Source organism: Canis lupus, chromosome X (assembly GCF_048164855.1).
Source record: "Canis lupus baileyi chromosome X, mCanLup2.hap1, whole genome shotgun sequence".
NCBI lineage: Eukaryota > Metazoa > Chordata > Mammalia > Carnivora > Canidae > Canis > Canis lupus.
The window spans coordinates 87,723,242-87,867,420 of NC_132876.1; the positions used below are offsets into that span (position 1 = coordinate 87,723,242).

A 144,179-nucleotide genomic window follows, 5' to 3' on the forward strand; every position below is an offset into this window, starting at 1 on the left:
CAGAGGAGGCCTAGTGGAGAGTCATGACTTTTACCACCACTTAGTGCTCCCGGCCCCGGGCAGGCCTTCCTGTGCCAGCTACTGTATTGGACCCGTTAGGATCTCTCGTAAAAGCTCTTGGGGGGATTCGGGACAAAGTAAAACTAAAAGTCTGGCTTTCCTGGGTAAAGTTAATTCGGGGAAGCAATCGTGCAGAAATTAGGAGCCCGAACTTTGAAGCCTACAGATTGAGCCTTTTCTTGAGCGAGCCTATTGTCCCCACCCATAAAATGCCGAACAGTGCACGCTAAGTGGGCCCGACTGGGCGCTCAACGTGGCCTGTAACGGGAGCTCCTCCTTGGGTGGTTGGCTATTGTGTAAATTTGCCCCAATGAACAACTCTAACCTCGGCTGAACAGGTGGCTTCATCTTTTACTTCTCTGGGCCTTGTAAAAAAAAAAAAAAAAAAAAAGAGACCTAGTGGAGAACCAGAACTTTCACAACAACTCACTGGTAATGAGTCCACCACCTCTTGTGGTGTCAGTGAAGACCATGTTGTGAACGTCCCGTTAGTAGCCATAGTGATATCAGAGAAGGCAAAATGGGAAGCCTGAATTCCTACTCCTGCCTAACAGTATAAAGAGCCTCCTCCCCAGGTATGACCAGAGGTTGAGAAGAGAACCTGGCAGTAACAAGATGGCACTTTTCTCACTCTCATCAGTAGTGTAACAAGACGCATGATAAAACACAAGATTTTAGGGGCACTGGGTGGTCCAGTTGGTTAAGCAGCCAACTCTTGATTTTGCCTCAGGTAATGGTCTCAGGGTCCTGGGATTGAGCTCCCATGTCGGGCTCCATGCCTAGTGGGAAATCTCCTTGAGGATTTTCTCTTTTTCTCTCCCTCTGCCCTTTCCCCTGCTCATGCTCTCTCACTCTCTAAAATAAATAAATAAATCTTTTAAAACAATCACACAAGATTTTTAAAAAGATCCAGGATCTTATAATCTGCAAATATCCAGGCTTCAACTGAAAATCACTTGCCATACCAAGAACCAAGATACCAAACTGAGCAAGAAAAGATAATCAACATATACTGACATTGAGATAACATAGATGTTAGAATTATCTGACAAGAATATTTAAGTGGCCATCATAAAAGTATTTTAATGAGCAATCACAGACTTAAATGAAAAAAATAGAAGACCTTAGCAAAAAAACCCAAGAAGTCTTCACAAAGAAATAGAAGATATAAATAGGAACCCAAGAGAAATTTTGGAACTAAACTATACAGTAACCAAAATAGAAAACTCAATGGATGCATTCACCAGCAGAATGAAGAGGACATAGGAAAGAATCAGCAAACTTCAAGATAAAACAAGAGAAATTATAGAATCTGAAGAACAGAGAGAAAGTTGAATAAAAAATATAAAGAGATCATAAGGGACAGAAAGATATAGAATATGATCTAACATCTAGATATATAGTAAATGATCTAACATTCATGTCTCTGGAATCCTAAAATGAAAGGAGAAATAGAGTGAGTTTGCAAAGGTATTCAAAGAAATAATGGCTGATGATTCCCTAATGCAAAAGATGTAAACATATGGATTCAAGAAGCTGAATGAAACCCCGAGAAATCTGCATAAAGACACATAATAGTCAAACTTATGAAAACGGAGACAAAGAAAAACATCTTGGAATCTGTAAGAGAGAAACAATACCTTCCCAATTCAAAGGAAAGCAGGGTTTTCATGATATCATGGAGGCCAGGAGGAAGTGGCATGATGCTTTTCCAGTGTTGAAAGAAAAGAATTGTTAACCCAGAATCCTGAGTCTATTGAAAATATCCTTCCAAATGAAAAGGAAATCAAGACATTCTCAGATGAAGTAAAACTAAGAAAATTTGTTGTCAGCAGACCTACCCCAAAAGAATGGATAAAGAAATTTTTCTAAACAGAAAGGAAATGATAAGAGAAAGAATCTTGGAACATTATCAAGGAAAAAAGAAGTCAGAAAGAGCAAAAATATGAGTAAATAACACACCACTTGAATACATATATTGTGATATCTACAGCAACCACTAAGTAAGGTATACAAAGAGATACACTAAAAAGTATTGTAGATAAATCAAAATGAAATTAAAAAAATAGTCAAGTAACCCACACAAAGCCCAGAAAAAGGAAAGAGAGAGAGAAAGAGAGAGAGAAGAGAGAGAGAGAACAAACAAAAATTAAAATTAAATGTCAAATTTGGGGATCCCTGGGTGGCGCAGTGGTTTGGCGCCTGCCTTTGGCCCAGGGCGCAATCCTGGAGACCCGGGATCGAATCCCACGTCAGGCTCCCGGTGCATGGAGCTTGCTCCTCCCTCTGCCTATGTCTCTGCCTCTCTCTCTCTCTCTCTCTCTCTATCATAAATAAATAAAAATTAAAAAAAAATTAAATGTCAAATTTAAGCCTTAATATATCCATAATTACATTAAATGTTAAGGTCTAAATACACCAATTAAAAGACATTGGCAGATTGAATGACAAAATATGACTCCTCCCAGAATGAATTAAATCAAAAGATAGTTGGAAAGGGGAAAGACACCAGTTGGGGCAAATAGAAATGAAGTAACAAGATCATAGATTTAAACCTACACATCATTAATGACATTAAATGTAAATAGTTTAAATATCCTGATTAAAAGGAAGAGAGCCAGATTGGATAAAAATACAAGACCCAAGTATATGCTGTCTATTAGTAAGTTTAAAGTAAAAGGATAGAAAGAAAATTAATGGCAATACCAATCAAAAGAAAGCCAATGAGCCTTTATTAATATCAGATAAAGCAGATTTCACAGCAAATAATATTAGCAGTAATAGAGATGTCATTTTATAATGACAAAGGAGTTGATTTTTTTTAAGATTTTATTTATTGAGAGTGACAGAGAGCACACAAGTGTGAGGGAGGGGCACAGGAAGAGAGAGAGAAGCAGACTCCTTGCTGAGCAGAGAGCCCGATGCTGGATTTGATCTCAGGACCCTGAGATCATGACCTGAGCCAAAGGCAGACACTTAACCAACTGAGCTATCCAGGCACCGCTAAAGGTCAATTCTTCATAAAGGCATAATGATCCTAAATAATTAGGCTAAATAAAAGAATTTAACGCCAAAGGCTACATGCATGATTCCATTTATGACCTTCTGGAAAAGACAAAACTATAGGAAAACAAAACAGATCAGTATTTGCCAGGGTTTGAGAGTTTTAGAGGGGGGGGTTGACCATAAAGTTACTGATTAATAATTTCCATAGAATAGCTGTTGAGGAAAGGGCTCATCATTAACAGAAAGGTAGAGAAATATTTTCAGGTAATGTCACTGTTCTCCATGGTACCATACTGGCAGATACATCTCTGTGCATTTGCCAAAACATGTAGAAGTCCACACCACAAGGTGTGATTTTTCATGTATGCAATTAAAACACACACACACACACACACACACACAAGATGCCGTGGAATCCCAGTTTGAAATGCAGACCATGACAAAGGAAAATAACCGTACTTCCAAGAATGACATTATCACACTGATGGGAGTGGAGAAGAAAGGAGGTGATGTAAAAGCTTTGGAAATAACATGTTGACTGTAAGGACAAAGACTAAAAGAACTCTATACAAACCCTGCTCTAACTGATAATTTTTTTTATCTCAGAGGTATAGGTTAGCAATTCTGAAACTTTGTGAACACCACGATTGAACACATAATTGTGTTATAGAATAGGGATCAGCTTACTAGGGCCCATGGGCCAAATCTAGCTCATTTTTGAATGGCCCACAAAGTACTTCTTTTTCAGTTTGAAAGGGCTAAAAAAAAATCAAAGGAAAAATAGTACTTCATGATACATGAGGGGGCACCTGGCTGGCTCAGCCAATAGAATATGTAACTCTTTTTAAAAATATATTTTATTTATTTATTCATGAGAGACACAGAGAGAGAGGCAGAGACATAGCCAGAGGGAGAAGCAGTCTCTCCGTGGGGAGCCCAATGTGGGACTCAATCCCAGGACCCCGGGATCACGACCTGAGTTGAAGGCAGACATTCAACCACTGAGCCACCCAGGTGTCCCAGAATATGTAACTCTTAATCTTGGGTCGTGAGTTCTAGCCCCATGCTGGGCCTAGAGATTACTTTAAAAAATTATATGAAATTCAAAGCTGGGGGATCCCTGGGTGACTCAGTGGTTTAAGCACCTGCCTTAGGCCCAGGGTGTGATCCTACCTGGAGTCCTGGGATTGAGTCCCACATCGGGCTCCCTGTATGGAGACAGCTTCTCCCTCTGCCTGTGTCTCTGCCTCTCTCTCTCTCTGTGTCTCTCATGAATAAATAAATAAAATCTTTTTTAAAAAAAGAAATTCAAAGCTGAAGAGATATGACAGAGGAAGTGTGGCCCACAAATCCTAACATATTTACTATCTGGCCCCTTATAGTAAACATTTATTGACCCTTGTAGTAGATAATGAGGTCCAGGTTTCTCAGTGTTGGAAAAAGAAGTTATATAAATCAGTAAAGGGGGAAGACTAGAATAAACCTTGTGGTGCTAGATTAGAGTCAAGAGTCATTGCTATGAACTCTGTTTACTCTAATAAACATATAAATAGAATGGTAGATATGTGTGTATGCATGGGTTAGTACATCTACATATATTTTCCTAGCTCTCTGCCCATTGTTTTAAGTGATCCTAGCTCTCATTCCTACTATTTATACTAAATGTAAAATACATTAGACTAAGCTAAACAATTCAATTATCAAACTAAGCTCAAAAATACTTTTAGACTTTTTTTAAAAGCAGATCTTTTTTTAATGATTTGTTTATTTATTTGAGAGAGAGAGCTTGGGCATGAGCAGGAGGAGGGGCAGAAATAAAGGAAGAGGGAGAGAGAGAATCCACAGAGTGCAGAGCCCGCCGAGGCTGCACCTCACCATCCTGAGATCATGACTTGAGCTGAAATTCAAGAGCTTAACCAACTTAGCCATCCAGGTACCCCTCAAAAGCAGATCTTTAAAGATTGTTCATGGGAAAAGCAGAATCTGAAAAAGAAAAATTGAACTAAGCCTACTCTAAGAATGAATATTTTTACATAATATATTTCAAAAATCTGGAACATCATTACTACCTCTAATAAAGTGCTTGGGCAATTTTCCAATAGACCTAAATGAAATTCATACCTGCTTCAACATTCCTTACCCTTCCAAATCAGTCCATTGGTCAATATGGTAAAGATATTAACCAGAGGGAGGTTCTGTATTATTTATGTGCTTATTCTTTTGTTGTATCCTATTGATCTTTAATTCTAGAGATTACCTAGTTCCTCCTTACTCCCCTACAAATATCCTTAAGTAGAGATAAATCTTTGAATTTGTTTTCTTAGAATCTTTCAGAAAGAAACATGTGGAACTTTTATGCATGCTTATAAACTACATATTTTTCCAAACAATGGAGATATGGGAAAAAGACAGTCAAGGAAGAGAAAATATGTGCAATAGAATGAAAAACCTAATATATCAACATGACCATATATCTGTCATCTCTCCACTTCTCCCATGAACTCACTCCCAAGCAGAAATTTTTTTCTCTTCTCTAAACCTCTCTACTTTGATTTTTTTCATGTACAGAAATCCCTCCCATGCGTATGTGAGCCCCCTGGAAGACAAATTAATTCTTGGACATATCTGCAGGGAAGGAAAATGCTGTTCATTTGCTGAATGAATGCATTTTGCATAAATAGTGGAGATAGTATATATCTGTGTGGCTCATCACAGAAGGAACATTAAAACATTTCCTATGATTATGCTCTCCTTTTTAATATATGCTTTTCACGTATGTTTACCTATTCAGTGGGAGGTAGGGACCTGGAACTCTGCTTTCAGAGGCCAGATCTCCTTGCAGGAGTTCCTTGGCTAATCAGAATTTCAAAGAACACCTACAAAGTTTCTACTCTTTTCTCTGTTCTCCTGAGGTGTTTTAACTGCTTATAGTCTTCCTCTACCCATCCCCTCACCAATACTTAGATTATATCAGAAGTCAGTAGAGTTTTTTTTTACACAGATTATTTTGTTTGGGGGGGGTTACTTCTACAGAAAAAGAGAAAAAGAAAAATCTTAATGGTATCCAGTAGAGGTAACAGCAAATGCACAATGGATTTCTTTACCAATTTTATTAATTTACTCATTGAATAAATATCTGTTGATTTCTACTCTGTGGTAGCTGCTATGTGGAATCAAGTAACAAAATAGACCTAGTCTCTGCCCTTGAAAGATTTATGACCTGTAGGGAGGAATAAGTTTTCCTCAAGCCTCTTAGGGTCCCTGGCTGTGTCTGAAAATTAAACTGACAAAGATTAAAAGGAGAATATCATACATGTTTACTTAATAGAACTTTTACGTGACAGGCAAACCTTCCATAAGGTAATGAAGACTCAAAGAAACAGACCTGTGTATTTTTTTGCTAGTTTGATGAAAAGTAGACAGTCATGGAGTACTGTGAGAGATTAAAGCATATGCAGTAATCATATCAAGAATTAGCAGGATATTTAGCAAGGTTGGTTTATTAGGATTTTTCTTGGCATCCCTTTGTCTTCAGTAATAAAGATGTTTCTTTCCTCTGGGTATGGGGAGGGCATCTCTCATGTGAAGATTTTCTGACCTGTTTCAGGGAAGAAATATGCTGGAGGTTCATACTGAGCTTCCTGCTTCTGCTGCTTTCTCGAACTCAGCTTAAAATATTCAGTCTGCCCAGGTGCTGTATTCTGAAGTAGCATGTTGTGAACCTCATCATCCAATTCCACAAGCTTAAATTGAAAAGTACATATAATACTAATATGAAATATTTCATTTCAACACATTTTATCAGCATGAATATAGTCAAGAGAATTCTCTTTCTTTGGGCCAAATGTATAAATATATTACTGTCATTAATAAACACATCATTAAGCCAAATACCTCACCACTTTTCCATCCTCCCAAATATTAGAAAGAGGTAAAAAAGCCTCAAAATTATACTTTATCTAGAAATGTTGTCAAAAGTAATCATTGTAATAAAACTCAGCATTCCCAAGGCCAAACCATCCTTAGTATAAATAGGTGATCAAATAATAGAGCAGGTCAGGAATTCAGATTCACTCTGTCATTAAAAACAAAAATCTAAATAAAGTTAAAAGTCTTTAAGGAATCTTTTTTAAAGATTTTATTTATTCATGATAGAGAGAGAGAGAGAGAATGAGAGAGAGGCAGAGACACAGGCAGAGGGAGAAGCAGGCTCCATGCAGGGAGTCTGACGCGGGACTCGATCCTGGGACTCCAGGACCACGCCTTGGGCCAAAAGCAGGCGCTAAACCGCTGAGCCACCCAGAGATCCCCAAAAGTCTTTAAAAGTAAGAAAGAACTGACATGTAGGAAATTGTGAAGCCAAATCTAAGTGAAAAAAAAATCAGAGGGATAGGAGAGCACTGAAGTTCCTGATGCTTTGAGGTCATTATATATTTTTGTAGGGCTTGAGGAAAGAAAATCCCAGGATCTGAGAAGTATATTTGTCCCAGCCCCTTGACTTTGGAGTACTGGCACTAAGTAAAGAAGTACATAAAACATTTCTCAAAAGTTGTAAGCACAAGTCAGACCTTTGATGGTTTACAACCTACATCATCTGGTTGGTCAAAAAAGCTTCAAGCTAAGAATTTAGATAAACATGATTGAGGATGGATAATGTCATCAACTATTAAGCCAAAGTAGATGCAAATCCTTTTTTTATGAATCATATTCATGTTAGACATCAAAGAGTTCATGTAAACAATTTTTCAAAAAGTAGGCAGCTTGTAGTAAGTACAGAGATAGATAATAGCCAAGCACACAAAGAAACAAATTATAATGACTAAGTATCAGTAAAAAAAAAAATAGACCACAGAAATTTATGCTTCCTGTGAAGCATGACTTCAGATATTGAAATCATCAAAAAACAAATTTAAAAAACACTATATAGAAGATGTTTAATAAAAGACAACCTTGAAATGATTTGCAAGGTATGGAAACCTATACAAAATGGACAAGTGTATTTAATGAAAATATAATAATTGAATGTTAAATCTAAGTGGATGATTCATTAACTAATTTAACACAGGTGAACATAGAATTAGTGAAATGGTAGAGAAGTCAAAGGACACATTTCAGAATGAAGTGCAAGGACAAAAGAAACAGACTAAAAGAGCTCCCTCTTTTAGTGATTAGAGATTAGTGACATTGCAGGAGGGTTCCCCTTTCTTCACATCCTCTCCAACATCTGTTGTTTCCTGTCTTGTTAATTTTCCGCGTTCTCACTGGTGTGAGGTGGTATCTCATTGTGGTTTTTTTTTTGTTTTTTTTTTTTTTAAATGTTTATTTATTTATGATAGTCACACACAGATAGAGAGAGAGAGGCAGAGACACAGGCAGAGGGAGAAGCAGGCTCCATGCACCAGGAGCCCGATGTGGGATTCGATCCCGGGTCTCCAGGATCACGCCCTGGGCCAAAGGCAGGCGCTAAACCGCTGCGCCACCCAGGGATCCCCTCATTGTGGTTTTGATTTGTATTTCCCTGATGGCAAATAATAGTGAAAGGGAAAATAAGGGAAGGGAGAAGAAATGTGTGGGAAATATCAGAAAGGGAGACAGAACGTAAAGACTGCTAACTCTGGGAAACGAACTAGGGGTGGTAGAAGGGGAGGAGGGCGGGGGGTGGGAGTGAATGGGTGACGGGCACTGGGTGTTATTCTGTATGTTAGTAAATTGAACACCAATAAAAAAAAAAATTTCCTAATGTAAAAAAAAAAAAAAAAAGAGATTAGTGACATTAAAGGATTAAGGATTCAAAGAGTAGAGAGATAATGAGTTAGGCAGAGTTTATATTCGAAGAGATATTACTCTTAATTTCCAGAATAATTTAAGTTCAATAATCCACAGAATAAAAAAGACCAGCAAATTCCAAATAAAATACATAAAAAGAAATACATTGTGTATCTGTAAAATACCAAAATGACTAAAAATTTGAAAAAAATACAGGTCCAGCTGCCTTTAATGGGGAGTTGTAACAAATAGTTAACAAAGCAATAATTTTCATCTTACACAAATTCTTCCCAATCAAATGAGGGAACATACCTTAATATAACCTTGATATTGAGGGATGGTAAAATAGGCCACCCCAAAATATTCCTCTTGGCATAAGGATTACTTTGAGCTGATTATTTTGGGAAACAGCAGACTCAGGAGAAGTTCTGAAAACAGAGTAGAATTTACTCTTTTGTAAAGGACACTTAAATGTACAAAGGAAATCTCCACATGTAAGGGTATCTTCCTCTGTACCAGGAAGAGAAAGATGACTAAATCACAAGAAGCAGATATTTCTTTTGTCCTTAAGTGAAGATGATATTTAAGTCTGAGTTCTAAGGCATCTCTGAAAGTTACTCATTTTTTCCTGGGTCTCTTCCTTGTATACGTGAGGCAGACATGTTAATAAACTTCTGTTTGTTTTTGTCTTGCTTACCTTTCATTACAAGGTTTCCAGTTGAGAAGTTAGAATGGTAGAGGGAAAATTATTTTTTCATCCCCTACAATATTCAAAGCCATTCAAAAGCAGTATGAGAAAAGATAATTAAAGGTAAATCTCATTCATGATTATAGATGCAAATTTGCTAGACAAGATACTAGACCCAATGCAGCAATGTTTTAAAAGGATGATTAGCAGTATCCCAGTAGTGCAAGGATGGTAAAATATTAGAAAATCAATTTATGGGGCACCTGGGTGATTCAATTGGCTAAGCATCTGCCTTTGGCCCTAAGATCAAGCCCCACATTGGGCTTCCTGCTTAGCGGACAGCCTGCTTCTCTCTCTCTCCCTCTGTCCCTCTCGCACTGGTGTATGTTCTCTTTCTCTCTCTCTGTCTCTCTCGCTTTCACCCCTCTCTCAAATAAATAAATAAAATCTAAAAAAAAAAAAGAAAATCGGGATCCCTGGGTGGCGCAGCGGTTTAGGGCCTGTCTTTGGCCCAGGGCGCGATCCTGGAGACCCGGGATCGAATCCCACGTCGGGCTCCCGGTGCATGGAGCCTGCTTCTCCCTCTGCCTGTGTCTCTGCCTCTCTCTCTCTCTCTCTTTCTCTGTGTGTGTGACTATCATAAATAATTAAAAAAAACATTAAAAAAAAAGAAAATCAATTTATATAATCTACCACATGAACAGATAGATTAAAAGAGTCACTCATTTAAATATATTTACATAAATTCTGTTGTATCCAGAAAATACACTCAGAAATGAAAATGAAGGAAAAACAGCTGTATCCAACTATCATAAACATAATGTTCAGCTAAAGAAGACAGTCACAAGGGGCAGTCTGGGTGGCTCAGCGGTTTAGCGCCACCTTAAGCCCGGGGTGTGATCCTGGCGACCGGGGATCAGGTGCTGAGTCGGGCTCTCTGCATGGAGCCTGCTCCTCCCTCTGCCTGTGTCTCTGCCTCTCTCTCTGTGTCTCTCATGAATAAATAAATAAAATCTTTAAAAAAAAAAAGACAGTCACAAAAATTCTAATGACATGGGTTTATTCAGAAACACTTTCAAAACCAAGACAAAAGAAACTATATTACATCTGAATCTATACTTAAGTTAAAAAACTATAAAGAAAAATAAGGAAATCATCATCACAAATGTCAGGACTATAGTTACTGCTAGAGGAAAGGGAAAAGAATATGAAGAGGGGCCACAGTGGGTTTGGTAGGTGCTGGCATAGTTGTATTACTTTTAACAGTATAATGAGAGTGGTTGGGCAGCCCGGGTGGCTCAGCGGTTGAGAGACGTCTTCAGCCCAGAGCGTGATCCTGGAGTCACGGGATCGAGTCCCACGTTGGGCTTCCTGCATGGAGCCTGCTTCTTCCTCTGCCTGTGTCTCTGCCTCTCTCTGTGTTATGAATAAATAAATAAAATCTTTAAAAAAATGATAGAGTGGTAAAATGATAGATCTCAGGGGTCCTGTTATTTATACACAGGTGCTTAATAAATAATTTTTTAATCTCTGGATTTGTTTTTTAGGAATCATCCTTTACTTAAATTTTACTGTGTATAAATTATGCTAGATATTTTATAAACATCATCTTATAATTCTTCTGAATACTTCATTTTGCTCCTAAGAGTTTTTTCACTGTAAATGAGTTGAATGAAATCAGAATCAGAGACATTATAGGAATCCTTAAAGCTTTAATGCAATACTGTAACTAAACCCATGAACTGTGTTTTGTTTTCATGTGATAAAGAGCAAAGAAGGATCTTCACAAGGTTCCTAGAAATATTTCTACTCAGCCAAATTGTTTCAAAATATCGAGAAGCCCTATCAATGATATAATCCTGATTCAGGTTTTGTAAACTACTATAATGGGCAAAGTGAAATAACCAAGCTCCGCCTGGGAGAGCATGTGACTCTTGATCTTGGAGTCGTGAGTTCAAGCCTCACTCTGGGTGTAGAGCTTACTTGAAAAGAAGTAGGGGATGCCTGGGTGGTGCAGTCAGTTAAATGTCCCATTCTCGATTTTGGCTCAGGTTGTGAGATTGAGCCCTAAATGGGGCTCTGCACTCAGTGCGGAGTTTGCTTAAGATTTTTCCTCTCCTTCTGCCCCTCCCCACCACACATACTCTCTCTCTCTCAAATAAATAAATAAATAAATAAATAAATAAATAAATAAATATTTGAAAAGAGGGGGAGAATGTCCAAATAAGAATCAACCATAGATGAGTTATCTGTGATGGCAAAAGATATTTCTTATGCTTTCAAGTTTTCCTTTTCCTCTCCAGAATACCAGAGGAAAACACAGATGACTCCATTACTTTTTCTTGCCTTGCCACTTGTCTTTGCCTTTTCCTTTTGAATCCTTGATATCATCTTTATCCTTCTTAGGCTTTTTGGTTTTGGGGTTTTTTTTTTCTAGATTTTATTTATTTATTCATGAGAAACACACAGAGAGAGAGGCAGAGACATGGGCAGAGGGAGAAGCTGGCTCCCTGCAGGGAGCCTGATGTGGGACTTGATCCCAGGATCCCAGGATCCCAGGATCATGACCTGAGCTAAAAGCAGATGCTCAATCCCTGAGCCAGGTGCCCCCCTTTCAGGCATTTTGAAACCATCAATTTCATCCCATACCACAGCACTTTGCTGCCAGGCCTGGAACTTTATAATGCTGTGTAACTCCAAGTTATCCCGTTTGACTTCTTTCTGGTCTTCTCATATTCTATATGATCTTTAATCGTGGTCTACTCATATTCTCCTAGCATCATTGCAAGCTCTTGAAGGTATGTTAAGTCAAAGGCCTTTGCAGCTTTGAGAGCATCTGGTTCATTCTGTTTCATATCTGTGTCCGGATCGAATTTCTCCTTCCAAAACCCTCGCTTCTCTGCCAGTTTCTGCAGCTCCTGTCTAAGGAACATTTCGGTCTCCATATGAATCCGGTTCTCGTCTCTGGTTTTCTTTTCTCTTTTTTTTAGGTTTTATTTATTTATTTGACAGCACAAGCGAGGGGGAAGGGCAGGCAGAGGAAGAGGAGGAAGCAGGCGTCCCACTGAGCAGGGAGCCTGATGTGGGGCTTGATCCCAGGACCCTGAGATCATGACCTGAGCTGAAGGCAGATGGCTTAACCGACTGAGCCACCCAGGCATCCCTTGTCATGGTTTTCAACCTTACTTTCTCAGTCTCATTCCTGCAAGAGTTCCTCTGTGTTCTTACCTTTTTTCTGGGTCTGGGAAATTTACAACTCAGTATTTCTTTTCATGTAGCACTTTTCCGTGCTGGTTTTGGCCTTTATCTCTTGCACCTGGTCCTTCAGGTGAGCAATACATTCATTCTGACTCTGTACTTCAACTTGCCTCTTTTTTTTTTAAAGATCTTATTTATTTAATCATGAGAGTCCCAGAAAGAGGCAGAGACATAGGCAGAGGGAGAAGCAGGCTCCCTGTTGGGTACCTGATGCGGGACTTGATCCCAAGATCCCAGAACCATGACTTGAGCTAAAGACAGATGTTCAACCACTGAGCCACCCAGGTGCCTGCCCTCCCCCACCCCTTTTTGACATTGAGTAGCTGTTTTTGAAGAGATTTTATCTGTTCCTTTTTCTTTTCATTTTCCTCCAATTCTAGAGGTTAGCGATTCCAAGATCAAGGCACCAGCTGATTCAGTGTCCAGTGAGGTCATCTTCCTGGTTCACTGTTTTCATTTTGCATCCTCGCATAGTGAAAGGCTAGTCTCTGTGCATGGCTTTTATATACCCTTAATTCCATCTCCCATCACTTTTCTTCCAAAGAGTTAAATTAAGTGATCACTTCTTCCTTTACTGCTTATTCCCAAGGTGGTATCTTGGGGTAATGCCTACCAATGGGCCTGCTGTTTCTCCTGCTACTGCTGTGCCCACAGAGTTTGTGCAGAGGTGGCCATGTCCAGCCCTCATTTCCAGTATCACTGAGCCCTGCTCTAATGGTGCCTTCTGAGGTCACACTGCCTTGGATTGAGATTTGGAGAAAATTTTCTGAACATGATGTATTTGACCTCCCAAGATGAATGAGATAGCTTTAGATAATCAGATTCTACATTAAAACAGAAGAAAAGAGCATCTAGGATACATGGAAGAAATGAGCCAGTAATGCCATGCCATTTGCCATTACCAGCAAAGGTACCGAAACTGACATGGCTGATGTCTTATCATACAAATGGCCTTAGACATTAACTTTTCATTCATTCATTTATTAGAGCCTCCTCCTGTTGGGGCTTAGGCATGAAGTTGTTGGATATGGACTGGAGAAATGAGTGACAACTAAAGGGACTCATTCTTTTTTTGTTTTGTTTTCCAAAATTTCTCTTCTCCCTCAGATACTGGCTACTGTCTTTGACCAAACTGCCCTTATGATTCTTCTTGCGTATGGAATGTCCTTCCCAAAGGCAAATCAACCTCTCACATAAGTAGATATCTCTAACTGCCTCCTCAGGATTTCAGAGAGACCCAAACATGTAGAAATTCTCCAAAGAAAGAAGTTGAGGACAAAGTCTGGGCTCACGTTGCCAAGTTATAGCAGTTTTACCTGGACACTGCAATGATTAGTTACAGTATTTGTAGCCCTTCTGGCTTATTCTTCCCAATATAGCAGGCCATGGGAAGATTGCTGTGGAAAAGGAATCTTATTTCTTCTTCAGATTTTGTCAGGAATGAGTCAATATATAGTGATCATGGCAGGAAGACATGTATAATTATGGTATTTTTAATTGGCTTTCCTGAATACATAGTGAAAGCTTAATAAATAGACTTAAAATTTCTCCTGATGTTTAAAATATTATATTGTCTAAAATAATGATTTCAGCAACTGCAGTTTTATAGTCTTGTGAAAGATATGGTTTTGCCTTCAATGAAGCCTATGTCACAAGCCAATCAGATTTCAAATTGAAGAAGGCAACAAGAAGTGTTGGCAAGGAGCAGAGAAAGGGGAACTCTCTTATACTGTTGGTGGGAATGTAAACTGGTGCAATCACTCTAGGAAAACAGTATGGAGGTTCCCCCAAAAGTTAAAAATAGGACTGCCCTATGATCCAGGAATCACACTATTTAGATATTTAACCAAAGGATAAAAAAATACTGATCTGAAGGGATATATGTACCCTGATGTTTATAGCAGCATTATTAACAATAGCCAAAATATGGAAAGAACCCAGATGTCCCAATGGGTCCCCATCAAAAAGAATGAAATCTTCCCATTTGCAGCAACATAAATGGACCCAGAGAATATTATGCTAAGTAAAATAAGTCAGTCAGAGAAAGATAAATACCATATGATTTCAGTCATATGTGAACTTAAGAAACAAAACAGATGAACATGGAGGAAAAAAGAGAGGCAAATGAGGAAAGAGGCTCTTAACTATAGAGAACAAACTGAGGGTGAACAAACTGGACAGGAGATGAGTAGGAAGTGGGGTTCAGTTAGATAAGTGATGGAGATCAAGGAGAGCACTTGAGATGAGCACTGGCTGTTGTTTGTAATTGACAAGCCACTAAATTCTACACTTGAAACTAATATTACTCTGTATGTTAACCAACTGGAATTTATTTTTATTTTTTAAAGGTTTTTTTATTTATTCACAAGAGACACAGAGAGAGAGGCAAAGACACAGGCAGAGGGAGAAGCAGGCTCAATGCAGGGAGTCCGATGTAGGACTCGATCCCTGGACCCCGGGATCACGCCTTGGGCCGAAGGCAGATGCTCAACCACTGAGCCACTCAGGCGTCCCAACCAACTGGAATTTATTTTTTTTTTTACTTTTTATTTTTATTTTTTAAAGATTTTATTTATTTATTCATGAGAGACACAGAGACATAGGCAGAGGGAGAAGCAGGCTCCCTGCCAGGAGCCCAATGGGGGACTCATGGAGCACCAAAGGCAGATGCTCAACCACTGAGCCACCTAGGTGTCCCCATCTTATTCTAAATTCATTAATGTCATATAGTCATTGAAAGACAGTGGCATTACTCAAACAAGTCAGGCTAGTCCATGAATGGACCCAACTGGAATTTAAATAAAAATTTGGAGAAAGGAAAAAAAAGAGAAGGCAAAAGTATGAGTCTATGTTAGATCGATATTGTGACATTAGTGGGGACTGAAGACATTGACATCCAAGCTGACATACTGTGACCCTGGAATCTAGGTTTAGCATGGAGGTTATAATACAGAAGGCCAAAGTGGGCCTTCTAATTTTGGGGAGAAGCTGAACCAAAAATTGTACTTTCTATCCTAATGAGATCATTATAAATGAGATTATCAAGTATACTAATGATCTCTTTCTTTTAACTTTTGCTTTTTTAGCTTTATTGAGGCATAACTGATATATAATACATGCACATATATTTAATGTATACATTTTGGTGAGTTTGGATATAAGCATACACCTGTGAGACCATCACCACAATCAAGATTCTAAACATACCCATCACCTTCAATTTTTTTTTTGTTGTCGTGTGTGTATGTGTGTGTTTTCCTTTTTTTTATATGTGTTTTCCTTTTGCAATTTCTAAGCACTATTCTTCAAGTCCTGTGTGTTTTACTTTCAGCAGCGCACACCTGGTGCTGTCTTTGGAGGCTTGCCTTTGGGGCTACTGGGTCTGCTCTGTCACAACATCATAAAGTTGGAATTGCCAGGGAGTTCACATGCCTTCTCCTAGCCCACAACCCATTTTTGTCTGTTTGGACTGCTGTAACAAAATACCAAAACACCACAGACTGGGTGGCTAATAAACAACAGGAATTTATTTATCACAGTTCTGGAGGCTGGAAGTCTGAGACCAGCATGATCAAATGATGGCCTTGTAGACTTCTTGTGTTTTTACACGGTAGAAGGGGCGAAGGAGCTCTGTGGGGTCGCTTTTGTTGGGGCACTAATCCCATTCATGAGGGCTCTACCTTTATAATCTAGTCACCATTCAAAGACTCCCCCCTACACACACACACAACGTCCTGAAACCACCACCTTGGAGATTAGGTTTTCGACATGTAAAAGTCTGAGGGACACAAACATTGAGACCAGAGCACTGGGTGACCATTATCCAATGACCGATGGGTGCAGAAGTAAGAACTCCCAGCTATTACACTAGAAACAGCACAACATCTGAGGTGTAACTTCCTCAGGATCGCGTAGAGGTGAAGATCTGGCCTAAGACATGTTTGCTTGCTTTCTTTTTCCTCCCCTTTGGCCAGGCTTCCCTAGAAACCCATCCATCATTAAAACACTTGTATCAGAATCTTTACTGCAGGGTGTGGTTTTGGGTAATCCATGGTGATAGCCAACAGTTAGCCAGTTTATTAGAAAATGCTCTGCATCACTTGCCTTCAGGGAAATACAAATCAAAACCACAATGAGATACCACCTCACACCAGTGAGAATGGGGAACATTAACAAGTCAGGAAACCACAAGTGTTGGAGAGGATGCGGAGAAAGGGGAACCCTCTTGCACTGTTGGTGGGAATGTGAACTGGTACAGCCACTCTGGAAAACTGTGTGGAGTTCCTCAGAGTTAAATGTAGACCTGCCCTATGACCCAGCAATTGCACTGCTGGGGATTTACCCCAAAGATACGGATGCAATGAAACGCTGGGACACCTGCACCCCGATGTTTATAGCAGCAATGTCCACAATAGCCAACCTGTGGAAGGAGCCTCGGTGTCCATCGAAAGATGAATGGATAAAGAAGATGTGGTTTATGTATTTAATGGAATATTCCTCAGCCATTAGAAAAAACAAATACCCACCATTTGCTTCAACGTGGATGGAGGGTATTATGCTGAGTGAAGTAAGTCAATCAGAGAAGGACAAACATTGTATGTTCTCATTCATTTGGGGAATATAAATAATAGTGAAAGGGAATGTAAGGGAAGGGAGAAGAAATGTGTGGGAAATATCAGAAAGGGAGACAGAACATAAAGACTCCTAACTCTGGGAAACGAACTAGGGGTGGTGGAAGGGGAGGAGGGAGGGGGTGAATGGGTGTCAGGCACTGAGGGGGGCACTTGACGGGATGAGCACTGGGTGTTATTCTGTATGTTCGTAAATTGAACACCAATAAAAAATAAATTTATTAAAAAATAGCCAGTTTATTAGAAAGCTACTACTTCCACTCAAGAAGAAACTTCAAGGAGCCAGGTTCCTTTTTTTGAAATTCCTCTGCTCTAAAAGAGAAAATAAATGTTATTCAAAAAGAAAAGTTGGATGGATGTTGAAATAAACAAATTATATTTCATTTCATCGCACATATGTTCAGAGTTACTGAAAATCACATTTCATAACTTGATTAGTAGAGGAAGTAGAAGAGAAATGGGACTCAGTGCCTGTCCATTAATAGACACATGTATACTAGTAACTGCTTGAAAACCATCAGCTTTGAATCAGATTCGAATTGGCTACTGCTGAAATGGTGGGAATGAGATTCAATGTCTGAGCCAGTGTGCAAAATGTTCTGCTTCTAGTTTGATTCATAAGGAAAAAAACAAAAACAAAAACCCTTTTCTTAACTTTATTTCTTTTCTCCTCTCTTTTAGAGTTGGCTTAAAATCCAAAGTACTATGCTGCTGCTAAATAAATTCGTAGATTTTACTGGTATCATTTCTGTTTATTATGTTTCAAGCTCTGTGAAACAACATTTGACATAAATTGACTTCATGTTTCAATGCACAGCAGGATTTGTTGTTCATTCCGAATTAATGTTATTCTGGAGCGTGCATTGTTGCCATTGAGAAGCCAAATCAAGGAATCAAAATGGCAACACTAATCAACTTGGAGGATTTTTCAAATCTCATGTTTTGGGATCCCTATAAATTTGGAACATCTTCTGAATTTGAAAAAGTAACCAAACTCCTCCATCAGTTTTTGTTGGATACTTAGGACTGTACAAAGGACAGGGAAGTTCCATCCTGAGAAAATCTCTTGCCAGTGGCTATTTTGGGAGTGTTTCTCCATCCATGGGCTCAAGAGCGCTCCCCTTTGCTATGGGAACTGTTTCCTCTTAATCACAATATTGATGTTTATACTCTGTTAGTCTACCCCCTACATAGCACTGAAGGACCTGTGTTCTCCAATCAAGATCTGTGCTTAGAATAGGAGCGTAGACAATCTGGTGTCCATCTCTGATGATCTCTTAGCCAGAAGAGATGTAAAACTTGGGAGCAGATTTACTCTTGATGAGTGTATTGGTTTCCTAGGGCTGCCATCATAAAATATCCCAAATTGAGTAGTTTAAACAACATAAATGTAGTCTTTCATATTCTGGAGCCAGAAGTCTGAAATCATGTTCTCCTTGGCAGCTCTAGGGAACAATTCTTCTTTGCCTCTTCTAGTTTCTTGCGTTCGATGAAACTTTTAGCGTTTTTTGGCTGGTAGCTACCTCAATCAAGCCATGTGGCCATCTTCTCCCTGGGTCTTCCCTCTATGCATGTCCATCTGTGTCCACATGTCCCCCTTTTCTGTGGATACTGATCACTCTAATGACCTCATCTTAACTAATTACATCTATAGTGATCTTATGTCCAATATCTTTGTGGGGAGACACCTTTTAATGCATCTAGTTGGGTTCCCCCAAAGCAGACCCTGAGATGACGATATATCTGCAAATAAATCATTAAGTAAATGTTCACAGGAAAAATCAGTCAGGGACTGATGGAAACAGGGTAGGAAAAGGGAAAAGCAAAAGTCCCACAGAGGGTGGGGGAACTCAGTCCTTTTTTTTTAAGATTTTATTTATTCATGATAGAGAGAGAGAGAGAGAGAGAGAGAGAAAGAGAGTCAGAGACACAGGCAGAGGGAGAAGCAGGCTCAATGCTGGGAGCCTGACACGGGACTCGATCCGGGGATTCTAGGATCACGCCCTGGGCCAAAGGCAGGTGCTGAACCGCTGAGCCACCCAGGGATCCCCAACTCAGTCTTATTCCATGGTAAAACCTGTGAATATAGGTTTTCCCCAAGAGGCAAGGAAACAGGCATTCAGAAGCCTTCAGACATTATCATTGTCTAGGGCCTACCCTAGAGGTAGAGGAATGTAAATTCTCAGGTACTTCCATTTCTGCCACATCCAGCAAATGACTCCAGGATCCCCCTCAGTTCTCTCCTCTAAACAGGTCGCAGATGCTAACCGTCAGAAGGGAAAGTATACCAAAGCTAAGGGATCCACAAAAAAGGATTGGTGGAGGTCTGGGGGGAATACTGACATTGGCTACAGGTGGCATGGCCACTTCCAAGCAGATGACCTGAGTAAAAGGCTGGTCTTCAGGGAGAGAATAAGGAAGCCAACCCAAGAAAGAAGACTCTGAGACAGAGCCCTTCCTGATACGTGCTGGCTCTCCTTCCCAACTATAACTCTTTCTGAGGCTTTGCTATATTCTTCCCAATTAATTCCACCATATTCTCCTGTATTACAGCAATAAATTCCTGCACCCTTCTGCTGCTTCTTCCTAAGATCGTTATAGTTGTTTTTGTGACTTGTAAGCATACAACCAAGCCACCAAATATGGTTCTCTTCTAGAAATGTTTTGAATGCAATCATGATTGGAGGATTCTTTGGGTTTAACAGGAGAACTTTTGGAATATATACCCAGTCTTATAAGATTGATCAGGGCAGCCCGGGTGGCTCAGCGGTTTAGCGTGGTCTTCAGCCCCGGGTGTGATCCTGGAGACCCAGGATCAAGTCCCACGTCGGGCTCCCCACATGGAGCCTGCTTCTCCCTCTGCCTGTGTCTCTGCCTCACTCTCTCTCTCTCTCTCTCTGTCTCTCATAAATAAATAAATAAATAAATAAATAAATAAATAAATAAATAAATAAATCTTTACAGAAAAAAAAGATGTAAGATTAGGGGTATGTGGGTAGTGCAGTCGGTTGAGCTTCTGACTCTTGGTTTGGACTCAGGTCATGATCTCAGCGTCCTGGGATCCAGTCCCATGTCGGACTCCCACTCAGCATGGAGTCTGCTTGGGATTCTCTCTCTGTCTCTGCCCTTCCCGCTCATGCTTTCTCTCTCTCTCTCTCTCTCTCTCTCAATCTCTCTCTCTCTCTCTCATAAATAATTAAATCTTTGAAAAAGATTTCTTATAAGATTAATTACCCAAATGTCTCAAACTCAGCTCATCAATTCCTCCTTGGAATTTTTTTTCCTTTCTCTGGATGACATTCATTCATTCAGTTACCCAAGCTAACAGCTATGAGTTATCTCCACTGCCCATATCCTGTCAGATCCTAAGTTCTGTGGAGTCATCTCTGCAACATTTCAGAAACCTGCATCCTCACCATTTTCACTACTGTTCCCCTGTTTCAAAACCTCTTCAAATATATATATATATATATATATATATATATATATATATATATATATATATAGTTGTTATTATTCCAGCGGGTTTCAAGGAGTCTTTCTGCCTCCCATCTGTCCTAATTTATTCTGCACAGTACTACTGTTTATCTTTATGCACGCACACACCTGTTCATTTCTCAACTATTTACTGAGCACCCATATTTCAAGAAGAAGCGGAAAATACAAATATGAATGTGATATTGATAACAGTGACATATATTTTTGTTCTTGGCACTGTTTTAAGTGCTTTACATGTCTTAGCTCATTAAATTCTCATTAAAAAATATGAACAAGGTACAATTTGTACCCACACTTTAGAAGTTAGAATGAAAAAAATAGGCATGGAAAAGAGAAGTGATTTATTTAGCCTGCAACTACTCTCATTAGGGGTTCAGTGTGAGAATTAAGCCCTAGAAAAAAAGATTTGAGTGAGTGTTTTCTCGTTTCTTATGAAGAGAGCAAATAGCTAGCACCATTCTAGGTCCATAGGAGAGAAATTTGTGTGTTGCATCCGGTGATTGCTTTGGGGCATTAGAGCTTAATTCTCTGGTAGGAAACCATTAAAAAGAGAAGTCCTATTGTGATAATCATGTTGCAATATACACGAATATCCATCATTATGTTGCACACCTGGAACTAATATAATGTTGTAAATCAATTATACCTCAACCAAAAAGAAAATGAGAGAGAAGTCAGGTCACAGGGTTGGCAAATGTTGGATCCAGTATTGGATCCCAGTCTGATGACTGTAGTGCCCATATTTTCAGCCACTATGGATTGCTAAGTTACCCTCTCATGGACAATTTTCCTTGTCACAGCTGTCAAGTATTAAGCCTCTTCCTATTGCTGGTATAAGAAGAGAACTAATTTTTCTTCTGTCCTTCTGAGTTCTTGGCTGAGACCCCCCCAATAATAAAAGATTAAAAGGAGAAAAACAAAAATTTACTAATATGTATGCCTCCTGTATACATGGGAGACACCCAGGAGCTGCTTAGCTCTCTAAAATGGCTCAAACCACCACCTTCTATACTATCTCCAGCTAAAGAGAAAGAGGATGTGTGTGTGTGTGTGTGTGTGTGTGTGTGTGTGTGTGTGTGTGTTGGGAGTCAGTTATGAAAGGTTATAAAGCAAGGCACCCTAAACAAGGGTAAGATAGTTATGCAGATTTAAATTATTGCCTTTTCCATTGATTCGAGTTTTAGGGATTTAGACTACGAGAAGAAGACACCCTCACAAAGGGAGTTCCTTTTACAAAAGGGTACCTTCTAGCCAGTTTTTAGAGCCTCTCTTGTATTTGTTGTTTCTTAAAAAAAAATAACCAGTTCAAGATAATCCTAATGCCAAAGAGGCGTATTTGGGGATGTTATATTCTGCTTCTCCTTGTGAAAGCAGAGAACGTTGGGAATCCCACATTTCACACAGAGCCCTGCCTTCCATCCGGGAACATGAAATTATTCTTTTTGTCTCTGCCCCAGGGGAGCCAGGCAGAGAACCATAACCAGATTCCATCATGAGGTTGTGCACCCACACTCAAGACTTTAAGACCAGAGAAAGTAACTCAGCAACACAGAGAAAGTTAGGGTATCCTCTCCATTACTGAGACCATAATGGCAGGTGTCTATCATCAATGGCAGCCACTGGCTTAAAACATGGATTTATGCCTAGAATTGTAAAGAGAGGTTTACCTCAACCTAGGATTTGTTAAAGAAAAAGTTATTCACAACACTTGTGAAAGAAAAGGAAGGTAGACTTTATTCAGAACCACCATGATAGGGTTTTGCAGTGAGGGACAGAGGACTCAACTCCAAATACATAAATGAAAAATGGGAATTTTTAGCCAAGGAGCAGAGTGGGAGTCAGTTGATGGAAAAATTAGTGAAAGGAAACATCAGAGGTATGAGGGATTTTGGCTACAGTGACCTAACAGAATTCTTCCTGAAGACAGGCGAGGTCGATTGGACATCACTGAGGGGATGGTGGAGGACAAAGAATGCAATTAAAGCTTGAAACTGATTAGATATCAAGGACTGGTGATTCTGGCTAAACTGGCTTAGCGGGATTCTTGCTAAGAAGCCCAAAAGTCAAGCCCTAGTTGAAAAGACAATTTAGAGGAGCTCTATTAGAGTTTGGTCAAGAACAGACTCTTTGCCAGAATCTCTTAAACATTAACAGAGTTCATGTACATAACATATAATATGACTTGAACCATTGTTTATAGTTTATCATTATTATTACACATTGACTTTCTAAAGGTAGGGCTGATTTCTGAACATGTGCCTCATGAGGTTGTTGTAAGGATTAAATTTATGTTCTATATAGATGTATATAGAAATACATTTTATTTTTTTAAAGATTTATTTATTTTAGAGAGCACAAACCGGGAGGGGGTGAACAGAGGGAGAGGGAGAGAGGGAATCTCAAGCAGACTCCTCACTGAGCCAGAAGCCCAGAGCCCATCTCAGGGCTTGATCTCAAGACTCCGAGATTACTATCTGAGCTGAAATCAAGAGTCAGATGCACAACTGACTGAGCCACCCAGGTACCCCTAGAAATACATTTTGTGGTATGATGAACCACTGTCTCTGATAGTAGGCATGGGGCTCAAACTCACTACCATGAGATCAAGAGTCACATGCTCTTCTGACTGAGCCAACCAGGATTCCCTCTTCTTGGGTTTTAAATGTTTCATTTTGTTATGTTTAAACATTTCAAGTCTTTAGAGTTTATTTGGGCTAATGGAGTAAAGGAGGGCTCCCTCCATTTCCTCCCCCAGTTTATTTTCCAGTGACCAACCTGTGCTGTGAATAATCCATCTTGAGCCCAGTGATATAAAACTATCTTCAAAATATGCTGCGGGACATGTGTTATAGACTGTTGGCTGAAGAACTGTGTGTGACACACAGCCTGCTTGGGTTCAAATCCAGAATGTCAGAATGGGTTTAAGTGGATTGTGAAGCTCAGGCTGATAAGATTGACCTGGCAGTCTTAGAGTAAAACCCCCTGTACCACAGGCTTCTTGAGAGTGACAACTTGGCATTTGGTCTTGTCCTGCTAAAGATTAGCTACAAGTTGGTTGCCTCCTGAAGGAGAGTTAAAATATACCATCCTGAAATATGCCTCTTTGGCATATTGATTTTTGAAGCTCATTATTTTTAAGAAACCGCAGACATAGGTGAAATTCTGAAAAGCGAGAAATTACCCTTTTGTAAGAAACATTTGTAATGTATAAGAGAAATCTCCCTTTGTAAGTCCATCTCTCTTGCTGTACTAGGTCTTTAGGAACTCTTACCAATGGAGAAGGCAAAGACCTAAATCTGTATGACAACCGTACTCTTATTTACTGTGCTTTGCCTGGTAATCTCTCATAAGGGATACCCCACCCCCAGCTTCTTCTTTGTCTTTTGCTGAAAATGGTATTTAGGGCCATGTCAGGGAGTTACTCCAGTTTCCTGGGTTTCTTCCATGCATACAGGAGGCATACAGGTTTCTTAAATGTCTGTTTATTTTTCTCCTATATGTCTGTCTTATGTCAATTTAATTATTAGACCAGCCAAAGAACCTTGAAGGGAAGAAGGAAAAACTTTTCCACTGCTACATTTCCTCTTCTCCCTTCGCCTTGCCTCGCTGCCACACTGACCATGTGTTTCTAAAAGATGGTTTAATTGGGGTTGCCTACGCTGCCACTTTGTGACCTACGCTGCCATTCTGTGACTGTGTCAGAGAGTAGTTTAAGGAGTCTTTCTGTTTCAGGATTTCTTTTCCTTTGGTGCCCTCAGTTCTTGGTCACACCATGTTGAAGAATGAAGAGGTAGACCAGATGAAGAGTGGTAGGCAGCAAAGCAACATTTATTGAGTGATAGTACAAAGCTCCCGAAGAAGAAGGGGACCGAAGAAGGTTGCTATTTTGGGGTTTAAATCCAGAGGTTTTTATGAGATTGTTGGCAGGCTGTTTTAATCTGATTAGCCCTCCCTGTGCGTTACCCAATCAGCTTTTCATCCACATGTTCATCTACCTATCAGGTAGTTGTTTGCATGGGGAAGGATTGGGTGGAGGGGTTCTTCTGGAGTGGTGTAGAATAAGAGGATGGGGTCTTTTTTCCATTGTTTTTTTTTAAGATTTTATTTATTTATTTGAGAGAGAGAGAGAGTGCAAGAGAGTGAGCAAGCTAGAGAGTACGAGTGGAGGAGAGGCAGAGGGAGAAGCAGACTCCCCGCTGAGCAGGAAGCCAGATGTGGCACTCAATCTCTGGACTCGGATCATGACTCAAGCCAAAGACAGACACTTAACGGATTAAGCCACCCAGGTGCCTGGTCTTTTCCCTTTTAAGTGTAGTTTTCTCTTAGGATGGGGGTGCCTTGCCCTTGCCTATCTTTCTTTTGATTATCCTTCATTATCCCCTACCTCATCCCAGCCCTGCACTAGAACTTGCTCTGTTAAGCAAGAGATTCGTGTGCTACTTATTTTTGAAAAGCTTTGTGCTCTACTCAAACTCCAGAGTTCACACTCTAATTCTGATAATTAGTAGCTGTGTGATAATTAGGGGCCAAGAGCAGGCTGCCCCAAGATGCACCACTTTGGCACAAATATTATTTAGGGTCAAAAAGCAATCACAACCCAGCAGATCCAGGAAGAGCTCTGTAGGGGCCAAGGGCAAGCTACCTCAAAATGTGCTACTTTGGCATATTGATTATTTTAAATAAAAGTCACTTAAGAGACAGCATATGTAGCAAGGGCACTCAGACCCTCCTCTGTCCCTTTGAAAGCAAGAAATAAATCTCCCATGTGAAAGGTACCTTCCTTGTATCAAAATGTAAAGAAAAATCCTTATCACCAGAGATAGGAAATGTAGAGCCCAGAAGGCTATGTGAACAACCCTTGTAACTTTACTAATTTATTACCCTAGTCTAAATTCTGTTTAGAATTCATCACTAATTGAAGCTCCCAAACTTCAGGTATTTTTGTCCTGCCAATTTTCCATAGATTGGTTATCTCTTTATCTAAAAAATATAAAAACTGCTTACCTGGGTAATTTTTTAGGTATCCATTCTATAATTGGGCATCCATGCACATGTAATAAAACTGTTCCCTCTGTTAATCTGTTTTATGTAAATTGACTTCTTAGACCAGCTGGGAGACCTTGAAGGTAGACAAGAATTTTTCTTCTCCCCTTCACCTCTTTATTTCCCCCACAACTGTGTAAAAAATTTTAGGTAGAGATGGGATACCTGGGTGGCTCAGTGGTTGAGCATCTGCCTTCTGCTCAGGGCATGATCCTGGGGTTCTAGGATCAGGCCCTGCATTGGGCTCCCTGTGGGGTGTCTGCTTATCCTTCTCTATGTCTCTGCCTCTGTCTCTGTGTCTCTCGTAAATAAATAAATAAAATATTTAAAAAAAGAATTTAAGTAGAGGATCTGCCCTGGGAAAAGAGCTATCACTATAGATCACTACTTTATAATATAAGCTATTCAGGGTGGACTGGAAGGAATCTGGCAAGGCCTGTTTGACCGAAGTTCTCTCTGTGTCCCACTCTTTGAGTGATCCAGTAAATATTTGTTTACTAAATATAGACTCTTTTTCATTTTTCTTCAGAAATGTGCTTTTTCCTTTTGAAGTCCCAGTCTCCCATCCTCTTCTTACTTCAGGATGACTTATACACTGCATTTTGCCTGTCTTTGGAGTTTCCATGTCTGTGTGGATTCCCATGTGTACACTGTTAAATTGGATTTCTTCCTGTTAATGTGTCTCATATCAATTTGATTCTTAGTCTAGCTAGAAGGACCTTGAAGGGGACAGGAATTCTTGCTTGCCAACAGTGATCTTGAGTGAGTTACTTTATCTGTGCCTCTCTATTTCATTGTTTGTAAATGGGGATAATAAAAGTACTTGACAGGGCTGGTAAGATTAAATTAATTAATGCTTCGAACACTTCTTGGAATGTAGCATGTCCTCAGTGGTTATGACCAATTACTCCCCAGCTACTGCAAAATTTTAGATTTGTCTTGGCCTTTACCTCTGTTTAGGTTCGAATTACACTGCATTTGGTAGATGGTTTTTTAGGTTATAATTTGCCATGGCTTTTCTTGATTTTGTTTGAAATGGAATTTCCTTACATTTTATGTTTTCTTTGGGTGATGGTGAGGATTGCTTTCTTTCTTTTTTTTAGATTTTTATTTTTTATTTATTCATGAGACACAGAGAGAGAAGCAGAGACACAGGCAGAGGGAGAAGCAAGCTCCCTGTGAGGAGCCTGATGTGAGACTTGATTCTAGGACCCTGGGATCATGACTCAGCCAAAGGCAGATGCTCAACCACTGAGCCACCCAGGTGCCCTGGGGGTTTCTTTCATATGGGAAGAAATACCACTTTGTGGTTTTTAAATATAAAATAAGGAGGTTATTCTATACATATGTAATGTATCCTTGATCATTTCTATAGTTAAAATATTCTTTCTCGGGTTTCAATTGTATTTGATATTCATTTAGATATTGTAAAGAACATTTATCTACCCAGAAAAAATTCCGATACATTTGTTTTGTCGTTGTTGGTTTTTTTTGTTTTTTTTTATAATAAATTTATTTTTTATTGGTGGTCAGTTTGCCAACATACAGAACAACATCCAGTGCTCATCCCGTCAAGTACCCCCCTCAGTGCCTGTCACCCATTCACCCCCACCGCCCACCCTCCTCCCCTTCCACTACCCCTAGTTCGCTTCCCAGAGTTAGGAGTCCGCCACCCCTAGTTCGCTTCCCAGAGTTAGGAGTCTTCATGTCCTGTCTCCCCTTCTGACACCTCCCACACATTTCTTCTCCTTTCTCTTATATTCCCCTTCACTATTATTTATATTCCCCAAATGAATGAGAACATATAATGTTTGTCCTTCTCCGATTGACTTACTTCACTCAGCATAATACCCTCCAGTTCCATCCACGTTGAAGCAAATGGTGGGTATTTGTCATTTCTAATGGCTGAGTAATATTCCATTGTATACATAAACCATATCTAAATGTAAGACAAGATTCCATCAAAATCCTAGAGGAGAACACAGGCAACACCCTTTTTGAACTCAGCCACAGTAACTTCTTGCAAGATACATCCACGAAGGCAAAAGAAACAAAAGCAAAAATGAACTATTGGGACTTGATCAAGATAAGAAGCTTTTGCACAGCAAAGGATACAGTCAACAAAACTCAAAGACAACCTACAGGATGGGAGAAGATATTTGCAAATGACGTATCAGAGAAAGGGCTAGTTTCCAAGATCTATAAAGAACTTATTAAACTCAACACCAAAGAAACAAACAATCCAATCATGAAATGGGCAAAAGACATGAAGAGAAATCTCACAGAGGAAGACATAGACATGGCCAACAAGCACATGAGAAAATGCTCTGCATCACTTGCCATCAGGGAAATACAAATCAAAACCCACAATGAGATACCACCTCACACCAGTGAGAATGGGGAAAATTAACAAGGCAGGAAACCACAAATGTTGGAGAGGATGTGGAGAAAGGGGAACCCTCTTGCACTGTTGGTGGGAATGTGAACTGGTGCAGCCACTCTGGAAAACTGTGTGGAGGTTCCTCAAAGAGTTAAAAATAGATCTGCCCTACGACCCAGCAATTGCACTGTTGGGGATTTACCCCAAAGGTACAGATGCAGTGAAACGCCGGGACACCTGCACCCCAATGTTTATAGCAGCAATGTCCACAATAGCCAAACTGTGGAAGGAGCCTCAGTGTCCATTGAAAGATGAATTGTTGTTGTTTACACTTGTGTTTTGTTACCTTAAAAATCCTTAACCATTTTATCTGATAGACATGCTATCCAATTTGATGGGTGGAGGATGTAATACGATTGCCTTTAAATAAATAGCTGGAAAATAACAGGTACAATTCAATTTGGGTAAATGTCAAAATCCCTTTCTCCAGCAATTACACAAAGTTACAGAAATCTATAGGCAATAGATATTTATCTTTATTTTCTTAATTTTATTTTATGTAAATAGAGCAGTAGTGCTCTCCATGAACTTCCCTTTAAATTATATTATGTTTCTCCATTGACTGTGTAAAGTAGGCCTGATTTCTCCACTGTGCCTCAGTGAGGTGTTCTGTGGACCAAATCAGATAATGTATGTAAAGCAATGAGAACCCCAAAGGTGCCTGACATGCCATAAATGCTCAGTGAATGTTTGCTATTTTTCTTAGTCCCTCTGGCACTGTAGGAGGAAATGTATCCCATTAGAATGTCTTCCTAAGCCTTGAGCTGGGGTCATTTCCATTGCACACATCTTTTCCAGATCTCCTTCCTTATTTGCAGATACCTGCAAGGAAACTCCACAAGGTTGCAAAGGCCTCCTTTTGGGGCCCTTTTACTAAATTAAATTTTGTGGCTCATCCCAGCTTCTTTTTCTTCCTTGATTTATATTTAAAAACCTGGTGAGGGGTGCCTGGGTGGCTCAGTTGGTTAAGCATCTGCCTTTGGCTTCGGTCCTGATCCTGGGATCCTGGGATTGAGCCACATGTTGGGCTCCCTGCTCAGTGGGGAGTCTGCTTTTCCGTCTCCCTCTGCCTCTGCCTCCCACTTGTGCTCTCTCACACACCCTCTCTCTCTCAAATAAATAAATAAAACCTTAAAAAAATCTCTTGGTGGAAGAACCTTCCAACTGTACTTGAAATGTAGGGTGCAGACTGCTGGTGTGGCTCCTGTGGTAACATGCTTTTGGAGGCTAAAATGCAGCAGTGCAGCTGTGTATTTGAACTTGTTGACTGTCTATGAGAAAAGCCTCCATTTCTGGTGATTTTTTTTTCCAGATCTCATGTCTAGAGTCAAGGCATACCCGGCCTAATGGTTGAGAGGCACAGCACAGAGCCTGGGCAGACCTCCTTTTGAGGTTTTTGGTAGCTAGGTGACCAAGATGAGGTACCTAAAAGCTCAATGCCTCCACTTCTTCACCTGGGAAGTGGGGACAACAATAATTTTCCCCCTCACTGGGTGAAAGTGAGGGTTACATGAGATATATTTTTAAAGATTTATTTATTTTAGAAGGATAAAGAATGAGAGAGAGTGCACACAAGTGGGGAGGAGGGGCAGAGGGAGAGGGAGGGAGAGAATCTGAAGCAGACTCCACACTGAGGGAAGAGCTTGACCTGGGAATTGATCTCATGGGCCATGAGATCATGACCTGAGCTGAAATCACAAGTCGGACACTTAACTGACTAAGCCACCCAGGTGGCCTGGTATAATTTTTTTAAGCATGTGAGACATATGTCCATTTACATCAACATCACACATCAGGGATGCCTGGGTGGCTCAGTGGTTGAGCGTCTGCCTTTTGCTCAGAGCATGATCCCCATCTGAAGATTGAGTCCTGCATCAGGCTCCCTGTGAGGAACCGCTTGTCCCTCAGCCTGTGTCTCTGCCTCTCTTTGTATCTCTCCTGAATAAATAAAATCTTTAAAAAAAAATCACAGAGCAAATGGGACTAAGAATTGAGATTACCTGTTTCAACATGACTTAGTTATTTGTTCCAGAAAAATCTCACCCAATAAAGATAAGACTATAAAACAATATATAGCTTCCCTATTTGCTTCAGGGAATTCCTATAAGTTAGTTTACCTGAGATAATGGTTTATTTTACTCTCCTGGGAAACCATTCACTTACCAAACAACAGGGTACTTGCCAAGGCTTGTTCCGAGACCATATGTCTACTAATAAATACTAAGATATTATGTTAAAAACTTTGCCCAATTAGGCCACTACGAAAGTCACACTTTTTAAAAAGATTTTACTTATTTATTCATGAGAGACACACACACAGAGAGAGAGAGAGGCAGAGACACAGGCAGAGGGAGAAGCAGTCTCCATGCAGGGAGCCCGATGTGGGACTCGATCCCGGGTCTCCAGGATCAGGCCCTGGAATGAAGGCAGCGCTAAACCTCTGAGCCACCTGGGCTGCCCACGAAAGTCACACTTTAAACTAGACCCTGGGGTGCCTGGTTGGCTTAGCTGGCTAAGCATCCAACTCTTGATTTTGGCTCACATAGTGATATTGGGGTTGTGAGATTGAGCCCCACATCAGGATCTGTGTTGAATGAGGAGTCTGCTTGAGATTCTTTCTCTCCTCTCCCTCTGCTCCTCCCTCAACTCATACTTTCTAAAAAACAAACTACACCCCAAACTCCTGAAATATCCCTCTTTTTCCCTCCTTATTCTGATCTGACCCTTGATCCCTCTCTGACCTCTTCATATATTCTATCCCACTCATCTTCACTCAGTGCCATCCACCATCAACACCCTTGCTGTTTCTCAAGGTATATTCCCACTATTGGGTTTTAAATTTGTTCTCTCCTACATACACCCATCTGACACAGTCCTTCAAGACTTTGTTCAAAAGTTCCATTATCAGAGTGATTTTCCTAACTACTTCATACAAAATTCACCTGCCCAGTGCTGGCTGGCCCTGGTTTACTTTCCTCCAGAGTGCTTTATCATAACCTAACATATTATACTTATTTGTGTGTGTGTGCATGTATGTCATTCTCCTGCTAGAAAGTAAGCATCATGAGAGAAGCAACTGTATTTTTATGTGTTCTTATATCCCTAATGCCTAAACAGTACCTGGATCATAGTGGTTCCTCAATAAATATTTTTGAAATAAAGGGATAAAATGAATGAGAAGTGAAAGTATAAGAGGACTGAGTCTCAGTTACTGATACTTTTATGAACAGCCATTTCATCTAGACTGGAATGGCTTGAGGATGTTTCTGGCACGAATCAGACAATTAGAGTCATGCTGTCCAAAACTGATCATGTCCATTTCTTGCTTATAACCCTTAAATGGTTTCCTACTCATCAGGAGTTGGCAAACTACAGCCCATGGGCCAAATCCATTGCAATGCTTGTTTTTGTAAATAAATTTTTATTGGAACAGAGCCATGCTCATTCATTTATTGTCTATGGCTGCTTTCCTGCTCCAACAGCAGAGTTGAGAAGTTAACACAGAGGCATATGGCCCACAAGGCCTAAAATATTTATAATACAATCCTCTATTAAAAAAAGTTTTATGGGGTGCCAGGGTGGCTCAGTCAGTTAAGTGGTCGACTCTTGATTTCAGTACAGGTCATGATCTCATGGGTCCTGGGATTGAGCCCTACATCAGGCTCTGTGCTCAGTGGGGAGTCTGCTTCAGGATTCTCTCCCTCCCTCTGCCCCTCTCCCAGCTCTTTCTTTAAAATAAATAAATCTTAAAAAAATAAAAACAGTTTTATGACCTTTGCTATGGGCTAAGATGAAGTCTAGTGTTCTTTAGACCTGTCTCCTACTTAGAAAAGCAGTGTGGGATTTGGCTAAGATTTTGGAATCAGGTAGGTTTACTCTGAAATGTAATGTTTACTCTGCCAGTTATTAGCTGTGGGAACTTGGGTGAGTTATTCGACCTAGCTGGGCCTCAGTTTTTTCATCTGAAAAATGGACATAGTAGTGGTGCTTACCTCAGCTGTTGTTAGAATTCAGTTGCTGTCTGTAAGTATGCTTCTTGCCACAGAGCCTCACATATGGTAGGCACATAAGCAATTTAGGCTATGATTTTTATAGCCAACTCTCTGACAACTTCATGTCTTATGCTTCATTTATTATTAACACTCAACTTCTGAGTGTTTCTGTACACTTCAAGTTGCTTTCTGCTTCTGTAATTTGCCTATGACTTTCTTTGCCTGGAACATCTCATTGGAATTTTACCTGCCTTTGTAGAACTTGACTAAGGTTCCTTCTTCTGTCAGAAGACTTCCCTAAAAGCCATGGGTAAATTCATTGGTCCACTGTGGTCTCATAGTACCCTTGCAATTAGTGCCCACTCTTAAGACTCAACACATCAAATTGAAATAATGTAAGTCTCTATCTCCCAGACTAAAAGCTCCCGGTGGTGGTAGTAGTAGTGAGTGACTGGTTGTGACTAAATCAGTTACTCAAAGGAAGAGATATTCCCTTTTGTTCTTTCCCACTGGTTCATATGTAGCTTGTAGCTATCTCTAATTGAAAGGAGAGCATTGATTCTGGCTTAAGCTTCCTGTGAAGGAGGGTGGTGAGGTGGGGAGCTGCCTCAGCTCAGAGTCTGTTTTGAAAGGTTCTGTTGTCTCAGGGCAGACTACAGGGACAGAGCAGTCAATTTCCTATGCAGTTTGCTGTGGGAGAGGGAAATAAGCAAAGGCATTATCTTTCTAATGACATTGGGTGGCTTGAGTCCCCCCTCTGCCACTTACTAATGATATGATTTTAGTTTGTCATTTCCCTCAGCCTCAGGTCCCTTGTTGTAAACCTGGGGGACATTCTTCTCTTGCAGACTTAGGACTAGGAGAGATGCAGTTAGTAAAAGCTCTTGATAAATTGGTCTATATCATTAAGCACAGTTATACATAAGCTATTTAGATGGACCCACTGTCTTGGCTCATTGAGAAATGGGACCTTCATGAGTTTGTTTATAAATTAGTTCATTCAGTAAAGACAAAGCCGATCCTATGTGGTTGACTCGTTCCATCAGATTAGCATAGGCCATTAGGACTTGTCTGACAAACATTGACACAAAACAATTATTTGACCCAACGATGCCATACTTTTGAAAATGTTCCTTCACAGAAGATATAACCGAATTATCCAAAAATGACTTTGAAGTATTTTATTGTGATGAGTGATGGTTATCTCTGTGATCTATTTTTTTATTGGAGTTTGATTTGCTAACATATAGAACACCCAGTGCTCATCCCGTCAAGTGCCCTCCTCAGTGCCTGTCACCCAGTATCCCATCCCCCCATGCCCACCTCCCTTCCCACTACCCCTTGTTCATTTCCCAGAGTTAGGAGTCTCTCATGTTTTGTCACGCTAATTTTTCCCACTCATTTTCTCTCCTTTCCCTATGATTCCTTTCACTGTTTCTTATATTCCCTATATGAGTGGAACCATATATATAAACATTATAATGTTTGTCCTTCTCCAATTGACTTAATTCACTCAGCATACTAGCCTTCAGTTCTACCCATGTTGAAGTAAATGGTGGGTATTTTTCCTTTCTAAAGGCTGAATAATATTCCATTGTATATATAGACACCTCTTTATTCATTCATCTTTCGATGGATACCAAGGCTCCTACCACAGGTTGGCTATTGTAGACATTGCTGCTATAAACATTGGGGTGCAGGTGTCCCGGCATTTCACTGCATCTGCATCTGTATCTTTGGAGTAAATACCCAGTAGTACAATTGCTGGGTCATAGGGTAGATCTATTTTTAATTCTTTGAGGAACCTCCACACAGTTTTCCAGAGTGGCTATACCAGTTCACATTTCCACCAACAGTGCAAGAGGGTTCCCCTTTCTCCACATCTCTCCAACATTTGTGGTTTCCTGTCTTGTTAATTTTTCACCATTCTCACTGGTGTGAGGTGGTATCTCATTGTGGGTTTTGATTTGTATTTTCCTGATGGCAAGTGATGCAGAGCATTTTCTCATGTGCTTGTTGGCCATGTCTATGTCTTCCTCTGTGAGATTTCTGTTCATGTCTTTTGCCCATTTCATAATTGTATTGTTTGTTTCTTGGGTGTTGAGTTTAATAAGTTCTTTATAGATCTTGGATACTAGCCCTTTATCTGATATGTCATTTGCAAATATCCTCTCGCATTCTGTAGGTTGTCTTTTAGTGTTTTTTTTTAAAGATTTTATTTATTCGAGAGAGAGAGAGAGAGAGACTGAGCAGAGACATAGGCAGAGGGAGAAGCAGGCTCCATGCAGGAAGCCCGATGTGGGACTTGATCCCAGACCCCAGGATCATGCCCTCAGCTGAAGGCAGAAGCTCAACCACTGAGCCAGCCAGGCATCCCATCCTTTAGGTTTGTTGACTGTTTCTTTTGCTGTGCAGAAGACTCCACCCCAAGATTACTAGAACTCATACAGCAATTCGACAATGTGGTCGGATATAAAATCAATGCCCAGAAGTCAGTGGCATTTCTATACACTAACAATGAAACTGAAGAAAGAGAAATTAAGGAGTCAAACCCATTTACAGTTGCACCTAAAAGCATAAGATACCTAGTAATAAACCTAACCAAAGAGGTAAAGGATCTATATCCTAAAACCTACAGAAAACTTCTGAAAGAAATTGAGGAAGACACAAAGGGATGAAAAAATACTCCATGCTCATGGATTGGAAGAATTAATATTGTGAAAATGTCAGTGCTACCCAGGGCAATATACATGTTCAATGCAATCCCTATCAAAATACCATAGACTTTCTTCAGAGAGTTGGAACAAATAATCTTAAGATTTGTGTGGAATCAGAAAAGACCCCAAATAACCAGGGGGAATATTGAAAAAGAAAACCAGAGCTGGGAGCATCACAATGCCAGATTTCAGGTTGTACTATAAAGCTGGCAACCATCAAGACAGTATGGTACTGACACAAAAACAGACACATAGATCAATGGAAAAGAATAGAGAACCCAGAAATGGGCTCTCAACTCTAAGGTCAACTAATATTCGACAAAGCAGGAGAGACTATCCACCGGAAAAAGGACAGTCTTTCAATAAATGGTGCTGGGAAAATTGGACAGCCACATGCAGAAGAGTGAAACTAGACCATTCTCTTACACCATACACAAAGATAAACTAAAAATGGATGAAAGATCTAAATGTGAGACAAGAATCCATCAAAATCCTAGAGGAGAACACAGGCAACACCCCTTTTGAACCTGGCCATAGCAACTTCTTGCAAGATACATCTATGAAGGCAAGGGAAACAAAAGCAAAAATGAACTATTGGGACTTAATCAAGATATCTCTGTGATCTAAAAGCAAGATCACAATTCCATTTTTGTGTTAATCTTCTCTGCCTTGTTAAAAAAAATTACAATGTTTCTTATACCAAAGTTTCTGTGAGTTGCAAGTCCAGGCAGAGTTTAGATGGGTCCTCTGCTTTGTGTCTCACAAAACTGCAGTGGAGGTGCTGATCAGGACTGGATTCCCATCAGAGGTTTAGCTGGGGAGGGATTTCCTTCCAAACTCCCTCAGGTTTTTGAAACAATTATTTTCCTTGAAGCTATGGGATTCAAGGCAGTGTAGGGGAGGAAAAGTTTTCTTGACTTTTAGGATCCCTGGCTGAATCTGAAAATTAAACTGACAAAAGCAGATGAACAGGAGAAAAGCATATACATTTATTTGATATAAGTTTTACATGATAAGGAGCCTTCATAACGAAATGAAGACCCAAGGAAAACAGTTAGGCCTGAGTATTTTTACTCTAGGTTTGATGAAGAGTAGGTGAGCATGGAGGAATATGATAGATCAAGGAATATGAGGTAAGTGTTGTGAGCTGGGGGAAGCTCAACAAGGCCTGTTGGTTCACATTCTTCTTAGGGTTCCCTAATCTTTGGAAATAAGGATGCTTCTTTCCTCTGAGTATAGGCAGGATGCCTCTCACACAAGGGATGTGGGACCTGCTTTAGGGGAGAAGGACAGGAGGAAGGTCAGAGTAACTTTCCTATACCTGCTGTTTTTCCAAACTCCTTCAGTTTAAACTACTCAGTATGCCAAGGTGCCATATTTTGGCATAGCTTGTCTTGAACCCCATTAACAGCTTGATTCTTCAAAACCAGTAGTAGTCAGAGAGAGGGAAAGAGAGAGGGCACAGAACTCTAACAAGACAGGTGTTATACACTTATGTAATCATATACACAACATGACCTACATTCCATCACACCTGCCACATTGGATTGGTTAAAAGTAAACCATGGATCCTGCCCATATACTCAATGGGAAAGGATTACACAAAGGGTCTGTGGCTTGCTTTTAACCAATCCAGGGTGGCAGACATGATGGGATGTAGGTCATCCTGCACACATGATCACATAAGTGTATAACACTTGTCTTGGCTGAAGTTCCTGTAGCAGGAAGACAGCTTAACAAGAGAAAAACAAACAAAAATAACTTAACATGTATATCTTTTATATACATGGAAGATACTAATGTAGGCAGGCTGGGTCTGAGGATCCAGAGGAGTCCTGCAAGACCAGCCAAGAGGGTGCTTGGTTTTGCACAGGATGGACATCAAATGCAAGTCAGCAGGAAGTGAGAGCAGAATTTATTGAAGATACAGAGAGCGCAGATACAGATGGAGTGTCTGGGAGACTCAGAATGGAAAAGTGGAATGAGTCTTATCTTTGCTTGGATTCTGGAGTTTTTATTTAGGATGGTGATCTGGTGTATATGTACTCTCAGGCATTCTGAAACTGGTCAAATGAGTGAGTGCTCAGGTGTCCTCCATAAGTCACTTATGCCCAAGGGTCTCGGCAACAAGGTGCCTGGACTCCATGGTCTTAGAAAACACACATGATGACCCTGTCTGGTCACTCCTTAGATGTTATCTATGGTGTTGGAAGGCTCCAAAGAAATCATTAAATCCTTGACCTTTACAAGGAAGACATACATTAAGACATGTGTAAGACAGAGGTACAGGTCCTAGCAAGAACAGAAGCAGGAAAAGGAATAAAGTGAAAAACTGTTTTTTTTTATGGGGTCCCTTCAAGTTTCCCTGTCTCAATAACCAGGGGAAAATGAGTAACTCTCAGAGGTGGTTTAGAATTTCAGCTTAAATACTATCTTTAGGTAAAAACAACAACAACAAAAAAAGGGGGGCGGGAAGGAGGAGTCCATTTATGAGCGGGTGACCTGGAAAAGTAAGGTCAACCAAATAAGGTTTGTTATACAGATTTAATTCAGTGCCTTCTCCATTGATAAGAATCTCTTGTGATTTATAGTCATCCTTCCCTTCCTGATAGAGTGAAGAAAACACCTTTAGAAATGGAGATTTCCAGGGGTGCCTGGGTGGCTCAGTTCGTTAAGTGTCTGACTCTTTTTTTTTTTAATTTATTTTTTATTGGTGTTCAATTTACTAACATACAGAATAACCCCCAGTGCCCGTCACCCATTCACTCCCACCCCCCACCCTCCTCCCCTTCTACCACCCCTAGTTCGTTTCCCAGAGTTAGCAGTCTTTACGTTCTGTCTCCCTTTCTGATATTTCCCCCACATTTCTTCTCCCTTCCCTTATATTCCCTTTCACTATTATTTATGTTCCCCAAATGAATGAGAACATATAATGTTTGTCCTTCTCCGACTGGCTTACTTCACTCAGCATAATACCCTCCAGTTCCATCCACGTTGAAGCAAATGATGGGTATCTGACTCTTGATTTCAGCTCAGGTCATGATCTCAGGGTCATAGGATAAAGCCCCAAGTTGGGCATGGTGCTCAGCACAGAGTCCAGTTGGGTTTCCCTCTCCTTCTCCCTCTGCCCCTCCCCTCGCTCAGGCTCTCTCCCTCTCTTTCAAATAAAGAAATAAAATATTTTTAAAAAAAGAAATGGAGATTTCTTTATACATGTAACTGTCCCATACAAAAGAATATTTCTACTCTTCAGAGCTTCTCCTGTGTTTCCTGTTTCTCAAAATAATCCACTCAAAATAATCCTTATGGCAAAGAAGGCTATTTTAGGATGTCACATTCCACCATTCTCTGGTGTCAATACCAGGAGGCAGGAATCCTAGAAGGCATAGTAAAGTTTGACTACCAAATTATACAATTGGTAACTAAGGTATGTCACTCTTTAACTTAACATAGATGTGTGTGTTTGTGTGTGTGTGTGTGTGTGTGTGTGTGTCCAGTAGTGATAAGCTCCATAAGAAAAGAGATTTTTGTCTCTCTTGTTCACAGTTGCAGCTCTGGCACCTAGACCAATATCCCAGAAAGGAGATGCTCATTACCTATTTGTGGGAAGAATGAGTTGATGAGCAAGTGAATCCCCACTGTGTGCATGGCACTGATGATTGTTTTCAGCTGTGGTAGTGCATGACATATTTACTTTGCATCATTTCGTATTCTCAAATAGCATAAACCTTTATCCTCTTAGTGACAATAAATGCTGAATTATTGAATGTAAAGCAGTTGACAAGAATTATGGGATTATTTTGAACTCAGTGAAGACATGTAGCTATTAAATTTCTGAAGCCCAGTGATTTTTATGATGTAAATTTTACGACCAAGTCACCTTTCTAAAACTAATTGTGAGAAAATAGAACTTTCAAGTCAGAGGATTGTAACGTGATTAAAAAAGCACTTGACCCTGCCTCTTCTCCATCAAATCTCTTTTCTCTTTTGTGTGGGCACAAATTTTTATCTTAGCCTCTGAAGAGTTATGCTCTACAGTAACTTGTAATGACTGCCATCTGTTAAGAAGAAATCCTGAACATTATAGAATTATCAAATGTTATAGCTTTAGGGTTTCTTAATCCAGAACACAGAAAAATAGCACCTCATGGCTTCAGCAGATGGTTTTTCTGTTTGTTTGTTTGTTTGTTTGTTTACACTGGAATTCCAGTGTCAAAAAGCCAATCCTTGCTTCATCCTCCCCAGAAGACAATATTCCAAATTCCATAATGGAGTACGAAGGAGGGGGGGTGGCGAGAAAAAGAAAGCAGAATGTTTTAGATGCCAAACAGCACAGGGAGAGTTTTGTACGCTGGGACGTCTGGGAACATCAGTGACAGGATGCCTTCTCGCAGCTGCTGGAGTCCCTCTGATGAGAAGGCTTTATGGAAAAAAATAGGCAATCAGCATTCTGCAAAGGATGACATTTTCTATTAAATTGTCCCCACTTTTTATATAACACAGCTGCAATGGCTTTATGTGGCTTTTCCTAATGATACCTCGTCTTACGAGCACACACAGTAGCAAAATAGTTTGTCAATGGCTCCTTCTAAATTCACAATATTTCAGAGTAATGACTTCGCACTTCACCTGAGAGTCCCCATCCCCGCCCCTGAAAATCCCAGATGCTTGTATTTACTGGCGTCTATAACAGTACAGAACTTTATAATGGGCCACTGCATATGAAGGGCAGGCTATGTCATAGCAGCTTCCCAGTAATATCCTCCTAATGTAGACAGTGGTGTTCTTCAAAAAAGCTGCAATGTGGGTTGATGATTGATGATTTAGTACAGTGTCTTCTATACCCACTCCATAAATACTCACTGAGTGAATGAATGGTCAATTAACTTCTCTAGGTTTCCTTTTAATTAAAAAGAAAGGTTGTTTTGTAGTTTTCATGTTTAGCAAGTTGCTGTTAAGTGCAATGGTTGCAAATTAGTATGTCTTCTAAATGCTCTCAGCTGGTGTTGATGCCCTTCTATATGAAATTGCTACTGTTGTGCAGATTGTGTAATACACTGAATTATACATACTACTGATAAATAACATGATCTCCTGAAGAAATTGTCCAGATTAATCTCGATCGAGCACTCTTGGCTGTGAGATTTGATGTCTCATATTAAAGTGCTCGTTTTGAACATTAAAGGTATACTTCAAACCTTCTAACTTTTATTGGGCTGTAATGTTCACAGGAAGTTCTGTAATTATTTAGCTATATTTCAGATAGATCCTAAAATCAATTTCATAAAGTTTAAGGCTCAGTTTTGCAATATTTAAGCTAAACACACAGATAACACATAGAAGATAACAACACATCTTCTCTAGTTTTCTGGTTTCTGTATTGTTATTTGTTTCCATAGAGCCTTTTAGATAACACAGTGAAAACAAAACAAAGCAAAAATGACTAAAACATAAAATATAAAAATACTTTGAAATGTACAAATGTAAAAATATTATTATAACCTACAGTTTAGTTTTGAAAACCCTTTTCTATCTCTGTTGATATCAGGTACTCCTGGTATCTTTTCTTAGATCATTCTATATTGTCCTTTCATGGTACTGATTTGTCATATATTTGGATTATATGATTTATTGGTCAATTAAGAGAAAATTTGCATAAGAACAGGAACTGGGTGGGCGGCCTGGGTGATTCAGCGGTTTAGCGCTGCCTTCAGCCCAGGGTGTGATCCTGGAGCCCCGGGATCAAGTCCCACACCAGGCTCCCTGCATGGAGCCTGCTTCTCCCTCTGCCTGTGTCTCTGCCTCTCTCTCTGTGTCTCATGAATAAATAAAATCTTAAAAAAAAAAGAACAGGAACTAGGTATGTTTTGCTTACTAGTGATTCCTAGCACAGATTTTTGGTGCAAAATGGATTGTTAGTAAGTCTTTCTTGAATAAATGAAGAGTAGAACATGGTTAGGGCAAGTTCACCTAACTTATTTATTTTTATTACCTGAGTAGAGTTTAGCTGAATTATTAGGTAGATATGTCATAATTTGCTGACCTCATCCAGTTAGATATTTATTTTTTGCCAGTCTTTCGCCATTTTAAATAATCTAATTATTAGTCATATTTGCCGTGAAATGTGTTGTAGCATTTCAAACTAATATAAATATCAGAAAGGGAGACAGAACGTAAAGACTGCTAACTCTGGGAAACGAACTAGGGGTGGTAGAAGGGGAGGAGGGCGGGGGGTGGGAGTGAATGGGTGACGGGCACTGGGGGTTATTCTGTATGTTAGTAAATTGAACACCAATAAAAAAAAATAAATTAAAAAAAAAGTTAAAAAAAAATAAAAAAAAAATAAAAATTGCCAAAAAAAAAAAATTTTATAATACATAATGAAATAGCCCCCCAAACATCCAGGAAAACAGCAGAAACAATGTTAACGTTTACTGGTGATTGGTCCCGTGGATATGAGACCAGGTATCTAAATTCCATAATTAACATTTTCTATTTTTTCAAATCACTTAATATTGAAGTCTCAAAATACCCTGATGTTTTCATGCCCTTAATTTGTTCACATTTTGACATAAAGTATTTGAGTCAAGCATACATTTGTAAGGGACATTATTTCCACTCGAATCATAAAAAATCCAAGCTTTTTTTTTTTTTTTTTTTCCTGCTCATTTGTTGAGCTCTCATCTTCCTCTGGCTGCTGGGATGTACTAATATGGCAGAGCTGCCCTGAGAAGGAGCATTGTTTTTGATTTCTTGTAGAATTGAAGATAATGCCACATTGTGCAGCCTATTTCAGAACCCAAATAGCAACGGTCTCTACTTTAAAAATGTTATATCTTATGATATATATCGTAAGCCTGTATCTGAATGACAAAATTATTTGTTACCGTGTGGGGGAGTAAATGACAGGGGAGAAAACTGACCACAAAATATATTCATGTCTTCAAAATCAAATAGTATTTCAGACACAAGTTGTGTTTGCTTTGGGTTTGTTACAGAGTAGTCGTCCCTCAAATGGCAAAGTATAATGACAGAGAAGATATTAGGTCAGTTTCACACCAGCTACAGGGTGGTATGGAAAGCAGATGTCTACTTTTTTTACACAATATGCATCACAGAAGCATGATAAAGCTTGGGCATATGTGGAAAAAAACAGACCTGTGTTATGAAGCATAAGGAAGGAGAGTACAGGTGATAAAGCAGGTAGCCAGTGTGGTCAAGCCTGGTTTGAGCCCTGGAGGTGGAAGCACTGTGGGACTTTCCAGGAGGTGGCTCAAGATATATCCCTAGTGGGACTAGTAGATAATGAATGGAAAAATGGATGGAATCCAAAGGGGGAAGCAAAGAAATAAGAAGGGGTGCTATTCTGTAAATATGTAAAACTGAGCGTTTGGAAAATTCTGGGATAATAAAAATGGAAGCCTATTTTTCTTCTCTTTTGACCCAGTCCCTGATCACATACACAAATCAGTATGGCTAGCTAATTATTGCCTTGCTCCTGCTATTTCTGCTCCACCAGAAAGTGGTGGGGAAGGCACAGTCCTTGGGCAGTGTTGTAAATTGAGTTAGGATAGTCATTTGCTGGTACCTCTCTCAGAGCCTCTCCTAGCCCTATATTAAAAGCCTTTGATTGGCTCTGTTGAGGGATAACAGAGATTGTCCTGTATGAGGAAGGGAGTAGGTTGAAGACTTGTGAACACCTTGCAGAATAGCTTGTCCCAGGTATAAGATGAGAGGGTTGGGTTTAATCTGCAAAGGTTCTTCTAACTCATGTATTGCATGACTTCTCTTATTCCACAACTCTACTCCCCACCCAAGGTATCAGTAAAACCAGAGTCCTCCCCATTAGGCTTAAAGTTTGCTGAGCTTCTCTGCCTCTTTGCCTCTGTCGCTATGGTACCTTATGCTGGAAAAGCCCTCCCTGCTTCACCAACTCTCAGACTTATTTATATTTGAAGACTGATCTCAAACTCCTTATCTGTGATGACTTTCATTCATGAGGACATTTTTTTCCCTCTCTTTGAAGTCTGAGAGCTTTTTGTTTCCAGCTTCCATGACTCTATGTCTATATTTGTGTTACGTAAGCACATTTTTCTTATTGATCCTTTAAGAAACATTGAGCGTGAAACATCAACATGATAAATTTGAAAACCCTTAGTTGTTCTAACACACACAGACTCAGCTATATGCATTTGTACAGACTATAGAGAGACTAAGTAGAGGGTCAGAATTACTCGAGCCCACTTTATGTGCTGTTCACATCTCCAGTCCCTGAGATACTCCACATTCCTGTATTTAATCAGTAGATTTGAAATAAACAATGATGGTAAAGTGATTGTAAAAGCACACACACACACACACACACACATCAGAGTTTGAGTTATTTCACTTGGTTTTTTTGAATTGAAATTTCTTCTTTTTAAATTGTTTTTTGTTTTACAACTAGAGAATGAATCGAGAAAATGATTATTGATTATTCTATGACTTTAACTGAGATCAATTTGGCCATATGGAAGAAGGGAGTAAAAAGAAAAAAAAAGGATCCACTGCAGATTTCAAATATGCTAGGAAGGCCACTGATGTAAGCCTATTTCCTGATTTGAAAAATAGGAGTAGTATTGCTCTACTCACAGGGAAATTGTGGAAATGCATTGAGGTAACACATGCAAAGGCCTGATCCCAGTGTCTGGCACCAAGTGAAGTAGCAGTTCTTATTTTGATGAACATAATGATGTGTATCTCAGTGAGAGTAGAAAACAAGTGAATAATATATGTGATATATTAGACAGGGATATATGCTAGGGGAAAACATAAATTAGTGTCAAGTGGCAGGGTAGTGAGTTGGAATTTTAGAGTGCAGATGATTGTTGAGTTAACACAAGAAACTAGAGGTTAGTGGAAGAGCTGTGTGGGGAAATAACTTTTCAGGAAGGGGGAAAGAAAGGACAAAGGCCCCCAAAAAGGAGTGCACTTAGACTGTTTGAGGCGTAGCAAGGGAGGAGTGTGGCTGGAGCAGAGTAAGAGGGGGAGCCCTAGGAGATAAGGTTAGCAGGTAATAACAGAATGAAACAGGTCTTCCAAGTCTTGTGAATCATAGAAGATTCTTTACTTTTTCTCTAAGGGACATGAGAAGCATTTGAAAGGTTTGAGTGCAGTAGTGATAGGAATTGACTATATTTTAGTAGCTCAGGCCCCTGAGCTGAAAACAGAGTAAACATAAAACTGCTTCCATGGTCCAGGTGAGGTATAATGACAGGTTGAATCAGGAAAGTAACTGGTTGTAATGAGAACTGGCTTTATTCTGGGTATATGTCAAAGTTAGGGATGCATAAGTTGAAAACATTATAGCCATCTTCTCTTCTGTTATTCTTCCTTAACAAGTATTCTAATTCTTTACAATACAACTCACTCCTGAGGATTTTGGTAATCAGCTGGTCCGATTGGTAGTTTCAGAATCTAAGTGTAGCACATAACTGGTCTTTTTATCACAGAACAATAATCAATGGTGAATTGACAATTTTTTCAAGTGAGAAAATAATACCATGTGTCCTATTGTCTTGGAGATGCCATTTTCCTTCTACCTACACATTATGAACCCTTTAAATTGAATGAGACTAACCTCCATTTTTCTCTTTACAAAGGTCTTCTTCTTTTCTTGTTTTTGTGCCGAGTCTTGTCTAATCCAGGCCATTAATGGGTCTCTGATTTCTATTAACTTTTGGCTTATCTGTACGGAGGGAAAGGATCCATTTTTCTAACCTTATTATCTCTAAATCTTTTTATTCACATAGAATACTCATGTTCTGGCTGGTAAAGTCAACAATTTCTCAATATTCATTTTAATTACATTAAATTAATGTCATCAAAAAATCTGTTGAGCATGAATGCCAGACACTCTCCAAGGGATAAGTAAGACATGGTTTCTTTCCACTAGTAACTTATTATCTCAGGGGCAGGTTTAAACTGATCAAAAACTCTGTATTACAATGTGATAAGTTCTTCAGTAAAGAGGAAGCAAATAATTTTGCCTGGGTAGGGTGGAATCTTATAACAAGGAAAGGTATTTGAGAGGGGTATAGATGAGTTTCATCAGTGGAGAATGAGGGAAGGAAATAGGAAGTGGAAATAGGAAGCAGGAAAAAGACTCAGATCTGTGATGCATTCTGCCCAAGGGAAATAAAAAAAAGTAGTCCACTACATCTACATGTCATGCATGTCATGTTCTTTGTGTGGATGGATGGAGATGAGGTTGGAAAGGTAGACTAAGAAATGGTTATGAAGGCCCTGATATTAAATCATCATCTTATTTTGCCACATGGACTTGCTGATTTTGCACAGAAGCCAGAAGTGCTTATTATAATGGAGAATCTTTTGATCATCCAATACCAGCTGGGATCTGAGCCTGTTCTTCAATTTTTCTAGGGAGTGAATAACCCTGGGGCCTCAGAAACATACCAGTTATGCATATTTGTGTGAATACAGTCCATTTCATTACATCTATATAAAAATTTTTTCTTTTGAAATAATTATAGGCTCCTAGGAAATTGCAAAATAGTTATAAAAGTTCTCATGTATTCTTCAGCTGGCTTTCCCCAATATTGGCACCTTGTAGAGCTTCTAGATTATGCAATAGCAAACTCAGAAATTGACATCGGTATATTACTATTAATGAGAATACAGACCTTTTTCATTTTTCATCATTTTTAACCTAAATTTATGTATATGTGTGTACATGTATATTTCCATATAATTTTATCCTACGGATAGATTGTAATAACCATCACTACAATCAAGATACAGAACTATTCAATTACCACAAAAGAACTCTCTCATATTACTTCTAAATTCATACCCACTCACTACCCTACTCTTGTCCTCTGGAAACCACTAATCTATTTGTAATTTCTATAGCTTTGTCATTTCAAGGATGCTATATAAGTGGAATCATATATTTGTAACCTTTGATACATTTTTCAAAGATTTTCTTTATTTATGTATTTATTTATAATACATGAGCAGGGACGGAGGGGCAGAGGGAGAAGGAGAGGAAAAGAATCTCCAGCAGACTTCCCACTGAGTGAGGAACCTCATGTGGGGCTTGATACTGGAACTCTTAAATCATGACCTGAGCCAAAATCAAGAGTCTGTTGCTTAACTGACTGAGCCCCCCAGGTGCTCTGAGACATTTTTTATTAAGTACACTGCCCTTGAGGTCCAACCAGGTTGTTGAATATATCATTAGTTCATTTTTATTACTGAGCAATATTGCATTGTATATATGTACCAGAGTTTTTTCAACCATTCACCTGTTGAAGGGCATTTGGGTTGTTCTGGTATTTTTCTATTGTGACCAAAGCCAGTATGAATATTCATTTACAAGTGTCTTGGTGAACATATATTTTCATTCCTCTGAGATCATGCCCCATAATGTGATTGCTGGATCATGTAAGTGCATGTTTAGTTTTGTAGGAAACTGCTAAACTGTTTTTTAGAGTGGTTGTACCATTTGACATTCCCACCAGTAGTGTATGAGAGCTGGTTTCATCATATCTTTGCCAACATTTGGCATTATCACTGATTTTTATTTTAGCTTTTTAAAAGGTATGTAGTGATATTTCATTGTGGTTTTAGTGTCCATCTCCCTAATGGCTAAATTTGTTACTTCTAGCAGCTTATTGATAGGCTCCTTGGTGTTTTCTACATAGACAGTAGTGTCATCTGAAAATAGAAGAGTTCTATTTCTTTTTTTCCAATCTGCATTCCTTTGTTTCCTTTTTTTGCCCTATTGCAATGGCTAGCCATTGCCTTTCTGCACTGGATTGAATATAAGCGATGAGAGTGGACATCTTTGCTTTGTTACCTATCTTGGGGGAAAACATTATCTTTTACCTTTAAGTATAATGTTAGCTATAGATTTCTTTTTTGATAGATTTTCTTTATCAACCTGAGGAAGTCTGCCTCTATTTTTAATTTACTAAGAGTTTTTAATTATGAATGGGTTTTGAATCAGATATTTTTCTGTGTTTTGATTGATAAGATCATGTGATTTTTTTCTTACTCTGTTGATTTAGTAGATTCTATTTATTAAGTTTCAAATAGCATTGCATTCCTGGAATAAGTCTCACTTGTCTGTGAAGTATAATTCTTTTTATATATATTGGTGGGTTCAGTTTGTTAGTATATTGTTAAGGATTTTTGCCTCTAAATTTGTTAGAAATTTGTGACTTTGTGCTTCTAAATTCATGAGAGATTTTTGTCTGTATTTTTCTACTTTCAGAATATAAAAAAAAAAACTCTCAGAGATGTGTTTCCACAACCATATCTAAAAAAAAAAAAAACCTTCTGTTTTAAGAATGTAGATTCTGAAAAAGCTTACTTTGATCAACCTCTTGGCTTCTATCTCAACCTCTTTTAACACATAAATGTAGAAAGAAAATTATACAACTTAGTTTCCACTTGGAAATCTCAACCAGGGATATATATTACCATTCTAAGCTAGTTCTTTGTTTCCTGGTGGTTTGAATATTCTAAGGAAAGGAATGTCAGATATGAAAAGCCAGAGTTTTGGAACTTCTCAACTCATTACCAATACTGCATTGCTGTTTGTGGTAACAAGTTAAACTTGCATGGTTACATCTAAAAAATTAAGTATATTTGCAATTTAATCAAACAATATAATATGATAACACAATGATAAAATTATTTTCTGTATTCCTCAATTTAACTTATGTCTTCACTGACATTAATAACCTTACATCTGTCACATTGGACAATGTAAAACTCATCAATTTCTCCAGATACTAACTCAGTCTAGTCCACTGTTGCTGGTATTATAATCATCCAGGTAAAACCAAATCCCTTATTTTACATTTATTCATACAGATTTCTGGAAAGCTGTGGATATGTGCTTGTGCATGGCTGAAATAGTGCCTTCTAAAGTTTTCTTTTATATTTTTAGGGTTTTATGTTTATCTTATTTTATATTCATTATCTGTAACACTTTTTTCTGCTTTTTAAGAGTCCAGTAATAGCCTCTTAAATTATTTTGTGACTGTGCTCAGTAGAATACAATCATAGAGCTTCAAGATTGTAAAACCAGAGATCAAATAAAATCTCTGACTCAGACTGTTTAAGTGACTTACTAAAGGTTCTATAGAGTCAGCATCAGAATCCTAACTAGATACCAGATCTCCCATCTGTCAGAACAATGTAAGACTTGTAGCCCACAGTTGTACCTTAACGAATTGCTGACTATAAACATAGCTCAATCTGAATGTTTTCTACAAATATACTGAATCTGGCCTAGTTTAATTTTAGGGAGTGTGCAACTCACAGAGGGTGTGCGGGGGTGGGAGGGACATTTCCATAAGAAGCAGATTTCAGGAGTCAATAGTGGAGTCTCAGACTTCATTTCAAAAAACCTCTGGTGAAAAAAAAAAACAAAAAACAAAAAAAACCTCTGGTGATTCCAATGCTGGTGACCTGAGGAATCACCTGTGTATGGTGACTCTTGTCCTTCTGGTACTCCCTGGCCAACCGAGGGCAGCAGAACCCTTGCCCCTACCTGCTGCTTAATCAGTTATGTTTTTTAAAGATTTTATTTATTTATTCATGAGACACACACACACACACACACACACACACACACACACACACAGAGGCAGAGACACAGGCAGAAGGAGACGCAGGCTCCATGCAGGGAGCCCGATGTGGGACTCGACCCCAGTCTCCAGGATCACACCCTGGGCTGAAGGCGGCGCTAAACCACTGAGCCACTCGGGCTGCCCAACCAGTTTTTTGTTGTTGTTGTTTAAATTCCAGTTAGTTAGCATACGGTGTCATATTAGTTTCAGGTGTACAGTATAGTGATTCAGCACTTTTGTAAGCTACCTGGTGTGCTCTGCCAACTTCTAAAGTGCATCGGTCCTTTGCTGCCGTTCATTTATCAACTAGGAACCCCTCTTAAATTGGAAAGGAGAGGAAAGAGGGAATGGGAGATTCTTTCAGATTCCGGAAGCCGCTGAAACTTAGGTAGGGCAAGTGCAGTGGCTTGTGTAGACAGTAAAGATTTCAACTCTAGTAGGAAGAAGTTAATTGAATGAACAAAATGAAATCTCTAGGAGTGTCTCTGCAAAATATAGATAGAAGAGAAAAAGTTCACTGGCAGACTATCAGAATAGCAAAGTATCTTGAAGATAGGAAACTGTTGTGAAAACGACTTTGTCTGTTTCAAAATTGTCAGTTTCAGAGCAATTTCTTATTTGTCTTTGTATCCTTGTAGCAGTTTGCACACAGCCTACACTCAATAATAGTTTTTGTTAAGACTTTATTTATTTATTTGACACAGCAGAGAGAGAGAGAATGAGCAAGCACAGTGGGGGGGGGGGGGCAGAGGGAGAAACCAACTCCCTGCTGAGCAGAGAGCCCAAAGCAGGGCTTGATCCCAGGACCCTGAGATTATTGTGACCTGAGATGAAGGCAGGCCCTTAATGGACTGAGCCACCCAGGCACCTGACACTCAATAATAGTTGTTGAAGAAGTGTTTCCTATTTATTAAGAACACATCTCCTTAACTCTCAAAAGGTCACTTTCTATATATAACGCAAGGAATTAACGTGATTCTTTTATTTTCCATCAAGTTCACTGCTTGTTATTTTGAAAATCTTTTGGGAATTGGTATGTAGATTATAGTGGTTAATAGAATGGGCTTGGGCATCTCAGCTCCATGACTTTTTAGTTGTGTGGCCTCCTGAAGGTGACTCTGTGACTCCATGTCAGAGTTTCCCAATCTTTAGAATGGAGATCACAATGATAATGACTTCACAGGGCTGTTGGGAGGATAAATGGCATAACCCATTTAAAGTATATAGTACATGGTTGGCACAGAGAAAGGATGTGCTGAGGAAATGTTTCCAAGTAAGATAAATTCTCTAAAATCAATAGTTGAGTTATTTACCAAACAGATGTTATATGCCAAATACTATGCTTATTGGGAGTTAGAGCTGAGTTTCTGAAACTTTCTCAGTTCACAGAGCCTTTAGTGCCTTGGTCAATTTTTCACAGCAGTCCTAGGCCAAAAGAAAAAAATACCCTAACAGTTCCACTTATGAAGAGTTGGAGCCAAGCAGCTAACTGGTTATAGTTCATGCTGTGTCATTCTGCTTTCTTCACAAATTTTAATTACTCCCATGACAGCCCTTGTGACTTCCCTGCACCCCTCTGGGGCACTAGGGGATGCACTTTGGGAATTATGGAGTTAGTGGATCAAAAATAAATAAAAGATGGTTTGTTCACTAAAGGAGTTTTCAAGTTTAGCATTATAAATGCAAACAAATAACTTACTAAAGTATTATAAATGCTTTACTGAAGTATTGCCAACATCTTTGGGGGACATAAAAGGAGTTGAGGTATGGACAACATCATAAAGGAAGAATTAATTTGACTGATTCTTCAAGATTGAGTAGCAGGTAACCAGGCAGAGAAGAAAAGGAAAGGCAGAGGGAGGGAACAGTGTCAGTAAATATCCTGATGTATAAATGTTTGTAGAAATTCAGAAGATGGTAACTTTACCTGTTGGTAATGATTGTAAAAACAGAGAATTAGGATTGGGAATAAAGATAATGAAGATGATGGCAGCCATGGAGGTGAATGCACAGATTGCCCCATAAGAGAGAATGTTCTAGAAAGAGTACCATTAGCTGACAGTCCCAAGCTGCTGTGCCTTTGGGATTGGCCGCATCATTCCTCCTAAGCCACACTCCCTTTAGGCTGTTCCTATCCAGTGACTCATAATAACAGAGCTGAGATTTGGGCCTGGTATGGATTTCTCTGGTGGGCAGTCTTTGCTCTGGGGCCACAGACCTCAGCCACAGCCTGAGATTCTTCCTGCCTGATCTTCCTTCCTTTGTCCTTTCTTTCACAGTTGTCAGACCTACACTGCAGTCTGAAGACTCTCCTTGCCTCTCCCTTCTCCTGCTACCTCCCCCATTATCTACTGCAGGCATTTTCCCCCAGTAAAGCTCTTGTGCTTCTACATCCATCTTGATGCTTGTTTTCTGGAGGATCTAATGCTGAACTAATACAATGCTGAAACTAAATTAAAGAAAATATCTATGAAGGCAAGAGAAACAAAAGCAAAAATTAATTATTGGGACTTCATCAAGATAAGAAGCTTCTGCACAGCAAAGAAACAGTCAACAAAGCTAAAAGACAACCTACAGAATGGGAGAAGATATTTGCAAATGATGTATCAGAGAAAGGGCTAGTTTCCAAGATCTATAAAGAACTTATTAAACTCAACACCCAAGAAACAAACAATACAATTATGAAATGGGCAAAAGACATGAACAGAAATCTCACAGAGGAAGACATAGACATGGCCAACAAGCACATGAGAAAATGCTCCGCATCACTTGCCATCAGGGAAATACAAATCAAAACCACAATGAGATACCACCTCACACCAGTGAGAATGGGGAAAATTAACAAGACAGGAAATCACAAATGTTGGAGAAAATGTGGAGGAGAAAGGGGAACCCTCTTGCACTGTTGAAGGGAATGTGAACTGGTATAGCCACTCTGGAAAACTGTGTGGAGGTTCCTCAAAGAGTTAAAAATAGACCTGCCCTACGACCCAGCAATTGCACTGCTGGGGATTTACCCCAAAGATACAGATGCAGCGAAACGCCGGGACACCTGCACCCCAATGTTTATAGCAGCAATGGCCACAATAACCAAACTGTGGAAGGAGCCTCAGTGTCCATCAAAAGATGAATGGATAAAGAAGATGTGGTTTATATTTAATGGAATATTACTCAGCCGTTAGAAATGACAAATACCCACCATTTGCTTCCACGTGGATGGAACTGGAGGGTATTATGCTGAGTGAAGTAAGTCAATCAGAGAAGGACAAACAGTGTATGTTCTCATTCATTTGGGGAATATAAAAATTAGTGAAAGGGAATAAAGGGAAATGAGTGAAAATATCAGAGAGGGTGACAAAACATGAGAGACAACTAACTCTGGGAAACGAACAAGGGGTAGTAGAAGGGGAGGTGGGCAGGGGTTTGGGGTGACTGGGTGATGGGCACTGAGGCGGGCACTTAGCAGGATGAACACTGGGTGTTATGTGGTATGTTGGCAAATTGAACTCTAATAAAAAAAATTTTTTTAAAGAAAATGTTATCATAGTTGAAATAAACTGAACCATAATTCCCCAGATCCACAGTTGAGATGTTGGCAATGGAGATTCAACTTTAGGCATTCTCTTAATTTAGGCTATATTCTAAAATAAAGAGACCTTAAAAGCCATATTACTATGTGGGAAATGAGTTTGAAAGGCTCTCCTGGGACATATGATGGAAAGTTCTTCTCTTAGTTAATCCAAGGTCACGATCTTAATAGAAATTGACTAAAGCTTTCCCTATCAAAAGTATCTCAGTTATTTTTTTTTCTCTTGGGAGCCTAAATTACCTCCTGAGGTAGGTATGGAACATGGTAAGGTAGGTCTGGGCCAAAGATGGATGGGTGAAGATCTTGTGAGAAGGACGTACTAGAAGGGCATCCCACGTTGGGCTCATGAGTTTTAAACTTAATTTAGGAAATGAGGAGTCATCAAAGGTTTAGAAGCAAAGTAATTATATTTTTTCATATGTAGATGAGTCTAATAGTATTCAGGGTATTAAGTGGATAATCAGGCCATGAATTAGGGGGGAAACCTGACTGGGGTAGGGGAAAAACCAGTATGGGTTTAGAGATACTGGCTTTGAGGCCCTAGTAAAAATGCTTTCTGTTTCTAGCAGGCAGAGCTGTTTGTTGTATTCCTGAAGAATGAATAAGGAGGGTCTTTGACTTCATTGTATTGGCAAGGTGCCTGAAGAATAATGCTATGCTGTTCTCTCCTTGCTTGCTTGTCACAATGGACAGCATCGTGATTGATGCAAAGATGCAAACGGTCCCTGCTAGAGGATGTCAACTTTCTTTAATGGCAAAGGTCATAGAAATTTATGAGGATGGTTACATGAGGCAGGAAATAATGCAGCATGTCCTCAGATAAAGATATGACATCCTAGGCCTTCCATCCTGCCTGCCACTCTAGAGATGGCCTCCGGGCCAGACAGCTCACCAGATGCAATCCACATGTACACTGCCTACATGTGAGCCCTTAGAGCTGCTGGGAAATCCCACTGTTTATTCCAGGCCTATCCATTCTCCCATTCTTTTAGAGGATTCTTTTCATGCTTTTTTCCTCTTTCTGCAAACTACCAATACCTCTTGCCCTTGCTCATTCTCAATGGGTGGTCTTGTTTCTGATTTCACTGAGAAGATTGAAGCATTAAAAAAGGAACACTAATAGCTTCCCACCAAAGTCATCTTCCATCTTCTGTATCTTTCCTTTATTGTACATCTTCCCTTGAATCTTGACAAGTGAGCTTTTGGACTACTTATAGAAGGTCAAATCCTCTCCTTGGACATGTGATCCCATTCTTGAATTCTCACTCAAGGACATCCCTCAAGGACCTGTCCACCTCTCTCCTTTATATCATTAACTTTCCCCCTCTGTACTGGATCAGTCCTCTTAGTGTGCAAACATACAATAATGTTTCTCTCTCATCATTGCACACTCCTCTCTGACAACTCTACCATTTCTCTGTTGCTATTTGGACAAAGCTCCCCAGTAGCTGTTTCTTGCTTACTATCTTCCCCTTTCTTATTTTGTCTTGAGCCCACTCTAATCAGGCTTCCATGCCCATTAGTCTACCACAGTTTCCTTGTCCAGGTCAGTGACTTCTATGTTGCCAAAACCAATGATCATTTCTCAGTTTTCATCTTATTGGATTTACTTCTGCATGCAACACAGCTGATTACCCTCTTCTTCCAAAAATACTGTACTTCACTTTATTGCTGGGACACCATTCTCTGGGTTCTTGTCCTTCTCTGATGGTGTTAGATAAACTAACACCACCACCACCACCACCCACTGTAGCTTTCTATCCCTTTAAACTACTTCACATCATGAAATATTGACATAATAATGTACATATTACATCCATATTTATGTTACTCATCTGTCTCTTCTGATTCTAAAATGTAAACTCTCTGAGAGCAGCAATTTGTGCATTATTACTGTTGTACGTAGAATAGTACCTGCCATGCATTCAAAGCCAAATAAATATTTGTTGAAAAATATTGATGAAAGTAACTCCAATATAATCCTGAAGGTTATCTTTAAGTCTGAGTAAAGCATGTGCCACTTCTTTAGGACCATCCCCTGAGGTTCAGAACCATCCCCCTAGGCTTTATTCCTCATTGAGGTTCATTCTTATACTAGATGAAAGAGAATTAAACATTATATTGATATGTTGAGGATTTAGATAGCCAAAAAATTTTGGCTTAAAATGTTCATAAAAGTCTTATTTTATGTAAGAATGAGTTTTGAAAGTCAGCCTTTAAGATAAAAATCCCCTACAGTCTAAAATATCCTTGAAAGACCCTTAAATCAACTAGAAGGTATGGTACATCTGGTTTTGAATGTACAATCTTTCATATTAATTGTTAGGCACACAAGAGTTTGCAAGCTGCTGAGCTATACTAAAGGAGCAAAATGAAAGTCAGTGTGCACATTCTGACATTCAAACCAACCTTTCTTTAAAATAAACATCAAATCGCTCACTATGAATAAGAGGTGGGTGGATATTTCTGGTACTTTCACAGTTCCTGCAGACTTTACTCCATTATACAATAATACTAAGCCTCTATCACCTTAATACAGATTAGATTTGCTCATTGTTGTGGGGATTAAACAAAATACATTTGGATAAGCATCCAACACAAGGCCTGACACATTTGTAGGTGCTCAGAAAATGTTGGCTAGGGACACCTACATGGCTCAGTCAGTTATATGTCTGATGCTTGATTTCGGCTTAGGTCATGGTGTCAGGGTGATGAGATCAAGCCCTACATCAGGCTCAGCGCTCAGCATGGAGCCTTCCTGAGATTCTCTCCCTTTCCCTCTGCCCTGCCCCCCCATTCATGCACACTCTCTCTCTCTCTAAAATAAATAAATTAAACCTTTTCAAAAATGTTGGTTAGATTTGAATCTAAGTCTTGTTTGATCTGAGTTACAGAGACATGCAGAAAAGAATCTAAAATCCTTGCTAACGAATTCCTGCTTTTCCAAGTTACTCTTTCCTGATGTGGTCTCAATGCACAGACATTATCTATGATCTTGGTCGTAGGCTTCATGGAATCACCTTTTAGGTAGAGTTGAGGAAACAGAATCTCTAAATTGGCATGTAGTTAATTGCCTGAATGGAATTATCCCACTTGTCATGAATAGGAAGTAGTATTTGTAATGACTGGAAAAAAGTTTACCTGATAGAATACTGTTATTTATTAAGTTGGTTTTTCTCAATGGGCTAAAGCACTTGAGCTATTCATATTTAGACTATGCTCCACCTGCTCTCCAAAGCTCTGCTTTGATAGGTTCAAAATTAAAGAAGCAAAAAGTATGGATTAGGTAGAAATGTTGATGGTACACTGCACAAGCCCAGGCACCTAGTCAGACAACTAAGATTTTTGAGCATGTCCCAAGCTCAGTACATTGCAAATATAGTAGTCCCCCCTTATCTGTGGTTCTGCTTTCCACAGTTTCAGTTACCCAGGGTCAGCTGTGGTCTAAGAGCAGATGATCCTTAACCTTACCTATTATCAGGTCCTTAGGCGCCTACCACTATGTTAAAATGCCTACATCTTTCACTTCACTTCATCTATCATTTCACATTATCACAAGAAGGAGGGTGAATATAGTACATTAAGGTATTCTGAGAGATAGATCACATTCACATAACTTTTAGTATCTTGTTACAATTGTTCTATTTTATTATTAGGTATTGTTAATCTCTGCCTAATTTATAAATTAAACTTTATCATAGGTATATATGTATACAAAAAAACAGTAAAATAGGGTTCAGTACTATCTGCAGTTTCAGGCATTCACTGGGGGTCTTGGAAAATATCTCCCACAGATAAAGTAAGGACTACTGTATTCTCTCATTTAATCTTCACAAGACCCTGTGGCAGTGGATCTCAAAGTATGGTCCTTAGACCAGCAGCAGCAGCAGCATTACCTGGGAACCTGCTAGAAATGCTAATTCTTGGAGTGCTGGAGTTGCTCAGTTGGTTCAGCATCTGATTCTTGATTTTGGCTCACATCATGATCTCAGGGTCGTACGATCAAGCCCCGTGTTGAACCTCGTGTTGGGCTCCACACTCAGTGGGGAGTCTACTTGGGATTCTCTCTCTCCCTTTTCCCTTCCTCACTGCACCCATTCTCTCTCTCTCAAATAATAAATATATCTTTTAAAAAAAGAAATGTTAATTCTCAGGTCCCACCCCAGACCTACTGACTCAGACACTTTGGAATTGGGGACCAGCCATCTGTGTTTTTTTTTAAGACTTTATTTATTTATTCACTAGAGAGAGAGAGAGAAAGAGAGAGAGAGAGAGAGAGAGAGGCAGAGACATAGGCAGAGGGAGAATCTGCCTATGTGGGCCTTGGTCCCAGGACCCCTGGATCATGACCTGAGCTGAAGGCAGATGCTCAACTGCTGAGCCACCTCTTATCTGTGTTTTAATAAGCCCTCTATGATTTTGTTACAGGCTAAGGTTTGAGAAGCCCTGCGCTATGTTGGCATGGGCAATACTGTCATTGCCCTTGCATAGGTGAGGAAAGAAGACATGGTTACACTGAACAGAAATTGGGCAGGTTCCCAGAGCTGGTAAGCCATAAATCCAAGTTGCAAACCTGCACAGTCTGATCCCAGAGAGCATTGTTTTAGCAGTGTTTTAAACTGACTCCATAATACCCAGTCCTTAAAATGCTCTACCCTGAGACAATGAGATTTGTGATGGCACTACTTTACTTTTGCCCCAGCTACTCAAATTAGTGTGCATCTGTTTGGTTCAATTCCTGAAAATAAACTCTAAGATGGAGATTAGCCTGTAGAGCGTTCACAGGGGAGGGTCTTTGGGATCTGTACTTGTGGGGTATGAAGGAAGTCATTGATGGGTCCAGGAGATGGGGCCTGACCCTGGGCAGGGTCGTCTTACCAGAGAGCCTTCAGCTGCCAATGCCCCCAACAGCTGGGAGAATGAGTACCTCAGCTCTGAGAGGGAGAATGTTGGTGAATTCAGATAGTGCCCCGTAATATCCACCATAGCATTGCCCCCCTCCCCAACCTTTTTATGAAGCACCTGATATAACTGCTTAATGTGATCAAAGCATTTTGAGAGGTCAGGGAGAATTGAAATTGGCCTTAACCAGCCTTTCTGCAGTATTTTCAGAAATTAGGAACCCAAGGAGCACCTGGGTGGTTCACTCAGTCAAGCATGTGACTCTCGGTTTAGGCTCTGGTCATGATCTCAGGGTCATGAGATCAAGCCCTGAGACAGGCTCCAAGCTCAGCATGGAGTCTGCTTAAGTTTCTCTCTCCGTCTCCCTCTGCTTCTCACCACTCCCCACCCCAGGCTCACACACACACACTCTTTCTCTCTCCCTTAAGACAAATAAATAAATCTTTAATGGAAAGAAGGAAAGAAGAAAGAAAGAAAGAAAGAAAGAAAGAAAGAAAGAAAGAAAGAAAGAAAGAAAGAAAGAAAGAAAGAAAGAGAAAGAAAGAAGAAAGAAAGAAAGAAAGAAAGAAAGAAAGAAAGAAAGAAAGAAAGAAAGAAAGAAAGAAATGAGGAATCCAAGCTCAGCAGCAAGGGAAGAAAAGTGAGCAGGGGGATTTTAGAAATCAATTATGAGGGAGTGGAGAGCAGAGAACCAAAATGAGTAGGGCTCCAGAAAAGTAGGAGGGTTCTCAGAGTCAGATGCTTTGGAGAGCCCCCCAAAACAGGCTATTGCTATTAGCAGGTAGGAAGTCACCTTGGGCCCTTGGAGGGCATTGCCAGCAGGATAATGGCAGTTGCATAGAAGACATGAAATCAACAAATTAAAGATGGCTCTTCGATGTAAAGGAGAAGCCACTCTGCAGAGACTTTTGCTTTTCTGTTTTCTTACATGACAAGAATATGTATTATTTTGGCTATAAACCTCTTAGCAATAGGGTATAATAAGCCACTTTAAATACCATGTCTTGATGAATCATTTTGTCTCTCCATTTAGTTGTGTTATTGAACCATTCACCTAGTTTATTTCTCACTGTAATATGAGTGGGTTGGTTTGCTTGCCTGTTATTATAATTACTATTTTTGCTTTTTAGAGTTGGGACCCCAAAACTACGTAGGCGAAAATGAAGGACCATTATCCTTTTTCTTTAAAACTCCTGAATCTGAATCTGAGAGAACTTAGGTGACAGATTTTTATTTTTTTAATATTTATTTATTTATTTATTTGAGAGAGAGAGAGCGATAGCATGCGAGGGGACATGAGTGGCAGGGTGGGAGAAGGACAGAAGGTGAGGGACAAGTGGACTCTCCACTGAGCAGGAAGCCCATGGTGGGGCTTGATTGCAGGACCCTGGGCTCATGACCTGAGCTGAAGGCGGACACTTAACCTACTGAGCCAACCAGGCACTCCTTATTTATTTGAGAAAGAGAGAGAGAAAGAGAGAGAGAGAGAGAGAGAACGCATGTGCACAGGAGTGGGGAGTGGCAGAGAAAAAGGCAGAGAGAGAATCTCAAGCAGACTTCCCACTGAATGGAGGGCTCCATCCCAGGACCCTGAGATCATGACCTGAGCTGAAACCAAGAGTTAGATGCTCAGCCTACTGAGCTCTGTGACAGATTTCAGATTTATATATGTAAGTTTGGGAAAATTAAACCTTATTTGTATGAGGAATTCTGGTGATACCTGGTAAATCCAACAAATGCCATTACTGCCATTTTTTTTTCTCCAAAGCCACTAAGCTGACCACAGAGGGAACATGAGTTATTTTGTAAAAAGACTAAGACACTAAGAGAGGAAATTGAAGTTAAAAAAAAAAGGCAAGCTGGATAGCAAATTGGGCAAGTGGAAGCTGCTCTAACAGGCCAGAGAAAGCTGATGTCCTAGGGGAAGAAGCAGAGAGGCGGATGAGTTCACAAGAGAACCCCAGAAAGGTGCAGAAAGCAAGAATTGCCTCTGATGGAAAGATATTTGGTTGATAGGCTGTGTATAAGCAGCACTTAAATGAATTGCATCTGCTCCCTGGTGTGTGTGGAAGAGCAGAGATTTTACCCTGCAGAGAATTCAAACCGGAGAGAGTCTGACCTCAGGTACCCCAGCCATTGTGGAGGATTGGTCACAAGCTCAGAGAGAGGGCAAAGGAAAAATCTGAACCTCTGAACCATGAGAAACTCCCCTTTCATTTTCTTTTCCAACTAAACTTTGAGAACACAGGCACAGAAAAACTAATTGAGGAGAGAGGAGAGAATATACTTTGCAGGAAATATTTTTTAAAGTTTTAAAAGAAATTAAATACAAGCATGGAGACTATGTAGCTGAATCTGGGATTATGCTGAGCTTGTAATAATAAGGCAAAACAGAATGTTGATCTTTCCAGTAAATAAGGGGAAGGGGAAAGTTTTCATTGGGAGACGCGTGTTTGAAAGATGTAGCCGAGGAGTACCTGCGAGGGCTGAACACTTCCACAGTAGGAAGCCAATAGATAATATTGAAAACAAAAGAAAAAAATCAAGAAATAGCAGTAGGGGGTTATATATTGAAATCGAAAGCACCAAAGTAGAAGTGGTTTCCTCAGAGTACCAGTCAGCTTGTGAGAAAAGGACCTGTTCTCTTCCTTATAAGCCTTATAGTAATGTTTGTCTTTTAAAACATTGTACATGTAAAACTGGATACAAATCCTTAAGATAATTTTATGTACACCCAAATACTTTGAAATGCCCACCTATGGCATTTTCTGTGAAAATAGATGGCCTCTTTTATAGTTTTTCTTTGTAATTAATGAAGTAATCTTTGCATGTACCAAGAGTTTGATACATTGCTTACCCACTGGAGTGGATTGTGCCTGCTATAAAAGTCTTTATGGAAATGAGGGCGGAAAATTATGCCTTTAAATTATAAAGACTTCAGGTGGTTATGCTTAGAGCATAAGCCCACTTATGGGGATGGTAGAAGGGAGGGCCATTTTTTTTAAAATAATCAAATGGAGATGGACAGTGTGGTGGGTGACTGTGTTTGATTAACCTTATGGATAAAAGGGCAGAATTTCTTTTTATCCCAAATAAATGACTCAGGTAAAACAGATCAATACATAACAGTGAAATGTCTCCTTGACCATTGTGTACTCCGTTAAACTGACTAGAGTTGACTCAGATTTCACCCTGAGTTTTAATATTCATTCACTGTTGGTACTGAATTGTGAGCATTTTCAATATAGAGTACATGCTTTTAATAGACTAGACCTCACAGTTTGACTGTGTTTCAGTTTATAATGTCAAAGGTTTTATAAATCTTAGAAAAACATATCTACTCCTTCATGTCACTCTTTAGCATATGCTCTGTTCCTCTCTATGAGTTAATTTTAGTGTATTTAAAATTTTAGTGTACTTAAAATTTTCATTATTAACAATATTTTATGTATGAGAAAAGTGCTTTGCCTTGACAAATTCTAAATTTGTGAATTCAGTAACTGGAAGGAAAATTATTTGAGTCATTGAGGAGACTACATTTCGAGGCACCTAATTTTCCCCCACTTTGCTATTTCCTTGAGCATCACAAATGTGAATTAACCTCATTCTTGCTCTAATGGAGCATATGGTCTAAATGGAGAGATAAACATGTATACACACACACACACACACACGCTTAAATATGGCAGAAATTGTTGTGTGCTCAAGAGAGGTAAACATAAAGTACCTTGAGAGTCCAATCACTTCCAAAGTGATATTTGAGTCAGATCTTGAAGAAAGTCTTCATTTCTTGATTTGTCATTCATTAATGTATGGGTCTTAGAGATTAAGGCTGCTCCTAGTTCTTTACCATGGATTCTCAGGCTTCAAAAGCTAGGGCCGGGCCAGGAAAGCTAAGGCTTTGCCTTGAGAGATGAGACGTCCCCCACGGAAAGTGGGTCAGGTGCTTATTGGTAAGTCCAGACATATATGAGAGTGGAGGCCAAGCAGTCAGGGGAGCCTGAGGTTGGATGGTAGGAGGTAGTGAAGCCAGTTGGTTGGGGCAGGGAGATGGCAATGGGATACTCAGTAGACAGGCAGTCAAGGGTGTCAGAAGATCTGTGACAGCAGATCTGGGACAAAAGGTGGCCTGAGATTCATTTTTAATGCATCTCAAAAACTTTATTTGGAGCAAAACCAGACAGAAATGTACACATATAGTATGGAATTATATCAAACTCAAAAAACAAAACAAAACAAAACAAAAAAACAGATGTGACCTATCATGACAGATGGCAAGCCAGTTGTTGCCTGGGGCTGCAAGTGAGGTGTCTTACTGGTTACAGAGGGGCGCAAGGGAGCTTTTGGGGTGATGTGAATGTTCCACTTTGATTGTGGTAGTGGTTTCATGGGCATATACATCTGCCAAAAGTCATCACATGTATACTTAATATGGATTGATGTTAGTGTATGCAAATTATACCTCAAGGTTGATTTTTTAAAAAATCAGTTCCTCAGAAAACCCTTTTCTTAAAAAAAAATAAAATAAAATAAATAAAAAATAAATAAAAAATAAAAAAAATAAAAAAACCCTTTTCTGATCACTTTCCTCAAACTGGGTCAGGCTCCCTAGTATGCACACAGCTCATAAGCTGTATCTTCCATTGTGTTTCTCCAAGTTTGTGATTATGTTTTCATTGGTTTCCTGTTAGTTAGTTAACCACTTCTAGATGGGAAGCACCAGCAAGTCCTGATCCCATCTCTCTGGCTTACCATGTAGTGGATTGGAATAAGAGACAGCCCTCAGTCACGTGGATGGAGTCCCAAGGCAAGACCGAGATTACCAGCACAACTGAGGAAAGCAAGACCAAGCCTCATCCTTGAAGGGACAGTGGGAAGACCCCAGGCTCTGATGCAGATTGCCTTGGGGTTGAAACCTGGCCCCATCACTTGGTTAAACACACAGCACAAAGCATGTAGTAGGGCTTCCATAAACTCCAATTGGAGACATCATCTTCATTGATGTGTTTTGTTTTTGTTTTTGTTTTTTACTGACATGTTTATCAAGACAGAGACTCAGGGTCAGAGGTAAAGTAAAAGACCAGAACTGGACTCACAGTAAGTCTGATTTAAATTGTAGTTTCTAAGAACTAACTCAAATTTTCACTTTTCTACAGTAAAAATTGACCTATGTGACCACAGTTTCTTCAGCTGTAAAATGGGGTTCATCAAATCAACCACATAAGCTTATTGTGAAGATCTGATGCTGTCATGTATGTAAACATCTCCATTGGGCAAATGTGGCCAATTTGGTCTGGCAAATTGTGCTTGATGCAGAGTAACGGCCACTATTACTGTTACTAGCTCTGCTGGAGCAGTCAACACTGAACTATCATTTATGTGAAGACCAGGCCACATTTCCCCCTCTCATTAGTTGAATATGAAGGTTGTGGACTTTGTGGCAGGTGGAGCTTCATCCTGCCTCTCTTCCTTACATTGACACAGCACACACAGGGGTAGGGCTGGAAGCCTGGGATAAGGTGAGCTTACAAGGGAGGGCGAAAGTGAATCTCTCTCCTGGGAAGGGGATACCTGTGGGAGCCAGAAAAAGACAGGTGGGTCACATGTGCACAGGCAGTGCCTTGAAAGGTTTCTGGTTTCATTTGAAAGTCGATAAATTAAAAAACAATTTTTAAAGCAATTATTACTATTCAAAATGGAGAGCTCCAGTGGATGGTTCAAGGAGCTAGCAAGCACTTAGCATCTCTGGCAAGTTGCCGCCGGCAAACTCTGCTGGGTTCTCTCATAGATGAATGACACTCTTACTCATGAAAGCTACTTTGCAAGTCTACAAATATAATTAACTTGTTGGGTATTCTTGGGAGTGCAGCCAGGAGGGTGATACGGAAGATGGCAACATGTAGAAAAAAATGCCTTCCACTTATCAAATTGCTCCAAACAATGTAGATACCCAGAAGAAAAAGTTGACCTAGAATAGGGGAATAATAGACACACCATGAAAATTATGGCACTTAAAATACAAATATATTCTAGGTCCCTTTAGTTCAAAGTAAGCACATATTGTGATTCCAGGGACTGAGAGGTTTCATTTAATTCATTTCAAACATTTGTTGACCACCTTGTATTAGGAACTGAACCAGGAGGGAAGTAGGCACCAATAAATAATAGTGGTTATCTTTAAGCAGGAGACAGACAATGGTAATACAGGTGCTGTCACACATCTATGAGACAGATATTGAAAGATGGTGAGGAAAGGCTTCCTTCCCAAATGGCGTGACACCTGGATTCTTTTTTTTTAATTTAAGTTTTATTTATTTATTCATGAGAGACACAGAGAGAGAGAGGCAGAGTTGGAATCAGGCTCCCTCTGGGGAGCCTAATGCAGGACTCGATCCCAGGACCCCAGGATCACAACTTGAGCCAAAGGCAGATGCTCAACCACTGAGCCACCCAGGCGTCCTGCAACACCTGGATTCTTAAAGTACAAATAGCATGAGCCTCTGCCCTAGAGTTCCAGCTTGCCTTTCCTGAAGGCCCACCCTATGAATTTTGGACTTGCAGGACCCCACAATTGCACAGGCCAATTCCTTGCAATCGATCAATCTATTTATCATACATATCTCATACTGTCTCCCCCCTCACCCCAGTGGAATCCTGACTGATACAATTCCAAGCCAATTTCCACTGTAGACAACTGAGCTTAACCATCTGGGGAACACTAAGGGCCAGTGCAGCACACGTGCTGAGGAGTGATGGTGCTGGGGTATTTATACACCAATTCTTGTCAATCATTGATTAGTTCTCTGGCACTTTCACCGTGTCACACATTTGAGTGTGTGGGTGCCCCCACACTCAAATGATCATGCAGCAGGATTTAGAGGCCAAGTAGAGCTTGCAGGCAAAGAGGCTCAGGTGCTGGCAGTAAGGAAATGAACTACATGTAGGGAAAATAATGGTCAATTCCAAGGAGATGTGGGTGGCCCAGTAACACTATCTGCTGCATCTCCGAAGGAAGTACAAGTTTCAAGAGAGAAAATCCCAGATAGAAAAGTAGAAAGATGGGAAAGGAAATGCATCTATTTCAAAGTGTCCATCTGCCTCTATCCATTTTCCTGGGCATTCCTGAGGTGCCCCCCACACACTCAAATGATAGCGTCTTGAAATTGTCTCAGGGGGATGGGCATTGGCATCGGCAGAGATTATCAATGTCAAGAGTAGGAAGAGACCATTGATGGGGGCTTCCCCATGCCTTCACATGCAAAGGAAGTTACAACCTCCTTAATAAGGAAGAATATAGTGATGGGGTGACTGGGTGACAGGCACTGAGGGTGGCACTTGATGGGATGAGCACTGGGTGTTATGCTATATGTTGGCAAATTGAACTCCAATAAAAAATATACAAAAAAGAAGAATATAGTATACTATTCCATAATAAACCACAAAACACAATCCATATTCTACCTACACTGAGGTGACTTACCAAAATGACAAATTTTAGTTTTTGCTATATTTACAAATCCTCCTTGAGAGGTTGTCAGGCTTAATACTTAAAGTGATGGGATCTGGATCCAGTGTGCCTGAATTCAAAGTCCGGCTGAGCCACTTACCTGGAATTTCACCCTTGGCCAAGCCACTTAACACCTAGGTCTTAGTTTCCTCATCTGTAAAATGGTTTTCGCTGTGAAGATTAAATGAATTGATATATACAAAGTGCTTAGAAGAATGAGTGGCAATGTAACACTGTACATTTACTAACTGGAATTAAAATAAAAACTTAAATTATAAATGCCCCTGTTTTTCCTCTTTAGGCAGCCTACCATTCCCCTCCACCCCCACTTCATCAAGCACTGTTCTAGGTACAGAAGATATAGCAGTGACCTAAACAAAGCCTGTGGCTTCACAAACCTTATACTCTAGCAGGAGTGAGAACAATGGCACCAAGTAAATGACACACAACATTTTACAGTAATTGGTATGCGGCAAATGATACCAGCTGCCACACAGACAGTTTAGTGTGCGCCCAGCACTGTTCTCAGCACTTTAAATATAAGCTCATTGAAATCCTCCCCAAAGCCCTTTACAGTTATTTTCATGCCCACATTGTAGATGAGGAAGGTGCCAAGGCAAGCTCAGGTAGTGTGACCATGGGCAAAGGGGCAGGGCTGGGATCTGAATCTAGGCCATCCACTTACCCCAGTGCTGTGTGATCAAGAGACTGGAGGCAGGGGTCCCCAGTACAGAGAAAGAGCAGAAGACCCAGATGATTCTGGGCTGGGACAGAATCTAGGGTCGAGGCCTGAGTGGTGGGGAGGGTTGAGGCCACATGTTTGGAAGTCGTCTGGGGGCATTGCATTGAGGGGCCCTAAAAAAAAAAGAAAGAGTGGCTTCGAGTAGTACTATACAAATGCATTGTTGTTAATGGAATTATCATCATTATCACTATTATTATCATTATTACTGACTCATGCTTCCTTATGAAAGGTGGAGCTGGCTTGAGGGGCCATGTTGGAGAGGAAATTAATGAGTAGTAAGTGAGATCATATCATTAGAGCAATTAAGAAGTCATGAATACTGCAATTCTCTAATTAAGGGTTGTTAGATGGGGCATACACCACCCTTTCCTGATACTTCAAAGCAAGAAAGTGACCTTTCATTTATTACTGGCTTTTTTCCCTTTAATGGATCATGAGTATGCAGGTATACTCTGTGTTTCAAAAGTTCGCATTGGGCCACTTTGCTTTTAGGAAGGACCTACGTTAGCACCTGTTTCCGCTAACCAAAAGAAATCCAAAGAGGATTTTGCAAAAAGCAAAAAGAGCATTCAGTGTTTGTTTTGCAGCCAGTCATTATAGAGGCAGCGGGCCCCCCAAACAGTGAGAGTGGCCCTGCCAAGCTCCTTCCCCAGAAACTACACTCAACATCTCAGCATCAAGCTGCCAGAGCTCTGAACCGTGTCTGTGAGCATCTGTGCTTTATCTTGATTTATTTTGTGCATGTGTTCACAAGATGTGTCCTAAGGTATCAGAAAAGCCGAAGAGAGGTGATTTGGGGGGTTTGGAAATACTCATTTTTTTTCACATAAATGAATAGTAATTGCTTCTTTACTTTAAGCCATTTCGACTTATGAAAGTGTTTGTAGGGGAAACCTGTATATCAAGCTCTCTGTTGGCGATGATGACTGAGGAAGAAAACATGAAGCACACATACAATGCAGGTTCAAAGGCAGGTCCCAGCCCCTAAGTTTCCCACCAACGGTAATCTGTAACTTACTATCATGTGTCCTAAATGGCCCTGTGCTGAAGTGTGTGCTCTGGAGTTAGGCTGCTTAGGTTCAAATCCCAGTTCTATTCCTTCATATCTGAGATTTTGGGCCAGTTGTGTAGACTCTTGATGCTTCAGTCTCCTTGTTACTTTGATGAGGATGCAAACAATACCATATCCATGAATTCCATAAAGCAGGGGTCAGCCAATCTAATTTGCTTGTGGGCCAAATGCGGCCTGCAACCTATTTTATTTTTATTTTTTATATTAAGCTTTATTGGAACACAGCCACATTCATTGGTTGACACTTTGGCTTTCAGAGCTAATAGTACAACAGAGATGTTATGATTATGGCTCACGACATTGAAAATAATTTACTATCAGGCTATTCACAGAAAAAGTTTCCCATCACCTGACTTAAAAGAGTACATAAGATAATGCATATAAATGTATAACCTGGTTCCCAGCATATCATAGGTATCCAGTGAATTTTTTTTAAATTTAAATTCAATTAGCCAACATATAGTACCTCATTAGTTTCAGATGTAGTGTTCAATAATTCATCAGTTGCATATAACACCCAGTGCCCATCACATCACATGCCCTCCTTAATGCCCATCACCCAGTAACCCTGTCCCCTCACCCGCCTCGTCTCCAGCAACCCTCACTTTGTTACCCAGCGAATATTAATGATTAGCTTTCTCTATTGCCAAAAATGCAAGAATCATTCACCAAGGCCTAAAATATTCAGTTAATAATCATAAACACTGTGAATCTGAATAAATTTCTGAAATGTTTAGAGAGTGAGGCTCGTATCACTGTACTCCATCGTTTTCTTTGGCTTTAGTTATCTCAGTGAGTCATCCGTTCACTGATTTATTGTGTTCCAGTTGTGTTCACATATCTGGTATATCCAAAAGGTTAGTGGGCCAGTAATCCATGGACACCTGCCTGATTAATATTCACATGGGGAAGGGACCAGAGAGCATTCGACCCCGGGGAGATTCAGAGATGTCAAAACCAGTGTCAGGGTTTGTCCTGGGGGCCTTGGATCTGTGTCTGCATCCTTTCAAGAGAAACTCTGCTTTCACATGACAGTGTGAGAGAGGGGAGCAGGCTCACTTCTGCTTTGTATCCATGCCATGGACAAAGTAGGGAATAAAATGGAGAGAAGGGCAGAGGGGCCTTGCTTCTCCATCTGTGGCACAGACCATGGCTGCAGCTTGTTTTGTGGGACTGTAGCCTTGGAGGCATGAGGAACTGGTGCCCTAGGACCTCTGGTAATGCTCTCTGTCACCCAACATGGGCCACATGTGCAGTGTGGAGGGTTAAGAAGCAAGGCTTTCTTCAGGAGACACTAACATGGTGCTTTAAGCTGGAGAAACCTAAGAACTGTTAAAAAATCCTGGAGATGCCCATCAATAGTTGAGTGAAATTTTGAGGAGGACAGAGGCTCTCACCCAGAACATGTGGGTAGAAACTCGTGGAACTGAAGTTATCACTGTTATCAAGGTCATTTTCATATGCACAAGCTGGTAAGACCCAGTGAAACTCCACTGCGTACGTAGGACAGAAATATGGCTGAGGTCCCACTCTGCTTTACCCACAGAAACCTTGGCTCAAAGTGACTTAAAGACCCCAGTAAATGCTGAGAAGCCAAAAACAGCTATCGGCTCTTTGCCACACTTACAGGTCAAAGAACTGGAAGGAATCTTCAGCTCATCTTGTCTAACCTGGTTGTTCTACAGACAGGAAAATTCAGAGGAAATAACATGTTAATTAACAGGACGGCCAGGACCCCACACTAGTTACAGTCTTGTTGTGAGAGGAGAAAGAGTCAGCACTGGAGGTGGCCCACGAATTGATTAGGTAGTGTCTTCTGCGGCCCAGAGGGAGTAGTGCCAAGGCCCATTTCTACCATTTGTGGAGACCAGCTTGAGAGTACAAATGAAGGCCCACACATTATTTATTTAAAAATATGTTAGAAATCAAGCTAGCCATTTGTTATAAATCAAATAAAATATGTTTTATCCTCCTAGCTTGACAAATAGACTTCCATAAAAATATGGAAATCCTGGTTCAAATCAGAATTCTCAGACCCCTTGGCCCTATGGACTCCTCATCTTTTGGAGGAGGGTGCCATTTGAGGAGGGCCAGAATGGGACTCTAAGATTAGAGTTCCAGGTCGGGGTCTCTCCTGCCGTGTTGCGAGTAGGGCACTAGTGTCCAGTGTGGTGGCAGAAATCTATAATCAGAAGTGGAAGCCATGAAATAACATTTCCTAAACCTCATGCCAATGAGCTGCAGCCCTGTGTTCCCTAAATACACCCTAGCTACCCCCCTTTCATTTCCTGAGTCCAGCTGAGCTAAAATGGAAGCAACAACTATTACAAAACACTTCAACTAATAGAAGTTCAGTCTGGTAGGCAGGAGGTAATCTTCGGGAACATCTACTTTGCAGGGAAGCAGAGAATTTTGGAACCATATTGGGATAAATAATATGGGGTCCTGTAGACAGAAACCAATTAAATTGAACCCCAGGTTGAGACTTCTCTAGTTGTCATCTCTACATAATAATCTCTATTCCAAGGCTCTCAGGGCCACCTGAGCCTCTTTGGTCTCATTCAAACTTAGAAAAAGAAAACCTCCATTTTATTTGAACTAGAAGAGGGGAAAGTAGATTCTTTCTGTTCATTTTCATAGACCTTTGACTCTTCCACAGGCTGCTTCTTTGAAGGGTGGTTTGGTAATCTTCTTTGCTTAACATTTCATGATATTCTATATGCTTTTAGCAACAGGAGTAGTGAACCAGTTTATCTTGAAAATACCTCTTGTCCTAATTTCATCATTATTTCAACCACCCTGTCATTCTGACTTCATTTAGAGTATCCTCACTCCTTATTTCTATAGCCAGATAGAGGCAGGGTTCAGTTTTCTGACATTCTCAAAGTGCTTTTGCTTAAAATGGGAACCAATTACATTCACAGCAGAAGAAAATTATGGGCTTACATACTTTATATTTTCAACAATACATCTTTGAGAGTATTTCTATTGATCAACTGAGAATTAGGACATTCAAGAGTTTAAGGCAGGTCAAGCATCTCCTAAGGTGCCTTATCATGAAACTATTACAAAACCACTTCACAAAGCCTTCGAAGTGACCGGGGAACCAGAAAAGTTTCTCTAACTAGTTGTATTAATTACTAAGTAAAGAAAGATACACAGAGTTATTTAAGAAACGTAAACAGTGAGGGGCAGCCCAGGTGGATCAGCGGTTTAGGGCTGCCTTCAGCCCAGGGTCTGATTCTGGAGACCCAGGATCAAATCCCACGTTGGGCTTCCTGCATGGAGCCTGCTTCTCCCTCTGCCTGGGTCTCTGCCTCTCTCTCTCTCTCTCTCTCTCTCTCTCTGTGTGTCTCTCATGAATAAATAAATTAAATCTTAAAAAAAAGAAATACAAACAATGAAAGTTGCATGGACTAGTCTACCATAGTCTTATTTTCTTTTGTAATGCATCAATATCCACAAATATTTCTTGAGAACCCTTTAAGTACTTGATGCAGATCAATAGCATCTTGATTTTCAAGGGCAACAACTAATCGATAAAAAATTGGCAACCAGCATGAGAAAAAGATCAATTTCTGATGGCTAATGCGACCATATTTCTTTTTTTTTTAAAGGTTATCTATCTATCTATCATCTATCTATCTATTTATTTATTTATTTGAGACATAGAGAGAGAGGCAGAGACACAGGCAGAGGGAGAAGCAGGCTCCCTGCAGGGAGCCCCACGCAGGACTCAATACGGGGCCTCCAGGATCATGCCTTGGACTGAAGGTGACGCTAAACTGTTGACCCACCTGGGCTGCCGTGACCCTATTTCTTAGTTGTTAGTCCAAGGCATGTGTTTTTGCTTGGCTCACCCTCTTACCAATTATGAAGCATGCCTAGAATGCCATTGGTATTATTAAGGAATATCTATTGAAATTGGGTCACACTATCTTCATTACACAATTTGTCTTAAAACAAACAAACAAACCATAAGCTACCTGACATTCCTGCCTTCAATGAGAGTTTAGTATAGATGAAAGGAAATAAAAATACATCAATAATATATAAATATATAAAAATTATATATATACCCACCCAGAGGAAGGATTCTGGGAAGATGGCAACCTGAGCACATGACTTTTGCTCCTGATTTCCCTCAATTTTCTGCTGGGGTGAATCAATGTGTAAGTTAAAGCTTCTGTATATGTGTGTCTTTGGGTAGGAGGGGTGGGGGAGGTGGTATAGAGATGACCACGTTTCACTGTAGGAACCTGGAGGGGATCGCACACATCTAGGATCTTTGGGCTTCCCAGATGACCTTGCAGAAACCAGACTGGGAGAAATTGCCCTCTCTGCAGCATGATTTCAATTACCAGGAAGGAGGAAACTATTCTTTGTGATCTAGCATGGAGTTGGGAGCTCTGATTCCAAGGCTTTCTGAGAGGGCAGACAGCAGAGTGTAGAAATTGCCTGAACCTATGGAGATCAACCCTTCCTTCCTGCTCACCACTGAATGCCTGAGACTCTGCTGATTCTATGGACATTGCCATTGCTGAGTGGGACTGCTGCTTTGAACAGTTTCCCTTCCAATGGGCCGAAAACAACAGCCACTCAAAGCTCACACACGGAGAAGACTAAAATAATGGAATCCTCAACACCAAGAGTGCCGTTATTTCACCAGTGGTTTAACATGAAAAACTTCTGACCTCATCCTTCTGCAAAGCCAGCATGGCCTAACAGGCTTCCCCAACCTTATCTGCAAAGGATTTTGGAGAGATTTCTACTCTTTCTGCAGTAAGTGGACAGATCAGTTGACGACTTAGTTCCAAGGAGAAGAGTTACAGTATTAGAGGAAAACAAAAAATCTATGATGACAATTCCTATCAAAAATAAAGGGAAATGCAAAACAGAAATTATGAGATAGCAAAAAGATTTTGGAAATTTTGAAGAGGGGAATTTGTGGGGGTGCCCGGCTGGTTCAGTTGGTGGAGCATGAAACCTTGATCTTGAAGCTGTGAGTTTGAGCCCCATGCCGGGCGTAGAAATTAAAAATAATTTTAAAATCTTAAAAAAATTAAAAATTAAAAAGTGGAATTTATGAATTTAAAGATTCCAAAGAAGTTTTACAATGGAATCAATGCTGCTGAAAACTGAATAAGTGACTTGAAAGTTCAAATACAGAAACGTTCTAAAAAAAAAACAAAACAAAACAAGAGGAAATAAAAATCATGAGTAAAAGAAGAAAACATGTAATAGAACAAGCCTCGAGATTTATGCCAAGAATAGAATTTCCAGGAAAGAAGATAAATGAAGGAAAAAAAATCATGATTGAAGAAATTTTAGAGCTTATCTGAGCTTATCCTATCTGAGCTTCAAACATAATCAAGTTTTCAGATCCAAAGTGTTCATTGGGCACCCAACAGGATTAAAGATACAGTCCTAGACACATCTGGTGAAATTCTAGGATAAAGTATCTCAGAAACTTTCAGACAGAAAAAAAGTATGAACAAAAAAGAAGATAATCAAAGGGAAACAGATTTCTTTTCTGCTATATAAAACTAGAGGATACAGTAGCTCATTTATAAAATTTTGAGAGAAAAAGATAGCAGCTGATGCCCTCATTTACTTATGAAGGCAATGTTGGCACAGCTTCACACATGCAAGGACCCAAATGTATGTTAACTATGCATCCTTTCTAGAAAGACAGGAAATTCTCTGGGCAAATTAAAATTAAGCCAGAAAACTTTTCAAGATTAGAGAAATGAAATGTCTAAGAAACAATAGTGAGTAAAAACTTTAGGTCCCTCTGTCCAATTATCTCCAGTTCATCTCCATTTTCATTGCTATCTCACTAATCTAGGCTATTATAATCTTTCACTAGGTTGCTTCTTCAGTCACCTTCCATTCTCCATGTTTTCACTATATTCGCCTTCATTTTGGCCAGACTAAATCTTTTCCAGAGAGTACTTTGGTATTACTTAATTGTTTTTTAATGTAAACTCTATGCCTACCATGGGCTCCATGACCCCAAGATCAAGAGTCTTCATTTTCTACCAACTAAGCTGACTAAGCACTCTTTCCCCCTTTTTCAAAAAAAATTTTTTTATTGGAGTTCAATTTGCCAACATATAGCGTAACCCCAGTGCTCATCCCGCCAAGTGCCCCCCTCAGTGCCCATCACCCAGTCACTCCAACCCCCCGCGCACTTCCCCTTCCACTACCCCTTGTTCATTTCCCAGAGTTAGGTGTCTCTCATGTTTTGTCATCCTCTCTGATATTTTCACTCATTTTCTCTCCTTTCCCTTTATTCCCTTTCACTAGTTTTTATATTCCCCAAATGAATGAGACCATATAATTTTTGTCCTTTTCCAATTGACCTATTTCACTCAGCATAATACCCTCCAGGTCCCTCCATGTCGAAGCAAATAGTGGATATTTGTCATTTCTAATGGCTGAGTAATATTCCATTTTATACATAGACCACATCTTCTTTATCCATTCATCTTTTGACAGACACCGAGGCTCCTTCCACAGTTTGGCTATTGTAGACATTGCTGCTATAAACATTGGGGTGCAGGTGTCCTGGCATTTCACTGCATCTGTATCTTTGGCGTAAATCCCCAGCACCAAGCACCCTTTCCAAAAGATACTTTGATCATGCGACCTCTCCCACACTCCTGAAACCTTTTGGCAGCTTCGCTTTGTTCTTAGGTTAAAAAGCTAAATCTTTAACATACTTTATGAAGATTTTGCATGATCTGACTCCATCTCAGCTACCCAGGCTTTTCGTGTACATCTTCTGCCTTCTTTCACATTGTGTGCTCTCCCACCATGGGGATTTGTGCACTCTGAACCTGTTCTTTGAACATTCTCCTTCCCTTTCTTCACTTGGTTGAATTCTTATGCATTCACTTTGAGGGCAGACCTTTGAAAATGATTGCTATCTGGAAGAGAAATGATCAAGACTCATCTCAGAAGGGACAGTTAATCAGCTATGGGTATAATTCTCCTTTTCTTTTCTTTTGTCTTCTGGTTGAGGCAAAGTTGTAAATTCCTGGCATGATGAGAAGATGGCCAACCAAAGGAAGAAGTAAAGATGACAAGAGATGATATTGTTAATATAATGATAGGGCTCATATTGGGGCAGGAGAGAAGTATGTCATGGAATTAGTTCTTAGAATTTTAAATACATGAATACACTCTCTTGCACTCCTTGGGACCTCCATATAAATTGAAATATGGGACAGTTGATCGTGCATAGAAGAGGGTTTTCCTGTGGAAATATCTACTATAAGATCTAGTGAGAGTGTCATGACTTGAGGAAATACTTGACTCATGCAACATTAAAAAGGAAAAGGTCTATTGGGGTATTAGTTTTCTATGCCTGTGAAACAAATAACCATAAACTCAGTGGCTTGAAACAACACACATTGATTTTCTCACATTTTCTATTGCTGAGAAGTCCAGGAATGATTTAGCTAGATTTTCTGCTCCAAAGTCTCATAAGGCTACAATAAAGATGTAATGTAGGGTTGTAGTCTCATCTGAGGCTCACCTGGGGAAGGTTCAAATTCCAAGCTCTGAGGGCTGATGGTAGCGCTCAGTTTCTTGTTAGGCTGTTGGACTAGGGGCTTGCATTTCTTGATGCTCTTGGCCATAGGGTACCCTCAATTGCTTACCATATGGCCTTCTCCCTATGCCAGCTCCTACCAAGTCAGCTGGCAGCATCAAAGTCAGCACAGGAGAGTGTCTCAGCAAATGGGAGTTACAATCTATGTAACAAAATCATGTGCACATAATCACACATTTCATCACAGTTGCTGTGTTTCTTGGTTACAAAAAGATCACAGGTCCTGGTCACACTTAAGAGAATGGGTTGACACAAAGACATGCATACAATAGGCAGGGATCATGGGGATTACTCTTGACTCTGTTTACCACAATTGGGTATACATGGTTTTATTCAGCTCTGAGAAATTGATTATATTGCTTTATGTTGCATGACCTTGACTATGACAACAAATTTCTGATGATCCTTCCAAATGTCTTGATTTCTCTATTGCCAATAAGATTTCCTGAATATATTGAACTACCTAACAGGACACCAACACGGTTGCTGGGGGAAGTACATCATAATATAATTTATGTTGAGGAAATCAGTATGATAATCTGTCAAGGAAAAAATAAACAATAAATTCTTGAAACTGAGGCCCATAAGTTAAAAAATTTGTCAAGCCAGGAGAAGGGATTTTTTTTAACAACCTCAACAGGTATCTGGCAACTTGGAAGCTAGTCTTACAGAGAAGATAAATTATATTAATCGTTATGGTAAGGAGATCAAGATGGCTAGTGTGATAATACTGGCCCCCTGCCAACTAAGCAATCTGCTATTATAATTTGGCTTCCTGAGTATGTTTCTTATAAAGAATAGGATATCTTGACAAAGTTGGATGTGGTCTCCTTGGCTATTGTGTCATATGCAATAAATTTGCATTCTTATTTATATATCAGATTTTATTCTACTGCATATTGAGAATTGGTTTTCTTGAAATAGTTTATCAGGGCACTAACAAAAAGTTACTTTCATATATCCTCCCATGTGACCTCAGTGCTCAGCCTCACCTAATATTCCATTTCACAGATGAAGAAATGGCAACCCAACTAGGTGAAATCATTCCAGAAGGCTAAAAATGGAAGAATCAGATTTCTAATCCAGCTGTCTCTATGTACATACTGGTTCAATGGAATTTCATTTGAAAGGTTTTACTACTAAACACAATTATTGAAAACTCTCCCTGACTTCAACCCTAAGGACAGGTCCTTAAGCAAAAAGAAAAAGACATAAAGCTCTAAGTTCTAAAAGTAGGGGCGGGGAATGGCAGGGCTTGGTCACAGCGTGAGAACTTTAAATGGCATTGAGCTGAAAGCTAGACTCAAGACAAATTCTCAAGTTACTGTACTCAAACTTCTCATAATCTACCTGTTCAGGTGTGGGATTAGCCTTGAATAATTTATCAATTAACTCTGTTACCCCCAGGGAATATGGAATGGGGAGCAGTAGGATGGGCAGGGAATCGAGTCACTAGTGATTTACTCCCAAATTTTAATTTGAATTGGAGTCCCTGGGTTGGATGTTAGTGTTATATCAATGTTGAGTCCCCATATTGAGGGATTTAGACTGGTAATGTAGGAGAATGTCATTGTTTTGGGGAAATACAATTGAACACATTGAACAATGTGATGAAGCATTGCATTGGCAGGTGGTTGTCCAAGAGTTTAGAAAAGACTAATGATAATGAGAGAGAGAGAGAGAGAGAGAGCATGCAAGCAAATGGAGTAACACGTTAACCATTAGAAACCTAGGTAAAGGGGATACAGGAGTTCTTTGCACTGTTCTGATAACTTTTTTGTAATTTTGAATTAATTTCAAGACAAAATTTAAAAAATAATTCAGAGAGGTACCTGTGCCTTGATGGTTATTGCAGCATTATGTACAATAGCCAAATTATGGAAACAGCCCATGTCCATCAACTGATGAATGGATAAAGAAGAGTGGTATACATGCACATATATACACACAGAGTAGAATATTACTCAGCCATCAAAATAATAAAATCTTGCCATTACCAACAATGTGGATGGAACTAGAGAGTATTATGCTTAATGAAATAAGTCAGGCACAGAAAGATAAATACCATATGATTTCACTCACATGTAGAATTTAAGAAACAAAACCAGCAAAGGAGGGGAAAAAAGAGAGAGACAAACCAAGAAACAGAAACTCTTGGGACACCTGGCTGGCTCAGTCAGAAGAGCACGTAAGTCTTGATCTCAGGGCTGTGAGTTCAAACCCCACATTGGGTGTACAGATTACAGGAAGAAGAAAGAAGAAAGAAGAAAGAAGAAAGAAGAAGAAGAAGAAGAAGAAGAGAAAGAAAAAAAGAAAAGAAAAAAGAAAAAAAGAAAAAAAAAGAAAAGAAAGAAAAGAAAAAAAGAAAAGGGAAGGGAAGGGAAGGGAAGGGAAGGGAAGGGAAGGGAAGGGAAGGGAAGGGAAGGGAAGGGAAGGGAAGGGAAAAAAAGAAACAGACTTAACTATAAATAACAAACTTATGATTATCAGAAGGCAGGTGGGCAGGGGGTTGGGTTAAATAGATGATGGGCATTAAGGAGGGCACTTGTGATGAGCACCAGGTGTTGTATGGAAGTGCTGAATCACTCTATTGTACACCTGGAACTAATATTATAGTGTATGTGAAATTTAAATAAAAATTTAAATTTTTTTTTAAGATTTTATTTATTTTATTTGAGAGAGAGCAAGAGAGCACGATTTGGGGGGAGGGATAAGCAGCCTCCCCACTGAGTGGGGAGCCCGACTTGGGCCTGAATCCCAGGACCCTAGGATCATGACCTGAGCCGAAGGCAGTCACTTAACCGACTGAGCCACCCAGGCACCCCTAAAATTTTAATTAATAAAAAATAAGTATAAAGAAGAGTGGGAGATACAGGCTTCCAGTCATGGAATGAATAAATCATGGGAATGAAAGGTACAACATAAGGTATATAGTCAGTGATTATAATAGTGCTGTATGGTGCCAGATGATAACCACCCTTGTGGGGAGCACAGCATAACATAGAGACCTGTCCAATTGCTGTGTTGTACACCTGAAACGAATGTTAACATTTTGTGTCAACTATACTGAAATCTCTAAAAATTTTTGAAAATACAACATTTTTTTAAAACCCCGAAACTAAAAATAAATTAAAAAAATAAATCTGAGGAGTGAGCTCTGTTGCCGTGCTTGTGTATCTATGAGAAAAAGAAGTCTTGGAGTAGTGTAGGCACTTGCCTCAAGTCACTCAGTAAGGGGTCAACTTCCATGACATGTTGGAGTCGATGGGGAGAATGAAGCAGAAAGTGGCCTGTTAAGGATGACAGAATTTCCACAGCCGTCGAGCCACAGTCCTGCCAGGTTCTTGTCCTTCAGATTGCATGATAATGAGCTCAACTCAAAGAAGGGGCCCACATAAATAGAAATATTTCCACACGGCAGTGCTTGGTCATGCACCTAGCCACTCTCTGCTGCCCTCCAAGTGCAGACTAGGCTGGAATACAAAACGAGGTGTGCAAAAACTGATGGCGGGCTCTGTACAGCTGGAGAAAGCAGGAGCCCGAAGAATACAAAGGAGCTGTTGAAGAAGAGGTTCGCCTTGCTACCTAGATCTCTTATGATAATTAACGAACTAATCTCTTATGACCGTGAACAAGGGTTATGTGTATGAAAGCGCTCAAATAAACCGTTGAGCTCTGGATCTATCTAATGAGGTCTTTTGATTTTTTTTCTTTTTTTGTAAGGAAATGGTACGAGCAGGAGGAAGAAAAAGAGCATAGGATGAAGTGAAGGAGATAATGGACTTTAAAAAATTGGGGCAATTTATCATTTAGAAAGTAAAAGATCAGCATTTTGAGGGGTGGGCGCTTCGCATTATCAATAACAAATCTCAGTATCTCTTTTGTTACAAATCCAAAATAAGCAGCAAAGGGAATATGAAAAACAACGATAAATCCTCTAAAAAAACCCTTAGTTTTCCTTTTAATGAACACAGTGAAATCATCGACTTTACTTTTCTCCCAAATGCCTTTCAGTTAAAAGAGGGAAAGAACATAAAAATGTTATGAAAAATCACTGGCTCATTAGGTAAATGATATATGCTGGACTTTCATGTTCTCTGACAGAAACTAATGTACTGGTAACTTTTAAGGGATCTAAGAGTCACATTAAACGTAAAAAAAAATCATAGCATTGGCTTCTGGTTTATCAAGACTGAATTGTCCTTCTGGTCATCGGTTAGTGTTCTGTCATTGCCACAAGTGTACTGGCTTTGGGTTATTAACCACATTTTCAAAAGTGAATTACCCAAATCAATCCTATGTATGGGGAGTGGCAGGAAAAAAAAAACCCCACAAGTTAAATGTCAATGGAATCAACTATTTTCCAGTGGCTTTATGCTTTTAATGACTATTTCATCTGCTTTCTCTAGAATCTTATTGATGAGTAAAGCAATATGAGAGGTGGGCATTTGAATCCCAAGGACCAAATGTATAATCGCAGTTCAGGAGTAGGAGCAGTCTTCTCTGTAATGGCTAGTGTGATGTCACGGTTAGAAATTCATTTATCTGCTAGTTTGAGATTTGTCTGGTGTTCCTCGACATGATTGCACCACATGTAAATCTTCTCAGATGACACTAAATCTCTCCTTCCTCTACTGAGAAATCTATAAAAGGACTCAGTCACAGGCTGCTGTGCCAGGACTCAATATACATACTTGTTAAAGGATCACCTTTGTGAACCACTTGAGTATTTTATGGTTATGCTGATAGGTGTTTGGTTTGGTATGGTTTTTGTTTTGTTTGTTTGCAGGGAGAGGGAAGATCCTCCTTTCTATTCTTTCTCTTTTATTTATTTTTTAAAAGATTTTTATTTATTTATTCATGCGAGACACAGAGAGAGGCAGAGGGAGAAGCAGGCTCCCCACCAGGAGCCCGATGTAGGACTCAATCCCAGAACCCTGGGATCACCACCTGAGCTGAAGACAGACACTCAACCACTGAGCCACTCAAGCGTCCCTCATTCTTCCTCTTTAAAGAAAACTTTTCTTTTGCAACAGTAACAAGGCAGTAACACACACCCTTCCTTTCTCACTCACAAGATTAATACATCTGAGAGTCAAGAGGTAGTAATTTAGGTTGAGCTGAAGAAGGCTGACCTCACAAGCTAGAATTTTTTTTTCTAAATACATTTTTATTTATTTTTAATTTTAATTTTAAATGGTTTTCCTAAATACATTTAAAAATTAAATTTGGCATGATTGATGTCCATGTTTTGCCGTAAGTGACATACGTGTTTAGTATTAATTAGATTTGGGAAATACAGTCAAGATTTCAGTAGTACTGCGCTTATTTTAGTCTGAGACCTAATGTTCATCCAATTGGCATGTATAATAAAGCATTTCTTAAGGGCAAGGGTGTTTTTGTCCTATTAGAGAAGAAATAAAATACCTAAATGCTGAGATACAGCTAACTTGTTTCCTTGGTCCTTGCAAACACCTCTCAAGAGAGGATTTCTAGATGGCTTCTGCCTCTGTGGAGAAAAAGTCCAACCTGATCCTACAGGCAATTGAGTTTAATGGTATACCTCGCCTTTAGGTGTGCCCTGGATATATTATTTGTTTCTTTTTGTTTTCTTTCCTTTTACCCAGTTCTTTTTCTTTTCTGTTTTCTACTTGCTGGCAGAAAGCCAGCATTGAGAATGATAATTCTCTAAAAGAAGTCAAGCATATTAACTGAACTCTCCAAGAAGGAATTCATTAGTTCTAGTAACAATTTTCATTAAACAAGAAGGGACGATTTGCTTATTTATGGAGAAGAAAAATTTAATAAGATATTTTTTTCAATAAAGCTTTTACACTACAGCCTTTTTTTTTTTAAATACCATCTGACATGGCCAACGTATTCAAGCTGAAGCACAAAATCATAAACCCTAGGAAAATACAAAAAAAGTCACATCCTCTTTGAGAGTCAGGTTTCCCATCTTTACTATGAAGACGGGAGCTTTCTTCCAGGATTGATTTGAAACAATCTGTGTGACCAAATTACTTAATATAATTATAGTCCAATTTCCTTATTAAAAATGGGGATGGATGGATGAGTGAATAGATAGATGATAGATGATAGATAGATAATAGATAATGGATAGATAGATGATAGATAGATAGATAGATAGATAGATAGATAGATAGATGATAGAGTACTCAATCTTTATAATATTTCTTACTGGGCTTGAATGGATATCCACTGAGATTTAATTTTATTCAATAGACTTATACTACATCACACAAATAAAATGTTACTGTTCTGTTAGTGAGTTAGTTAATTGACTGTCAAACTGTCTTCTGATTGGGATGACATGTGCGCTGTTATTGCGAGCTCACCTAGCCAGTAAAAAGCATCAAAATTATGAACCAAAGCTTAGATCTGGAACCTGCCAGGGGAAATTAGGAAGTAGGTGGCAGCATATAGGGACATGGAAGGAAATGAAAGAAATACATTTTAAATCTCATAGACCAATTTAGTGCATATGATTCCTTTAAAAGTTTTAAGCATGTACCTTCACTCTTAATGCTGTTCTATAATGTTATTTAATGCCTAATACACCTTTTCATCATGCTAGATGTTATGTACAGACAATCTTAGATATCATACATAAAAAAGCTCTTTTTTGCATTGTTCTATTCCTTTGCCATATTCTAATAAGCCCCATTCCACTTAGTCTCAAAGATATCTATGAAATTATATCAGCTTTATCATCTTTTAAAAATCCTTTAAAATTTCCCAGTATCTATGTAACTTGGGCTATAGTAACCACCCTGCCATCTAGGCTAAATGGGAAGCTGGAAAATCAACCTTAGGCCTCTTTCAGGCCTAAGATTAAATCCATAGTACTTTTTAGTTTTAAAAGCAAGCTCCACCCCCAAAGTGGTGCTTGAACTCACCACCCTGAGATCAAGAGTCACATACTCTACTGACTGAGCCAGCCAGGCGCCCCCAGAGTACTTCCTTTCTGCAGGCTTTGAGAGAAATGAGGTATTCCATTTTGGCCAAGTTTGGCCAATTGGATCCATACATCTCAAATTTTCCAGGAAAGTCATGACTCAAAACATTTGTTCCCATCATTCTAAGGAGTGAAATAATACTTGGCAGACCATGTGTTCTGTTTCTGGTATTTAGACTTATTCAACACATATTTTTGAGTACCTGCTCTGTGCCATATCACAGGATATATAACCTTTGTAAATCAACAAACCAGAATATTTTAAATATATTTAATTCATAAGATAATCCACTGAACACTAGGTAGAGCTAGTTTCCAGTGTTCCAGTGGTGAGCAAAACAGACCCATTCCTTGCCCTAATAAAGCTTTCATTCAAGCAGGGCTGTAGACCCCATGCATCCCAGTGACGTCTATGCTTCTAAATAGTGACTGTCCATGTTTGACTTTTGTATTTCCGTGGCTCCTTCCTTTTTATTCACTTAGGCTTTGTTACCTCTTTCCAGTATCTCCAGGGGTGAAAGCTGACCTCCCCACTTAGTAGATTAATTAAAGTATATCATTGGATCTACTTCTTTTGGCTTCTCTTCAATATTTGCAAGTTCTTATAAAGTGCCAATGTACTTCTCTTTTTCACTCTCCAGATTTATACCATATAAACACTATAAAAAAGATGCCTCTCCTAAAATGGAGTGGGGGAAAAAAGATAATGGCAAGTCTGGAGGGAATGAAAATGATTTTATTATTCTCAGCTTCCTTCTCATATTTTTCTTGTTAGATTTTTTTAAAAAGCTATTAAAGAGGCCTTTCTGTACATTTTCACCTTCTTTCCACTCCTGCTTCTGCCCTTGATAAAACCTGGTATATTTTTCCATTGTCTGACGCCCACACATACTTATGTGCAGAAAGAATGATATCATATTGAGAAAATCCTTCCTTGATGGACATCACAACCCAAAGCCTCATTTCATCTCCCACAATTAGCTATTCAAGGAAAGTGTAATTGCCTGCTTTGCGAATGGGTTTTTAAGGAAATGTTGCCTGTTTCTAGGAAATGAGTGGGGCTTTGTACATTTTTAAGTTCTTAAATTTGGCAGGGGGTAGTATTTCAGGTTGAGTTTCTCCGGAGCAGGTTATGAGATAAGGATTTATGCGCAAGTGATTAATTAAGGATGTGCTGCCAGAAGAACCCTGTGAGGAACTGGAGGAAGCAGGGCAGGGAGCGTGAAGAGGGCTCTTAAGGGCAGAATTTCAGATTTCAGGCAAAGTCCCATCAAGAGCAGCTGAGCAGCCATATCACAAAGGGGGACTCTGAGGAGTGTGCTACACCTCAGAGGTTGTCCCTACAGGAATAAGGGGTCTGGGCTTTCATACTTTTTCACAAGCCAGTTATTGGCCAAGGACCCACCCCTGGGGAGATGGATAGGGAAGTAAATTCCCAGGTAATAGAACAATGTGGAAATGGAGCGATTTCAGTAACCCAAGGGCAGTACTCCAAGGTGTCTCAGGTGTCAAATATTGGAAGCAAAAGGATCTCAGAGCTGAGGGAGGGCTGCCCAGAATGATCAAAAGGATTGAGGGAATGTGGGAGGAGCAACATGCCTACTGCAGGAGACATCGTAACATAAGTGAACGTTTTGCAACCCAAGGAATAAAGCTTGCCCCCCGCCCCGGCATCCCATCAGGGATTATAGCTGTCAGTTTGTGGTTGCTCAAAAACCATATGTTGTTTTTATTTTAAAGTAGCAACCAAAAATTTATTCACCGAGACAAATGAATATTGTGTGGCATCACTTTCTATCAGTTTGCATTATTTTATACACAATTTGATGGATCACTAATAAGGGTGATTCAGATTAATCCACATGTTATCCTTGTTTCCAAGTTGGCCGTTGAAACTTGCAGCAGAAGTTAGCATTTAGACCTAATTTTATGTGAGTGGTGGTTCCAGAACCATTCTTCAGGGGTGATGGCCTTTGGGCTAATTACAGTGGTCATTCCATTTCCCTCCGTCCCCAGTGGGAGATTGTACTGTACAGATAAAAGTACATCAAGATCAAGAACAACCTCGAAGGGAAGTTAGGTCACCAACAAGCATCCTAATGGGTTCATGTAGAAATGGAAAAAGTCCTCTGAAGTGTGCTTTGATTTGTAGAAAGCTCGCTGACAGGTAGGGTAACTAACTGCGTGTACAAATCTTCTATCTTATTGAATGTCACCAGGAGGAATCGTCTTCTCTCCTACTAGCTCCATTTCCTAAGTTATTGCTCAACCAACAGCAATAGGAATGGCCCCAAACTGGGATTTGGGCACATTTGCTCTGATTTGCCATATCATACATACAGCTCTCAAAAACCAATGGACAGATTTGTATTCTACCCCCTAAAGGAAGGACAATTAAAGGCTCAAAGTTACCATCAATTACTAAGGTATGTAAGTAAGCTGATGTTTATTCAGAATCTTGTTAGTTTCATTTACTGATTCTTTTAGCTCCAAAGACTTAGATGATTTTTCAAATAAGCAATCCAAGGACTATACTGAATACAGGTATATTTTTCTTCTAAGATTTTCCATAATAGTCCAATATTTATGATAGAAGGTAAAACTCAAAACCACGTAGCCACCCAGTTATTCCCAATCTTTCTTCCGCCTGGGTATCTTTAGAAAATTGCCCTGAAATGGATGGACTCAATTTTCTGATAGTTACTAAAAGTGATGCCTTTTGAGAAATACTACTGTTGCCAAATTTTAAAGATTTGCATCTCAGGGCAGTAGTCAGGAAATGATTTAATTTTAATTGTGAGTCATGCTGAGATTTGGAAGAAAATTTGGACCTCTGAGTAGGCCCCAGTAACTAAAATTCAAGAAAAGAATAACTACAGGCAAATCATCTGAGAGCAAGCTGAGCTCCCTAGTCCTCTTCCACGATACAGCACTTGTCAAACACATTGCAGGATGCAGAATAAATAATATGAAAGTACAATGCTTTCGTGGTATAAACACTAGTTGGCCATGGCATATCATTTTTTTAAATATACTGTGGTTTTACGGTCTATTTGCTAATGTTTTATTTAGAGTTTTTGCATCAATATTCATAAGTGATATTGGCCCCATAATTTTTTATGGGACCAGTGCTATACTTGCTTCATAAAAATGATTTGGAAATTTTCCTTCACTTTAAATGCCTGTCTCATTAGGACTATCTGGCCTCTGAAAGTTCAGGAAAATTGCTCTATGAAATCATCTGAGCTAGGTTGCTTTTATGAGAAGCAGTTTCCTGATAACTTTTTCTATTTCAATTATGGAAATTGGATTGTTTAAGCTCTCTGTCTCCACTGGGTCAATTTTTGTAAACTATATTTTCCTACGAGAGTATCCATTTAATCTCTGTTTCTCAAATTTATTTGCAAAGATAAGTATGAAATAGATTCTTACACTATATTTCCTCTGCATCAATAGCTACTTCCCTCTTACTTCGTATTTATATGCTTTTCGCCCTTTTTGATTAAATTAGCTAGTGATTTATCTAATTTTTGGATTTTTTTCAAAATCACGGGATCTTGATTTAGTAATTTAACCTACTATCTTCCTATTATCCACCTCACTAATTTCTAGTTTAATCTTTAGTATTTCCTTATTCGGCTTTCTTTTGGTTTACTTTGTTTCTCTTACCTTTTTGAGTCAAGAATATAATTCGTGCATTTTTCATTTTTAAATTTTTGTTGATGCGAATGGTTAGTATTCTACATTTTCTTCTGATTATTGCTTTAAGTGTATCTCATAGATACCAATAGGTACTGCATTAATTACCATTGTTTTTCAAAGATTCTGTAGTTGTTTTGTATGTATTTACTTTTTACCAAGATTTCATAGAAATCCTATATGTTTCCAGGCAAAAGGGTCATTTTTGTTTTGCCTTGTTTGTGGCTTGTGTTTTAATTTCTAGTTTTATTATACCATGATCATACAGTGTTATTTATAATATTTTTTCTTTATGAAACAAACTGATCTTCTGAAAGGATGTCCTAATATATCATCAATTTTTTAAAAAGTGCCATGTCTGCTTAAGAAGAAATTATATTTTCTATTATTGGGGTATGATGCTCAGTATATCTAATTGCTTTTTCTGTTTATCTCCTAGATCATTCATTCATTCATGGTCTACTTTACCTGTTTTGTACTGAGAATGGTGTTTTAGTCTCCTCCTAATTATGCATTTCTATTCTTCTTGCACTTCCTATAGTTATATGAGTAATTATTATATTATTTGATACATATCTATAACTTGTATTTTCAGCTTACATTATGGCTTTTAGCATTATAGTGAATCTTTCTTTGTTTCATTTATTGCTTTGGCACCTGAATTCTAATTTGGTAAAAGGATTGTTAACTTTTGGTTTTCTTATTTTTTTTTTTATCTCTATGGTCAATTTTTCTCCATCTTTTTATATTTAGACTTTTGGAGTTCTTGCATTTTTTGAAACAGATATCTATCTATCTATCTATCTATCTATCTATCTATCTATCTATCATCTATCATCTCTTTATTTTAGAGAGAGGACCAGCAGGGGTGGAGGGGCAGAAGGGGAGGGAGAGAGAGAATCTTAAGTAGGCTCCACACTGAGCATGGAGCCTGATATGGGGCTCCATCTCACAACTCTGAAATCATGACCTGAGCCAAAATCAAGAATCAGTTGCTTAACCAACTGAGCCAACACAGGTGCCCACAAAATTCCTGCATTTTTTATATTTATATACAAAATAGAGTTAGATTTGCTTTAATGTGTCAACTTGAAAATATTTTCTTTTAACAGGTAACTTTAGTCTGTATATTGATATGACCAACATCTTTCAACTCTATTAATATATGTTGTGACTTTTGCTTTATTTTGTTATATTTCTTATAGTCTTTTTGTTGATTTTTCTGCTTTGTATTACTTTATTATATTTAGGAAATCTGCACTTTTCTTTCAATGTTCAAGTTTGTATTTATATCTTTCATAGTGACCCATTTTGTGATACTGGGTTGTTTTTTTTTTCTGTTTTATCCCCCACATCAACCTAGGCAGACATATATCTATTTCTTTAATCTTTCCAAAAATAGCTTAGTTTGATGATTCTGTTTAGTTTTTCCATTTTGCTAATTGTTATTCATAGGTTTATTATTTCATTTCTTGTGCTCTTTGCATTTATTCTATTGTTTCAATTTTCATGATCCAAAGAAAACTTATATATTTCTAAACTATATGGTTCTCTAGTCAATAATTTTAAGGTTATGTAAGCAAATTTAATCTCTGACAGCCACCAGTTATTGCACATGTTTGGGTATGCCTAGACAGAGATCCTGATCACCACTACTGACAATTATTTCTAGTTACAATGACAGTTAAGACAACTGTGTCAGCATGAAAATAGGTGAAGTCAGGTTACCTTTACATAATTTTAGAATTTAAATTCTGAAATAACTAGGAATACAATTTTAAGGTGACATAAAATAAGTTGACCAATGCTCTCGGTCAAAAGAAATTCTTCCAAATGAATGATTTTATCTCCTTACTGGAGATAATTGTTTTCACACCAGTTATATTTCTTTGTGACACAAGAGTCATTGTTGAAATGAATATTCTCTTGCCGTGCCTCTACTAGAAAATCAGAGAGGAAAAAATGAAGAAATTATCTAACTAATTCAGGCAAAAGCAAAGCCATAGCTCACTGTTTTTAATGCAATGTTTGGCTGCATTTCTGTGATATATTGTTGTTGCATGCATTTCCCCCCAAATCATTTTGACAGTTGCCTCAAATCTCTACTTGGCATGGCCAGTGGACATTTCAAACCTCAAATGCAAAATGAAAGAGGCTGTGAAAAAGACAGCTGCTTCAAAATCCAGGTGCTATCATTTCCAACTGTAGGCCTGTGAATCTCTCATAACAACTAGGTAGAATGTTCCCTTCTAGATACTATGCTTTCTTTCATTTCTGAAAACAAAAATGAAGTGTTTTTGCTAAGGATTTCCACCTCAATCACTTGGCCAAAATTCCTGAGGGGGAGAATAAGAATTGTGGTATTTTTGTTCAACTTAGACACTGACACGAATATAATAGATTACCTGGCACTTAGTCAACATGGCAACATGGCCTCTCTGTAAATAGAATGTTCTCCTCATTCTTGTGGAGGAATAAAGAGAAATGCAGCATTACTAAGAATTGTGTATGAAGTCCTGGGTCTGGAATTGAGGTTTTGTGCCAAATCTTTTGGAAAATATCAGTAACCCAATTTTAAAACATTCTTGCTTATGCTTGCTTTATGCAAGTGTTTTATAGATTACTCTGTGTAACATCTCTCTAAGTTAGTCCAATATTGCTGTCCTAATACTGCTGACCAAAAATTGAGTTATAGGCTGAGTATTTAATTAGCCTATCAAAATTCCAGACAGCTCTGAAATTAAAATTCCTTGCATTTATATTGTGTGCGTCTCTTAGTCTGCTTGGGCTGCTGTAACAAAATATCATAGACAAGATGACTTAAAAAACAAACACATATTTCTCACAGTTCTGGAGGCTGAGAACTCCAAGACTAAGGTGGTGGCAGAGTCCGTATCTGGTGAAAGCCCTGTTTCTGTGTTGCAGATAGCACCTGTGTCCTCAAGTAGCAAGTAGCCTCTTCTCAGCATGCGCTGGTGGAGGGAGTGCCTCTTTTTAGAAGGGCACTAATCCCATCATTAGGCTAACACTCTCATGACCTAATTAACCTCAACTTAATTGCCTCCCAAAGTCCCTACCTGCAAATACCACCACATTGGGGGTTAGGGCTTCAACAAGTAAAGTTTCGGGGTCTGGCAATTAGTCCCTAACAGTTGATAGAGATGCTTGTTTTGAGCAAAACATTTTCTGTGGTTCTTGAGTTTCCATGAAGGGAGGAGAGGCTCTAGAACTGTGATTATGTTTCTGAAAAATACTGAGCTGAGAAGGGAGCTCTTTATCGTGTGTGTGTGTGTGTGTGTGTGTGTGTGTGTGTGTGTGTGAAGGTATGGGGTATAAATTACACTATGACAAGAGCTGAATAGAGCAGACAGATGCCAGTATCTCTAGTCAGGAAGATTTATCCTTGCTTGCAAGCAGCAACTAAATTTCAGCTAAATATAGACATATGATCTCACCCAACTCAAGCAAATGGTCCATCTGAATGAGTAATTTTATTCTATTAATCTGAATCTACAGAAGATGACTGAATCTTGGAAAGGGCTTTAAGACAAGTTCTTCTCAATCCTATAGGAGAGGTGATTAGCAGCATGTTAAATCATTTGATTTTGTTTAGATTGTCCTCTTGATGTAAGAATTGTGATATTTTTGTTCAGACTGGATGCTGACAGGAATGTAATAGATTACCTGGCACGTAGTCAACATGGTGACAGGGACCATGAATGTATGCTTTATATGAGTTGAAACTTCAATATACAGTTCAGAAAACTGAACTGTATATTGAAAACCAAAGGTTCAGACTGTAGAAGGTAGAACTAATGCTTTCAGGCCAGATGGAGTTACAGGGACTGTATTTACTCTCTTACCTGAAACAACCCAAAAGCCAGGAAAAAAAAAACAAAAGAAGCAAGACTTTTCAAGACACCAGACAGCAGGTGGTGAAGCATAGTGATCCTTGAGAGACAGAAAACAAGCAAGGTAAGCCTTCTCAGTTTATTGGACACCTGGGTGGCTCAGCGGTTGAGCATCTGCCTTTGGCTCAGGGCGTGATCCCGGAGTCCCGAGATTGAGTCCCACATCGGGCTCCCTGCGAGGAGCCTGCTTCTCCCTCTGCCTGTGTCTCTGCCTCTCTCTTTCACTCTGTGTCTCATGAATAAATAAATAGATCTTTTAAAAAAATTCCCTCAGTTTACTGTCTTGAGAGAGTTTCCAGGCCATGGTAGAGAGAAGTGAAACTGGGATAGAGCCTGGAGAATCTCTGAGTTGCAGAGATGAACCCAACTATCTAGAGACAAACTTCAGAGGTCTGGAGAGGGCCAACCTCAGTTACTCAGCAGAGTAATTAGGAGCAACTGTGTGTGAGGAAACTCCCCAAGACTGGGGAAGGACCCTCTGAAAGAATTGGAGACCAGTGCTTGATATTCACACAGTGCCAAGGATCGTACCTGTTACCATCAGTCAGCCTGGGAAACTTGTAATTCATGGAACATTAGGTAAAGTGCTCAGGAAGATCTCAACACAGTGATGGGGAATAATTAGCCTTAGACTGTTCACTGCTCTGGAGTTGCATTACACATCACAAAAACAAGACTCAAAAGATCAAATTGTTTCCAAGCAATATCCTTTTCAAGTACACATAGAACATTTATCAAGATGAACCATTTTCTGGGCCATACAACAAGTCTCAGTTAATTAAAAAGTTTTAATTCATATGGAGCATACTTTCTGATCACAAGGGAACTCAATTAGAAGTCACTATCAGAAAGATCTCTGAAATAACCCTAAATATTTGAAAACAAAATAACATACTTCTAAAGAACATTTATAGTACTATCTGCTTGTGTGAAAAGAACAGAATAGGTTCAATATGTGATTTCACTCTCCATCTTAAAATGCTAGAAAAGGGCAAAAAACTCAACATAAATAGAAGAAAAGAAACATTAATATTAGAACAGAAATCAATGAACTAGAAAGCAGATAAATAATAGAGAAAATCAATGAAACCAAAAGGTGTTTTTTGAGATCAACCAAAATTGATAAAGCCTGCTCCGGAAAAAAAAAATGAAGACACAAATTACCAATGTCAGAAATGAGAGAGGTTAGATCACTATATAACCTACGGATTTTAAAAGAGTGAGAAGAGAACATTGTGAACAACTTTATGCCTGTAATTTTGATAATTTAGATGAAATGGAAAAATTCCCTGAAAGAAACAAATTACTAAAGCTCATTCAAGAAGAAAAATATAACCTGAAGAGCTCTATATCTATTTAAGAAATTGAATTTGTGGTTCAAAACCTTACCACAAAGAAAACTTAAGGCCAGGATTGCTTCACTGCCAAATCTATCAAATATGTAATGAAGAAATAAAGTCAATCATACACAAACTCTTTCAGGATATTTCAGAGGAAAGCATGCTTCCCAACTCATTGTATGTTTCCATGGCTACTGTGATACCCAAACCAATCAGACATAGCAGGAAAAACAAAAACAAAACCAACAAAAGCAACAGATCAATAGTCTTCATAGACATAGATGTAAAACTTCTAAATAAAATTTAGTAAACAGAATTCAGTAATATATAAAAATGATAGACATTTTGACCAAGTTAGCTGTCTCCTAAAAATGCAAAGTGATTTATTATTTAACAGTTAATCAAAATAATCTGTATATTAATAAGGTGAGAAATTAAAAGGCATGTAGATAGACATAGTACGAGCATGTAACAGAATCGAATGTCCATTCCTGTTAAAATCTCAGAAAATTAGGAATAGGAAGGACATTTGACCTGATAAAAGGCATCTATGGAAAACCTAGAGCTAACATCATACTTAATGTGAAATATTGAATTATTTTCTTACCATCAGGCAAAAGACAGAGTGTTTTCTCTTGCCATTTTATTTAAAACTACATTGAAGTATCTAGGCTGTTCAGTTAAGCGGGAAACAGAAATAAAAGGCATATATATGTGTGTATATATATATATATATATATAAAAGAACTGAAACTGTATTTACGGAAGACGTTATCATCTATGTAGAAAATCCAATGGAATCTACAAAAAAGCTACTAGAAGTAATAAGTGAATTTAGCAGGTTTTCAGACTGCAAAATCAATATATATGAATCCATTGTATTTCTATACTAGCAACGAATAGTCAGAATTTAGAATTTTAAAAATAATATCATTTCTAATAGCAGAAAGTATTAAATACTTAGGAGTAAACCTGCCAATGTTGCACAAGACCTATACATTCAAAACTACAAAATGTTGCTGAGAGAAATAAAATGAGACCTAAATAAATGGATAAATATAGCTTGTTTATATCTTGAAAGACTCCATAGTAATATTTCAACTCTCTCCAAAAAAATCTTTAGGTTCAGTGTGAAACCTATCAAAATCCTAGTGGGCTGTTTTTGGAGACATTTTCAAGCTAATCCTAAAATGTATATGGAAATGCAAAGGATTTAGAATAGACAACTACTCTGAAAAGGAAGAAGAAAATGAGAGAACTAACACTACTTCATTCCAAGATTTATTGTAAAGCTATGGTAGTCAAGATGGTGTGGTAGTGGTGTCAAGATACACAATTAGATCAGTGGAAGAGAATAGTGAATTCATAAATAAGACCCAAACCTGTTTGGACAACTGATTTCTGAAAAAGATACAGAGGTAATTCAGTGACAAAAAGGTACTCTTTGAACAAATGGTGCTGAAGAAATGGGATAGTCTTATAGTTATGCTAAAGAAAGTCTGTCTGTATTTTATGCCACATTCAAAAATTAATTTCAAATGGATCATAGACCTAAATGTAAAACCCAAAACTGTGAAACATCTAGAATAAACATTGGAGAAAATCTTTGTGACCTTGGTTTAGGCAAAGATTTCTTAAATAGGATATCAAAAGCATGACCTATAAAAGAAACAATTGCTACTTTGAACTCCATCCAAATTAAAATCTACTTTTAGAAAGACACTGTTAAGAGAATGAAAAGGCAGATGACAGATTGGGAGAAAATGTATTCAAGGCATATATCATTAAAGGACTTGAATCCAAAATATACTCTCAAAGCACCGTAATAAGAAAACAAAAAAAGCAATTAAAACCAAGTAAGCACAAGAGAATTTTTAGGGAGATGTAACTGTTCTATATGGTACTGTGGTAGTGGATATGACTCTGTATGTGTCAAACCCCAAAGAAATGTGCAACACGAAGAGTGAACACTACTATATGTCAGGACTAAAATATCAGCCAGGATTGTTCTGATTGGTTATTGTAAGGCTAAAACTAAAAAGAACTGTACAGAAATACTGTACTCTCATGATAAATGTGTTTCACATTGGAGTGTGCTATTTTGAAGCTATGTTGGGTTAAACTAACAAGTAAATAAATTGTAGTTGATGGGAGCTAAGTTTCTCACTGTCAGAGAAGCTACAAATAGGCAAAAGTAGAAAGCGAGAATGAACCTTGCAGTTCTAGATTAGAGCTGGAGATAACAGTATGAACTCATATTTTTATACTCACATATAAATTTAAATATAGAAATAATTACATGTGGTACAATGGGCCAGCATACATACATACATACATACATACATACATACATTTTCTTGCTCTATCTACTGAAAAAGCCCTAGTAGCAATGATACTCCAGTAATAGAATGAGTATAACAGTGCTCCAATCTTCGTTTCTATATAACATTATCTCATTAAAAGAAACCAAGACACCTTGGATAAATTGATGATGTTAAGGTTGGGACAGGAAAAATATGAGCTAAGGTTGGAGCTAATCTTGTGTCAGAAAATAAAGGTGGGACACCTGGGTGGCTCAGCTGTTGAGCACCTGCCTTCAGCCCAGGTGGTGATCCCAGGATTTGGGATTGAGTCCCGCATCAGGCTCTCTGGGAGAAGCCTGCTTCTCCCTCTGCCTATGTCTCTGCCCCCACCCCGTGTGTGTCTCATGAATAAATAAATAAATAAATCTTTAAAAAAAAGAAAAGAAAGGGGTACTCACAAAACAAAATATCGAAGAGACACAAGAGCCAACCTGAAAGATCCCCTAATAGCCAAATCTGGAAAAATTGGAGTGACAAAATAAATAATGTAGCATTGCATTATAACCTAAAGAGTAAATGTACATGACTTCAGTGATATAAATTAATGATAGAAAAAGTAAATAAATGGAGGAGAAGAGACAAATCTTCATTACTAAAGAATTCTGAATAATAAACATAGAAAGAATGAGGAAAACAGAAAATCACCATTAGTAAAAATTGATGCAAGAAGAGCCCCTAATGAAGGCTAAGGTTAGTGGGTAAGTCTTTGAAGAGAAATAAAATATTCAAGTAGCTTCACATATCTCCCCTCTAATATTTATTATTTATTATTATATATAAATTGCATAAAATTAATTATATTTACTGATTATCATAGTGGTTTTAACGTATGGCCACACACATTATTTTTTTTAAAAGATTTTATTTATTTATTTGAGAAAATGAGAGCACACATGCCCACACATGAGCAGGCAGAGGGATGGAGGGACAAGCAGACTCCCCGCCGAGCAGGGAGGTAGACCCAGGACTCGATCCCAGGAGCCTGAGATCATGACCTGAGCTGAAGTCAGATGCTTAACGTAGTGAGCCACCCAGGTGCCCCGTCCACACACATTCTTAGCTATGCCAATCTTCACGAGATGGAGCTCAGTCCCCCTCAGCGTGAGTGTGGGCTGGACCTAGTAACTTGATTCTAACTGACAAAGTATAAAAAAGGAAAAAAGTAGTAACTTGACAGAACAGAAAACTTGCAGACAACACCTGAGTCAAGTAGTCTAGGTTAACACCAGTGATTACTCGTATTGATGTCAGATATTCCTGACATGATGTGATGAGAAGGGTGTTCTGTATCACTAGTATTCTTTCCTCAAACCTGCAACCCTAATCTAATAATGAGAAAATATCAGACAAACTTTAATCAAGGAACATTCTACAAAATACATGACCTGTTCTCTTCAAAAGCGCCATGGTCATGAAAATCCAGGAAAGATTGAGAAACAGATACTGGTCAGAGGACACTAAGGAGGTATGCCAACTAACTGCAGTGACGTATCTTGGGTTCAATTCTGGAAAACCAAAAAGACATTAGTGGAAGAACTAGTGAAATCTAAAAGTCAACGATTTCCATTAGAGAAAGCTGAGTGAAATGGATATATGGACTCTGTACTATCTTTACAACTCTTCTGTAAGTCGAAGATTATTTCAAAATAAAAAGTCTTATAAGAGTGAGCGTAGTTTTGAACTAACATTTCACCAAAGAAAATATGCTGGTGCCAGTAGGTAAATGAAAAGATGATCATTGTCATTACTCATTAGGGAAGCATGACTTAATATTACAGTGAGATACTGGTACAAACATGTTAGAATGGTTAAAATTTGAAAAACAAAACACAACTAACCATATTGAATATTGGTAAGAATGTAGAGCAACTGGAATTCTCGTAACTGCTGATAGGAATGTAAAACAGTACTACCATTTGACAGTTTCTTGCAAAGTTAAACATCTACCTACCATGGGTCTAGCCAAGAGAAAAGAAAGCAGACATTTATACCTAGACTTGTACACACATGTTTATACCAGTGTCACTTGTAATAGCCAAAAAATAGAGACAACCAGAATGTCCATCAACAGGTGAATAGATAAAAAACTGGGAAATAAAATACTGCTCTGCAATAAAAGGAATAAAACATGCAAGTGCATGCTGATGCAAACTAACCTATAATGACAGAAAGCAGATGAATGGTTGCTTGGGGAGAGGGAGGTGGGACATCTGTAGAAGGTGAGATCACCAAGAAACATAAGGAAAGTTTGTGAGTGATGGATAAATACACTGTCTTGATTGTGGTAGCATTTTCATGGGTATTATATGCATGTCAAAACTCTTCAAATTATGCATGTTAAATATGTTCAGTTTATCATATGCTAATTGCACTTCAATAGATCTGTTAAAATGTATTGTACCCATTCTTATTCTATATTTTAAACTTAGTTTTAATCATATATGCTAATTTTAGGTAATTAGTGTAATTCAATGTATATAATTAAATAGTGGTTAAAACTACTGGTTCTCAAACTTTAGCATGTATTGGAATCTCTTTGTGGATTTTTTTTTAAAGATTTATTTATTTATTCATGAGAAACACACAGAAAGAGACAGAGGCAGGGGCAGAGGGAGAAGCAGGATCCTCGAAGGAAGCCCCATGTGGAACTCAATCCCAGATCCTGGGATCATGCCCTGAGCTGAAGGCAGATGCTTAATTGCTGAGCCACCCAGGCATCCCTCCTTGTGGGATTTTTAAAACAAGGGTTTCTGGGCCTCACATCCAGAGGTTCTAATTCAGTAGGTTCACAGTTGTACCTGATAAATTGCATGCATTTCTAACATGCTCCCAGATGATGTTGACTTTGAGAACACTGGTTTAAAATATAAGCGTTTTTTTAAAAAGACTTATTTATTGGGGCACCTTGGTGGCTCAGTTGGTTAAGTGTCTGCCTTTAGCTCAGTTCATAATCTCCAGGTCCTGGGATGGAGTTCCGCACTGGGCTCCCTGCTCAGCAGGGAGTCTGCTTCTCGCTCTTCCTCAACCCCTCCCCTCTTTCTCTCTAATAAATAAATAAAGTCTTTAAAATAAATAAATAAATACAAATAAAGATTTATTTATTTATTTTAGAGAGAGAGAAAGAGGGGTAAAGGGGCAGAGGGAGAGGGAAAGAGAATCTCAAGCAGACTCCAAGCTAAGCATGGAGCCCAGTGTGGGGCTCAATCCTACCACCCTGAGATCAGGACTTGAGCTGAGACCAAGAGTTAAAGGCTTAACTGTGCTACCCAGCACCCCTAAAGTATAAGTTTTGGAAAAAGTAGAAGGATCAATTGAATATCTATTTAAAGAGTATTTAAGCACCCAGTTGCTTCTATACTTCAGCTCAATGAATATCAACCATGTCTATTCTCACTCATGCAGAAATCTGGGATTTTCTTCTCTGGAAAGGTCTCTGAATTATAGGATACCTTGCACATACAGTAGCCCTAACTCTCACCCTGACACAAACCCTAATCCTACCACTAACCCATAAAGAGAACACCTAAGTGTAACCCTTTCCCTAACCCTAACCATAAAACTACCCCTGTGGTGAGGTCTCTGTACTACAGAATACCAGGCACATACCGTCCCCCTAAACTTAACCTTTACTGTAATATTAACCCTAACACTAGATTTGAGAAAGTGGATTCCTGAACACACGGTAAGAAAAGCTAAGAAGCAGCTGAGTTATTCTGGAGAAGATCCCAAACCTTGAAGAACTGGTAATATTTTTGAAAATTGATGTGAAGGTAGAGATAAAAACAGAAGGAACAATTGAACGTCTCTTTAAAGAGTATTAGAGCTCTCAATCCCCTCCTTGCTTCAGCTTGCTGGATGGGTGCCATGTCTAGACACACCCAAGCTGAAGTCGAGGGTTTTATTCTCTAAAGAAGTCTCTGAACTGCAAGATACCAGGCTCATAACATAACCCTAATACAAACCCTAACACTACTCCTAACCCTCCCTCCCAAACCCTAACGAAAACCCTATGGAAAGGTCTCAGATCTACAGTATACAAGGCACATACCCTCACCCTGGTCCAAATCCTAACCCAAACCCTTTCCCTAGTCTTATCCCGAACCTTAACCCTAGATGTGAGGGGAAAAAACAAAAAAGGTACATGTGGTATATATACAATGGTGTATTACACAGCCTTTAAAAAGTATGAAATTTTGGCATTTGCAATGACTGGGGCTAGAGAGTATGATGCTAAGTGAGATAAGCCAGTCTAGAGAAACACAAATACCATATGATTTCACTCATATATGGAATTGAAGAAGCAATACTAATGAGCAAAGGGATAAAAAGAGAGAAACAGGCAAACTATAAAACAGACTCTTAACTATAGAGAGGGAAGGTGAGTGGGGAATGGGTGACATAGGTGATGGGGATTAAGGAGGGCACTTCTGATGAGCACCTGATGTTTTATTTAACTGTTGAATCACTATATTGCACACCTAAGACTAATATTAAACCATATGATAACTGGAATAAAAGTAAAACCTTTAAAAAGGAGAAAAACCCAAAAAGTGTAATTTTTTTTTTAGCATCAGAAACATCTCTGTTTGAATCCTGAATATTTTGTTTACTAATGGTATGGGCTCATAAAATTTTTGTTGTGTCTCTACGGAGCAGACTCCTCTAATGTAGAATGGGAGTGGTAATACTTGTCTCACAGGACAAGTTGCACAAGTTGCACAAATTAAATGATTACAGTGATTAGCATAATAATTCTTGGCATATAATAAGCAACCGTTAAATGATAGATATTATCATTATTATGATATATTAGAGACCACTCATCTTTTAATGGCCGCTTTAGTTCACCCATATTTTGCAGATTGGGGAAATTAATGAATAGGCTAAGTTTTAAGTGTTTGAAGTTTGAATTTAAATACAAACCTTTATTATTAATCATTGTGGGTCTAGCTTTTTCTTCCTTTGCTGTTGATAGCAATAAAACTATAGATGTGTTCTCATGAGCTAGCTGGCTTTTGTTTGCTCACAGTCTCTCAGCTCCAAAGAGCACTGCAAGAGATACCACATCCTTGGATGTAGGTGGTTGAAAATTGTAAGCTCACACTTACAATATTAATATATAGCTAATCCTCCTTTCTTGTGGATTCCATATTTGCAAATTTGCCCACTCACTAAAATTTATTTTTGACTCCCAAATTGATACTTGCAACACTTTCGTGGTCATTCATGGACACGTGCGTAGTGTTGTGAACAATTTGAGCCACCTGAAGCTCACATCTCAGGCGAGGTCAAACAAAATGCCTTTCAGCCTTGTTTCAGCTCATGTGCTGTAAACAAGTCTCCTTTTTGCAATTTATTTAGTGCCATGTTCTTCATCTTTTTGTGCTTTTTTTGGTGATTTTGCTTTTTGAAATGGCCCTCAAGCATAATACTTCAGTGCTGTTTAGTGCTCTTAAGTGCAAGAAAGCTGTGCTGTGCCTTACAGAGAGCTAAGAGAAGCTTTGCTTAGACCTCAGTTATGGGTTATAGTGCTGCTGGCTGTAAGCTCAACACTAACAGATCAACAGTATATATAAAATAAATGCTTTTAAACTGAACACACATAAAACAACGTTCTGTACTCATTAATTGACAAAAAAGTTGTGACCAGGGGCTCCTGGTTTGCACTATCAGTAGAGCATGAATCCCTTGATCTCAGGATCCTGAGTTCAAGCCCCACATTGGGTGGTGTAGGGATTACTTAAATAAATGTTGTGACCAAGAGATGGAAAAATATTCCACGGCATGGATTGGAAGAATTAATATTGTGAAAATGTCAATGTTACCCAGGGCAATTTACACGTTTAATGCAATCCCTATCAAAATACCATGGACTTTCTTCAGAGAATTGGAACAAATTATTTTAAGATTTGTGTGGAATCAGAAAAGACCCCAAATAGCCAGGGGAATTTTAAAAAAGAAAACCATAGCTGGGGGCATCACAATGCCAGATTTCAGGTTGTACTACAAAGCTGTGGTCATCAAGACAGTGTGGTACTGGCACAAAAACAGACACATAGATCAATGGAACAGAATAGAGAATCCAGAAGTGGACCCTCAACTTTATGGTCAACTAATATTCGATAAAGGAGGAAAGACTATCCCTTGGAAAAAAGACAGTCTCTTCAATAAATGGTGCTGGGAAAATTGGACATCCACATGCAGAAGAATGAAATTAGACCACTCTCTTTCACCGTACACAAAGATAAACTCAAAATGGATAAAAGATCTAAATGTGAGACAACATTCCATCAAAATCCTAGAGGAGAACACAGGCAACACCCTTTTTGAACTTGGCCACAGTAACTTCTTGCAAGATACATCCATGAAGGCAAGAGAAATAAAAGCAAAAATGAACTATTGGGACTTCATCAAGATAAGAAGCTTTTGCACAGCAAAAGATACATTCAACAAAACTCAAAGACAACCTACAGAATGGGAGAAGATATTTGCAAATGACTTATCAGATAAAGGGCTAGTTTCCAAGATCTGTAAAGAACTTATTATAGGCCAACTGACATTGGGCCTATACTGGCAGTGAAGGTGATATGAACTTATTAAACCCAACAGCAAAGAAACAAACAATCCAATCAAGAAATGGGCAAAAGACATGAACAGAAATCTCACAGAGGAAGACATAGACATGGCCAACAAGCACATGAGAAAATGCTCCGCATCACTTGCCATCAGGGAAATACAAATCAAAACCACAATGAGATACCACCTCACACCAGTGAGAATGGGGAAAATTAACAAGGCAGGAAACCACAAATGTTGGAGAGGATGTGGAGAAAAGGGAACCCTCTTACACTGTTGGTGGGAATGTGAACTGGTGCAGCCACTCTGGAAAACTGTGTGGAGGTTCCTCAAAGAGTTAAAAATAGATCTGCCCTACAACCCAGCAATTTCACTGTTGGGGATTTACCCCAAAGATACAGATGCAATGAAACGCCAGGACACCTGCACCCCGATGTTTATAGCAGCAATGTCCACAGTAGCCAAACTGTGGAAGGAGCCTCGGTGTCCATCGAAAGATGAATGGATAAAGAAGATGTGGTTTATGTATGGAATGGAATACCATACAATGGAATATTCCTCAGTCATTAGAAACGACAAATACCCACCATTTGCATCGTCGTGGATAGTACTGGAGGGTATTATGCTGAGTGAAATAAGTCAATCGGAGAAAGACAAACATTATATGGTCTCATTCATTTGGGGAATATAAATAATAGTGAAAGGGAATAGAGGGGAAGGGAGAAGAAATGGGTAAGGAATATCAGAAAGGGAGACAGAACATGGAAGACTCCTAACTCTGGGAAACAAACTAGGGGTGGTGGAAGGGGAGGAGGGTGGGGAGTGGGGGTGACTGGGTGGCGGGCACTGAGGGGGGCACTTGACGGGATGAGCACTGGGTGTTATTCTGTATGTTGGCAAATTGAACACCAATAAAAAATAAATAAAAAATAAAATAAAATAAATCTTGTGACCAAAGGCTTGCAGGAACCTAATCCTGTCTTTCCCCTAGGAGCAGTGGTTCAGTATTCACTACTTCAGAGTTCATGGCAACTTAATAGGACATAATTACTGTGAATAATCAGATTTGCCTGTATATAACCATATATAATCTATGCAGTTGAGCCCAAAGTCAAGAAAAAGAAACATCAGAGAAGCTGGCAAATTCTCAACATTGAAAAACATTGCAATCAGCCTCTTGGGAAGGGGTGAGTTTGCTTTCCAGGAGTGGCAGAGATGTCTATTGCATCAATAAATATTTGTATATAGTTAAAGGTCTAGTGCCCATATTAATTTTCCACTCTCCACCTCTATGGAGGTGGTTCAGATGCATCGAAGAGTCATTTGCTATACCAGCCATCTCTTCCTTTCTTCATGCCTAGTGAGGCAGAAATAGGGACTGCAATATTTGTTGTACAGCACGGTTGGTCAGGGTCAGGACCTATGCTTTTGTGTGTCACTGAAAATAGAAGGAGAGGAACAGAAAGCAGAGAACATCTCCCAAAGTGTGCTTGTAAGACCAGAGTGAGAGCAGTAGTGGGATCTGTACTTAACTGACTAGTTTTTCATATCTGACTGAGGTTTTCTTCCAGCATTAGCAAGAAGCCTTAATTGTAATAACATGGTACATGTTCCCCATTCAGATTTCTTTGACTTCTCAGTGGTTTTCCTGACTTTTGGAAGAAGGTCATTGAAATCTCTGATTCAGAAATGGACCAAGATCAAGGACTAGATGATTGGGGAGGGTGAAAAGAGGAGTGGAATTTGCTTCAGAGAAAATGGCAGAAATAGCCTGTATATCTTTAACGTTACCCAGCACAAGGATTCTGATTTTAGAATTGAGATGAAAATTGTATTTTTTAAAAGCATGGAAGAAATTTTGGCATTTCAGGTTGTATCTAACTAGCTTAAAACCTTTTAAAATATTCTCTGAAGGAAATGTAACTGTAAATCTGAGCTTGAGTTTTGAAAATGTGTATTGTGCGGTTCTTTTGTCAGGTGATTTAGGGAAGGTGAACAACTTGCAAAGAATGTTTTGGAGAGTGTGGGGTTGAGGAACAGATCTACACCCCTGGCTCTAGAATTTGTTCATGCCTAGTCAGAAGTAGGGAATAATGGTTGCACCCAGGTTCCAAGCTTGGGTACTGGCAGGGGATACCAGCTTTGAGTGAAGTATCAGATGGCATCCACAAAGGTCCTAACTTGTCCTGAGAGAGATGACCTATGTGTCTGTCAGAAGGATGAGGTATGCATAAAATTGGGAAAGTAAGCTCTTAATTAAAAAAAGCCATAATATTGGTGATAGAGTGTCCTCCCAATTGAGGACATTGTGTGTGTGTGTGTGTGTGTGTGTGTGTGTGTGTGTGTGTGTGTGTCTATGTATCTGTGTGTTCAGATGGGGGGCACAGAGCAGCAAAGGGCCAACTGACATTGGGCCTATACTGGCAGTGAAGGTGATAAGAAACTTCAGTGCAATAACTGATCATTAAAGCCCCGTTAAACCAGAAAGGTGTGGCACCAACAGATGCAACTGGGAAATTGTAATGGCCAACAAGAAGTCGTGAGCCTAGACTGATTCAGCCAGGGAAAAGAGGGCACTTGGGGAGAGGATGGATTGAGGTCCAAGCAACCCTTCTGGTGGGGTACTCCCATCCCGTGAGTATTGTCATAATAATTGCTACTCTTATGCAAATGACTACACATCCTCTCCAGATTCCCATACTGTGACCTGGAGAAACAAGGGTTACTCAAGCAATACATTTTAATTGCCAAAAGATCAGCGATAGAGCATCAAGCGTGTATATGGAGAACCACAATGCGTACTACATTCTTGGTGTGAGTAAACACAAATCTTTACTTTAAAAATTTGAGAAAAAAGTTAAAAGCATAAGGGTCATCAATCCAATAAGCAAAAATGGGCCGCTTAACAATATATTAGGTACTATACAAGATGGTAGAAATATCATGGGAGGTAAAGAATGTCCTTGTCATATGTAAATAACTATATAGTACCGTGTGTGCATGACTAGAGCTATAATGGAGGGGGGAAATGCGGTATTTTGGGTGAAGGAGCAAGAAATTTAAGCAGTTACAAAATAGTGGCAGGGTGGTATGTTGAAAAGAGGAGTAGATTTGGGGTTAGCGGTTATTAGTTTGCAGTTCTAGTCTCAAGTATAGTCTTTCAGAATTAGAAAACCATATCAAGAGAAGTAATTTACCCAAATTGCAAGGCTAGAGTATCACTAGAATACAGATTAGCTCTATTACTCCTAGGCCATGCTCCTTCCACTCCACCTTATTTCTGGGTAGTGTCTTAGAGGCTTATGATTAGGGACACTTTCACAGAAATACTTTACAAAGAAAAGGAGAGAAATTGGCAGCCATGTGTTATTTGGTCTCCTGGGTTATAGTGCCTGCATTTAGAAAGGATGACAGTGTGTGCTTAAAAGCTACAGCCTGCCTATTATTAAATATTAAAGACCTTGTTTCTTCGCCAGTCTTGTGGTTCTTAACACAGTAAGACTTCTCAGCTAAGGTGGTTTTGAGGAGGGATGGGATTGCATAAATGCTTTATTGTAAAATTCAAGCAAAAATTACCTTTGTCATACAGAACATAATCATCTTCTAAATAAACACACCCTGGAACCCTAAAAGCAGTACACCATGGTCATTTGGAATCAATCAGGCAGTTAGTGACAAAGAGCCTTCCTCCTTCCTTCCACACCTCTCCACCCCCCACTGCAGTGCAGTAATGGGTCTGCTTCCAGACTGTGAAAATGTGTCTCTAGGGGTATTGTATTAGGCAAGTGAAAGCAATTAACTTATCTTGGGAATCTGTTCTACCTCTGAAGGGGAAGAAAAAAAGGGCACTACGTTAATACCCAGACTTTAAGTCAGATTCTTGATTTTAGAAATGCTTTCACCACATTACTGAATGCGATTTTTCTAAGATGCATTTCCCCTAGCCCCACTCTCCCTCCATCTAAAAGGGACTTCATTAATGGATTAAATTAGGGGGTTGAGGTTCATCTCAATTATGCTCAAGTCTACCAATGATGCTCAAGGGCAATAGATGCTTCTATGGTGCTCTGATATACCTGGAGGCCATTGGGACCAAAGGCCTTTCTTCATTCATTGAAAGATAACCCAAACACTTCTATTAGCACTTATTTCATGCTATGTATTTTGACAAACTTGTCATACATTTTTTTTTGTTTTTAATCCTCACAGAGATAGATATTTTTGTTCCTATATTTCTACAGATGAGGACATGAGTCTAGAGAGGCCAAATAACTTGTTTATATAACCAGTAAAAGGATTAAACTGACTCATAAGGCCCCTGCTCATATCTATGATAAATACAAATTAATGTCTTCTCAGTCAAAGAAATGTCTCCTATCCCTTTTCCATCCAGCTTGGGACTCTTCTTTTTGTCTAACCTATAAAAATCTCAGTGCTGCCATTGAAGCACTAGAATTTAGGAATTGAAACATCACTTCCTCACCCTGTGGGAGGTTCTGAAGAAATGTGTTTCAGGGGTGCCTGGCTGGCTTCATGGAACATGCAGCTTTTTTTAAAAAAAGATTTTATTTATTTATTCATGAGACATACACAGAGAGAGGCAGAGACACAGGCTCCCTGTGGGGGAGTCCAATTTGGGACTCAATCCCAGGACCCCGGGATCATACCCTAGGCCGAAGGCAGATGCTTAACCACTGAGCTACCCAGGCATCCCTGGAACATGCAACTTTTAATCTCGGGGTTGCAAGTTTGAGCCCCACACAGGGTGTAAATAGAGCTTACTTAGAAAAAAATCTAAAGAAATGTATTTCAATCTTTCTTTCAAATACTTCCCAGGCCAACAACGTATTAGTAAAACCCATCAGTCAATCAATAATACTATGCTATTTTAATACCTGCTATTTCTCAGATACCTTCTTTTTCCCTTCTTCTCAACACTTACTTGACTTCTCAAATCCTCGTTTGGATATATGAAAATGAAATTAAGACATTCACTTTAAATCCTTAGTAACATTTTATTTTTTAGTATCCAAAGACTTATTTTCCAGCTTTACCACTCATCCTAAAAATGTATTTCTTTAATAAATATAAAAATGTCAAGGCAACATAAATGCTGCTAGTAATATGTCAACCTGAAAAGACTTATTTAACATTTTCTTCCAAACAAATTTAGAAAATCAGATCTAAGTTTCCAATACTATTTTCCAATAAAAGAAACCAGGGCTTTTTGGAGAAAAGACTGTTTATAGGACTGGGGCAGGAAATATAACAAGATGAACCTGGGGCATCTTATAGGTACCAGACTATAAGGAAGTGCTCAAACAAACAGAACTAACCGCAGTGATGGGGTGTGTCAAAGGAGTACCGGAATGAGCTGAAAGAGTTCCCAAAGGCCAAAGTTAGAAAAATTTAGACAACAAAATCAAGAGGCATTTGTTAGCATCCACAGCATCAAGGGACTCCTGGGTGGCTCAGTGGTTGAGCGTCTGCCTTTGGCTCTGGGCATGATCCTGGAGTCCCGGGATTGAGTCCCGCATTGGGCTCCCTGCATGGAGCCTGCTTCCCCCTCTGCCTATGTCTCTGCCTCTTTTTGTGTCTCTCATGAATAAATAAATAAAATCTTAAAAAAAAAGAATCCATAGTATCAAGTAAATATCCATGAGTCCATACTGATACAAATGACTGAATGAATAAACAAGCAAATAAATGAGGGAGAAGAGACAAATCTATGCAGAAGAATTCCACGTAATTTCTGTGGCTATTCCACCTCCAGGAGATGGAATATAACTCTTCACTTTTTAAGTATAGGCTATACCTAGTGACTCGCTTCCAAGGGTATAGTATGGAAAGAGAGGAGAAAAATTAAAGAGTAGCTTTACAGTGGAGAAACCTGACAAGCAGATGTCAGCCAGATGATCAAGGTCAACATAAACAGTGATCAGTCATGTTGGTACTATCTGCCCTTGATGTGATGCAATGTGATGAAATGGCACTTCACCTCTGTGGTCTTCCTCTTCAAAACCCATAACCCTAGTCCAATCAGGAGGAAAATATCAGACGATTGAGACACATTCTACAAAATACCTGAGCAGTCTCCTTCAAAACTGTCAAGGTCATCAGAAACAAGCAAAGTCTGAGAAATTATTACAGCTAAGAGGAGTCTGAGGAGGCATGATGACATGTCACAGGGTGCCCTGGATGGGATCCTAAACAGAAGAGGGACATGAGGTTAAAAAAGAAAGAAAGAAAAGAAAAGAAAAGAAAAAGAAAAAGAAACACAGAAATTTGAATGAAGTATGGACCTTAATAAAAATGTATAAATATTGGTTAATTAATTGTGACAACCATACCATAGTAATTTAAGTTAATAATAAGGGAAACAGGCTGTGGGGTATATAGAAAGCCTCTGTACTGTCTTCGCAATTTTCTATAAATCTGAAAGTATTTCAAAATAAAATGTTTTATTTAACAGAATGAACTTAAGCCAGGGTGCCTGGGTGGCTCAGTCAGTTGAGTGTCCAACTCTTGGTTTCAGTTCGGATTGTGATCTCAGGGTCATGGGATTGAGCCCCACCTCGGGCTCCACGCTTAGTGTGAAATATGCTTGAGATTCTGTCTCCCCCTCTCCCTCTTCCCTTCCTGCTCATGCTCTCTCTCTCTCTCTCTCTCAAATAAATAAATAAATCTTTAAAAAAGAAAAAGAATGAACTAAGGCCAATTCAAATCATGCCATACCAGTTGCCTGGGGGAAGAAGGTAGAAACTAAATATGGACACCAGACCTTTGCCTATATGTAAATATCTACTGAATTACCCCATTTGAGTCCTATATGTTGAATTATAAATTAGTCTGCGTCATTTTCCATAACTGAGGTTGGTATATGTGTGGTCAGAGGGGGTTTTGTAGCTTCTATAGTAAGCTCCAGGACACTCTTCTCCTTCACCCTCTTTCCCACTCACCCCTTCTCCCTGCCCCCCACCCTCAGAAACTGAGCAGCAATATTAACTCAAAGAAATACCACTAGAAAGGACCTCTTCAAGAAATTGGTATCACTGCAGGTTAATTAACTAGATTTTCACTTCTGACCATATGAATTTAATCATTTTAATTTGTATTATTATTTTTTATGTTTCAGCTTTTCTAAGTCTGCTTTATCCAGTGCAAGCAAACTATCAAATCCCATAAACTTCTGTTGCTTTTCCCCTAGGTTTTCCATTTCAAGACTCTTTTTGTCTGTCAGCAATGTACATGCAGTACATAAACCTTAATGTAGGAAGGATGGCCTGAGATAGCTTGAGAAAAGTTTGTACCCTAAACGGAGTTTTCTTTCTGGACCTCTCATATCCCTTTTTAGATTCTCTGGAGTCAGAAACAAAGCTCTATTGTGATTTTCCAATAAGGGCGCCCTACTGGTCAAGTCCTCCTAAAATGGGATCTAGTGATGTTGTTCCATCTCTTGTCCTTCCCTTTTTAAGATTCTTCTTAATTCAGTACTTTGATTCTTGTCACCTGTCAAAAAGGAAAAAAATCATATTCTTATTTACATTAAGGAGTTACTGATAACAACAAGTGCTATTCTCCTTGAAGATGTTGCATATTAAGAGGAGTCCCTGTAATGGCACTCCTGTGGTGAATAGTATGACAAAAGGTTGTGGGGATGTTTTTTAGTACTGAGATCTTTCTTATATTCCCCAGGTTTATGGAGACTGGGCATTCAGATTGGCCCAGGACAATCTCATTTTATGCCTGTTAGCATGGAGTAATTATTGAAGGAAAGTGCTTTCACTCCCAAAATTACTCCAATCTGTATATAAATTATATGAACACCCGACCAAAATCACCCAAGGCAAAATCCTGTTTCATCAAGTCAGCTTTCATATATGAAGTACAGAAGTGGTGAAGGAGCCAACTCATTACAGGGTATAGTTGATCGGCAGCATTAAGCACACTCTGTTGAGTGTGGAATTTTGTTGCTGATGGGAATGTAACTAATTTGCTCCTAACTCTGTTATTTCAATTTGTCTGTAAAGTTAACTCAGGATCTCAGATGCTCTTCACATTAAGTTCTACCTTTGAATGATGTAAGTTCCCTAGGAACAAACAACAGTAGTCAAATGCCACCTAATATGCTCACTGAAGTTTCCCTGTGAACATATAAACTTCTTTCAGTGAGTGTGAAACCGGAGACACTGCTGCTATTTTTGAATTGATATTACCTGTGAGATAATGCTATTTAAACCTGCTGATATCTTACAGAATCAGCTTTTCAGAAAACAAAAATCAGGATATAAAGCCATCTCAGGTGAAGGAGAGTAAGTCATCAACTGGCCACTGTGAGACAATATTCCTTTGTTCAGGGGCACCTGTTCAGGTGACTCATTCAGTTAAGCATCTGCCTTCAGCTCTGGTCGTGATCCTGGGGTCCTGGGATCGAGCCCTGCATCAGACTCTCTGCTCAGCAGGCAGTCTGCCTCTCCCTATCCATCTGCCTCTCCCCCAGCTCATTCTCTTTCTCTTTCTCTTTCTCTTTCTCTTTCTCTTTCTCTTTCTCTTTCTCTTTCTCTTTCTCTTTCTCTTTCTCTTTCTCTTTCTCTTTCTCTTTCTCTTTCTCAAATGAATAAATAAAATCTCCAAAAAAATTCCTTTGTTCAAGTTGAACCCTTGATCAAGTTGGGTTGCCCTAGCATCCATGGCACTGTGGGCAGCTCTCTGGCAAAGACTGATTTCCCTCTAAAATTTGGCTTTGTTCATATCTTTGAGGGCTTTGGGGAACTGAAATTCAGGGTTGTAGGCTTCAGATGTTTTATTTGTAGAAGAATTCTAACATGGAAAAGAAGGAAGTGTGAACTCTTTTGCCTTCCCATCCTCTCTCTCCTCCAAATCCACCTGTGATGTGACCCTGAGGGAACCTTTGACAAATTCTTCTAGGGTGAAGTAATAATGACAGCATTGGCCATGTGAGCACTAGTTCTGCCTGCAGCATTTGGTGTAATCAAGGGTCTATCCTGACAGACCACTATGGATGGGAGGAAAGGGATAAGGAGGGAGACCGAGGAGGAAAGATCAGAAGGGTCACTTGCTGAGGATTGTCAGTGACCCATGGCTGAGCATCCGCTCCCTACATTCTGAGAAGAGAAGTCTGAGGAATAGCCAACATCTGGTAATTACTCACCTGTGTGCTGGCTAATGATTGTGGTAATGAGATGGAGCAGGGCCAATCGTTTTCCTGCTGTGCTCTTATTAGTGAGAGATAGCATCTACTTGTCATGTTTCCATTTTTATACAATGTGTAACCTAGGTGAGGAGGAGCTAGTGAAGGTGCAATTGAGATAGTGAGGTAGAGAAGTAGAAAATGCTCTGGGGAAGACAAGTAGAAATGAGACAATCAACCACTCGGGGCAGAAGCTTACTGGGACAAGTGGAGATACAGAGATGAGACAGAACAGGTTCTTGCTGGAAAAGAAGCCTAGAAAATATGCTAGTCACCTCTCTCCATTGTTACAGATAATATTTCTGTGTAATAAACAACCTCAAAATTTAATGACCAAAATCGTACAATGATTTCTACTCAGAGCTTAGCTGGATTGGAAACATCCAGGATCTTTCTCATCATCCAGTAGTCTAGTATCTTTCCAACATGCTTCTGGATTCAAAAAGGAAACATTCAAAGAGGAAAATCCTCAATATACAAGGCTTATCAATAACCTACCAGGGGCACCCTGCTCAAACCAAAATCTCAGGGTTGTGGGATCAAAGCCCACATCTGCGATCAGCACAGAGTCTACTTAAGATTCTCTCTCCCTCTGCCCCCCTCACTTGTGTTCTCTCTCTCTCTCTCAAATGAATAAGTAAATCTTTAAAGGAAAATAACCTATGAATAAAGAAATAATTAGGACTGCTGGATTCTAATCCTGGCTTTGCTTTCAACGTCATCCACTTGAACGATGATTTGCTTTACTTCTGTGGACCTCAGATTCGTCTTCCATGAAAGCAAGGAGTAGACTAAATGATTTTTTAAGCTTCTTTAATGCTATTTACAAAGAATATGCTGTTCTCCATTTCTCAGAAACCTTGGGTGGAATCTGGAAATAGAGTAGAAGATAGCATATTGATTGTTATCACCTCATAGTCCAACCCACACTCAACTTTTCTTTTCCCAATTCTCTGCTTCAATCCAGGGTATGTATTTAGTGTTCCATAAAGCTTTTCTTATGCTTTCTCAGCTCAGCTATTTCATTCATGCCTATCATAGAATATGGGTTTAGCACTCAGCTCTCTTAACTTCAACTGTAGTGTATTTTTCAGTATAGCAGCTCTCTTAACTTCAACTGTAGTGTATTTTTCAGTATAGCTATTCCACTCTTGTATGTGCATTGCTCACTCCCATTCCCCCAAACTCAACCCCTGAAAACCTTCCTAATTCTCTAAAGCCTAACTCAAAGCATAACCTCTTTCATATAGTTTACTCTTGTTACTCCAATGGAAGGTGACTTCTCCCTCCTCTGAACTACTTTTTCTGATTATTAGTTCTATCCATGTGATACTTATGTGTATGGTTTATATTTCCAGAGTATGATATAAAGAGCTCACTTCACAAATTTTATTGAAAGGCCAGTTGAAAGAATTGGTCTTTATGGAGGATTGTTGAAAGGACAACTGGGCCATCTATTCTGCTAAAATAGCCTAAAACTTACGTCTGATTCAAGTTACACCATTAAGGCTACACAGTCATACTGAACTCTCTTGCCCCCTGCTATAAAGCTATTTACATTAAGTTGTGTCTTGGTGTTGCATCCTCAGATTTCATTGAGTGATTTTATGAGAGTCTATTCTGCATCATGAGAGACATCTTCTTGTCAATATCTCCCAGTGTCTCCTATCTCAGAAATATATTTTAGAGTAAATGTTTCATTTCCCCTAAGGTACTGTTGGCTTTTTAACTCCTCAAGAATGGGAACTCTAAAACTAATTCCATCATTCTGTTGTTTTTGTTGTTGCCATTGTTGTTCTGTTTTTGATTGTTTCTTTTGGCTACCAGGTTGCCCAGAGCCAAAGTTGTAATGCAATTACAAAAGTAGTCTTGTTCTTAGTCATTGTAAGTGGGCATACGTTTGCTTCTCTTAAGATAAGCATCTGTTGGGCAGCCCAGGTGGCTCAGCAGTTTAATGCCACCTTCAGTCCAGGGTGTGATCCTGGAGTCCTGGGATCGAGTCTCATGTTAGGCTTCCTGCATAGAGCCTGTTTCTCCCTCTGCCTGTGTCTCTGCCTCTCTCTCTCTCTCTGTCTCTCATGAATAAATACATTTTAAAAATCTTAAAAAAAGCAAACTGTAACAAATTAAAAAAAAAAAGATAAGCGTTTGTTTTGAAGGCCGTTTTTTTCCTGATTTTTTTCTTTGCTAAGTGTTACCCTTTTTTCTTTTTTTTTTTTACAATTATACATGTTTTTGTAATTGTTTTAAGATTTTATTTTTTTTCAGGATTGCATTATATTTACAGTTAACTTTAATCCATGAATACTTTATTTTGACATTTTTTTTTTTTGTGAGGGGAAGTTCTATGCATTATTCCAAAGTGGCCAATATTATTAACATTAGCTATTGAATAATAAAACCTTTCCTGATTATGAAGAAAATTTTGTTCACTTTACACATTTTGAAATATATAAGTGATGCATGAATGCATCACCACTGTGAATAATTCCAAGAATGTAGATAAAGAAAATTGCCCCATTTAGTCTCATATGGCTTGTCAATTTCAAGTTTCCCTCAGAAGAAATTTTATCAGTTCACTGCTTATCCTTCCAGTTCCATTCTATGCATTTAGGTGCATATAAGAACATTTCAAATATATAGTTTTGTTAAATGGGGAGTTTATAATAGATACATTCATATAGTATATATTGTATTACAACTGTTTTTTGTTCACTGATTATAGAGATCCATATATAGCAGTGCCTTTAAATCGAACTGATTCTTTTTTAATAGCTTCATAGTATACTATTGTATAAATAATAATTTAATTCATAACTTTCATACTGATAAGATATGTTATTTCCAATTTTTCACTTGGATAAAAATGCTCCAATAATTTTACATGCATCTTTATGCTCCAGGGTAATTGTTTGCATATAAAGATTTCCACGTAACTGAAAGCGAAATATGTATATCTCCAGAGAGTCTCTATTGATATGTATCTCTCCTGATAGTATATGATAATAAATATGCTTTGTCATCTTCAACAGAACTAGATGTTTTAATTTGTGCCACTTTTGTGCTTCTAAGTATGTCTGATTCATATTTGAGTTTAGAGTAGTCTTATAGTTATCTACTTATTCAATTCAGGCCATATATAGTATCCTCTGACTCCTTCAACCTCAACAGCTGCCTGTGTAAAATAAGAAATGTATAACTCTTTTGTTTCCCTAGTCCTTCCTTCTGTACTTCCTAATCTTAGAACATGTAATCTGGAATGTTAGAGCCAGACAGTTGTTACTAAATATATATTTAACTTATATCTCATCTCTTTCAAAAATTATCTTGTATATTTTCATTCCCTTTTGTAAGCCTATTTCTAACAATAACTATGTTAACTAGTTTCAGTGCTTAAATTCAAAGTATTATACCTCTTCTTTTCTTTCTTTCTTGTTTTTTTTTTTAAGATTTTGTTTGTTCATGAGAGACACAGAGAGAGGCAGAGACAAAGGCAGAGGGAGAAGCAGGCTCCTCACAGGGAGCCCGATGTGGGACTCGATCCCAGGACCCAGGGATCACGCCCTCAGCCAAAGGCAGACGTTCAACTGCTGAGCCACCCGGGCATCCCTCACTACGTATCTTTCTTAAGCTATCTGTTTTCACCCCTCAATTGGTACTCAAATAGGTCTTTCCATTTTGCAAAATGGATATTATCTTAGGGTAGGTTCCCTAGGAACAGACTCTGAGACAGAGATATAAATGCTGGAGGTCGACAAGGGAGTGAACTTGGTAATAACAGTTATGAGAGAGTGAGGGAAGCAGGATGGACAGGGAAAGAACTGTCAAGGCAGTTGCAACAAAGGTTTCAGCGAAATCCAAGGAAAGTTCTGGAGATAGGATGGTCCTTCAGAGTTGCCCCTAAGTTTGGAGCAAGGGGGCTAGAACTTTGTACTTCCAAATGGAGCAGTGATTATATGTAGTCTGCCTTCTGGAGGATTGTAATCTTGGGTTCCTATCTGCTGAAGACAATTTGTAGAGAAAGCATCAGCTCTGAGCCCTCAGCCGCCAGCACTCCTGGCGTTGGGAGAATAAGTATATCTTTCCTGAAGTGGGAGATCTACAGCATCTACTAGAAATAGCAACTTTACCTGAAATACAATTTTTAAAAATTTATCTGAGTTCAAAGACTGTCTATTTTTTAAACAAGTTTATTTTTAAGTGATCTCTACATCCAATGTAGGGTTCGAACTTACAAGCCCAAGATCAAAAGTCACATGCTCTGCCAACTGAGCCAGCCAGGCTGCAAAGGATGTGTATTTAAAAAAAAATTATTTCAATATAGTTGACACACAACGTTACATTAGTTGCAGGTGTACAACATAGTGATTCAACTTCTGTATACATTATGTCATCTCACCACAAGTGTAGCTACCATCTGTCACCATACAACACTTTTACATTATCATTGGCTATATTCCCTATGCTGTGCCTTTTATTCCCATGATTTATTCATTCCGTGACTGGAGGCCTGTGTCTCCCACTCCCTTCACCCATTATGCCCATCTCCCCCCCACCTTGAAGTAGAGTTTTTTTTTTTTAACTTCCCAACTTTCTCCCCTCAAAATTGCATGGATGCCATTACTTGCTTTCTGGAATTTAATGGTACAGGGAAAAATATGAGGCTGATCAGATTCTTATTCTTTTCTAGGTAGCCTGTTTTGTCGATCCAGACACATTTTTCCTTTTTTCTCAAAATTCAAACCTTACATCAGAATATGTCAGACACGAGTGTGTCTATTCGTTAATCGGGCTTTGTACTCAGCAATTGAAAACCGTTTTCTTCTGTTGTATCACCAATTACTGCACTATTTCTTTTGCTTCTTCTTTAGGAACACTAATTTTCTTCATGAATATACGTTTCCATGCTCTTGTCTTCATATCTACCTTCTTTTTCTTTGATATCATCTTTTGTCTATTTTTTCCTGTCTTCAGTGAATGCTTCACAAATCTGTCCTCTTCATCCCTGATTTACTTTCCTGCAGTGTTAAATCTGTTCTTTCCTCATAAGGCTGTGAATTTAAATTTCATTATTACATTTCTAGATCTCTTGATGTATTTCTCTCACTTAGCTGTGTCTTTCTCCATATGAGCCTGTATCTCATGCAGTCTTTTATCATCTCAGCTGATTTTGCTACCATTTCGCCATTTTCCTTCTAGTCACAGTCTATACTTTCTTTCTTTCTCTTGAGAACAACCAATGCTTTGTCAAACTTGCCTTTATAACATGTAGCACAAGTTCAAGAAAGTATGATTAACTCCTGTACCTTCAAGCTAATATTTCCCTTTCCTGATATAATCAAATCTTTTTGTTAGTACTCGCTTTTTAGTTTGGTGAATTTTCAATTGTTGCTAAATGATGAGGCTCAATCCAGGCTGTGTCGATTCCCCTGATTGGCCCCCCTGTCCAACAGAATGCTAAAAGCACCCTCCTTTGTGATACCTGGCTGAATGACAACTGATATACATAGGTCCTAACAAATATCTGGGATCCTGCTACCATTAATCCATTATACCTCTCCTAACCAAGAAGGGATTTTTCTCCTGCTCCTTTGAATTTACATTGTAAGGACAAATGGATCCCTGGATAAGTAGAAGCATTCCGGGATTGTGTGGTTCTTTTTTTCAATGTGTGTATTGATTTATTTAATTTGTGTATTTCACTAAATATGTAAAACTCCATAGACTCTTGCACACATAACCCTGTTGCATCTTCCAGCTTAAGAGTTCAGAAGACAGTTTACCACCATCTTGGTATATGAGCAATGGTTATGTTGCATTTCTAGGGACTTAAACTCTTTGAAAGATTTTTTTTCTTAAAGAGGCATTATAGAGGGGTGGACCAATGGTGCTAGCCAGCTTCTATGCATGTACGTAATGGCTGCTACCTTGTTTCCTGGTTGAGGTTGGTTCCATGTCTCTGAGGTAGAATGGGGAATACATAGTAACAACTGGCATTTTTTTTTCTTTCTCCTTTATATTTTTAGTGTTCAGATCCACAAGTTAGTGTGTGCCTGAGCCTCCAGTACTATCCTGGTCCTTTGACTATTTTTTTAAGGTCTGGTTCCTCATCTTTCCTTGCTCTGCTCTATGTTACAAGGGGCAGGCCTTTACAGGCTGGGTTTCCCACACTTGCATGTCAGCTGGCTTCTGGCTGGGTTTTGCCAAAGAGAGGCACTACTGGCAGATTGGAATATGGGAGGAAATGAGAAACCAGGTATCCTATTCCTGTGGCTCTCTGGCTCTCTCTCTGCCTCAGGCATTGCCTCTGGCAAGGGCTGTGGTCCCTTCACTGCAGCCTCTTCAAAATCCCAGCTTTCAACAAATAGCTCCACCCACTCTCACATTGCTGATCTCTTTCTGATTCCCGCCCTCACCTGATGGCCCTTTCCTAAGAATGGAAGCAGCTTCTTGTTATTGCCAACTTCTGAGTTACCTCCCTCTTGTGTTTTTCCATCAAACCCATCGCCTTTTAATCTCTCCTTTTGGAAAACCTAGAGCTGTTTCTGTTTTCTTGACTTAGACCTGATGAACCCATTTAATGTCTCAGACTGTTGCTTTGGTTTAATAGAAATCACTTCTAGAGTCTAAGAGTCCTGAATTTCCAGTGTTGTTGCATCCTTACATGCCTCTCCATGGTTTCTCTTTGTGAATATTTCAATGGAGAAAATATAGGAGGGCAAATACAGCACCATTAGCTAATACCTAGCATTATGCATTTGTCCCTGGCTGCATAATTAAGCATAATTTCATTATACCCTGAGGCCAGTGTTCTTTGTACAAGTCCAGCTCCAATTACAAGATGAAACCCTCTACTAAGAAACAAAACTTCGAGTCATTATTTCTTTTTTCAAAAAATATTTTATTTATTTATTCATTCATTCATTCATTCATTCATGAGAGAGAGACAGAGATATAAGCGAGGGAGAAACTTGCTTCTTGCAGGGAACCTGATACAGGACTTGATCCCAGGATCCTGGGATCATGCCCTGAGCCAAAAGCAGAGGCTTAACCACTGAGTCACCCAGGTGCCCCTCAAGTCACTATTTTATCTGAAAGCTAGTTTTACCATGTTTCTGTGAGACTGTGGACACTCTGCTATGAAGACTTGGTAGCAGACAGGGCATGGAATTTTTAGGGAAGCAAAACCCTAAGAAGTGACACTGGGGTTAACCAGAATTTGCCAATAATTATTCTCATTTATGGCACAATATTCATAAGACATCTTTATTCTGGAGACATTTGGCTCAGTGTTTGTAGACTTCAGGGATCCTCAAGATCCCACCCACCCTCACATCTGACACCAATTTCAAGTTTGGGATCCCCAAGAACACCTCAGGTTCAACAATTGGGCAGAAGGACTGAAGCTTCCAGTTGTCTTCTCCCAGTAGAGTATAAATAGCATTAATTTTTCTCAGCAACAATGTAGCATAGCTGTGTATAGGAGGACATGAACATAGGCTAGTAGCTCTATCACAATGGTCCTTTCTAGTTCCTGGTCCTGGGAACAAGATAGTTCAGGGCTCACATGACCTGAAAGTCTAGAATTTGAACTAATAGTTCACAAATTTTATAGGGATGATAGAATTTAAACTTATAGTTACAGGAGTTAGTTAATGGGAAGGGGACCAGTAGATTATACAGTATGAGGCCCATGGATGGTTTGTGATTTGTAGTTGACACAAACAACCACATCATTGCAAGGCCAACTTCCAGTGTGATTTTTTGCCCCATTATATATAAATACTAATAAGTGATTTCCGATTGGAGTCTTTTGTTGAACGTTTGTGTTTTTTTCTCCACAGAAGATTAAAACAAACATTGGGAATAAGGAAATAAATTAGACGATTGAACTATGGACTCTGGTCCATTAATTCCATGTAACATTACTATAAGAATAAATTGTAGACTGAGTGCTTGTTGAGTACTAGAATTCTATCCTGATTCTCAGAAAGTAGTAGGAAGTCCTATTTCACTTGAAAAACAGAAAAACTGCAAAGCAATGTAATTTAGAATGTATTAGTCTTATTAAGCCTTTTATCCTGTGATGAAAGTGCTGCTACTAGAAACTGGCAGGAACATTTTCCAAGGGATGCACTAGCACTTTCTAAGGTTGAACAGAGTAGCCATTCTTGCTTTTGGTTAGATGTTCAAGACCTCTCTCTCCCTCTCTCCCTCTCTCTTTCTCTCTCTCTCTATGCGCTCTCTCTCTCTCTCTCTCTCTATATATATATATATGTATATATGTATATATATGTATATATACACACACATAGATAATATATTGATAGAGATGTAAATGTCTAACACATAAGGAATACATGTTCTCAGAAGAGCAAAAAGAATCTTTATGAACAATTAGATTGGAGTCCATAACTCAAATGTATAGAACTACTTGGCCTATATTTGGTTTCTTGGTATCTTCTACATTCTCATCCACAGGATGACAAAATGATGGGGTATGGGACCCCTGACAATTTGGGAAGGGATAAAGGAAGCTGACTTTTCTTCGGTTATTGATCGCTAGTGGAGCTCAGTTTTTCCCTCCATTTTTCACCCTCCAAACATACATATACCCACAAGAAAGTCAAGGACATTGAATGAGGTGGAGGGTGCAGGGGGCTTTCTCTTTCTCCACTTTGGACATGTGGTGGTCTGGGAACAGTTCCACAGAGCACCTTCCTCCTTTATACCCAGCAACGTTGTGGGAAAGCAATCATAAAACTCTTCTCTGGGCCTTAACAAGACACAACGTTTCTTTTTTTTCTCACTTGCTTTTCTTCGGTGAGGTAGGTTGCCCTTTCTTTACCTTTGGAGTGGTGATATACTTTCTTCAACAATTTTACATTTCTTATGTAATGCTCATCACTAGAAGTGTTAGTATTTATTTCTCTCCTCTTTATCCAGTTGGCTATTCCTGGGTTTTAGGAAGAACATCTGTACCTCAACTCCATACACCAGAGTCTGCTGAATTCCTATTCTACCAAAATAACTAGGAGAGATGGTAATCAGTAAATGCGATATTGTGCAGATAACTTTTTAAATCCCAAAGGCTTAACTAAATTAAGTCAGAATTCTCTCTGTTATGGTATCATAGTCTAATAAAGTCATTAAGGGGCCAAGTTTTCTTGACATGACCCTTCATGACCCTAGGTTTCTTTCATCTTTTAATGCTTTGTGTTTCCATCATATTCAGTACTTGGCCTGCCATATTTCCAGAAAAGGGAAAGAGAACGGGATAGATAGGGAGTTTTTTCTTTAAAAAAAAGAAAAAGATTTGTTTACTTATTCATGAGAGACACGTGCAGAGAGAGGCAAAAACATAGGCAGAGGGAGAAGCATGACTTGATTCCCAGACCCCAGGATCATGACCTGAGCCAAAGGCAGATGCTCAACCACTGAGCCACCCAGGTGTCCCTAGATAAGGAGTATCATATCCAGGCCCTCTTCACTCTGCACATATTCCATCGGTCTTAGAACTCAGTCATATAGACTCTACCTAACCTCCAAGGGGGCTGGGGGAGGTAGTTTAACTGTGTATGGGAGGACATAGGCTAGTGGTTCTGTCACAATGGTCCCGGTCCTGGAAACAATGTAGTGCAGAGTTCATGTGGCCTGAATGCTATAGCATTTGAGAGTCTGGCTGTTCTGGAGCACATGAGACCTCAGGAAAAGTGAGAATGTGTAATGACATCTTTATGGTAATTTTGTTGAGTATTTTTGCAATGTGTTGTTGTAGGACATTGCTCAACATTTTAAAATAAATGCATAACAATTATAAATAGCATCAACAGGCAGTTAAGTAAGGCACAGAGAAAACACAATATCCTACATATTAGATACCCTGAGCCCCGTTAGATGGGCACCATAGGGCTAAGCTTTGAATTGCACAAACCTTGTGTCCCATTGAGTTTTAAGATTTCAGGGGGTAGGGTCGGAGATGGCCTTGTGCCATCTCCAGTGGATAGCTAGATAGGACAGCTGCGTGTGAGATGTTTATCAGCAAGGGATTTATATAGTAATGGGAGAAAGGCAGGATTGAATAAAGGTTGCTCTCTAGGAAAGATGGCAACATGGGCCAGCTGATGGCTTTGGGAGCTGGCATCAGGGACAGAGGAGAAACAGTTGTTCTCATGAAAAGGTTAGGAGAACCGTGTTGGTTATCCAGTGAACTACTTTTGTGTAGTTTAATGAAACAATCATTGCCCAACAGAGCTGAGTTTCTTCATTGGTGTATATTTTCTTTAATCCCTTAGAACCCTATTGATGAGATCACCACATGATTTTCTGTATTCATCAGCAAGAGAAGAGTAGTGGTTTGGAATCATATTTGCCAAGTCTCTGATACTCTTTCCATTAAGAGATGGCATGTAATTTCCCTCTCCTCGAATATGGACTGACCGGAGAGACTTGCTTCTAATGAATAGAATGTGACAAAAGTGGTGCTGTACACAGCCTCCCAGACTAAGTCATTGAAGTCTTTCCCTTGGCTAACTGCTTCTCCTGGGAGCTTTGCTCTTAGAACCCGGTGCCACGCTCCGAGAAAGCTCAGGCCACACAGAGACATGACATGTAGACATGTGGCTGACAGTCCCAACTGAGGTCTCAGCTGACAGCGAGCATCAACAGGCAGTAACCTGAGTAAGGAAGCAAGCCTTCCACATAACTCCAGCTCCAGCCACCATCTGACTGTAACCACAAGAAATACTCTAAGTGAGAGCCCAATCAATCCCGGAGTGTGAAAGATAAGAATGATAATAATAAGCGCACCTGGGTGGCTCAGTCAGTTAAACATCTGCCTTTGGCTCAGGTCATTATCCCAAGGCCCTGGGATTAAGCCCCAGCTCCCATTCCTTGGCTGAGTGGGAAATCGGCTTGTCCTTCTCCCTCTGCCCTTCCCCTGCTTGTGGTCTCTGCCTCTGCCTCTCTTTCTCTCTCTCCATCTGTTAAATAAATAAATACAGTCTTTGGAAAAAAACGATAATAATAATAAGAGCTGTTGGTTTTTTGATGCAACTAAGTTTAGATGACTTACTGTGCAGCTATGGATAACTAAACCATGAGGCGATGCTATGGAAAACCCATTCTCATTTTCTTCAAATTCTTCTGTGTGCCACAGGTACTTTAAGCCCTAGTATTTGAAAAAGTAGAGTATTTGGAGCCTGGGGGACAGAGGGCATAGCGATGCAGACTGCCTGGTCCTTGAAGGCCAGCCTCTCTGCAGCCCGTGGCAGTGCCAAGGAGCCAGGGAAAACTTTCTCTTGCAGCTTCCCAATGTAATGCCATGAAGCAAATAATACTGGAACTGCAAAATGTATGTTCCCTGCGTCTTTTGTAAAATGGGAATGGATAAAAGCATCTTTGGAAAACTCTGATATTTTAATTCTCCTGCAATCAACAATCTAAGTAAAAAATATGTGACAACAACACAAATATAGGTTCAGGACATGGGTTGTATCCACTCCTACTTCCTTCTGAGGGCAGATGGCTGCCCTTCAGCCACGAATTCTCTGAACATTTTCTCGTCATCTGCATGATATTGATGGATTACCTACCTTGCAGGATTCTTTTAAGAATCAATTGAGATAATGTATGTAATTCACAGAGCCCAAGGCTTGACAATACCCAGTAAAGATACAGTGAATATTAGCCAATTTTATTATACTAGGTGTCAGCGTTCATCCTCAGCATCTTACTCTGCAGAAATAACACTGTTTTGCTGAGAACAGTCTATGTCTGATAGGCACCTCCTCGCTACCCTCCCCCACCATCCCACCATTTGGGGATGATCCCCCAGTGTTTGTGACACCTGGTGACAGCACAGCTAAGCACTAGCTGGATACACTTGAACAAGTCCATCAACCTGCAGTGTTTCCCCAACTATGCAATGAAGGGGACACCGTCCAGGATGGCTCCAATAGTTGAATGGGACTATTTAGGACTAAGGCCATCCCAAAGTCAGGAAGAGGGACAGTATGTCTTCTTCCAGCAGTGTCCTTTGCATTTTCTTGGTTTGTAACTTCCAAGGAAGTTATGGGAAACGTAGTTTTAGGAAAACAAAATACCCAGTCAACTTTTTTCTTTAAGTGTGACCAGTGTCTTTTCTTTTGCTTCCAGTGCTTACAAGCGATGTTGACAGGACACTACACAGGATAATCACAGTGGAAGAGAGCCAGGTGCCAACAACAACAGAGCCAGTATGGAGTAGAGTCATCACATGGAAATGGCAAGGCTCCAGAGCTGATGCCACTTTCCTACTGTTTCTAGCAGTCCGGGATTAAGCCTCTGAAAAGGAATATCAGTGCTGGAGTCACAGGTAAATCTATCATCACTTCGCTGAGACTAATTTGGAGGTCATTAATTCTTCCCTGAGTTTTAAAAAATATTATTTTTCTCTCCTCCCTTCTCCTGTTGGGTGGAAGTAGGTGATTATATAACCACTCATTGAATTTTTGACAAGGGCCTGTTGCTGTAGCTACACAACCCATCTAAATCTATAACTGAATTTGTAAAGTCTCAGTTTCCAGTAGATTCTTCTTTAGAGGGAGCTTTTCCTCTTTTTGCTCCCAGTAGACACCAGTCTCACCACCCTCTGTCCATCTCTTGTAGTAGAATTGTCATGTGAAAGAATAACAACTAAGCTTTGTTTTTATTTACATTAACTATTCTTTATTACCCTGAGTATTCATAAACCTGATAAATACTTGAAATTGTCAATATTGATTCAGAATCTGAATAAAGTATATGTTATATTTCAATATGTACTTTAAGAATGTGTTAATATTTAAGAACCCAAACCTTCAGATTATACCTCAATTTGGCAGAAGTAATTCTACTCTGTCTCAATATTTGGAATGAATTTAACATACAGTTTTTTCCCTCTCTACAGCCAGTTTTGGCAGCAAAGAATTGAATTTCATATCAAGGCACAGTACAAAAATAGAGAAGGGGATTTGTAAATACTAATTATTCAAATCCAAATCCATATATTCCTATTTTTCTTACTGATTATAATACTGTCAACATTCAGGCAAATTGGTTTCTTTCTCGACATTTTTTTCAGGAGCATATTAACTGGTGTTAGATTACAAGAAAAATGAGAAATTCAGTAACAATAAGAATAAACTACTGAAATGAGAGAAAAGTAGCTGCTTAAGGAGGAGAACCATTTCAGTAGTTCATACATTTTCAACCAAAAAATGCTTTTCTCTCTTTAGACCTTCAGAACTTTCTTTTGCAAAGCTGTGGAACCTTAGTAACATACAAATTTCTAGTTACCATCTAGTAATCTATGATTCAAGAAATAAAAATTAAGGTTGAATGCATGCTGATTTCTTTAAGTCATTTTGACTTTGTGAATAGGAGTCTGAAAATTACCTCCCTTGTGGCCTTTTGCATTCTCTAAACACAGAGAAAGTAGGGATCCCTGGGTGGCGTAGCGGTTTGGTGCCTGCCTTTGGCCCAGGGCGCGATCCTGGAGACCCGGGATCAAATCCCACATCGGGCTCCCGGTGCATGGAGCCTGCTTCTCCCTCTTCCTGTGTCTCTGCCCCTCTCTCTCTGTGACTATCATAAATAAATAAATTTAAAAAAATAAAATAAACAGAGAAAGTAATGCTTGAGTAAAAATATTATTATTTTTTATTTTTTGAAATATATTATTCTTAAGTTTTAAATCTGGATATGACCCACTGAGAAGACTTTGCTGTAATATACCCAAATCATATTTCACACTCTACGTATGTAGGCTCCAGCCGTTTGCCTAGGTAAACAACAGAAATGCACACCCATGCTCATGCCTTCTGTGTTGCAAAACTGTGCTTATTAAATACTGAGTGGATAGAGAAGGATGTTTATAAAATATGTATAAGGTAAAACAATAATACAAGGAACACCCCCTTCAATAAGTTTCAGAACAAGGATAATATCTATGAGACCTGTGCGAATCATTTTGATCTCAATCCCATTGCCTCCCCTTTTGGAGGCAACTCCTTGATTTTGTTTTTAATTGAAATATAGTTGACATGCAAGATTACATTAGTTGCAGGTGTACAACATAATGATTCAACAAGTCTATACATTATGCTATACTTGCCATGAGGATGGCTACCATCTGTCACCATACAACGCTCTTACAATATCATCGACTCTGTTCCCTATACTACACCTTTCATTCCCATGCCTTATTCATGCCATAACTGGAATCCTGCACCTCCCACCCCCCTTCACCCATTTTGCCCATCTCCTTGATTTTTTTTAATCGTTTACCACATACATTTATATTTCTAAATATAAAATTGTTAAATTTTCCATGTTTTCTTAAACTTTATGCTTTGAACAGACTGTACACATTCTTTTCTGCTTTTCCTTTTCTTGGCAGAGCACTATGTTTCAGAGATTCATACACACTGTTCCCTGCAACTGCATTTTATCCATTTATCCTGCTAAGCACTATTCCATAGCATGGGTATGCCACGGTGTTATTTTTCCATCCTACTGTTGATCTCTATATGTATTGGTGGGTTCCAGTTTTACAATATTATAAAGCATGCTCAATACAAACATGAACATTTTTGTAAATGAGTCCCAAGATGTATGTTCCTAATTTCTCTAGGACATACACTTAAAATAATTTCTGGCCCATAGGGTATGCATTGTACTTTGTACATTGTACTTTTTCAAGTACTGATAAATTTGTTTCTAAAGTAATTGTAAGGGCAGCCCTGGTGGCCCAGCGGTTTAGCGCCTTCAGCCCAGGGCGTGATCCAGGACCCAGGATCGAGTCCTACCTCAGGCTCCCTGCATGGAACCTGCTTCTCCCTCTGCCTGTGTCTCTGCCTCTGTGTGTGTGTGTGTGTCTCATGAATAAATAAATAAAATCTTAAAAAAATAATTGTAAAAATTTATTTCATTTCCCCTCCCCCTCCACCAGGCAGTGTATATTGTCCACATTTTAAATTTTTGCCAGCTGGTCAGTATATAATAGTGCCTATCTTTTTGTAGTTTGGACTAGTTTTTCCCTGGTTACTAATAAATATAGTTATTTCATGTAATTAATTGTCACTTATCTTTTCTCTTCTATGAAGTGTGTCTTTAAAATTTTTCTTTCTCTTTTTAGAATTGGGATATTTGTCTTTTAAGTATAGATTCATAAGAGTTCTTTATATAGTCTAGATATGAATTCTGGGTTACTTGTATTTTGTTTCAAAAATCTTCTCCCCGTTTGTGACTTTTCACTATTTTGAACTATTTCATGAAGGTCTCAAACATAACATAGTCAAATTTATCAATATTTATATATATCTTTATTATTTATATTTGTGGGTCTTTAAGAAATTACCCCCTTAACAATGTTAAAAAATACAATCTCTTATATTTTCTTCTAAAAGTATTATTAGTCATTATTCAAAGTTAAGTCCTGGGGCACCTGGGTGGCTCAGTCTGTTGAGCATCTGACTCTTGGTTTCAGCTCAGGTGAGAGCTCATGGGTCATGAGACCTAGCCCCATGTCTGGCTCAGTAGAGAGTTTGAAGATGCTCTCCTTTTGCCTCTTCCACTATTCTCTCTTTCTCTCTCTCAAATAAATAAATCTTTGAGAAAAAATAGTTCATTCCTAAGTCCCATTTAATTGTGCTTGCTATGAGACAGGAGTCCTATATAATTTTTTTCCATTTAGATAGATCGCCAAATGTCACATCACCATTTATTGAACTATCTCTCCTTTTGCACAGATTTTCAGTAAAAGTTGTCATATACCAGGTTTCCATATATACATTAGATGCTTTCTGGGACCTCTATTTTCATCTATTGGTCAATTTGGTATCTTTAGGCTAATACTTTTTGTCTTATTAATATAGTTTCATAATAACTCTTTATTTCAGGTAAGGCAAGGCCCTCAACTTCTTAAGTCTTGAATACTCTTAGCAATATAAAATTCCATGTGTATTTTAGGATGTTTGTCAAGTTTATAAAAAACACGTTTTTGTTGAGGTGCTTGGGTGGCTCAGCTGGTTAAGCATCTGCCTTTGGCTCACGTCATGATCCTGGAGTCCTGGGATCCAGCCCTGCATCAGGCTCCCTGCTCAGTGGAGAACCTGATTCTCCTTCTCTCTCTGCCCTTCCTCCCGTTCATACTCTCTCTCTTGCTCACTCTTTCTCTCAAATAAATAAGTAATCTTTTTGAAAAACCCTTCATTTTGGCATTTGTTTGGAATTTCATTGCATCTGTAGATCAATTTCAGTTAAAGCTTAGAATCTGGATGTTCTGCTCTAGCTGTACCCCTCATAATTTTATGTAAAGTTCTGTCATAATTCAGATGTAAATATTTTCTAATTGCTATTACTATTTCTTCTTTGACCTGTGTGACATTTAATTGTGTATTTCTTTAAAAATTTTTTTTTAAAGATTTTATTTATTTATTCATGAGAGACACACACACAGAGAGAGAGAGAGAGAGAGAGAGAGAGGCAGAGAAACAGACAGAGGGAGAAGCAGGCTCCATGCAGGGAGCCTGATGTGGGACTTGATCCCGGGAATCCAGGATCATACCCTGGGTCGAAGGCAGGCACTAAACCATTGAGCCACCCAGGGATCCCAATTGTGTATTTCTTAAGTCTATAACACTTGGATTTTAAAAATTATCTTTATGACATTGATTCCTAACTTAATTGTTTTGTGGTCAGAGAAGATAGTCTGAGATCTTTTGGAATTTATTGAGACTTGATTTACATGCCAGTACATGCTAAATTTTGAAAAAGTATATTACATATATGTGTTTGAAATTGACTTTGTAAAAAATTTCACCCAGACCAAAAAGTTGTGATAAAAATTTTAGCTACTGATTTTAAAAATTTAATGATTATAGTACTATTTGGTTTTTCAATTTCTCCCTGGGTTAGTTTTAATGAGATAATGATTTCATTTCATCTCCATTCTAGTTCATGTATTCCTTACTATTTCTAATCTGTTGCTAAATCCATTCGTTGAGTTTTAAATTTTCAATTATATTTCTGCCACTTTGAAATGCTTTATTTTTTTTCAAATCTGCTTGTTTGTTTGCAGGTGTATTATTCTTTATTCATATTTTATATCCTTCTTTTATATCTTTAAACATATTGAACCTATTTAGAAAACCTATGGTGTTTCTTATAATTCAATATCTGCATCATTCTGGATATGATTCTGTGCTCTATTATTTTTGCTGCTTTGCACTCACCATGTTTGATGTTTTACTCCTTTTGACTGTGAATTCATATTTTTGGGAACTTTATCTAAGAGGTAGGGTTGAAACTCAGTTTGTCCAAAGGAGATTTGCCTTCTGTCAGTTACCAGGGGCATGTTTAGAGCAGGACCACTTTAACTACATCTCCTTAGGTTTTATTGAATCATCCTTATATGTGAATTCCCACTGCAATCTACATGAGAAATAGCCTGTTGCTACATATATTCTCAAGGGAGATTTCCCCCCATTCATTGCCAAATTTTAATATAAACTTTTTCTTTCTATCTCCTTGTTAGAAGAAGTGTCTAATTTACTTTTATTTCAAAAGTATAGTCTATTGAGTTCCAGTAGTATGCCCATATGCAAGAGTGATCTTCTGTTAAACTCTTTGCTCTGGGTAGGATCAGAGCTTTGTACCCTATACCCCATGTCCATGAGGCCAGGACATCTGAAGTTCAAGTTCACCTGGTTTGGCAAACGTTCTCAAGATCAAAGCTACATTAAAGGTTCCTTCACCTCTCTGAGTTTCTACTTTAATTTAATTTTCAGCTCTGAGCGATGGTTACTAATTTGAAAGCTCATTGATACATGAAAAATAATTAGATGTTTCATGAAACAGTGTTTTTCAGTTATATTTAGTGAGATAGTTTTTTTTAAGATATGTAGCCTGCTATACTGCTGTGTAGGAAAGTGATTTTCACATGTTTTCATCCTCAAACTTGCTCAATTGTAACTATTTTGTTTTAGATTTTTTTTAAAGCCTTACTTCTTTCAGGCAACTTTGTAAAATATTAGCAACTTCTGTTGTTTTGAACTGTAGAACATTAAAGATGATCTAAGTCTTATATTTGATCTGTACAAGTGGAAAAGTAAGAATAAAGAAATGTTTCCCTGATAATTGAAATTCAGTGATTATTAAGATTAGGGAAAAGCATAAGTAGTGAGAGTATTATATGCCATATTTTAAAAAGATTTTATTTATTTGAGAGAGAGAGAGAGAGAAAGAAAGAAAGAGAGAGAGAGAGAGAAAGCAAAAGCAGGAGGAGGGGCAGAGGGAGAGGAAGAAGCAGACTCCCCTTGAGCAGAGAGCCCAACATGGGGCTCGATTCCATGACCTTGGGATCATGACCTGAGCTGAAGGCAGATGCTTAACCAACTGAGCCACCCAGGTGCCCCTATGCCATATTATTTTTAAAAATTGTTTTCCTTCTTCCCTATTAAGGGTATTATCTAACTCCACTCATTGCCATATGACTTGGGAACAGTGTACATCCCCAATTCACTCTTGGTTGGATGGGGGAAATTTGAGCCTCTTTCTTTTTGAACATTCAACTCATCAAATTATTGAGGACCTGTCATAATGAAAAGACTCTGCTAGGTGTTGTGGGAGATACAAGGATGAATGAGATTTCTTCTCTGTCCTAGAGTAGCTAACAATGACACAGGGAAGACAGATGCATTCATTAAAAACCAAAATGCAAGGAAAAGAGTAATGAGTGCTCCAGAATGCCAAGAGAGTATAGGAGAAAGAAGAATAAATTCTATCAGGAGATGTTGGCAATGGCATACTGGTAAATGCTTAACAACTGACCCTCTGGGGATAAAAGTTCTGATTTGTAACAGTTGCCAATTTTCATGGTATAAATATTTTCACCATGGCTAATTTCATACTACCAATATGATGTCAATCGGCTCAAAAATTTCTGAAAATACAACAGTTGGCTTTTGCCAGCTGGTACAAGGTGGCTCCAGAGCACACCTGTGTTAGGGACAGCTTCTTGTAGTGGGACTGAGGTATATCTTGAAGATAATATTCTGGTATATGTATAGGGAGAGGCATTCCAGACAGAGGGAAAATCCTAGAAAAGGCAGAAATGTAGGAAAATCTAATATATATTTGAATAATCCCTGGAATGCCAGTGTGGGTGGCTAGAGGATACATGGTGGAAAGAAAAGGTAAGAGGGGCCACAGTAAACAGTGGCTGGGAGCTGCTTTGGTTGGTCCTTGCCTCACAAACGGATTCACTGAAATGATAAGACACATGCAAATTTCATGCTCTATGTCTTTGCCACAATTTTTAAAAATATATAAACAGTAATAAAATCAATAACAATGTACCCACATTCAACCTAAGAAATTAAACATTATTAATACAGTTGAAGAATATATATATATACATTCACATATATATAAACTCTTTATATACTTGTATAAGTAATTATAGCTCTATATATAATATAAAGGATTGTTTACATATTTTTAAGCTTGATGAAAAAGACTTCATGGGAAGACTATATTTTGGATTTATACTTCTGAAATTTCCTTTTCTTATTTATATTTGTTTGTTTTATTCTTTCATGTTGATATTTGTAGTTCCATTTCACTTATTCTCATTGCTGTATAGTATTCTATTATATAAATAGAAGATATTTTGTTCTTTCAGTCAGCATTTAGGTTGTTTCCCATTTTTTGGTTATTACAAATATTTCTGCTAAGAACATATTATACACTTCTCCTTTTAGATATAAACTAGACTCTCCCTGGTGTAAATAACTTAGGTTGCATCGTCATGTGTGTTTCTTTTCAATTTTACTAGTTACTACCAAGTTGTTTTCCACAAGTGGTGCTATAATGACACTTCCATGAGTCTCTGTTGTTCTACATTACTATTAATCTTTGCTACTGTCAGACTTCTAATTTTTTTCAATCATACTGGAGTGAATGGTATCTCTTTATGACAATACACACATTCTTTGATGTAAAGTTGAGCACCTATTCATTTATGTCATTTTTAATCTTCTGTAAATTTTCTGTTCTAGTAATTCACCAAGTATTGTTTTTTTTCTATTGCTGTGTTTGTTTATAAATATAAAACATCTTTTCCTCAGTGCCTCTGCCACTCAGCTTTCAGATGAAGATTTATCTCCCAAGATACTGAAATCTCCCCATAAAACTGTTTATAAACTTCTCATTCATCTACCACTCATTATGGATAAATGGATCTCATTACATTTAGTATGCAAAAACACTGAGAATTGAGCTAACAGATAGACCTCTGCCCACATCCCAGGCTAACCACTGGGTAGTGCACCTACAGGACAGATATGAATAGTATTGCAAAATCCTTGAAAACCGAACTGATTTGAAACCAGAGTCCACGGAAGATGGGTTGGAAGATGCAGCTTCAATCTAAGCAGATCAAGTGCCTGCTAAAACAAATATATATATTCTCCAGAGAAGATAAACAAAACCAGAGGCTCATGATCCTCTGGTTTTGCCCTGGTCATTTAAAATGACCAGGGCACATTCCAAACTTATGTGACATATAAAGAATCACTAATATCTCAACTTACATGGAAAAATGTAGTCAACAGATACCAATATTGAGGTGACATAGATATTGGAATGATCTTACAAAGGTTTTAAAGAATCTATTCTAAAAATGTTTGTATGAGTAATCATGGAAGCTCTTGAAACAAAAGTTAAAATATCAAGTATCAGCAAAGAAAGAGAAGATATAAATAACAAAATGGAAATTTAGAGTGGAAAAATATAACTGAAGCAAAAAACAAAAACTTATCTGGGTAGATGCAATAGTAGAATGGAAATGACAGAAGAAAGAGTCATGAATGAAGAGAGACCAATAGAAATTACCTAATATAGACAATAGAAAGAGAAAGGTAGAAAATAGCTAACAGAGCCACAGAAATGGTATGTGGGGGGGGATGGGGTGGAGGTGGCAACAAAAGATCTAACCTGCATGCCACTGTAATCCCAGAAGAAAAAGAGAAAGAGTGAGATACTCAAAAAAATTTTGAAACACGCGATGATGGAGAATTTCCAAAGATTGAATATTCAAGAAGCTAAGTGAGCCTAAAATAGAAAAACTCAATGAAATCCACACCTAGACATACATAATGAAAGTGATGACAACTAAAGACGAAGAAAAAAAATCTTCCAAAAAAAAAAAAACAGTCAAAGGAAAAGGACACATTACCTATAGGAGAATAATAATGCAAGTATCTGTGGATTTCTCATCTGAAACCACTGAAGGAAGTGGCACAGCATTTTTCTGCCATCCTAGAATTCCACATCCAGCAACAATACCCAATAGGAATGAAAGTGAAATTAACATTCTCAGATGAAGGAAAATTAAGAGAATGTATACAGATCCCCCCCAGAAATAATTTCTAAAGGAAATTTTACAGATAGAATTGAAGGAAACTTGAAACGTTAGGAATGATGGAAGAGCAACAGAAATGGTAAATATTTTGGTAAATACAGTAGACTATTTCTTCTTGAGTTCTTTGCAACATGTTTAATGGTTGCATGCAAGAACTATAACATTGTCTAATGGAGTTGTCAATGTATGTAGGTGTAATATATATACTGTAGTACCCAGAGAGGAGGATAAAGAGACCTACATGGAAGTAAGGTTTCTATATTCCTGTTAAAGTTGTAAAACATTGATTCTAAGTAGATTGTGAAAAGTTACCTATGTATATTGTAGTCCCCAGAGCAGCCACTAAACAAATTATACAAAGACATGCAGTCAAAATCACAATGGATACATTGCAATGGAATACTAAAAACTGGTCAAATAACTAAGAACTGATCAAATAACTAAAAAAAATAAACAGGTAGGAAAAGAGGAAACAGAGGGAACAAACAGAAAAAAATATAAAATGGTAGACCTAGGGATGCCTGGGTGTCTGCCTTCAGCTCAGTCGTGATCACAGGGTCCTGGGATTGAGCCCCACAGCGGGGTTCCCTGCTCATGGAGGACTCTGCTTCTTCCTCTCCCTCTCCAGCTCCTCCTGCATGCTTTATCTCTCTCTTTCTCTGTCAAATAAATAAATAAAATCTTTTTTTAAAAAAAGGTAGACCTAAATCCAAACATATTGATAAATAGATAAAATGTAAATAATCTAAACATATACATTCAAAGACGTTTTAAAAATAAATTTTTAAAGAAATGACCCATATGCTGTCTACAAGAAACTCATTTCAAATATGACATAATAGATTAAAAGTTAAAAGGATGGGGAAAAATATATCATGCAAACAATTAGTCAAGAAAAACCTGGAATTATTACATTAATATCAGATAAAGTAGACTTTAGTAGAAAGAAGATGCCAGAAATAGAGATTATCTATTGCTAGAAGTGTACATTTGCCAAGAAGACACAATCCTAAGCATGTATTGACTTAAAAACAGAACTGCAAAATATATGAAGTAAAAATTTACAGATCCAAAAGAAAAAGTCAAAAAACATACAATTGCAGTTGAAAATTTCAATACTCTTCTTCAATAATAGAAGTAGTCAACAGAAAACCAACTGAGATATTGACCAGCACCATCAACCAACTGGATCTGACTGGAATCTAGAGAACACTCCCTTCAACAATATAATAGACATTTGTTTCAAGTACAATGGAATATTCAACAAGATAGATCATAATCTGAGCATAAAACAAACCTTAACAAATATCAAAGAATGGAAGTCCTACCAGGTATGATCTTTTTTTTTTAAAGATTTTATTTAATTATTCATGAGAGACACACAACGAGAGAGAGAGGCAGAGACACAGGCAGAGGGAGAAGCAGGGTCCATGCAGGGAGCCCGATGTGGGACTCGATCCCAGGACTCTAGGATCACACCCTGGGCCAAAGGCAGAAGCTAAACCATTGAGCCACCTAGGGATCCCCAGGTATGATCTTTGTTCATCATATAATTAAATAAAAAATTAATAACAGAAGGCTAACAAGAATATCTCAAAATGCTTGGAAATTAAACAACATACTTCCAAATAATCCAGGAATCAAAGAGTAAGTCTCAGGGAAGATAGAAAAGAATTTGAATTGAATGAATATGAAAATGCAGTGTATCAAAATTTATGGGACACAGCTACAGCTGTGCTTACAGGGAAATTGATACCATTAAATGCTCATATTAGAAAAATACCTGTCCGTGGAATGCCTGGGTGATTCAGCGGTTGAGCATCTGCCTTTGGCTCAGCACGTGATCCTGGAGTGCTGGGATTAAGTCCCATATCAGGCTCCTGTGTGGAGCCCGCTTCTCCCTCTGCCTGTGTCTCTACCTCTCTTTCTCTCTGTGCTCTCATGAATAAATAAATAAAATCATTTTTAAAAAGAGAGAAATACCTCTCCTAAAACATAATATTACTAAAATTCACGACACTGTGGGCACAAAGACTACTTTTAAACCTTTCAGAGGAAAAAAAAATAGATTGTATGCTAACATAAAGGACCGAATCATAATGGCCTTAGAGTCCTCCAGAGTAAAAGTGGAAACTAAAAGCCATTGAACAATTTGCTTGAAAATCTGAGGAAAAATGATTTCCAGGTTGGGATTCTTGGTTCTTGGAGTTTCAGCCAAATTACAAATCAAAATTAAAGATAAAATTAATACCATTTTGGACACGGAAGGTCTCCAGAATGGTTCCTGTGCATCTTTCTAAAAAATCTCTTAGAAAATGTGCCTAAACCCAATGAGGGATGAGGCACCTGGGTGGCTCAGTCAGTTAAGCATCTGACTCTTGATTTCACTCAGGTCATGATCTCAGGGTCATGGGATCAAGCACCAGGTAGGGTTCTGTGTTCAGCAGGGAGTCTGCTTGAATATTTTTCTCTCCCTCTCTTTCTGCCCCTCCCCACACTTGTGCTCATGTTCGCTCTTTCTCTCTTTCTTTTACTTTCAAATAAATAAATATATCTTTAAACCAAATAAGGGAATTAAGCCAAGAAAGAGAAAAGAACTGGGGCCTATGTATCAGAGGAGCTGATATAGCTGAGAGAGACAAAGGAAATTCTCAGGATCATCGGGAGAGGTGTATTAATGGTGACAGCAATGCAGCATGCCTGAAAACCACACGAGGATTTAATGAAAAAGATAGAGGTCTTCAAGTGATTCCCTTTCCCACTACCCCTTCAGAGAAATGAACTGATATATTTGACTGAATTGGTAGGAATTCACTGTTTTATTGGTGAGTGCACAAAGAATTACTAATAGGTAAATAGAAAGCTAAACAAAGGAACAAATGTGGTAATTATATTAATTTCCAGGAAACACAAAGGTGTACAAGAAAGGAAATGTGATTATCATATACAAGTGGCTTAACTCTGAATAATACATATTTAGTTATGATAATATAAACTCCGAATATTCAATTTATCAAAAATGGAATAGCACTCTGTTACCAGAGTAGGGAAAGGCACAGAAGGTGAAGTTAAGGAACACCTGGGTGGCTCAGCGGTTGAGCGCCTGTCTTTGGCTCAGAGTGTGATTCGAGGGTCCCAAAATCCAGTCTCACATTGGGCTCTTTGTGTGGAGCCTACTTCTCCCTCTACCTGTGTCTCTGCCTCTCTCTGTCTGTCATGAATGAATACATAAAATCTTTTTTAAAAAAAGATGAGGTTACTGTGGGGTCGTATAAGAACATAAAGTTCTGAGTTTTTATCACAAGAATTAATATATGGTGTTCGAAGATGGAAAAAGTAATAAATAGCAGCATTGTATGTTTAGAAATTTGAACATAAATACCAGAAAAAATCACAGCCAGGTTTGAATTGTTTCCTATGGGGAGAGAGAATCACATGTGGAACAAAATGGTCAGGCTGTTTCATTATGAACTCTTAGTAATATTTTACTTTTTCAGATATGTGTATTACCATGGTATAAATAAAAAGAGTGCTCAGTGCTGGAATATAATTACAGTTCTTTCTAGAAAATAGTAGCACAAGTAATAGCAGGAGCTAATCTTTATATAGGGCCTATAGTGTGGCAGGGCCTGTGCTAAGAGCTTTTTATCCGTTATTTTATGTAATTCTGACAGGCCCCATTTGAAGCAGATACCATTTTTCAGAAAATGACATTATGGTTTAGAGAGGTTTTGTGAATTACCTAAAGTTGGTATAGTTAGCAGGTGCCTTTCCAAAGATAAGAATCTTAGCCTCCTGACTACAGGGCCCTGGTTTCTAACTACATGGATATTTTATAGTTTTTCCAGCCTTATGCACCACCTCTCTCCAGCTGAGCACCAGTCCCAAAATACAGGTGGGCATCAAAACTGCCACACTTGGACATATGAATTTAATATGGAAAGATGATTTTTCCCTTTTGTTCTCACCATTTCAGTGTCACCTCCCCACTTTATGCTAAAAGCAAAGAATTGTAGCCACAAATCAAAAGCTCCTTTTACAGCTTCAATATTCTTTTAGTCTTTGGCTTCTATCACTGTGCTACTTGTTATACATATTTAAACAAAAAATGATGTAAAATTTCCTTTCTAGAACTCTTTAAAGTGTCAACATAGATGAGACGGCAGATAGTAAATTCCTTTTAGGATTTTAGTAGCACAGAAAAAGAAGTTTATACATACCATCTTCTTGCCTTTTAAAAAAGTTTAGTTTGACATTTGGGTATATTTAAAGTTCTAAAAATACCACTCACGAATCAAATTTTCTTTGCCCTATCACAGTTTTCCATCATTGGCCAGTGCATTCTGGAAAACATCCCAAATATTCGAGTCTGTTCTTCATCTCCATTCCCTGTCTGCTTATTCAAGATGAGAATCCAGAGACAGAAATAACTCAGGAAAATAGCAGGGGAAAAGCATTTATCAGCAGGAAGCTAAGGAAAGCACATTCATGGATCAATCTCTTTTAAGTCAGCAAAAATGGAATTTCTCTCCCCACTGCCACAGACCAAGCAGAGTTTAAACTTGTAAAGAGACGTCAAAATGATTTCTCTATATAAATAACAGCCTCTGTGTTAACCCCATTGGTCACCATTCTCAGACATAATACTGATGTTAAAACGGACATTCTAGGTCTTTTCAGGAAACAGTCTCAATTAGAAAACATTGATTCTAAGAAATTGATTCTGAAGAAAGATTGTCATTATTTCTAGGGACTGAGATTATCATCATCAACACCATGAAGATAGGGATTTGGGTCATTTTTAGAAATTTTCTGCCTCGGGGGCTTCCAAAGTGCTCCTCAGGGGCAGTGAGAATGGCAGGCATGGGAGAGACGTTTTCCGCATGCCACGGTTGAGAGAACTCCACTGCCAGGTTTTGCTGCTCTGCCCACCAACCAGAGATCACTAGGAACCACTTTTAGTTAATAAATTTAGGTTTGTCATCACTGCAGCGAGGGTAGGAGGAGGGGCGAGGAGAGGAGGGGACTGCACACCACAGAGAAACATTGTGAAGATTCTCTGCAAGAGGAAATGGAGGAGGGGGCAAGACGGTGGAGGAGTAGGGCCCCAACTCACCAGGCCCCCCAACTTACCTGGATAACTTTCAAACCATCCTGAACACCTACGAATTCGACCTGAGATTTAAAGAGAGAACAGCCGGAATGCTACAGAGAGAAGGGTTTGTGCTTCTAACAAGGTAGGAAGGCGGAAAAAATAAAACAGAATCCGGTGGGGGAGGGGCCCCACGAGGAGCCGGACTAAGGGGGGCAGTGAGAGCCCCTGGACAGGAGAGCCCAGCCCCGGAGAAGCGGAAACTTTAACAATTCGCCCCAGATTCTTCCCGGACGGAGAGGCGCTTGAAGAGAACTAGGGCAGGATCGCGGGAGGGGCAGTGGAGCATCTAGGTTCCCGGGGTCACTAACAGAGGAGGGGCGCCCGGGGGAGAGCGTGCCACACACCGCGGGCAGAGCTCGGTAAAGGGCTGGAGCGCGTGCCTGGCAGGGCCTCGGGGAGACAGGTGGTGGTTCCGGGTGGAGGGGGCTGCACCTGCTGCCTTCGGGGGCCGCAGCCCCAAGACACACTTCCAGGAGCGCAGGCCCCGGATCCCAGGGTGCTGGGAATCATCACAGCCCAGGATCCTGCATTCCCCCCGGGACAGGCGGAGGCAGGGAGGGCCCAAGACAGCGAGGACGCTCCTGCTGCCCGGCGCCCCTGAGCTGTGCAGATCAGTGCCACCCACCCCCGGGAGCATCCAGGCCAGTGCGGACTGGGAGCTGCGGTAGTTTACTGCGGGAGCTGACTCCAGTGCTGGAAAGCTGGCTGCCGCCAGTATTGTTGTTCCTCCTGGTGTCACCCTGTGCCTGGGACAGAGAGAGGCTGCCAGTGGACAGAGGCCTCACAGAGTCTACAGCTCCCACTGAGCCATGCACCTGGCGGGGGGGGGGGGGGGGCAGCTCCCCCAGGTGCACACACCTGAGAGTCAGCACAGCAGCCCCTCCCCCATAAGATCTGCTGGAAGGACAAGTTCTTGACAAAGCAGTGTTGGAAAGCTCCAGGGGAAGTGGAGGGATTTACAGTATATAGAACCAGAGGGTACCCCTCCTCCCCTCTTTTTTTCCAGTACAACTCATTTTTATATCAGACTAAAAATTTCCAATATTTTTTCTCTTTTCCCACCTTAACTGCAACATTTTACCACCTCTTCATTTTTAAGTTTCTTCCTTTTTGACTTTCATATTTCTACAATTTCAGTTCTTAGATATATTTTCCACTTCTAGATTCCCTTCAACATATTCAATTTAATTTTGGGAGATGTACAAGATGTGTTTTTTTGTTTTGTGTGTTTTGTTTTCTCTGCCTCATTTTGTTCTACAATGGTGGAACTTAATACCTTCCAAAACAAGACCAAAAAAATAAAAATAAAAATAAATAAAACATGACCAGCATGCAGCAGGAACCAAGTGGTATACCGTGCTGGTTCATTCTGTAAGATTATATTCTTTCTTCATTCCCATTCTGCCTCCCCTCTTTTATCTGTTTATGTTTTGATGGACAATGCTGGCGCTCTCTACAAGTATTACTGGTTTATATAAATTTGGGATTGAGTATCTTCTAACATACAGAACTTAATATATTCAGAATCAAGAGGATCACCCTCTAGGACTTCTCAGGTAGACTACATTCTTCCTCCACTACAACTTCACCACCACCATCTCCCAGTCCCCTCCTTTTTTTCTTCCTTTTTCTTTTCTTTTTTTTCTCTTTACTTTTGCTCTTTTCTCTTCTTTTTTTCTTTTTTCTTTTCTTATTTCTTCATTTTTGGAATTCTTTGCCTTTTACTTTTTAATACTTTGATTTAAAATTTGTTTTTCACTTTAGTGGTCCCTTTGTTTTATTTTGTTCTGATCTTTGTTTTCAATATCTGGTCTCTGACCTCCTCAGAATCATCTAAGGTGAAATATACTTAGGTTGTGGTCAATATTCTTGACTCAGCCTGCTCATACAGCCACTCTGAACTGAGCAAAAAGACTAGAAGGAAGAACTCACCATAAAAGAATGAATCAGGGCAGTCCAGGTGGCTCAACAATTTAGCACCGCCTTTGGCCTGGGATGTGAACCTGGAGACCCAGTATCCAGTCCCACGTTGGGGTCCCTGCATGGGACCTTCTTCTCCCTCTGCCTGTGTCTCTACCTCTTTCTTTCTGTGTCTGTGTGTCTCATGAATAAATAAATAAAATCTTTTAAAATAATTTTTTAAAAAAACTAAAGAATCAGAAACAGTTCTCTGCCACAGAGTTACAGAATATGGATTACAATTCGATGTCAGAAAGCCAATTCAGAAGCACAATTATAAAGCCACTGGTGGCTCTGGAAAAAAAGCATAAAGGATTCAAGAGACTTCATGACTGCAGAATTTAGATCTAATCAGGCCAAAATTAAAAATCAATTGAATGAGATGCAATCCAAACTGGAGGTCCTAATGACCAGGGTTAACAAGGTGGAAGAAAGAGTGAGTGACATATAAGACAAGTTGATGGCAAGGAAGGAAACTGGGTAAAAAAGAGAAAAACAATTAAAAGACCATGAGGAAAGGTTAAGGGAAATAAATGATAGCCTCAGAAGGAAGAATCTATGTATAATTGGAGTTCCAGAGAGTGCTGAGATGGCCAGAGGACCAGAAAGCATATTTGAACAAATCATAGATGAGAACTTCCTTAATTTGGGGAGGAAAACAGGAATTCAGATCCAGGAGATAGAGACGTCCCCCCCCCCAAAATCAATAAAAAACATTCAACACCTCGACATTTAATAGTGAAACTTGCAAATTCCAAAGATAAAGAGAAAATAATTAAAGCAGCAAGAGACAAGAGATCCCTAACTTATATGGGAATAACTACTAGATTAACAGCAGACCTCTCCACAGAGACCTGGAAAGCTAGAAAGGGCTAGAAGGATATATTCAGGGTCCTAAATGAGAAGAACATGCAGCCAAGAATACTCTATCCAGCAAGGCTCTCATTCAGAATAGAAGGAGAGACAAAGAGCTTCCAAGATAGGCGAAAACTGAAAGATTATGTGACACCAAACCAGCTCTGCAAGAAATATTAAGGGGGACCCTGTAAAAGAAAGAGGAAGCCCAAAGAAATAATCCACAAAAACAGGGACTGAATAGGTATTACGAGGACACTAAAATCATATCTTTCAATAGTTACTTTGAACGTCAATGGGCAAAATGATCCCATCAAAAGATGCAGGGTTTTGGACTGGATAAGAAAGCAAGACCCATCTATTTGCTGTCTACAAGAGACTCATTTTAGACTTAAGGACACCTCCAGCCTGAAAATGAAAGGTTGGAGAACCATTTACCATTCAAAAGATCCTCAAAAGAAAGCTGGGGCGGCTATCCTCATATCAGATAAATGAAAGTTTATCCCAAAGACTGTAGTAAGAGATGAAGAGGGACACTATATCATACTTAAAGGATCTATCCAACAAGAGGACCTAAGAATCATGAATATTTATGCCCCTAATGTGGGAGCTGCCAAGTATATCAATCAATTAATAACCAAAGTTAAGACATACTTAGATAATACACTAATAGTAGGACACTTCAACATGGCACTTTCTGCAAATGACAGATCTTCTAAGCACAACATCACCAAGGAAACAAGGGCTTTAAATGATACACTGGACCAGATGGATTTCACAGATATATAAAGAACTTTGCATCTGAACGCAACTGAATACACATTCTTCTCAAGTGCACATGCAACTTTCTCCAGAATAGACCACATACTGGGTCAAGAATCAGGTCTCAACTGATTCCTAAAGATTGGTATTGTCCCTTGCATGTTTTCAGACCACAATGCTTTGAAACTAGAACACAATCTCAAGAAGAAATTTGGAAGAAACTCAAACACGTGGAGCTTAAAGAGCATCCTACTAAAAGATGAATGAGTCAACCAGAAAATTAAAGAAGAATTAAAAAGATTCATGGAGACTAAGTAAAATAAAGATACAATCGTTCAAAATCTTTCAGACACAGCAAAAGCAGTCCTAAGAGGGAAATATATCGTAATAGAAGCATCCTTCAAAAAAAAAATGGAAAAAGGTCAAATACACAAGCTAACCTCGCACCTAAAGGAACTGGAGAAAGAACAGGAAATAAAACCTATACCAAGCAGAAGAAGAGACATAATAAAAATTTGAACAGAATTCAATGAAATAGAGACCAGAAGAACTGTAGAACAGATCAGCAAAACTAGGACTTGATTCTTCGAAAGAATTAATAAGATAGATCAACCATTAGCCAGCCTTATTAAAAAGAAAAGAGAAAGACTCAAATTAATAAAATCATGAATGAAAGAGGAAAGATCACAACCAATACCAAGGAAGTACAAACGATTTTAAAAGCATTATGAGCAGCTATACGCCAATAAATTAGGCAACCTAGAAGAAATGGATGCATCTCTGGAAAACCACAAACTACCAAAACAGGAAGAGGAAGAAATAGAAAACCTGAATAACGAGGGAGGAAACTGAAGCAGTCATCAAAACCTCCCAGGACACAAAAGTCCAGGGTCAGATGGCTTCCCAGGGGAATTCTATCAAAAGTTTAAAGAAGAAACAATACCTATTCTACTAAAGATGTTCCGAAAGATAGAAAGGGACAGAATACTCCCAAACCCATTTTATGGGGCCAGCATCACCTTAATTCCAAAACCAGACACAGACCCCACCAAAAAGGAGAATTATAGACCAATATCCCTGATGAACACAGATGCAAAAATTCTCAACAAGATACTAGCCAATATGATGGAATAGTACATTAAGCAGATTATTTACCATGACCAAGTGGGATTTATTTCCGGGACGCAAAGTTGGTTCAACACTTGTAAAACAATCAACATGATAGATCATATCAACAAGAGAAAAAACAAGAACCATATGATCTTCTCAATAGATGCAAAGAAAGCATTTAACAAAATAGAGCATCCATTCCTGATCAAAACTCTTCAGAGTGTAGGGATAGAGGGAACATTCCTCAGCATCTTAAAAGCCCACAGCAAATATCATTCTCAATGGGAAAAAACTGAGAGCCTTTCCCCTAAGATCAGGAATAGGACAGAGATGTCCACTCTCACCACTGCTATTCAACATCATACTAGAAGTCCTAGCCTCAGCAATTGGACAACAAAAAGAAAGAATATGCATTCAAATTGGCAAAAAAGAATTAAAACTTTCCCTCTTTGCAGATGGCATGATACTGTACATAGAAAACGCCAAAGACTCCACCCCAAGATTGCTAGAACTCATACAGCAATTTGGCAATGTGGCAGGATACAAAATCAATGCTCAGAAATCAGTGGCATTTGTATACACTAAAGATGAGACTGAAGAAAGAGAAATTAAGAAGTCAATCCCATTTACAATTGCACCCAAAACCATAAGATACCTAGGAATAAACCTAACCAAAGACAAAAAGGATCTGTACCCTAAAAACTACAGAACACTTCTGAAAGAAATTGAGAAAGACACAAAGAGATGGAAATATATTCCATGCTCATGGATTGGAAGAATTAACATTGTGAAAATGTCAGTGCTATCCAGGCAATTTACACATTCAGTACAATCTTTATCAAACTACCATGGACTTTCTTCAGAGAGTTGGAACAAATAATCTTAAGATTTGTGTGGAATCAGAAAAGACCCCAAAGAGCAAGGGGAATATTGAAAAAGAAAACTAGACCCAGGGGCATCACAATGCCATATTTAAAGTTATAATACAAAGCTGTGGTCATCAAGACAGTGTGGTACTGGCCCAAAAACAGACACATAGACCAATGGAACAGAATAGAGAACTCATAAATGGGTCCTTAACTCTATGGTCAACTAATATTCGACAAAGCTGGAAAGACTATCCACTGGAAAAAGGACAGTCTCTTCAATAAATGGTGCTGGGAAAATTGAACAGCCACATGCAGATGAAACTGGACCATTCTTTTACACCATACACAAAGATAAACTCAAAATGGATGAAAGATCTAAATGTGAGACAAGATTCCATCAAAATCCTAGAGAAGAATACAGGCAACACCCTTTTTGAACTTAGGCACAGCAACTTTTTGCAAGATACTTCTCTGAAGGCAAGGGAAAGAAAAGCAAAAATGAACTATTGGGACTGAAGATAAAAAGCTTCTGCACAGCGAAAGAAACAGTCAACAAAACTCAAAGACAACCTACAGAATGGGAGAAGGTATTTGCAAATGACCTATCAGATAAAGGGCTAGTATCCAAGATCTATGAAGAACTTATTAAACTCAACAGCAAAGAAACAAACAATCCAATCAAGAAATGGGCAAAAGACATGAACAGAAATTTCACCAAAGAAGACATACACATGGCCAACAAGCAAATGAGAAAATGCTCCGCATCACTTGCCATCAGGGAAATACAAATCAAAACCACAATGAGATACCACCTCACACCAGTGAGAATGGGGAAAATTAACAAGATGGGAAACAACAAATATTGGAGAGGATGTGGAACAACCCTCTTGCACTGTTGGTGGGAATGTGAACTGGTGCAGCCACTCTGGAAAACTGTGGAGGCTCCTCAAAGAGTTAAAAATAGAGCTACCCTATGACCCAGCAATTGCACGACTGGGGATTTACCCCAAAGATACAGATGCAGTGAAGCAGCAGGACACCTGCACCCCAATGTTTATAGCAGCAATGTCTACAATGGCTAAACTGTGGAAAGAGCCTTGGTGTCCATTGACAGAAGAATGGATAAAGAAGATGTGGTCTATGTATACAATGGAATATTACTCAGCCATTAGAAATGACGAATACCCACCATTTACTTCAACATGGGTGGAATTGGAGGGTATTATGCTGAGTGAAGTAAGTCAATTGGAGAAGGACAGTCATTATATGGTTTCACTCATATGGGGAATATAAGAAATAGTGAAAGGGATCATAGGGGAAAGGAGAGAAAATGAGTGGGAAAAATTAGAGAGGGTGACAAAACATGAGAGACTCCTAACTTTGGGAAAAGAACAAGGGGTAGTGGAAGGGAAGTGGGAGGGGGGATGAGGTGACTGGGTGATGGGCACTGAGGGGGGCACTTGTCAGAATGAGCACTGGGTGTTATACTATATGTTGGCAAATCAAACTCCAATTAAAAAATATTTAAAAAGGAGCAAATGGACGAGGTTGGTTGGGGGTGACTTATTGGAGGATTGAGGTTCATGGTAGGTTTTTTTGTTGTTGCATTGTGTTTTGTTTTGGTTTTGGTAAGAAGGTTCAGGAAGCAAAGTCTGTTACGATTTGACTGCTATCAGGACGCTGGAGCAATTTGATGATGGAAAATCTTAATTTTTACCTAAGAGGTAGGAGGGAAAGAATGGAGCTAGAATATTCACTGAAGAAGCACTTGTCACTCATGCTGATGGAGCAGGTGGTGGGGTAGTATTTGGCCATTCTGTGATTGTCTAATGTCTCTGGTATTTTTTTTATTTTAATATTTTATTTCTTTTTAAGACTTAATCTATTTATTTGACAGAGAGAGAGAGAGAGAGCACAAGCAGCTGAGTTGCAGGCAGGGGGAGAGGGAGAGGAAGGAGCAGACTCCCTGCTGAGCAAGGAGCCCCACATGGGGCTCGATCCCAGGACCCAGGGATCATGACCTAAGCTGAAGGCAGATGCTTAACCGCCTGAGCCATCCAGGTGTCCCTACCTAATGTCTCTGTTAGTAGGTCTGTTCAGGCATCATTATGAAGTAGTCTTGCTATTATTTTGTTCCATCACCGTCATGGGGAGTCTTTGTCTGAAATTAATGTCCTCAATATTGTTTCTGTCCAGTAGAAGAACACCATGCTGTAACTGGAAGTAACTAGGCCAGCTACCAGGCATCAATTGTCAAAACTTCTCTATTTGGGGAGAGAAGCTTTATTGAGATGTAATCGACACACAAACTACACATATTTAAAGTGTAAACTTTGATCAATGTTGACATATATTCATCCTTAAAACCATCACCACAATCAAGATAGCGAATACATCCATCACCCCCAAATGTTTCCTGGTATCCCCTTTATAATTCTCCCTCTCCCATCTCTCTATCCATCCTAAAGCAACCACTCATCTAATTTTTGTCCCTATCGAAGAGTTTGCATTTTCTGCAGTTTTACAAATGAAATCATATAAGATGTACTCTCTTGTGTTGGGCTTCTTTCACTGAGGATAGTTATAATGTGATTCATCCAGGTTGTTGTGTATATTGATAGAAAATTCCTTTTTGTTGCTGAATAGTATCCCATCATATGGACCTATCACAATTTATTTATCTATTTATCTGTTGGTGGACATTTTGGTTGTCTCTAGTTTGGGGATCTTACAAATAAAGCCACTATAAAATTTTTATACAAGTCTTTGTACTGACATATGCTTTCATTTTTCTTGGGCAGATACCTGAGAGTGGAATGGCTGGGTCATATGGTAGTTGTATGTAGACATTTTTAGGAACTTCTGAGCTGCTTTTATCTTTCTCAACTTTTTGATTTTTATGAAAGATGTCAGGTACCATAGAATAAAACTTTCCAGTAGTGGGGACAAGTGGGATGGTATTTGAAATCCACCCTTCCAGCTAATGCATTTTGTGTGTAGATGATAATTGAGATCACAAAGACTATATGAATGCCTATAAGTAGGTGTCAGACCCAGCACCAAACCCCGGGTCTCTTAGTACTGAGGTCTTACTTTGGCTGCAAGATGAGTTTCCCTTGCTCTGCCAAAAAGAAAAAGCCCAAAGATCCAATCAGAGTCATTGTGTTTATATTCCAAGTAGCTTCATGGTGGAATCACTATGTTCTATTCTATTTTATTTCAAAATGTCTTTTTCTCTGTTATTTTTGTCATCATCTTACCCAGATGTTTATCACCTTGTGCCCAAATTTCTGTAGCATCATTCTTTCCTGGCTCTATGCTCTCCCTATTCTACTCCTCTCCTGTATAATGCTGATGGATTAATTTTCTCTTACTGGCTTCTTATTTCTTACTCTGTTGAATTCAATCTCCTCTATCTAGTCCTAAATGCCATCTCTCACCTGAAGTCACTGCTCATACCACTCTTGCTCCTTAGTCTCCTCCAGGGTCCTAAAACATCTTATACTCATCATCACATTACTGGAAATGTTTCTAAAATTTGTGTAGCCATAAAACTAAATAGAAGCCCTTTCATTTGTTAAATGATAATGAATTATAAATGCAGACAAAACCATAAAATAAAATAAATAAAACAAAAAATATTAATAGGATCAAGGATGTTTCCCTAAAATTAAACTGATGATGTTGGTTTTGATAAAAATAGATATATTTGAATGTTTTATTATTTTGTTTAATTGATTCTTTTTATATGGAGAATGATGGGCCATCGT

The 144,179-nt window shown here is 39.0% G+C and overlaps 1 pseudogene; it reads right to left on the reverse strand.

Annotated features, from left to right (window-relative positions):
* Positions 1-11,852: 11,852 nt before the first annotated feature.
* LOC140628540 (dynein regulatory complex protein 9-like) lies at positions 11,853-74,203 on the reverse strand (annotated as a pseudogene).
* Positions 74,204-144,179: the final 69,976 nt, after the last annotated feature.